This window comes from Gigantopelta aegis, unplaced genomic scaffold, assembly GCF_016097555.1.
Source record: "Gigantopelta aegis isolate Gae_Host unplaced genomic scaffold, Gae_host_genome ctg1651_pilon_pilon, whole genome shotgun sequence".
In the NCBI taxonomy this organism is placed as follows: domain Eukaryota; kingdom Metazoa; phylum Mollusca; class Gastropoda; order Neomphalida; family Peltospiridae; genus Gigantopelta; species Gigantopelta aegis.
The window spans coordinates 14,806-158,984 of NW_024532774.1; positions in this window are offsets into that span (position 1 = coordinate 14,806).

The following is a 144,179-nucleotide window of genomic DNA, read 5'->3' on the forward strand; positions in this document are numbered from 1 at the left end:
AAAAAGTAATGTTGTAATTGATGGTCAATAAAATTCAGTTGAACTAACATGTAGTCATTATTTCACATATAAACAAGCTCTAGTACAAGCATCACAATGGTTAATTATGTTGGCACTACGCCTGCAAACTGTACATACGTCATGAAAATAGTTTATAAATACACTAATTTTTCCAGTGATATATGTACACGTATAACTCCATGAACAGTCAATTCTGTAGTACATCAAACAGTATTATCCTCAATTACTCTTTGTATATAATAATGTTGCTACATACAACCTGTATAACCACCATACATTGTTAATCAACCAATGAATTTTAATGTTTATAGTGTAATAACAGCCTATATATATCTATATATACTGTAAAAATTAATTAGTGTGTTTTAACCAATATATGGTTATACAGGATGTACCACATGCATGTACATAGCATATCATTTTATGTACAAAGTCAACACCATACTGTTTTTATTCCTAGTGTGGTATCATAGTCAATCTGATAGTATATTAGGAATTAGAACAGTATGATGTTGACTTAACATGCAACCTGCATAATCATAAAAGTGGTAAAATCAACCCATCAATTATATAGTGACATACATGTATGCCACTCTCTTTAGCATCAGGTATCCTTAGCAACAATTGTACCAATGTGGTTTTAGGAAGAACCCTACAGATATCAGAACATCCATGAACTAAAAGAACATGGCCATACCCTCAATTCCAGTATCTGTAACTCCATATCCTCTGTAATGGCAACATATAGCAGGATTTGTTAAACTTATACATGCTGCTACTTTGTTTAATCCCTTGTAAGTCACCCACCATTTCTTGACCTTTACTACGATTCAACTCCATGCATAAAGGATGGCAAAATGTAGTCTTCGCCTCTTGATTCTTGATATGTAGCCATAATTTATTAATCCACTTCTTGAAATCCCCTTCAAAAAAATTGTTTAACCAATACATGGTTATAATATTATAGGTTGCATATGCAAAAAGTAACTTAAAACTATTTTGGATTAATAATGTGTTATGAAATTAGTGGCTATGTGTGGCTACATAAGAAGTAGTACATTAGTAATGAAAACAGTATTATGATTACTTTTCCAACAAAATAAGTTTGTAATTTCAACCTGTATTAACTGAATAATGGTTAAATCAACCAATCAATTTTTACAGTGATCATGATGATACTACTAGTGCTGCCATGACTATAGATCAGAAAACACCTATTACAATGATGTATTATTATTATAGTTAATCAAAGACATTACTACTATATCAATTGGTCTTCCCCAGTGTATAGCTTAGCACTGGATCTTACTAGACTGGGTAGTTACATCCCATTTAGCTTCCAGATGCCAAAAAATGTTTTTTAGTCATATCTTGAAAGGAACTGTGAAACTTCCATGTTCTTTGTTATGTAAAGTCTTATTTTAATGTAGGAGAATAAAAGTGTACTTATGTTAAAATAAAGAAACAAGATCCATTATAATATGCTTTGTTATTGGGCATGGTATGACAATTTTCCACTTTGATACAAATGGTACCGTGCCCCATACTCTACAGGCAATGAATGGTCATAGTATAATGCCCTCACTACCTTACAATTGTTAGAAGTGGGTTTAGTCCTAGACAGTTGTATTAATGTTACATAAAGTTTTTCTTCATTCTTCATTACATATACACACATAAATATTATATAGTCACTATAACTACTACACTGCTGACATGTACAGATGACTGCAGATGAAAAATAACCTGTTACAATGACTTGTCATACATTATATAAACAAAGAGTTAATCAAATTACTATATACTATGCCAACTGGTCTTCCTCAGTGCATGAGTCAGCACTGTATTACTAGACTGAGTGGTTTACAATTCTACTTAGCTTTGGTTTGCTGAATATTTTTAGTTTTTACTGAAGTCTGTATAATATGAAGATAAAAAATTAAGGTTGCTTAAAATATATAGAATATTGAAATATAATCCATTATGATAGGACCTGATTTTCTATCTGTGGTTTCTTGTACATGTTAGATCTTTTGAGATATTTTAATGGATATGTATGTCACTTAATTAGTATTAATATAAGTTTTTGTGAGTGACATTAAATGATGAGTGACAATATCGACATTAAAGAAAACTAACAGAATTATACTTCAAAAGAAAACTGCTTCAACATGACATTGACTACTCATGAAATATAACAAGATCTCTTTACTTACAAACATAATATGGACAGTTATCAGCACTAATAATTATAACTATTACAAGAATATTAAGATAGAAGGCATATATGCACCTTAATTGTAGTATAGCAAAATAACGGTATAATAATGTATCCAAACAACAATAGATGTATCCACAAATATTACTAAAATATATAAGACATAGAAACCATATATTACACATATTACATATACTTTCATGCTAATATATCATACAATATATTAGCATGAAACATCACAACCATTTCTAACTACTTTTAAAGTAATTAGAAGATGGTGCATGTGGTGTTGTTTAAATACTAAATTAAATTTTGATAACAAAATGATAGTATATAATTAGTCTAAGGTCCTGTTAGTATTTCTCATATATAAGTGCTTATCATATCTGCTCATTTGTAAATTTAAAACAACGAATGAACAGATATGATAAACACACATGAGAAATACCAACAATGACACCTACACTAAATATATGCTATCATTTCGATATATAAACATTTAATTTTAGTATTTAAAGCAAACATCACAACATCTTCTAATTACTTTACCGACAACAAGTGAACAAAGTGTTTTAAAATGAAGTGGGACTCTTGTCTTTCTTGTTGTGTTCTTCCAGTTTCTTTTGCTTAACAAATGTGCAGCACTCAGTATCATTATGGCACTAATTCTGAAAAAGTTTCTTACAGCAGCGATGGAGGTACTAGAATAAGTGGTATACAAGATGTTGAAAATAAAGATATCTTTTAGGTGGGTTACTAGAGTACATCAAAGTGATGGTAATGGAAAATGTGGTGAGATTTTTCTAGACAAGTCTTTGGAACATTTGGAGGCTGTTTTGTTTGCAATAGATCTCGTCAACAATGATCTCACGTGTTACCTAATATAACCTTGGTTATGATATCAGAGACACTTGTATAAGTGAGAATGTAGCTCTTGATGAAAGTGTGACCTTGTGCTTTCAAGTGGTCGTTAGAACTTGAAAGTTGCCAAGAATCCCAGTCAAATAATGTTTCAAACTAGGCATCCTGTTGTGGCTGTTATTGGTGCGTATATATAGTTCTGTGTCTATTCCACTAGCTAGTTTCTTTCGTTTATTCAACATGCCTCAAAGTTAGTTTTGCATCAACATTTCCTCTTTTGAGTAATCGTGATCTCTATACTTACTTTTATCGTACCGTACCTCCAGATAGTGAGCAAGCTCAAGCAATGATGACTTAATACTATATTTTGGTTGGGATCATGTCTCAACTATTTATTCAAACGGTTTGTATGGTCAACCTGGTATTAAGAGAATTCATGATTTAGCAGATACTAAAGGTGTGTGTATTGATCTTATTAAGGGTATTGATGACAAGACTGGACTATTTCCTTCTGACTAATAACCTAACGAATTCCTATGCTAAGTTGTCGTGTTGTTTGCTTGGCCTAATCATGTTGATAAACTGTTGACAGAAGTGCAATCTTGTACTCTTCTGGTCGTTCAAATAAGCGGTTCCTGTGGATTGCTAGTGATACTTGGGGCTCAAGGCTTGATTCAAATTACAAGGATGTTACAATAGGAAAATGGGGCACGAGGCCATACTCCAAAACATTCCCTGAGTTTGATTACTACTACTCGCAATTAACTCCTACAAATAACTTACGTAATCCATGGTTTACTGAGTTTTATGAAAACTCATTATGGCTGCAATATTAGTGTAACTGTAGAACATAAGCTTTGTTACATGGATTCTAATTATAATATAGCACAAGATTCTTATGATGCTCCTGCTATTGATGAATGTTTATAGTGTAGCTCATGCAATCAATAAAACTTCTTAAATGATAACTGTAATGCAAACCGTTAGTGTGTGGTACCCTGATAATCAAACATGTCTTGGACAAAATCGAACATTAAATGGCTCAAATCTTTGGAGTATATTAAAAAAAACTCAACTTTACCAGCCCACACTGTAATGAAGTAAGTTTTGATGAGCATGGCGTAATGTAAAAGCTAAATACATTATCTACAACTTACCAAGTAGTATCTTCATGTCCAAATTGTAGCAAATCATATGAGATTGTAAATGTTGGGTATTGGGATGAAAATTTACCTCATGATCGTCTTAAATTTAATCCCAATATTACAAAACAATTTGGTCTTGATGAATCAGGTAATATTATGTATCAATTCAAATCACAGTGTCGGGGTTGTAAGCCTGGTCTTTTTAAGCGAAAGTTGGTGACTTGTTGTGATATCTGTGACCCTTGTCTTGGACAAAGTTATACTAACTTTTCCTCTTCAACAGAATGTCAAATGTTGTCCTCAATATATGTGGGGTAATGACCCTCTTAATGGTAGTAATGGTTTGTGTAGATATCAAAGAGTCATATCTTAAACCTTCTGAGGGATGGTCTGTTGTACTAATATGTTGTTAGCTATAATTGGATTATTAGCTGTTAGTATTGTGAGTGGAGTCTTCATTATTTCTGGTAACACACCAATTGTAAGTCATCAGGACGAGAACAAATGATCTCAATACTAACTGGAAAAGCTCTTTGTTTTCTAATAACAGTTGTATTTATTCCAAAACCGTCTGTGACTGTCTGTACTCTTCAAAGGATAGGAGCATGTTTTTGCTTTTCACTAATTGTCCTTCTGTGTTCATTAAATTAGTACGGATTGCTCGAATTTTTTTACAGAAAGACATTACATCTAGACCCATGTTTATTGCACCAATACATCAGATTTTGTTTACATTTTTATTGGTAGGAGCTATAATGGTTCTGGAAGTAATATCCTAATTGTTGTCCATCCTGGTGTGACTAAAAAACAAGTGAATGATACACAGAATACAAATGACTTTCCCAATTTGCTCTCCCAATGTACCACACCTCATATTGCATTATTGCCTATACAAATGCTGTACTTATCTGCTCTAATGATTGCTAGTAATGCCACTAGCCCATCTTGACAATACGATTTCCACAGAACTTCAATGAATCTAAGTACGTGGCATTTTCCACATTTTCATTGGGTCTTATATGGATAGCATTCATCATAACATATTTTGCTACATGATGCCCAGGTTTCAATCAGCTGTGATATCATTAGCTATCAACTAGTGCTTTTAGCTGTCCTTGTGTGTCTGTTTTCCACGAGTCTTCATAATGATAGTGTGGCCAAGTAAAAATGTAAAAAGTGCACAGTAGAGCAGCTAAAAGTGGTTCTTTGTCACTTGCAAAGACAACAATGACAACTACTGATCTGCCAACAAAGCCTGAATAATGCTTCTTACGCTATTCAATAAATGTATTGTTTTGTTACTTGCTGACATAATCTAATCTTAATCTAGTTTGTTTGTTAACCCTTAATTTTCATCATGTTTTTTTAAGCTGATACATATGACTTATAATTAGAGTTGTGTGATTTTTAATAAACATTTTGCTGCTATATCTGTCATAAGAATCATCTTAGCTAGCTGGCTACATGTACCTGTATAAGTATACGCATTGTGTTTTACAATAGCATGATGGTCTTGTTATCTCAGGATTATATGCATTGGTAAACAAAATGCATATAATCCTGAGATTATTATTGCTTAAGGAATCCCAGCAGTAATTATATGTTTTCTACAGGGTCTTCAGACTGAGCACGAGGTTATAGTTATTTTGCCTAATGATTGTAGTAGCGGGAATAAGAATGTAGTAGCTCACTGTAATCTATACTAACACATTGTAACTCACTGTAACCCACGTAGACTAACTATGCCTTCATTAATTTACAGGATTATATTCAACAAACTTACATAGGTTGTGCTATGTAATTTGTGAATTTTTCACTTGATAGATGTCATCTGTTATCCACAAATGATTCAGCACAGATTTTGGTGTCATGTACTGTTCATTGTCATATAATATTGCTTTTATGCTGATTTTTAGTACTGTAATTAATTAAGGGACATACCCTATTTTTATTTAATTTAGTGACGTTACAGCTAGTATTTGTTTTTAAGTAATTAATATATATATTGTATCAGTTTATCATTTACTGAGTCATGTATACGGTGGTATATGTAACTGTTTACAGCTTTACAATCAAATTATTCTCAGTGGACAATGGGCATCCCTACATAGTTACTGATACTATGTACCTGCTAAGTATGATAAATACTATTGTAAACTGAATATGTGAAGCTAATTAGCAGTTACTACATGTTTTACTATATGAACAATGAAATTGGTAACCTCAACTCTCTTCTCCACATAAGCTATTTGCTTATTCTTGTGCTTTTAAATAATTTTCATTGTAGTGTCCCCTGCTTGTTCTCTCCCAGTACTAGTCTTTAAATGTTTTGATGACACAAGGCTGACCTGCACTAGATGAGATGGAATGCTCCACTTTCCTTTATAAGTATATTGTATGAATGCAGATGATTCTGAATTGGTGTTGCAATTGGTTCAGATATAATGACTTATTCTCTGCTTGACACTGCAAAATTTCTACATATTATGATATACTTCCCCAACTGTGTATTACATGAGTAAACATAGAATGTATATTGTTTTAACAGGGGCTGTTGATGTATATCTCTTTATACCATATAAGGGCATATTATCTAATAAGTTATATTTAAAGATCTTTTCACGTAGGGATTATGAATGTCCTAGTGATGTCAAGCTAAATACATAATCTTCAATTACCAGGTGGCATCTTCATGCCTAAATTGAAGCAAAACATTTGAGATCGTAAATGTTGGGTATTAGGAAGGAAATTTGCCACTAAATATCTTAAATTAAATCTCAATACTACAAAGCAATTCAGTCTCAATAAATCAGGTGGATTATGTATAACTGAAATCACAATGTTGGAGCTGTAACTCTGGCTTTATTAACTGAAACGTGGCATCTGTGATCATTTGTTTGACAAAACTACACTAATACTACTATTCAACTGAATGTCAATATGCCCTCAATACATGTGGGGCTCTAAATGGTAGTAATGGTGAAAAGTCATATCTTAACCTTCTGATGCATGGTCTATTGTACTAATATTGTTAGCTATAATGGATTAATAGCTGTAATACTTGTGAGTGGAGGTCTCATCTATTTTTGGAACACACCAATTATAAAGTCATCAGGACAAGAACAAATGGTACTACTACTAAGTGGAATAACTCTTTGTTTTCTAATAACAGTCATATTTATCACAAAGCCCTCTGTAGCTGTCTGTACACTTGAAAGGATAGGAGATTGGTTTTTGTTTCTCATTAATTGTCTGTGCTGTTTTCATTAAACTTGTTTGAATTGCTTGTACATTTTTACAAAATAACATTACTTCTAGATCCAAGTTTATCTCCCCAATACACCAGATTTTGTTTACATTTCTATTAGTAGTAGTTGCATGGGGTTTAAATGGTTGTGGAGTACTATCTTTATTCTTGTCGATCCTGGTCTGACCAAAAAATCAAGTGATAATGAACACTACAATTTTCCAGTACTTTCTGTCCAATGTACCACAACTCATTATTGCATTATGTCTATACAATGCTGTACTTATCTGCTCTAATGATTGCAAGTAATGCACTAGCAGTCTTGACAATTCGATTCCTCAGAACTTAATGAATCTAAGTATGTGGCATTTTCTACATTTTCATTGGGTCTTATATGGATAGCATTCATCATGACTTTATTTTGCTACTGATGCCCAGTTTCAATCAGATGTGATATCATTATCTATTCAACTAAGTGCTTTAGCTGTTCTAGTATGTATCTTGGTCCACGAATCTTTATAATGATAGTGTGGCCAAGTCAAAATATATAAAAGTGCAAGTACAGCAGCTAAAAATACATCTTTGTCACTTGGAAAGACAACAACGGCAACTACTGAACTGCCAACATAGCCGGAATAATGTTTCTTTAACACACTATTCAGTAAATGTCTACATTTGTTTCTTTGCTGATATAACCTTAATGTAGTTTGTTTTATTTGCATTTTATTTCCTAATCAAATTTTGTTTTTGTAACTGATACATATGCCTTGCAATTTAATTAAGGGTGGTGTGGCTTTTAGTAAAAGTTTGCTGCTATATCCGTCATAGTATCATCTTAGTTTCCTGTCTCACTGTGATCATAATAGCAAGAATGTATTATTATTTTGGGTATACATGTATAAAGGTAAAGGTAATGTTGAGGGTACCTATGGAATCACAACAGAGAGTATATTTTCTACCAGGTCTTCAGAAACAGCACAAGCAGGTTTCAATACTGGGTTATAATGATTTACTGTGAAGTAATGTATACGTTTGCAATAAATTACAATAACCCAAAGTAAATTTCCTAATGTAACCTGCTATAACCCATTGTAACCCACTGTATCCTACTGTAACCATTGTAACCTACTGTATCACACTGCAGCTGTAACTCACTGTACCTTACAGTAATTCACTGTGACCTACTATAACCTACTGTTAGAGATTGATCAAACACAGATATAAATATATAATAAAATAAGAGTAAGAGAAGCATCATTTTCTTTGATTACAAAGTGGTTAACTATTTGTCTAGCAACCACAGACTGGCCTCATCAGATCTAGACATTGATCAAAGTAGAAGATTGAGATTTCTACCAGATATATACTCTGTGTTTCCTACTACTACATTTCAATAGACATCTGAGCTCATCCCCTATCCCGACATAGTCACTGCTGTGTGCCTGCTAAAGGACATATAATGAAACAAAACAACATGCATTAAATGCCTATTTACACACTGTAAACAAACTGTCATATCAAAATAAAGGTTTTCATTTTGGAGTCAAACATGTAAAATAGTTTTCTCAAGTAAATCATAGCAAAATATATAAATGTGACCTGGTTTGCCAAAAGGGACCATTTTTTCTCAATACATCTCAAAAACATTCAGATACTATGTACACATTCAACTATACATTTTTCAATAGATGCTCACTAAATTGTATCTCAGTTGTAAACAATAAATGATATGAAGACAAAATTTAGTAAAATCCTTTAAACATAATTATTTACATGTAAGTGTTTATAAATACGTTGATAAAAATGGTCCCTTAATTAAAATCAGGTCACTAATATAAAACATTACACTATCTATTTACTTTTGCTACTTTTGATTCCAGATGAAAAAAATGCATATGAGAAAAAACAACATGACACCTACACACTAATTGTCTGTTAAATATTGACAAACAATCATTCCAATAATAATCAAAACAGAATTATGTTTGCTTTCAGTTTGTATCATAAGTATGGAACAATTACTATTACTATATGGATCAATTACTAACTATGATCATTATATTACATATGGAACAATACTAACCATGATCATTACTATTACTATATGGAACAAATATTAGTCATGATCATGTAGCAGTTACAGGAAGTCTGTTGAGACAAACAGTTAATTGATAATACCAATTAGTCTTTTTAAACAGTTAGATTGTAAAGGATCATTTCAAATGTTTATGTACTTATCTCATTTTCTTGCACACATACAAATATCAAGTTTTGAAGTGATATGATATTTTCTCAAGGCTTTAAATCTGTATTAGTTTCCTATACAAAGCTACAAAACACTTATAAGCAAGTCAGCAGTTTTGTAGCAAACAATACAAAAAATGCATGAAATTACTTTGGTACATTATACTGTATTATCCTGATATCAATTGAACGTCCTTTATATACATCTCAATGTTTGAAAATTAAGTCAAGTTTAATTCCTGGTAATACTTTCTCATTCTTGTTCACTACCCCATATATATAATATGTATTATACTGACATAAGGGACACAACAAAATTCTACTCCATTAGCAATGGAAACTGTAGTATTAGTAAACATAACATGCCACATTCTTATGACGTGGTGGTGTTATGTGTCCTATAGCTAAACCATGGTGCTGTTTATATAACAATATATTAGTTAAAGCAACTATATATATGTTTAGAGTTTGTAGTAGAGGCAGCATACAAAGTAGTTTTTTTTAAAAGTAAATCATAACAAGAATATATAAACATTAACATCACACCATACTCACCTACTTTTACATCAACAAGTGAAAAGATTGTTTAACATGAAGTGTACTTTTGTCTTTCTTTTGTATTCTTCCGTTGCTTTTAGCGACCGAGTACAGTTCAGTATTTGTTATGGCACTCCTTCTGGATCTGTTCTCCATGAAAGATGGAGGTACTAGGAATAAGTTGGTATACAAGATTTGAAGATAAGGACATCATTTTAGGTGGGTTACTAAGAGTACATAAACACGATGGTATTGGGAAAATGTGGTGAGTTTATGTAGACAAAGACTATGGAACATTTAGAGGCTGTTTTGTTTGCTATCGATCTTGTCAACAGTGACCTTAACATACTACCTAATATAACACTTGGTTATGATATCAGAGATAATTGTATAAGTGAGAATATAGCTCTTGATGAAAGTGTTGACTTTGTGTTTTCAAGTGGTCGCTTAGAACTTGAAAGTTGCTTTGATCGATTTGAATAATAACATTTCAACTAAACCTCCAGTTGTAGCTGTTTATTGGAGCTATAGATAGCTATATATCTATTCCACTTGCTAGTTTCTTTCGTGTATTCAACATGCCTCAAGTTAGCTTTGCATCCATCATCTCTTCTTTTGAGTGATCGTGATCTTTACACTTACTTTTATCGTACTGTACCTTCAGATAAACATATCAAGCTCAAACAATGGTTGAGTTAATAGTGTACTTGGTTGGGAATACGTCTCAACTATTTATTCAAATAATTTGTATGGTAGACCTGCTATTGATGAGTTTCACAAACTAGCGAAAGCTAAAAGTATGTGTATTAATTATAATAAAGGTATGATGATAGTACTGACTATGTCCTCCGGGCTAATGACCTAATAAAGGTCCTCCCCATGCTAATGTTGTTGTATTGTTTGCTTCAGCTCATCATGTTGAACTGCTATTGACAGAAGTGCATACGTTGTACTCTTTGGTATATTCTAAAAGGAGATTCCTGTGGATTGCCAGTAATAGTTGGTCTCAAGACTTGATACCAAATACAAGGATATTACAATAGGAAAAGGGGGCACAGCTCCTTCTTCTGAGAAAGTTCCTCTTTTGATGAGTACTACTCCAAACTTAACACCAGCAACTAATGCACGTAATCCTATGGTTTTGTGAATTTATGAGCGCTATTATGACTGTAAAATTGGTTGTTAACTGTAGCAATACAAGTATTGTAATGATTCTAGATACAGTTTTCACCAGGATTCTTATGATGGTACTGCTATTGATGCTGTTTATAGTGTAGCTCATGCCAATAAATAACTTCTTAAATGATAACTGTAATAGACCATTAGTGTGGTATCCTGAAAAATCAAACATGCTTTGGACAAAATCGAACATTAAATGGCTAAAATCTTTGGAGTATATTAAAAAAACTCAAAACTTTACCAGCCCAACTGGCAAAGAAATAAGTTTCAATAAATATGGTGGTGTAAAACCTAAATACAATATCTACAATTATCAGGTTGTATCTTCATGTCAAAATTGTAGCAAATCATTTGAGATTGTTAATGTTGGATATTGGGATGGGACTGTGTCACAATTTAAATTTAATCCCAATATTACAAAGCAATTTGGTCTTGATGAAATCAGATGATATTATGTATCAATGAAATCACAATGTCGGAGCTGTAAGCCTGGTTTTATTAACAGAAAAGTTGTGTCATCTTGTGTGGTACTGTGATCCTTGTCTTGGACAAAGCTTACATAACACTACCTCTTCAACAGAATGTCAAATATGTCCTCAATACATGTGGGGTAATAACCCTCTTTTTGGTAGTAATGGGTGTGTAGATATTGAAGAGTCATATCTTAAACTCTGATGGATGGTCTATTGTACTAATATTGTTAGCTATAATTGGATTATAGCTGTAGTATTTGTGAGTGGAGTCTTCATATATTTCTGGAACACACCAATGTAAAGTCATCAGGACAAGAACAAATGGTACTACTATTAACTGGAATAACTCTTTGTTTCTAATAACAGTTGTATTTATTCCAAAACCCTCGTGATTGTCTGTACTCTTCAAAGAATTGGAGCATGGTTTTGCTTTTCATTAATTGTCTCTGCTGTATTCATTAAACTTGTTCGAATTACTCGAATTTTTTTACAGAAAGACATTTCTTCCTAGACCCAAGTTTATCTCACCAATGTACCAGATTATGTTTACATTTGTACTGGTAGGAATCCAAATGTTTCTGGGACTAATATCTCTACTTGTTTTGTCCAGCCAAGTCACTCTAAAAAAACATCGTTGTCAATAATAAAGAGAATACTGATGATTTTCCCACACTTGCTGTCCAGTGTAGTTCACCTCATATTGCATTATTGGTTATACAAGCATTGTTACTTATCTCTCTAATGACTTTAAGTAATGCATTAGCAATCTTGACAATTCGATTCCCTCAGAATTTCAATGAATCCAAGTATATAGCATTCTCTACATTTTCATTGGGTCTTATATGGATAGCATTTGTGATAACATATTCTACTACTGATGCCCACTTACAACCAGCTGTGATATTGCTTGCCATTCAACTAAGTGCTCTGGTGTCTAGATATTTTTGTTTGGTCCACGAGTTTTCATAATGATAGTTTGGCCAAGTCAAATGTAAAAAGTGCAAGTACAGCAGATAAAAGTGCATCTTTGTCACTTGCAAAGACCAACAATGCCAACTACTGAACTGCCCTACAAACCCTGAATAATGTTTCTTTAACACTATTCAATAAATGTTTATGTTTTGTTTACTTTGCTGACATAACCTTAATGTAGTTTGTTTTGTTACTCCCTTAATACATATTTAAACTATACATATGACTTGTAATTTAGAGTTGTGTGACTTTTAATAAAATGTTTTGTGCTATATCTGTTATAATAATTATTTTAGCTTGATGGTTATAAGTACATGTACATGTATACTGACTGTGATCATAATTGCAGCAATGTATTGTTATTTTGAGTATACAAGAATAAAGGTTAAACATATCATTGATTTAGAAGTACCTATGGAATACCAGCAGAAAGTGTAATTTTAGATTGAGTCATCAGACACAGCATAAGGTTACGTATGTTATAATACTGTATTGAAATGATTTACAGTGGAGTAAAGTAGCTATAGGTTTGCAGTAGATTACAAATAACTTACTGTAACCTATTGTATCTAGATAGATCAAAAACATATAATATATAATAGCATAGGAGAGAGAAAAAGTATCATTTCTTTGATTGTAAAGTGGTTGCCTAACAACAACCATACACTGGCTATCAGTTTGGCCAAGTCAAAATGTATGTAAAAAGTGCAAGTACAGCAAATAAAAATTTATCTTTGTCTTTTGCAAAACAAAACTGAGCTGCCAACACTGCCAGAATAATAAACATCATTTATCGTTTACTGTTTTCGATAACTAAATGAGTAAACATTATGTATCTTTTCTCAGAGCTGATTATAACCTTTCCACAGCTCACTGAGTAATCATTATGTATCTTTTTTCTCAGAGGTGATATTATCCTTGTGTAGTTTGTGTTTGTTTACACCCTAATCATTGAATTTTGTGTTTTTAAATCATATATATTTTATGATTTCATTTGTAATTTAGAGATATATGACTGTTATTAGTATATTAGTTGCTATCACAATATAGCCACTATATGATTTAATAGTTACATGTACACTTATTGTGATCATATTGATATCAAAGCATTGTTGTCTCAGGTAGTATATATGGTAAACATATCATTCTTGTTGAAGTAATACGTATATATATGTGTATATATATATATATATAATATATATATATTATATATATATATATATTATATATTATATATATATATATATATATATATATATATATAAGTTTATTCTCTTAGTTGACTATATATTGATATGATAAGCACTAACATCACATTATACAAACAAACATTTTTAATCATTTTATAAACATTTGTTATTATTTCAAATTTCAGTATATTAAGCAGTTATTTCAAGTAATTAATTAGATGCATAAACATAATATATCAATAACAGCTGTATTTATCCCCAAACCCTCTATAGCTCTCTGTACTCTTCAAAGATAGGGAACAGGATTTTGCTTTTCATTAATTGTTTGTGCTGTGTTCATTAAACTAGTACGAAGTGCTCGAAATATTTTTACAGCAAAATTTACTTGTAGACCTAAATTTATCTCCCCGAGGCATCAGATTTTGTTTACATTTCATAGCTGAACTTTTTCTGGAAGTTATATCTCTAGTTTTGTCCTCCTGGTGTGGTGAGAAATTAAGTGAATAATACACAGAACACTAACAATTTTCCAGTACTTTTCTGTCAATGTACCACACCTCATACAGCATTATTGGCTATACAATTGCAAGTACTTATCTGCTCTAATGATTGCAGTAATGCACTAGCCATCTTGACAATTCGATTTCCACAGACTTCAATAAATCTAAATATGTGGCATTTTCTACATTTTCATTGGGTCTTATATGATAGCATTCATCATGACTTATTTTGCTACTGTGTACTGAAGGAAAAACCATTCAAGATAAGCCTCTAAATTTTTGTTTAAGTACCGGATTATGCCACATACAACCACTGGTGTTTCACCATCCGAATTATTGATTAATCAACGACCTAGATGTTGTTGGATTTCCTATTTCCTGACGTTAGTGGGAGGGTTGAAAGATCTCATAGGAAACAAAAGGAAAACCACGATAACAGTAAAACATTGAGAATGTTTTGCCACAAGGAATAAAAATTTTGGCTAAAAATTTCAGATCATCTAATCCTAGTGGTTTAGTGGGGAAATTATCCGATCAACTGGTCCTTTTATCCTATCTCATAAAATTGTCCTAATGGTGTTGAAACTCGCCGTCATGTTGACCATATTCGTAAGACAAAATCCTTATCATCTTTACCTAATAATGTTGATCAACACCAGGATGAACATGTGGAACCTGAAGTATATGACTCTCTTTACCATTCAGTATTGTAGAATCATCTGCCACACCATCAGAACCCACACCTCACCGTGGGGAACGCTCAACTGGAAGTCATTCGGAAGGACTGTTCCGGCGATCAACTCGAATATGTAATCCACCTGACCATTTTAATCACCCTATCATATACTGAAGAAGCTAAAGGTGGAGGATGTAGTTACTCTATACATGCATTGTTTATTTAGTGATGTAATGTGTTTTGTTATGATGTAATGTGTTTTTGATAGTTTTTCTATTTATTTAAGTCGAGTTATGTTTTTTTGTTCAGAATAATAAGTTATAACCGAAGTTATCACAATCACTGTCTATTATCATGCTTCCATATTTGATGACTATATATTTTACCTTAATTATGAAAATGCATATGAGAAATACCACATTACACCTAAGTGCCTGCCAAAGTGTTGTGTCAATAATATATGCTATCATTTCTATTCGGCATTTAAAGCAGTTTTTAGTAACCATAACAAGATTATTTAAACAATAAAACATCACACCATCTCACCTTCTTTTACATCAACAAGTGAAAAGATTGTTTTAACATGAAGTGGACTCTTGTCTTTCTTGTTGTATTCTTCAAGGTTGCTTTTATATTGACCGAGTGTACAGTTCATATTGTTATGGCACTCCTTCTGGATCTGTTCTCATAAAAGATGGAGGTACTAGAATAAGTGGTATACAAGATCTTAAAGATAAGGACATCATATTAGGTGGGTTACTAAGAGTACATAAACACGATGGTATTGGAAAATGTGGTGAGGTTTATGTAGACAAGACTATGGAAAATTTGAGAGGCTGTTTTGTTTGCTATTGATCTTGTCAACAGTGACCCTAACATACTACCTAATATAACACTTGGTTATGATATTCAGAGATACTTGTATAAGTGAGAATATAGCTCTTGAATGAAAGTGTTGACCTTGTGTTTTCAAGTGGGTCGTTTAGAACTTGAAGCTTGTTTTTTGATTCCGATTTGATAATAACATTTCAACTAAACCTCCAGTTGTAGACGGTTATTGGAGCTATAGATAGCTATATATCTATTCCACTTGCTAGTTTCTTTCGTGTATTCAACAATGCCTCAGTTAGCTTTGCATCATCATCTCTCTTTTGAGTGATCGTGCATCTTTACACTTAGCTTTTATCGTACTGTACCCTCAGATAAACATCAAGCTCAACAATGGTTGAGTTAATAGTATACTTTGGTTGGGAATACGTCTCAACTATTTATTCAAATAATTTGTATGGTAGACCTGCTATTGATGAGTTTCACAAACTAGCGAAAGCTAAAAGTATGTGTATTATTTATATAAAGGTATTGATGATAGTACTGACTATGTCCTCTGGCTAATGATCTACTAAATTCCACTGCTAATGTTGTTGTATTGTTTGCTTCAGTTCATCATGTTGAAATGTTATTGACAGAAAGTGCATACGTTGTACTCTTCTGGTAGTTCTAAAAGGAGATTCCCTGTGGATTGCCAGTAATAGTTGGTCTCAAGAGCTTGATACCAAATACAAGGATATTACAATAGGAAAATGGGGCACAGCTCCTTATTCTGAGAAAGTTCCTCTTTTTGATGAGTACTACTCGCAATTAACACCAGCAACTAATGCACGTAATCCATGGTTTTGTGAATTTTATGAGCGCTATTATGACTGTAAAATTGGGTGTTAACTGTAGCAATATGAGGTATGTAAATGATTCAGATACAGTTTTCACAGGATTCTTATGATGGTACTGCTATTGATGATGTTTTATATAGTGTAGCTCATGCAATAATAACTTCTTAAATGATACTGTAATAGACCATTAGTGTGTGTACCCTGAAAATCAAACATGTCTTGGACAAAATCGAAAATTAATGGTTCAAATCTTTTGGAGTATATTAAAAAACTCAACTTTACTAGCCCAACAGGCAAAGAACTAAGTTTTGATGAACATGGTGGATAAAAACTAAATACCAATATCTACAATTATCAGGTAGCATCTTGTCCAAATTGTAGCAATCATTTGTGATTGTAAATGTTGGGTATACATACTGGGATGGGAATGTGTCAAAATTCAAATTTAATCCCAATATTACAAAGCAATTTGGTCTGATGAATCAGGTGATATTATTTATGAACTGAAATCACAATGTTGGAGCAATGTTGTAATCCTGGTTTTATTAATCGAAAAGTTGTGTCATCTTGTTGTGGTACCTGTGACCCTTGTCTTGGACAAAGCTACACTAACTCGACCTCTTCAACAGAATGTCAAATATGTCCTCAATACATTGGGGTAATAAACCCTCATTTTATTGGTAGTAATGATTGTGTAGATATTGAAGAGTCATATCTTAAGCCTCTGATGGATGGTCCTATTGTACTAATATTGTTACTATAATTGGATTATTAGCTGTAGTATTTGTGAGTGGAGTCTTCATATATTTCTGGAAGACACCAATTGTAAGTCATCATGACGAGAACAAATGGTACTACTTCTAAGTGGAATAACTCTTGTTTTCTAATAACATTGTATTTATTCCAAACCTTCTGTGGTTGTCTGCACTCTTCAAAGAATCGGAGCATGGTTTTTGCTTTCATTAATTGTCTGTGCTGTATTCATTAAACTTGTTCAATTACTCGAATTTTTTACAGGAAAGACATTTCTTCTAGACCCAAGTTTATCTCACCAATGTACCAGATTATGTTTTACATTTGTACTGGTAGGATTCAAATGTTTCTGTCACTAATATCTCTACTTGTTGTCCAGCCAGTGTAAAAAACATCATTGTCAATAATACAGAGAATACTGATGATTTTCCCACACTTGCTGTCCAGTGTAGTCACACTCATATATTGCATTACTGGTTATACAAGCATTGTACTTATCTGCTCTAATGACTTTAAGTAATGCATTAGCAATCTTGACAATTCGATTCCCTCAGAATTTCAATGAATCCAAGTTATATAGCATTCTCTACATTTTCATTGGGTCTTATATGGATAGCATTTGTGATAACATTTCTACTTCTGACGCCCACTTACAACCAGCTGTGATATTGCTTGCCATTCAACTAAGTGCTCTGGCTGTTCTAATATGTTTGTTTGGTCCACGAGTCTTCATAATGATAGTTTGGCCAAGTCAAAATGTAAAAAGTGCAAGTACAGCAGATAAAAGTGCATCTTTGTCACTTGCAAAGACAACAATGCCAACTACTGAACTGCCTACAAACCTGAATAATGTTTCTTTAACACTATTCAATAAATTTTATGTTTTTGTTACTTTGCTGACATAACCTTAATGTAGTTTGTTTTGTTACTCCTTATAATTACATGTTTTTAAAACTGATACATATTACTTGTAATTTAGAGTTGTGTGACTTTTAATAAATGTTTGTTGCTATATCTGTTATAATAATTATTTTAGCTTGATGGTTATAAGTATGTGTACATGTATACTGACTGTGATCATAAATGCAGCAATGTATTGTTATTTTGAGTATACAAGAATAAAGGTTAACATCATTGATTTAGAAGTACCTATGGAATACCAGCAGAAAGTGTAATTTTAGATTGAGTCATCAGACACAGCCATAAGGTTACAGTATGTTATAATACTGTATTGAAATGATTTACAGTGAGTAAAGTAGCTATAGGTTGCAGTAGATTACAAATAGCTTTACTGTAACCTATTGTAATCTAGATAGATCAAAAACAGATATAATATATAATAGCATAGGAGAGAGAAAAGTATCATTTCTTTGATTGTAAAGTGGTTGCCTAACAACCATACACTGGCTCATCAGTTTGGCCAAGTCAAAATGTAATGTAAAAAGTGCAAGTACAGCAAATAAAAATGTATCTTTGTCTTTTGTAAAAACAACAACTGAGCTGCCAACACTGCCAGAATAACCAAATCATTTTTGTCTACTGTTTTCGACAACTAAGTGAATAAACATTATTGTGTATCTTTTTCTCAGAGCTGATATAACCTTTCTACAACTAACTGAGTAAACTATATGTATCTTTTTCTCAGAGCTGATATATCCTTTGTGTAGTTTGTGTTTGTTTACACCCTAATTATTGATTTTGTATTCTTTAAAAATTCATATATTTTTTATGATTTCATTTGTAATTTAGAGATATATGACTGTTTAGTATATTTGTTGCTATCATAATATAGCCACTATATATTTAATAGTTTTACATGTACACATATTGTGATCATATTGATATCAGAATGCAATGTTTGTCTAGGTATTATATATGGTAAACATATCATTCTTGTTGAAGTACATACGTATATATATATATATATATATACGTACGTATGTATACGTAACTATATATATATATATATATATATATATATATATATATATATATATATAAGTTTATTCTCTTAGTGACTATATATGGATATGATAAGCACTAACATCACATTATACAAATAAACACTTTTAATCATTTTATAAACATATGTTATTATTTCAAATACAGCATATTAAGCAGCTCAAGTAAATAATTAGATGCAAAACATAGTATATCAATAACAGCTGTATTTATCCCCAAACCCTCTATAGCTCTCTGTACTCTTCAAAGGATAGGAACAGGATTTTGCTTTTCATTAATTGGTCTGTGCTGTGTTCATTAAACTAGTACGAATTGCTTGAAATATTTTACAGAAAAACGTTACTTGTAGACCTAAATTTATCTCCCCGATGCATCAGATTTTGTTTACATTTCATAGCTGAACTTTTTCTGGAAGTTATATCTCTAGTTGTTGTCCATCCTGGTGTGGTGAGAAATTAAGTGAATAATACACAAAACACTAACAATTTTCCAGTACTTTCTGTCCAATGTACCACACCTCATATTGCATTATTGGTTATACAAATGCTATACATATCTGCTCTAATGATTGCAAGTAATGCACTAGCCATCTTTACAATTCGATTTCCACAGAACTTCAATTAATCTAAATATGTGGCATTTTCTACATTTCATTGGGTCTTATATGGATAGCATTCATCATGACTTATTTTGCTACTGATGACCAGTTTCAATCAGCTGTGATATCATTATCTATTCAACTAAGTGCTTGCTTTAGCTGTTCTAGTATGCCTCTTCTGTCCACGAGTCTTCATAATGATAGTATGGCCAAGACAAAATGTACAAAATGCAACTATGGCAGCTAATAGTTTTATCTTTGTCACTTCAAAAGACAAAAATGACATCTACTGAACTGCCAACTCAGCCTGAATAATGTTTTTCACCACAATTCAGTAAATATTTATGTTTTTGTTTCTATGTTGATATAATCTTAATGTAGTTTGTTTTGTTACACCCTTATTAGAATCTTGTTTTTTAAGCTAAGTAATATGACTTGTAATTTAGAGTTGTGTGACTTTTATAAACAGTTGCTGTTATATTTGTCATAATAATCATCTTACCTTGTTGGCTACTGTACATGTATGTTCAATGTGATAATTGGGGTACAGGGGTTACAATTGTTTTATAATCTGCTGCAACCTATAATATGTTACTGCAACTGTAAATCACAGTAACCCAGTACTGTATCTGAAGACTGGTAGAAAACATATAGTTTCTGCTACAATAACATAATGTACTTCAACAATACATTTATACATGTATACCTAAGACAACAATGTCACAATCCACTAAAACCCACTGTAACTTACCATATGACCCACTGTAACCTACTGAAACCTGCTGTAATTTACTGAAACTTACTCTAACTTACTGTAATCTTGATAGATCAAATACAGATATCATATATATAGAATGACAAGTAACAGTTTTTCTTTGATTACATATAGTGGTTTTCCTAGCAACCACAGACTACTTCATCAGATCTAGACATATAATAGGAATAAAAAAATTACTTATCTGTATGAGCTATTTCAACTTTAAGTAATCATCCTGTTATATTATAACCATATGTGTGCTTATTTATTTATCTCTCATACATCAGTAATGAAGAGTCAGTGTATAGTGTGTATAAATCATAAACTTGACAAATATAAATTATAAATAATAATTATGATAATGTCTGCAATTACACAATTTACAGATGCAGGTAAATAATATATTTGAGTCATATAATATTATGTTTAATATCATCATGATATTCCTGTTATGTACAATTGTTATTAAGGATGGTTGGAATTATGAGGATAATGTTCAGGATTATTAGTACCAAAACATATTTAATTGTTAGATTATTTTTACTATTGTACAATGATTTTCTACAAGAATGTCATTCATAATACAAGTTCCAAAAGTTGTATATAACATGGTTAGTCTTGTGGTGACCGAGTGAATTGAGGGAAGAATTATGAAACGTAGTAGTCACAAACTTGACCTGAGAACTCGAAGTGTTACTGAACCGTCTATTGGTACAACTGACAACTGACCCAAATGACAATAATAATAATAACAGTAACAATAAGTATAGCAAGGGGACAAGCATGACAACTAAAGCAACTGACAAATAGTGATAAAAGCATGTGTTTTTAATCGATACAATAACGTAATAATATGCAATAATTAATATATAATTAATAGATGAAAGTTCAAAGTTTACCAGGTAACTTGGTATATCACAAGTCTCACTGTAAATATTATTTAACTCATTAGGCCTGCAGCATGTTCTAATTCTCATGACAATAAAACACCTCAATAGTTAGATTCAATATTTGTAAGACCATTGTCTATTAATTACCTTGTTTCCATTTATGGGCAAATACCTATAATGAATATACATAATATAAATTTATGGGCATAATAAATATATGAAAAATACCAACATGACACCTTACTAAATAAATGTTATCATTTTGGAGTCAGCATTTAATTTTTAAAGCAAACATTGTATGATATATAGGCATAAAACATCACACCATCTCCTGAGTGTTTAATATGAAGTGGTGGACTTTTGCCTTTCTTGTTGTGTTCTTCCAGTTTCTTTCGCTTATTGAGTGTACAGCTCCGTATCATTATGGTACTCCTCTGAATTAATTCTTAAAGCTGATGGATGCTTGCTTTAAATACTAAATTAAATGTTAATATCGAAATGATAGTATATGTTTAGTGTAGGTGTCATGTTTTTTTATTCTCAATGTGTGTTTATCATATCTGTTCATTTGCTGTCGTAAATTTACAATTGAACAGATATGATAAACACACATGAGAAATACCAACATGACACCTACACTAAATATATACTATCATTTCGATATTAACATTTAAAGCAAGCATCACACCATCTTCTAATTACTTTTACGACAACAAGTTAACAAAGTGTTTAAAATGAAGTGGACTCTTGTCTTTCTTGTTGTGTTCTTCCAGTTTTCTTTTGCTTACAAATGTGCAGCTCAGTATCATTATGATACTCCTGGATCTTTTCTTAGAGCTGATGGAGGTACTAGAATAAGTGGTATACAAGATCTTGAAGATAAGGACATCATTTTAGGTGGGTTACTAAGAGTACATAAAAGTGATGGTAACGGAAAATGGTGGTGAGATTTTTGTAGACAAGGCTTTGGAACATTTGGAGGCTGTTCTGTTTGCTATAGATCTTGTCAACAATGATCCCCATGTTTTACCTAATATAACACTTGGTTATGATATCAGAGATACTTGTATAAGTGAGAATATAGCTCTTGATGAAAGTGTCGATCTTGTGCTTTCCGGTGATCGTTTAGAACTTGAAAGTTGCCAAGAATCTCAGTCAAATAATGTTTCAACTAAGCCTCCTGTTGTCGCTGTTATTGGAGCAGTGTATAGTCTGTGTCTATTCCACTAGCTAGTTTCTTTCGTTTATTCAACATTCCTCAAGTCAGTTTTTGCATCAGGATCTCCTCTTTTGAGTGATCGTGATTTATACACATACTTTTATCGTACTATACCTTCAGATAGTGGGCATGCTCAAGCAATGATTGACTTAATATTATATTTTGGTTGGGACTATGTCTCAACTATATATTCAAATGGTTTGTATGGTCAACCTGGTTATAAAAGCATTTCATGATTTAGCAGATACTAAAGGTGTGTGCATTGATCTTATTAAAGGTATTGATGATAAGACTGATTATGTTCTCCTGGCTAATAACCTAATGAATTCCTCTGCTAATGTTGTAGTGTTTTTTTTGTTTGGCCTAATCATGTTGTTAAACTCTTGACAGAAATGCAAACGTTGTACTCTTCTGGTCGATCAAATAAGCGGTTCCTGTGGATTGCTGTGATAGTTGGTCTCACCTTGTTAACAAATATAAAGATGTTACGATTGGAAAATGGGGCACAAGGCCATACACCAAAACATTCTCTAAGTTTGATTACTACTATTCACAACTAACTCCTGCAACTAATGTACGTAATCCATGGTTTAGTGAGTTTTATGAAAAATATTATGACTGCATTGTTGGTGTTAACTGTAGCAAAATGAGCATTGTAAATGATTCTACTTATAAACAGGATTCATTTGATGCTACTGCTATTGATGCTGTTTATAGTGTAGCTCATGCAATCAATAACTTCTTAAATGATAACTGTAATCAACCATTTAGTGTGGTACCCTGACAATCAAACATGTCTTGGACAAAATAGAACATTAAATGGCTCAAATCTTCTAGAGTATATTAAAAAACTCAACTTTACCAGCCCAACTGGCAATGAAGTAAGTTTTGATGATGATGGTGATGTCAAAGCTAAATATCTTATCTACAATTACCAAGTAGTATCTTCATGTCCAAATTGTAGCAAATCATATGAGATTGTAAATGTTGGGTATTGGGATGGAAATTTACCTCATGATCGTCTTAAATTTAATCCCAATACTACAAAGCAATTTGGTCTCGATGAATCAGGTAATATTATGTATCAATTTAAATCACAGTGTCAAGGTTGTAAGCCTGGTCATATCAAACGAAAAGTTGTGACTTGTTGTGATATCTGTGGTCCTTGTCTTGGACAAAACTACACTAAACTCCTCCCCTCTTCAAAGAATGTCAAATATGTCCTCAATATATGTGGGGTAATAACCCTCTTATTGGTAGTACTAGTTGTGTAAATATCAAAGAGTCATATCTTAAACCTTCTGATGCATGGTCTATTGTACTAATATTGTTAGCTATAATTGGGATTAATAGCTGTAATACTTGTGAGTGGAGTCTTCATATATTTCTGGAACACACCAATTGTAAAGTCATCAGGACGTGAACAAATGGTACTACTACTAAGTGGAATAACTCTTTGTTTTCTAATAACAGTTGTATTTATTCCAAAACCCTCTGTGAGTGTCTGTACTCTTCAAAGGATAGGAGCATGGTTTTGCTTTTCATTAATTGTCTGTGCTGTATTCATCAAACTTGTTCGAATTGCTCGAATCTTTTTACAGCAAAACATTACTTCTAGACCCAAGTTTGTCTCGCCAATGCATCAAATTTTGTTTACATTTCTGTTATAGGAGTTCAAATGGCCCTAAACTAATATCTTTAGTTGTTCGTCATCCTGATGTACTCAAAAATCAAGTGAATGATACACAGAATACAAATGACTTTCCAACACTTGCTCTCCAATGTACCACACCTCATATTGCATTATTGTCTATACAAATGCTGTACTTATCTGCTCTAATGATTGCAAGTAATGCGCTAGCCATTTTGACAATTCGTTTTCCTCAGAACTTTAACGTATCTAGATATGTAGCCATTTTCTACATTTTCATTGGGTCTTGTATGGATAGCATTTATCATAACATATTTTTGCTACTGATGCTCAGTTTCAACCAGCTGTGTGATATCATTAGCTATTCAACTAAGTGCTTTGTCTGTTCTAGTATGTCTGTTTTGGTCCACGAGTCTTTATAATGATAGTTTGGCCAAGTCAAAATGTCAAAAGTGCAGGTATAGCACTAAAGTACATCTTTGTCACTTGGAAAGACAGCATGACAACTACTGAACTACCAACAAAGCCTGAATAATGTTTTCTTTACCACAATTCAGTAAATGTTTATGTTTTTTGTTAATTTGGTGACATAACCTCAATATAGTTTATTTTGTTACTCCCTTAATTTTACTTTTTGCTTTTTAAAGCTGATACATATGACTTATACTTTTAATTTTTTGTGACTTTTAATAAAAAGTTTACTGCTATATCTGTTCTAATAACTAGCTTAGATTGCTGGCTACATGTTCGTGTATTACTCACTGTGATGATAATTGCATCATGGCCTTGTTATATCAGATCTGAAACTTTCATCTTATAACCCAAGAATCATCTTAGCTAGTGGCTACATATACCTGTACATATGAATTCATTTTGATTTAATAGCATCATGGCCTTGTTATCTATTGTATTGTATATTACAATAGATAATAAATATTGTAGCCTATGGAATTCCTGCATTAAGTATATGTTTTCTACAGGGTCTTAAGACTCACTACAAGGTTATAGTATTTTTGTTACAGTGTTATATGGTTGAGTAAAGTAGGTTGCTGTAACTCACAGTAATCTACTGTAACACACTGTAACTCACTGTAACCTATGTAACCTACCTATGCATTTACTAATTTACAGTCAAAAAATTCACATAGGGTCTTGCTATGTAACATGAAATTCATCCTGTTTATAGATGTCACACAACGCTTGCAATGATTCAGCAAATTTTGAGTGCATGTACTGTTCATTGTCATATTATAATATTGTTATTATAGTGACTTTTTGAGCAATCATAACTTAGGGACATTCCCTAATTTTAGTTATTGTAATAATGTTAAAAGAAATAACGTTGTTTTTTAGTAATTAATGTGAGTGGGTAGACACAACTGCCATCAACATGTGATATATTTTAGTCAGTTATTGACCTACTGAATCATGTATGTAGCTGTTCACAAGGTTTATTATAAATCATTCCCTATAACCTAGACTCAGTGCAAAACTTTCCTAAACCCTAAAATAATAACAGGTATGTTAATTAGCTTGTATTGTTAAGTAACAGATTATATTATAGACATATAACATCTGTTAACTATAAGCTGTATCCTCTGTCCACATGTGTACTAAAAAAAGCTACAGCCAAAACTCTCCATAGTGGACATAATTGAGTGTCCTTATTGTAGGGACTTTACTTATATTTCAAGTTTACTATAGTGGCATCTACATATCTACATTTATATTATCAATAATACAATATTAGATTAAGAGTCATAACATTTGCTCAAAGCTTTAAGTCTGTACTGAGTTTCCTGTACAAAACTACAACAACACCATTATAAACAAGTCAGCAGTTTTTAGGTAACATTTATGGAAAAATGCATACAAGTTTACAAGTTACATGGATACTTAATTATTTTAATATCAATAAACAATTTCCCATTGCATGCATGCATATATTAACCAATTAAAGTGTCTGTAAAGTATACATAGATACCATTATTGTTGTAGATACTATGAGTTTAATTATGATAAGAAACAAATCAACACTATTAACACTATGATTAGTATATACTCCTTCATAGAGTAGAGGATATATGTTTTACATTTAATAATGTAGTGTATGTTTTATGCATATAATTTAATAATCTACAAACATGAGACAGTGCACAAATTGACAATCACAATTTTAATCACAATTTCACTCATAGCAGCTATTGTGACTCTAGGTAAAACATTTACATTTTAACAAAAAGTAATCAGTAATGTAGGAAATGTGAGATTTCTAAACATTTATATAGCTTTTATAATGATATTCCAACATATTCACATACGTTTCTTACTATGTAATTATATATATTTTCCCTGTGTTTGAACATTAGAGAGCTGCTGCCTGTTGTTAATTGTAGTTTGTCCTCACTATGAGTATTAATATCAGCTATCTTAAATAATTCAGGATAAATAACTGAACAATAAAATTTAAAGCTTCTTCATGCCTTGAGCAATTGAATTAAAAACCAGAACAAGAGCCTGCCTTTATTTCATCTGAAAATTTCATCTCATTACTATATGTTATTCCTCTTGCCGACAACTGTTGAAATGCCAGTGCTTGTTGCATCACATCATCAGGTATCTTACCAACAAATTGTGCTAATGTTGGTTTAGGAAGGCCTCTACAGATATCAGAACATCCATGAACTAAAAAAACATGGCCATACCCTCAATTTCCAGTATCTGTAACTCCATATTTCTCTGTTTAATGGCATTATAGCAGGATCTGTTAACTTATACATGCTGCACCACTTTCTTAAACCCCTTGTAAGTCACCCACCATTTCTGGAACTTTGCTACTGAACACCCACCACCCTGAATAATGTGTTTTACCACAATTCAGTAAATACTTTTGTTTGATACTTTGCTGACATCACCTTAATGTAGTTAGATATAATATATAATAGATGAGAGTGAGAGAAGTATAGGTTTTTTGATTACATAGTGGTTATATAATAACCACAGACTGGGTTCATCAGATTAAGAATATAAAACTAATAAAAAAAATTAACTGTTTTGAACTATTTCAGCTGTAAGTAATGATCTTGTTATATTATACCATGTGTCTGTTTATTTGTTTATTACTCATACTTTAGCAATAATGGGTTCAGTGTATAGTGTGTATAACATGTTATTGTCATATCTTATTTGTTACAGCTAAAAGCTCTTAAAAGGATATGAACATTGCTTTTTTTTCAATAATTGTTTAAGTTCTGCTTACTAAATTAGTTGATAATTGTCTCTGTCCAATGAACATGACTGCTGTGACACTTAATCTACCAGTTACTGAATTTGATGATAAATAATCATACACCAATTGCTGCTATCATATAACACATTTTGTTGTAATTGTTGCTATCTTACTTTTTGTTTTAACACTACTCTACTACATTGGTTTTTCTTCTTTTTTTTAGGGATAATTGACCTTCATATGCAATAATACTTTGTTAACATACATTAAATATAATATAAAGCTTGCTTACCATGCGCATCTTTATAATGATATTCTTCCTGATTAAAATGTTCTGACAACCCCTATTGTAACTCCTAGTGGTCCTACAAATAAGTCACTCAACATACAAATGAGAATCCCTCTTCAACAAATGCAACTGTGGTGACATATAATCTTGATGATAATGCTATACCTTACATACATCACTGCTACTATCATGTAGCTCATATTCTTTAATTACCAATATCTTAATTTTTTTATAACAATAACATGATATAATATTGCTTTTGTTTTATTTAATGAGAATTTACTTTTAATGCATATATATTCTGTACTTTGTTACAACATTACATTTTTTTGAAAAGCATGTTTTATAACTGCTATTGTGAAATATACAATTAATATATTCATTTTCATTCTTCAACATGACTTGTCCACCAGGAGTTTTTAAGTCAATCATAAAATTGAAGTGTGCCCAAATCATGTCTTTACCATTATCATAATGTAGTCCTCTAATATAGAAATACATAATTGCCAAATAATGTCAGAGGAATGTTGAATAACACAAAACTCCATAATGAAAGTTTAAAAGCCCAGAAAACAACATCCTGTGGATAGAAATGTTAGAATCTATGTTGTATGTAGTTTATGACCAATAATGTTGTTTCTAACAGTATCTTTTTCAAAAGAATGCTAAATATGTTATACTGGTAGTAATAGATCTCGAAGAGCCAAACCTCCAAATACTTTAACCACTTATATCTGTAATATATAAATGTTTTTTACTGTATAATGAGAGGGATATTTTGTGTAGAATGGTGGGATCTGGTATATACCTGTGATCCACATATCAGAGAATAATCCATTAACTGACTACATAAATGAATAATTGTGCTTCTTAATACTTTATTAAGTATACTTAAGAGTGATATTAGCTGCTTTGTTTAGGAGATGGAATTTGCCATCACATATAACTACTTTCATGCACAAAGGATCTGGCCTATTTAATTAATTAGTTAAAATAAACAGTTTAGAAATTAGACTGACCAAAACACTACTGTCAGCATTACATGCAATGCTGACAGTACCGTGTTATATTATAAAAGAACATTGGCAAAAATCTATGTTATGTTTTCATTATTTTTTGATCGCCAGCTTTTTTTAATATCCACATGAAAAAAAAACTATAAATGTGTGAATAATGTTTCATGCAGGATTATTAGTACCAAAACATATTTAATTGCTAGATTATTTTTTTTTATTGTACAATGCTTTCCTACAAGAATGTCATTCATAATACCAGTTCCAAAATATGTATACGACATGTCACATGTATGTTATGTAACTCCTCAGATATGCAGATGTTCTAACTCCCATGACTGAAAAAACCTCCATATATAAAGGCATATCAGTGAGATCAACTTCTATATATAGTTGCTGCTATATATGGTCAAAAGTTGGCTATTTACTTTAAGTATGCCAAATACATGTGAGAAAAACTGACACTATTCATATTGATAAACAGCAAATTTTCTATATCAAAATATATATACTATCATTTCCACTGAAAAACTGATTACTCTTGATTACAATAAATGTTTGGATTTATAGATGACATGATGTAAATTGTTTACAAAATATTGAAACTTAGCAATGATTTTTAAAGAAAATATTGATAAATTATTTGATTTGATAGGACAATAGTCCTCAAAATAGAATTATTTTACTTTCAGTTTGCATCATGCAACATTAATAACATTGATTAACATCAACATCATGTAATATTATATTAGTTAAATGAATCATATGTTTACAATGAGCAGAGTCTACATTTAAAGTATTTTAAAAAAATCATAACAAGATAACTAAACATAAAAGACTAAACCACTTTTATGTCATAAAGAGAAAAGACTTAAGATGACAAGACTCTGATCTTTCTTGTTGTGTTCTCCCAGTTTCTTTTGCTTACTGAGTGTGCAGCTCAGTATCTTATGGCACTCCTGGATCTGTTCTTAGAGCTGATGGAGGTACTAGAATAATGGAATACAAGATCGTCAAGATAAGGACATCATTTTAGGTGTGTTACTAAGAGTACATAAAAGTGATGGTATTGGAAAATGTGTGAGATTTTTTTTTAGACAAGTCTTTAGAACACTTGGAGGCCGTTTTTGTTTGCTATAGATCTTGTCAACAATGATCCTCACCCTCCACTTTTTACCTAATATAACACTTGGTTATGATATCAGAGATACTTGTATAAGTGAAAATATAGCTCTTGATGAAAGTGTTGACCTTGTGCTTTCAGTGGTCGTTTAGAGCTTGAAAGTTGCTTTCAATCCGAGTTGAATCGCAATTTTTCAACTAAAGTTTCCAGTTGTGGCTGTTATTGGTGCAGCATATAGCTCTGTGTCTATTCCACTAGCTAGTTTTCTTCTTTCGTTTATTCAACATGCCTCAAGTTAGTTTTACATCATCATCTCCTCTTTTGAGTAATCGTGATCTTTACACTTACTTTTATCGTACTGTACCTCCAGATAGTAAGCAAGCTCAAGCAATGATTGACTTAATGCTATATTTTGGTTGGGACTACGTTTCAACTATATATTCAAATGGTTTGTATTGGTCAACCTGGTATTAAGAATTTCATGATTTACAGATACTAAAGGTGTGTGCATTGATCTTAATAGAGGTATTGTGATAGCACTGACTATGCTCTCCTGCTAATAACCTAACGAATTCCTCTGCTAATGTTGTCGTGTTGTTTGCTTGGCCTAATCATGTTGATAAGCTGTTGATAGAAGTGCAAGCGTTACACTCTTCTGGTCGATCAAATAGCGGTTTCTTGTGGATTGCCAGTAATGCCTGGTCTCCAGAGCTTGATGTAAATTACAAGGATGTTACGATTGGAAAATTGGGGCACGAAACCATACTCCAAGACATTCCCTGCTTTTTAGTAACTACTACTCCGCAATTAACTCCTGCAACTAACTTACGTAATCCATGGTTTAGTGAGTTTTACGAGCGCTATCATGGCTGCGAAATTGGGGTAACTGTAGCAACATTAGCTTTGTAAATGATTCTAGCTTATAATTTTCACCAGGATTCTTATGATGCTCCTGCTATTGATGCTGTTTATAGTGTAGCTCATGCCAATAAATAACTTTTTAAATGATAACTGTAATCAACCATTAGTGTGTACCCTGAAAATCAAACATGTCTTGGACAAAATAGAACATTAACGGCTCAAACCTTTTAGAGTAATTAAAAATTCTTAACTTTACCAGCCCAACTGGTAATGAAATTAGTTTTTGATGAACATGGCAGCATAAAACCAAAATACAACATCTACAATTATCAAGTAGTATCTTCATGTCCAAATTGTAGCAAATCATATAGAGATTGTAAATGTTGGTTATTGGGATGGAAATTTACCACACAATCATCTTAAATTTAAAAACAATATTACAAACAATTTGGTCTTGATGAATCAGGTAATATTATGTATCAATTTAAATCACAGTGTCAGGGTTGTAAGCCTGGTCTTATTAAACGAAAAGTTGTTGACTTGTTGTGATATTTGTGACCCTTGTCTCGGACAAAAACTACACCAACTCTACCTCTTCAAAAGTATGTCAAATATGTCCTCAATACATGTGGGGCAATAATCCTCTTAATGGTAGTAATAGGGTGTGTAGATATTGAAGAGTCATATCTTAACCTTCTGATGCGTGGTCTCTTGTATTAATATTGTTAGCTATAATTGGATTACTAGCTGTAGTATTTGTGAGTGGAGTCTTCATATATTTTCTGGAACACAGCCCCAATTGTAAAGTCATCAGGACGAGAACAAATGGTACTACTTCTGAGTGGAATAACTCTTTTGTTTTCTAATAACAGTTGTATTTATTCCAAAACCCTCTGTAACTGTCTGTATTCTTAAAGGATAGGAGGATGGTTTTGTTTTTTCATTAATTGTTTGTGCTGTTTTCATTAAACTAGTACGAATTGCTCGAATATTCTACACGCAGAACATTGCTTCCAGACCTAAGTGTATCTCACCAATGCATTGGGAAATTTTATTTACAATTTTATTGGTGGGAATTCAAATGGCTCTAGAGACTAATATCTCTAATGGTTATCTATCCTGATGTGCTGAAAAGTCAAGTAAATAATTCACAGGATACCAATGACTTTCCAATACTTGCTCTCCAATGTACAACACCTTATATTTGCAATACTGACTATACAATGCTATACATATCTGCTCTAATGATTGCAAGTAATGCAACTAGCCATCTTTACAATTCGATTTCCTCAAAACTTTAATGAATTAGATATGTAGCATTTTTCTACTGACTATTTTCATTGGGTCTTATATGGATAGCATTTATCATAACGTTTAATTTTGCTACTAATCTATACTCAGTTTTAAACCATCTGTCTTATATCATTAGCTATTCAATTAAGTGCTTTGGCTGTTCTAGTATCAATTCTGTTTGGTCCACGAGTCTTTATAATGATAGTGTGGGCCAAGTCAAATATAAAAAGTGCAAGTATATTAGCTAAACATACATCCTTGTCACTTGTAAAGAAACTACTGAACTGCCAACACAGCCTGATTAATATTACTTTACCACAATTCAGTAAATGTTTATGTCTTGGTTACTTTACTGACATAATCTTAATGTAGCTTATTTTGTTACTCCCTTAATTTTTTATTTTACCTTTAAAGCTGATACATATGACTTGTAATTTAGAGTTGTGTGACTTTTAAATAAAAAGTTGTTGCTATATCTGTTTATAATAATTATCTTAGCGTACAGGCTACCATATACATGTATTACTCACTGTGATGATAATTGCGTCATGGCCTTGTTATCTCAGGATCTGAAAATTTCATCTCATGACTATATGTTGTTCCTCTTGTTGACAGCTGTTGAAATGCCAGTGCTTGTTGCATCACATCATCAGAGTTATCTTACCAACAAATTGTGCTAATGTTGGTTTAGGAAGGCCTCTACAGATATCAGAACATCCATGAACTAAAAAGAAATGGCCATACCCTCAATTCCAGTATCTGTAACTCCATATTCTCTGTTTAATGGACATTATAGCAGGATCTGTTAACTTATACATACTGCCACTTGTTTAACCCCTTGTAAGTCGCCCACCATTTCTTGACCTTTACTACGAATCCAACTCCAATGCAAAAGGATGGCAAAATGTAGTCTTCCCCTCTTGTTTCCTTTGATATGTAACCATAATTATTACACCCTTCTTCTTGAATCCCCTTCAAGATACTTTTTAGCAACAACATATTCCCCCTAGTCTTGTTCCTCTAGGAGCATTTGCACTTTTTGTTACTGCATGAACATTGCAATTGGTAACCTCAACTCTTCCTCCATAAAAATTATTTGCATATTCTTGAGCTTTTGAATATATTTTCATTGTAGTGTCCCCCATCCTGTTCTCTGCACGGTGTATAGAATCTTTAAAACTTCTTGATGACACAAAGCTGACCTGCTTTAGAGGGGTGGATAGTCCAATTTCCTTATAAGCATATCAAAATTGGCATTGAGCAAATGAGTCTGAATCAAATGTTGTATTCTCAGACATAATGACTTATTCTTTGCTTGACACAGCAAGTTTCTAACATATATATACTCCCCCAACTGTAATAACTTTGAGTAAACATAGCATGCATGCACATTATTATGACGTGGTGCTGATGATGTATAAGGAACCATCATAGAATAACAGTTTTCATAATGACAGGGGCGCTATGAGGGTTAGGGTCGTTACTGGTATGGTTGCTACTAATTGGAAATGACTTCATTCATTCATATCTAAAGTAATTTATTGTTTGATTAATGTATAAAAGTATTGACAATAGTTTTTCTTTCCATCATATGAAGGGATCAATGCCATTATTTCACATTAAAGTACAGATAATATTATTGATTATTATAAAACTTTATTAAAATCCTTTAGTTGGCCCTTTAATGTCAGCTCAGACAGATATAGAAGTTTAACTATTACTCTCACAATGATTTTGTTTTTTATTTTTACTGTTTATCATCATTCCATGATAATTGTATTTGTTAGTAAAAGATAATTTAGGGACATTCCCTATTTAAGTGTTTATTTAGGCAAGTACATTGCTTCTAATAATTAAGGTGAGTGGATGGTATTATTTGTCCATTATCTTCTATGCATCCATTTTATGGGCATCTATTGTATCAGGTATATTTTTGGTGTTTCTATATTCATTTACTAAATCATGTATGTCACTGTTCATAGGATTTATATCATAAATATCCCTAAAATAGTACATGTATATTATTTTACTATTTTAGCTTGTGATGCTAAGGAAAAATGATTACATGAAAAAGCAATCCAAATACTGACTGTAAGGTTATCTTGCCCTATGTTAAATGTAAACAACACCCATTATATACTAGCTACAATGATAAATCTCTATAGTGGAATAATTGAGTTTCTTTTAATGAAGAGTCTGATTTAACAGAACAAGTTACTATAATGGCATATACATATCTACATCTATATTCTCACTATTGGAGTGATATGTTGTAGTTTCGTTAGTTTGCACTATTCTTTCAAACAGTGTCAAATTGTCACATCCATCATAGTACATGTACATTACACATGTAAAATTTAGAGTGGTTGAAAACAATATTGTTCTGTTTACAATTTATGGAAAGAAATAGTTTAATAAGAGAAATGAGCTTTACAGAATTATTAAAAATAGATTCTAAATTGAAAGTAGTACTATAGTATATGCTGTGATCGTATAGAATATATAAAGTTCATTCACCCAATATATATTATTTATATTATTATGAGTACCTCATAAAATGTGAACTTGAGATGATTACCTTCATTTGATCTTGCTCAATCTGTGTATAGGTCTGGATTGAGCTAAAGGGTGTGCACTTTACTGACTGTTGTTAATCTTAACTTCTCATAATTGGTTACACACAGTTGTAATGTTTATTACTTCATTCATACATTACATCATAATTTGTAACATCCTGGTTGATCATACAGCCATACATTAAAATGGAAGTCAGAGTTTCTTTTGATGAAATTGCCTAGTAACTCCATATTTTGATCATTAGGCATGTATGATTACTCTAATAAAATTACTCACTGTTGAGTTATTTAAACTGACCTATATTCTACCATAAGCCTGTTTGTTTATTTACTTCTTATACATCAGCAATAATGAATTAGTAAATATTTTATTGTATATATACTATATATATGATATTTTAATTTGTAGTTGTGGATATAAACTTTAATAGAGATATGTCAAAATTAGCCATAATGTTAATAAGTTCAATATCAATAATATTACTGCTATGTATAATTTTTTTTAAAGATATTGAAATTATACATTACCTTCTTTCAAGACAAAGATGCAGAAACAAATTTACCTTAACTTCAATTATATTATTATCTGTAAACAATCTATGTGTGTGTGGTGTCTGTTACCAGGGCAAATGGCTTTGAACTGCTTTAAACTCGGCAAACAAGGCACTGGTACCCACCAAACTACAGTGGATGTAGCAAAACTTCTGTACTGTACTGTAGTCATCAATAATCATCTTGCCACATCATGTGGATTACGTCATTGGTTTGAGGAAGCTATTGTCTGGATTGACCGCAGCGAGGTTAAGCACTTTAGTGCATTTCATTATTTTTGTGGCTGAATTGAATACACACATATTCAAGCCAGATCAAAATGTGTTGACAACTACTACTGCAACTCCTAGTAGTCCTACAAATAAGTCATTCCATACACCAAGTGAGAATCACCCTCCAACAAACACACCACTGAGGACATTTAATCCCAAAATTACTGAATTTTGATGATAAATAATCACATACCTACATACATCATCCTGCTAATAGTATCATGTACTCATTTTGTAATTATCTTAATTTTGTTGTGAGACTATAGTGTGGAGCATGCTAACGTTGTTTCATTTAGTGAGAGTTGGCTTCATATGCACTAAATACTCTGTTAACATACATTAAACATAATTAAAAGCTTGTATATACATGTACCTATACATTATAATAACACAAACATTGTGCAAATTGTACATATTCATGTTATAAAATGCTCATTAGCTTTAATGTAATAAGCAATTAGAAAAGAATATGATAATGATACCATTGATTTTAAAACATCCTTTTACCAGGAGGGCAAACTATGCTATTTGTCACTCTAGTTAATGATAAATTCTTTATTGTCCAACATTAAATTATTGACCCCAGTAATTGTTGCATGTAGAGTACTTATCAATCCAGCCATTTGAAATCCATCCTAAACTAGATAATGAAAATCAATAAAAAAAATGAACAAGAACAATACAGAATCTAATGATTGCTTGTCTTGCAGCAATGACTGTCTATATAGCTTTAACTCATTGCATGCATGACTCCACTTTAATACATCCTAGCCTACTTTAGCTCACTGTAATCTACTTTCACCTACTATAATCTACCATACCCATAATCTACTGTAGCCCATACTAACCTACTGTAAACCTACTGTGACCCACTGTGGATCTACTGTACACATAACCTACTGTATAACCCACTATAAAGTTAATCATTTTTCCATAATATGATGTGCATCCCAATACTGACTTGCTACAAAGTGAAAACTAGTGTAAGTAATTATTTGAACCCAATTAGAAGCCCAAAGTAGTCTTTGTATTGATTGCTCAATAATTCAAGCTGTGAGTGGGAGATAGATGCTATTAAACTGAACTAACATGTAGTCATGTGGTCACATATAAACAAGCTCTGGTACAGCATCATATGGTTCATTATGTTGGCATACTCTGTAACTGTACTTAAATCATGCAAATAGTTTATAAACACACTAATTTTTATAGTGATATATGTACAAATATAACTACCTGAACAGTATTTACATTCTGTAGTACATCAAACAGTATTATCCTTACTCTCTGTGTTATAATATAAACTTTGCTATATGCAACTTGTATAACCACTATATTGGTTAAATAAACCAATCAATTTTAATTTTATATTGTAATATATATGTATATACTGTAAAAGTGGATTGTTTTTTTTTGTTTGGGTTGGTTATATAGATTACATCACTTGCAGTACATAGCATAGCATATTATTTTATGTACAAAGTCAACACCATTGCTGTTTTTATTCCTATGCACTATCTGTTGGCAAGATGCATAGTCTGTTGCTAGATTTTGACCAATATATTAACTGATTGGAAGTACAATGGATCACAACAGAAAAGAACAAACATAACTTGAGAGAGAACACACAATCTAATTCAAATTTCCAAACTCACTACTCTCACCTAACTTAATTACATAACAATAGCAATCCGCCCATTAACAATACAGATGCATTTATTACACAACTGCCAAGTTACATACATATCGAGTTATTAACAACGAAATTATACATGACTTTTATTTTAACAAATATCATGCACCTATATAATAGCTCTTTATACTCATCAGTCAACAATACTTCTGAATATCACATCTTTATTGGTTATACAATGTTTGCTATATATGGACATAAAATTCTTTCTGATAGCAAACATGTATTTTAAGCAAGTTTAGCTACAGAAAAAGCTCTAATCCGCAGCTCTCTTCTCTGGATTCTGAAAGCTTCATCTGCAATGTTTTCTTTGATCTCACTAAAGCCTTTGAATTCATCCCCCATCAGCACTTCTAAATACCCTATCCTCTTACAACCCTATTTAATCATACCTTATCTAAATAGCTACTTAAGTTTGCAAATAGCAACAAGTTTTAGTTGAAGTTTCCACCTCTCTAAGAACTCCAGCACCACAGGACTCTATTAAGCCCCTGCTCTTCATGCTATATATTAACGAGATTGTCTCCTTACCATTCACTCCTTGAATTCTACATATGGACATCGAAGGCGACCATCCATTCTACTCATAATTTCCAATTCTACTATATAATTTCATATTCTACTTTGAAGTTTTCACAAAATATTCCATATTCAATTCTATTTTTCTATCCTTTGATGAATATTTAACAACTAAAATCCTATACCCCACCATAAACTGGAAACATGTTGTTTTGCTTCATTCTAAGAGACGGCTCGCCAGTGCTCACTTCACTTAATTGAGCTCAATGAAGTGAAGTGAGCACTGCAAGCCGTCTTAGAATGGAGCAAAGCGACATGTTTCCAGTTATGGTGGGTATAAGATTTTAGTTGTTAAATATTCCATCAAGGATAGAAAATAGAATTAGAATATTTTTGGAAAACTTCAAAGTAGAATAAGAAATTACGAAGTAGAATTGGAAATTACGAAGTAAAAATTGGATGTCCCGCCTTCGGCTTCCGTAGATTTTATAGTTATTAAATATTCCATTGAAAGATAGAAAATAGAATTGGAATATTTTTGGAAAACTTCAAAGTAGAATAAGAAATTACGAAGTAGAATTGGAAATTACAAAGTAGAAATGGATGGCTGCTTTCAGCTTCTACAGAAGCCGAAGGCGGACATCCAATTCTACTTCATAATTTCATATTCTTTGCAAAAGATGCATCTAGAAATAGCTGTTGCTGCCTTGAGATTACTGCTATAGTAAATGTTACAAAAGCTACACCAACTCTACAATATATGTAAATTAGCAAATAAAACAGAGTCTTACTAACTGCTGTCACTGTCGCGCTCATTAAGGTTATGCTTGCACTTGCTACGCCTATAGTTTTAACAATATGTTTGCTTAAGTAAAAGTGGTTTTCATACAATTCTGTTGCCTATTTTACTCTACATATTTATTATTTATTAAGCTATCCTGTAGTGACAGCAGGCCTGGGGTCAATTACATTGCAATGTAATCTATTACTATTACTATTACTTCAAAATTTTTCTGTTAAAGATTTTGTAATTTGTATTTAAGAAATTAAATCAAGCAGTTGTAACATCACTAACAATGTCCATTACATTTTACGGTGATTAGTTTTTGAAATACAGAGTCACTCAAGGAGCACCTGTCAGGTCGGAAAATACCTTGCTATACCTTGCTAACAAATCAGAGAGTCAGAAACATATGCTAAATTGCTAACTAACACAACATAGGACTAAACAGTAATGTAATAGAGATGTAATATGAAATTACATATTACTTCCCCTTCTATTACTATTACTATTACTATTACATATTACTATTACCCCAGGCCTGACTGGCAGCATGGCAATTGCAAGTAGACTAATATATCACTACAGAAACTGTTGCAAACGTTCTGCGCTATAGTGCATTTCATTGATCAAAGTATCTGTTGTCTACAGAGGTATTTGATCACATGCCAGAGAGCCTTTATTTACTGATTGGAGTAGCATGCTACCAGCTCATATATAGTTATAATGTACATCTGGTCCAAAATCATCTTTGGACCATTTGGCATGCTGGGCAGAAAAATGGCATAACACACAATTGTAATGCTATCTATGTATTGCCAAAAATTGTACTCACAGTTTTCATTATTTGTTGATCATCAGCTAGCTTATAGCATCCGTATGAGAAAAACACATTTTAATGTTTGTGTACACAATGTTTAAGGTTATTAGTACAAAACATATTCAATTGTTCAACTATTTTTGTTATTGCACAATGTTTTTCTACAAGAATGTCATAAGATAAGTTCCAAAATTTGTATATGACATGGTTAGCCTCATTGAATATGTTATTTATTTAACTCATAAGATCTGCAGCTGTTCTATTTCTTATGACCATAAAATACCTCAATAATTAAAGGTAATATCTGTGGTATTCATCGTCATTGTCTAGCTTCCATATATGGGCAAATGTGGCTTAGTTTAAGTATGATAATGCATATGAGAAATACCAACATGACACCTACACTAAGTACATGTTTATTTGTTTGTAAGCAAACATTTTATACATTAGCATATGTTATCCTTTAAAGTCAGCATTGAATTAAGCTTTAAAGTAATCATCACAACATATATAAGCATAAAGCACGCAATCTCACTTGACACCAAGTGAACAGAGTAATTAACAATGAAGTGGACTCTTGCTTTTCTTGTTGTGTTCTTCCAGTTTCTTTTGGCTTACCAAATGTGCAGCTCAATATCATTATAACACTTCTGTACCTGTTCTTAGAGCTGATGGGGTACTAGAATAAGTGGCATACAAGATCTTGAAGATAAAGACATCATTTTAGGTGGGTTACTACGAGTACATTCACATGAAGCTAATTCAAGTGGTGGAAAATGTGGTGAGATTTTGCTACACAAGAGTGTAGAAAATATGGGGAAGCCATGTTTTTTTGCAATAGATCTTGTCAACAATGACCCTCACATTTTACCTAATATAACACTTGGTTATGATATCAGGGACACTTGTATAAGTGAAAATATAGCTCTTGATGAGAGTGTTGACCTTGTGCTTTCAAGTGGTCGTTTAGAACTTGAAAGTTGTCTTGACTCAGATTTGAGTTCAACTAAACTTCCAGTAGTGGCTGTTATTGGAGCCATAGTTAGTTATGTGTCTATTCCCAGTTGCTAGCTTCTTTCGTGTATTCAATATGCCTCAAATCAGTTTCTCATCAACATATCCAATTTTAAGCAATCGTGATCGTTACACTTACTTTTATCGTACAATTCCTCCTGATGATCAACAAGCTCAAGCAATGATTGACTTAATAATATATTTGGTTGGGACCATGTCTCAACTATATATTCAAATATTTGTATGGTAGACCTGGTATTGATGAGTTTTCATCGTCTAGCTCAAAGTAATGGTTTTATGCATTGATATTAATGAAGGGATTGAGGATAGTTATACATTATCTAACTACACAGCATTGGCTAATAAATTAATCAATTCTTTCTGCTAATGCTTGTGTTGTTTATTTTGCCTCTATTAATCATGTTAAAAGGGTCTTAAAAGAAGTTCAAAGGTTGTACACCTCTGGTGTTTCAAAAGGCGATTCTTGTGGATGCAAGTGATGCTTGGTCAGAAATTACCAGATTTTTCAGATATTACTATAGAAAATGGGGGATAGCACCGTATGCTGAAAAAGTACATTCTTTTGATGACTACTACTCACAACTTACTCAGCAACTAACTTACGCAATCCTTGGTTTACTGATTTTATGAGCGCTATTATAAGTGTAATATTAACGTTAATTGTACTATAGAAGTATTGCAGATGATCCCAATTATCAACAAGATTCTTTTGATCCACTTGTTATTGATGCTGTATATAGTGTAGCACATGCAATCAATAACTTTTTAAATGATAACTGCCAACAACCGTTAGTATGGTATCCCCAGAACCAAACATGTCTTGGACAAACATTAGAGTTTAATGGTGAAAATCTATTACAATACATCAAAAATCTTAATTTTTCAAGTCCAACTGGAAATCAAATAAAGTTTGATGAAGAGGGTAATGTTAAAGCCAAATATGGAATTCATAACTACCAAGTAATATCATGCAAAAATTGTCGTAATATTTTTGACATAGTAAATATTGGCTACTGGGATGGAAGTGCATCAGGAAAACGTCTTCATTTTTATGCAAATGTCTCCAAACAGTTTGGTCTTAATGAATCAAGTGATATTAATTATAAAGTCATCTCTCAATGTCAAGTTTGTGGTCCTGGATTTATCAAGCGTGATGTGGTATCATCTTGTTGTGTTACCTGTGATCCTTGTCTTGGACAAAATTACATTAACTCTACTTCAACAGAATGTCAAACCTGTCCTCAATATATGTGGGGAAATAACCCTCTTAATGGTAGTACAAGTTGTGTAGATATTGGAGAGTCATATCTTAAGCCTTCTGATGGATGGTCTATTGTACTAATATTATTAGCTATAATAGGATTATTAGCCGTAATATTTGTGAGTGGAGTCTTCATATATTTCTGGAACACACCAATTGTAAAGTCATCAGGACGAGAACAAATGGCACTTCTTCTAAGTGGAATAGCTCTTTGTTTTCTAATAACAGTTGTATTTATGCCAAAACCCTCAGTGGGTGTCTGTACTCTTCAAGGATAGGAGCATGGTTTTGCTTTTCATTTAATTGTCTGTGCTGTATTCATTAAACTTGTTCGAATTGCTCGAATATTTTTACAGAAAAACATTACTTCTAGACCCAGGTTTATTTCCCCAATGCATCAGATTTTGTTTTACATTTCTATTGGTAGGAATTCAAATGGTTTTGGAACTAATATCTCTAATTGTTGTCCATCCTGGTGTTGTGAAAAATCAAGTAAATAATACACAGGATACAATGACTTTCCAACACTTGCTCTCCAATGTACCACACCTCATATTGAAGTATTGGCTATACAAATGCTGTACTTATCTGCTCTAATGATTGCAAGTAATGGACTAGCTGTTTTGACAATTCGATTTCCTGAGAACTTTAATGAATCAGATATGTAGCATTTTCTACATTTTCACTGGGTCTTGTGTGGATAGCATTCATCATAACATATTTTGCTACTGATCCTCAGTTTCAAACCAGCCGTGATATCATTAGCTATTCAATTAAGTGCTTTAGCTGTTCTAGTATGTCTGTTTGGTCCACGAGTCTTTATATGATAGTTTGGCCACAGTCAAATGTAAAAAGTGCAAGTACAGCAGCTAAAAGTACATCTTTGTCTCTTGCGAAAACAACAACTTCTGAACTGCCAACACAGCCTGAATAAATGTTTCTTTACCACTATTCTATAAATGTTTTATGATTTGTTTCTTTGCTGACATAACCTTATTGTAGTTTTTTTTGTGGCACCCTTAACTAAATTTTTTGTTTTTTTAAGCTGATCCATATTACTTGTAATTTAGAATTGTGTGACCTTTAATAAACAGTTGCTGCTATATGTCATAACAATCATCTTAGTTTGCTGGCTCCATGTACCTGTACATGTATACTCACTGTGATTGCAACAAGCACTTTGTATCTCAGATACAAAGATAAACATATCATTGTTGTTGAAGTACCTATGGAATCCCTGCAGAAAATATAATTTTACAAGAGGACATTATAGACATGACAGGGTTAAAGTAGGTTACAGTACTGTATTACACTGATAACTTACAGTGGAGTTAAACTATCTATATATATAGATGGCAGTAAATTGCAATACTCATTGTAACCCCTAAAACCTACTACATATGTAATCCACTGTAACCCACTGTAACCAAATGTAACCCACTTTAATACATCCCAACCTACTTTAACCTACTGTAACCTACCATATCCATAACCTATTGTAGCCTGCTGTGACCCACTGTAACCTACTGTAGCAAACTGTAACATATTGTAACCTACTATAGCCCATTGTGACCTACTGTAACCCACAATATAACCCACTCTAAAGTTGTCATTGTTTTCAATAACATGATGTACATCGCAATATATTGAGTGTAATTCAGTAAGTGTGCCAATTAGTAACCTGAAAGTAGTCTTTGTAGTTAATTGGTCAATACTTAAAGCTACGAGTGGGAGATAGATGCTATTTTAACTGAACTAACATGTAGTCATGTGGTCAAATATAAACAAGCTCTAGTACAGCATGATATGGTTCATTATGTTGGCATACTCAGTAACTGTACTTAATCATGCAAATAGTTTAAAAAGCACTCTAATTTTTATAGTCATATACGTAAGTATATAACAATCAATTATGTAGTACATCAAACAGTATTATCCCTAATTTTTGTATCTAATACATGCTACACAGAACCTGTATAGCCATACATTGGTTAAATCAACCAATCATTTTTACTTATACAGTTACATCACTTGCATGTACATAGCATATTATTTTATGTAAAAAGTCAACACCATACTGTTTTCATTCCTAATGTACTATTATAGTCAATCTAATAGTATATTAGGAATGAGAACAGTATGATGTTGACTTAACATGCAACCTGTATAATCATAAAAAATGGTTAAATCAACCAATCAATTTTAATAGTGACGTACATGTGCACTGCACCCTCTTTGGTTGTCATCATGCTTTAAAGGATAGAAGCATGGCATTTTTACATTTAGTTTTTGGTCTACTTATTGAAATAGTTCAAATTAAAATTACTTGAATATTCTTGCAATGACAGGTATCTTTTTATAAAGTAAGTCTCACCAAGATTTTGTTGAGTGTCTATTGGTAGAATAGAAAATAGCAGCCATGGAAAGGTATTTCAAATTATTTCTCTAAAAATCAATATAATTACAAAATAATACATAATTACTTAGAGTTAGTCTAATGTTGCATCAACAAGACAATTTAACAACTATGAAAACATTAAGAAAATTTTTTGTAAAGTTGGTAGTTTTTCTTAACGCCAACCTTGAGCAATTGAAGTAAAAACTGGAACAGAGTTAGTCTGCTTTTTTTCATCTAAAATTTCATCTCATTACTATATGTTGTTCCTCTTACGTATACTGACAACCGTTGAAATGCCAATGCTTGTTGCATCACCATCATCAGGTATCTTACCAACAAATTGTGCCAATGGTTAGTTTAGGAAGGCCTCTACATATATCAGAACATCCATGAACTAAAAAGAACATGGCCATACCCTCAATTTCAGTATTTATAACTCCATATTCTGTTATGGACAGGATCTGTCATGCTGCCAATTTGTTTAACCCCTTTGCACTGACTGTACTGCTAAAATGTAAACCACACCCCCTCATGGTTAGCTACAGTAAACATCTATGATGGAATAATTAAGTTTCCTGAATAAATGGTCTGACTTAACATTATAAGTTACTAAAATAGGTGTAAGAGTCGTTAAACTTCTTGATGACACAAAGCTGACCTGCTTTAGAAGGTGGATTAGTCTGATTCCCTTTATAAGCATATCGAAATTGGCCTTGAGCAAATGGATCTGAATCAAATGTTGTACTCTCAGACATAATGACTTATTTTTTGCTTGACACAGCAAATTTCTAACATATATATACTCCCCAACTGTAATAACTCTGAGTAAACATAGCATGCATGCACATTATTATGACGTGGTGATGATGATGTATAAGTTTCATACCATATAAGGACATGTTGTTTATCCAATATGTTATATTATAGGCAAGGAATATGACACATATGGAATATGTTCTATGAACAATAGAGGAATGACACACACTATCTTGCATACAAGTATGGAACAGTTACTATTACTGTATGGAACAAATACTAAACCATGATCATTACTATTACTATGTATGGAACAAATACTAACCATGATCATTACTATTACTATGTATGGAACAAATACAAACCATGATCATTACTATTACTATGTATGGAACAAATACTAACCATATTACTCTTTAACTATATGGAAACTAACCATGATCATTACTATTGCTATATATGGAACAATACTAACCATGATCCTTGCTATTACTATATGGAATAATACTAACTATGATCATTACTATTACTATATGAACAAATACTAACCATGATCATTACTATTACTATATGTGGAACCAATTACTAACCATGATCATTACTATTACTATCTGTGGAACAAATACTAACCATGATCATTTCTATTACTATATGTGGAACAAATACTAACATGATCATTACTATTACTATATATGGAACAAATATTAACCATGATCATTACTATTACTATATGGAATAAATACTAACTATGATCTTACCATTACTATATGGAACAAATATTAACCATAATCATTACTATTAGTGTATGTCGAACAAATCTAACCATGATCATTAATATTACTATATATGGAACAAAATACTAACAATGCTCATTACTACACTGAACAAATAGTAGTCATGATTGTGTGGGAGGTTACAGAAGTCTGTTGAGGACAACAGTTAATTGATAATACACATTAGTCTGTTTAAACAGATAAATGTAAAGGATCATTCAAATGTTCATGTACTTATCTCATTTTCTTGCACATACAAGCATCAAGTTTTTTGAAGAGATTATGATATTTTCTCAAGGCTTAAATCTGTATTTAGTTTCCTATACAAAGCTACAAAACAATTATAAGCAAGTCAACAGTTTTGTAGCAAACAATTACAAACAAATGCATGAAATTACTTTGGTACATTATACTGTATTATCCTGATATCAATTGACAGTCCTTTATATACAACTCAATGTTTGAAAATTAAGTCAACTTTAATCCTGGCCGACTTTCTCATTCTTGTTCAACTAGTCCATATTGATATGTATTATGCTGACATAACAAATTCTACTCCATTAGGCAATGAAAACTGTAGTATTAGTAAACGTAACATCCACATTCTATGATGTGGTGCTGTTTATATGTCCATGTTTTCATGCCCAAATAAGGTCACATTTATCCGATAAGTTATACTTGAGAGAAAGATAGAGAAGGGAGAGCACAGGGAAAACTTACAGATTACATGGATATATAAATATTGTAAATCAATGTACAATCTCCCATTGTATGCATGCATGTATATAAACCAATTAAAAGTGTCTATTGAGTATACATAGATTGTCAAATATGCTATGAGTTTAATTATAGTAAGAAACAAAGAAACACTACAAACACTATGATTAGCGTATACTCCTTTATAGATAGAGGATATAATGTTTACATTTAATAATGTATGGTATACTTTATGCATACAATATAGTAATCTACTAAAACTTTACATGTAAGCAAGGCTAACATCTTACACTACTACACACAGGTATATACAGATATATACATGAGACAGCGCACAAAATTCACAGCTTTACTATCACAATTTCATTTATAGCAGCTATTAAAACTGTAGCAAATAGTCATATAACAAAAAACTAATTAATAATGTATGAAATGTTAAACATTTCCCTGTGTCTTCTGAGTGAGGGGCCACTGCCTGTTAATTGTATTTGTCTTCACTGCATTATAAAAATCAAATTAAATAATTCAGGATAAACAAGTCAGAACACTCCAACTTTAAGGCTTGTTCATACTGAAGAAATGTGGTAGCCACAGAAAATTAAAGATTACAAATTATTAACTTTTTAAAAATCCACACATAGTTATTATAAAAATAACACATCATTATTTGGAGCTAATCAAATGTTGAAATAACAAGACAATTAATGATTATATAAAAAATTAAAAATTTTTTTTGTAAAGTTAGCAGTTTTCTCAACGCCGACCTTGAGCAATTGAAGTAAAAACTAGAACAAGAGCCTGCTTTATTTCATACGAACCGAAAAAAAAAAAAATTCATCTCATGACTATATGTTGTTCCTCTTGCTGACAACTGTTGAAATGCCAATGCTTGTTGCATCATATCATCAGGTATCTTACCAACAAATTGTGCTAATGTTGGTTTAGGAAGGCCTCTACAGATATCAGAACATCCATGAACTAAAAAGAACATGGGCCATACCCTCAATTCCAGTATCTGTAACTCCATATTCTCTGTTAATAGACATTATAGCAGGATCTGTTAACTTATACATGCTGCCACTTTGTTAAACCCTTGTAAGTCACCCACCATTTCTTGACCTTTACTACGAATCCAACTCCAATGCATAAAGGATGGCAAATGTAGTCTTCCCCTCTTGCTTCCTTTGATATGTAGCCATAATTATTACACCACTTCTTGAAATCCCCTTCAAGATACTTTCAGCAACAACATATTCCCCTAGTTGTGCTCCTCTAGGAGGATTTGTACTTCTTGTTACTACATGAACATCACAATTGGTAACCTCAACTCTTCCTCCATGAAAATTATTTGCATATTCTTGGGCCTTTGAATATATTTTCTTTGTAGTGTCCCATCCTGTTCTCTCCCAGGTGTAAGAATCTTTAAACTTCTGATGACACAAAGCTGACCTGCTTTAGAAGGTGGATTAGTCCCAATTTCCTTTATAAGCATATCGAAATCGGCCTTGAGCAAATGGATCTGAATCAATGTTGTACTCTCAGACATAATGACTTATTCTTTGCTTGACACAGCAAATTTCTAACATATATATACTCTCCCAACTGTAGTACTCTGAGTAAACATAGCATGCATGCACATTATTATGATGTGGTGCTGATGATGTATAAGTTTCATATCATATAAGGGCATGTTTATCCCAATACGTTATACTATAGGCAAGGAATATGAAAAATCCTAACCAGGAACCATCATAGAATAACAATTTCATAATGACAGGGGTGCTATGAGGGTTATTACTGGTATGATTGATACTAATTGGAATGACTTCATTCATTCATATCCCAAAGGAATTATTGTTTGATTAATGTATAAAAGTATTGACAATAGTTTTTCTTTCCATCATATAAAGGGCTCAATGCCATTATTTTCACATAAAGTAAAGATAAGATTATTGATTATTATAAAAACTTATTACAATCCTTTAGTGGCCCTTTAATGTTCAGCTCAGCAGATATAGAAGTTAAAATGTTACACTCAAAATGATTTTTGTTTGTATTTACTGTTCATCATCATACCATGAGTATTGCATTTTATTAGCAATGATAATTTAGGGACATTCCCTTTTGGGTTTCTATATTCATTAATAAATGATGTACATCACTGGTCACAGGATTACATCATAAATTATCCCTATAAACATCCTGTCTCTAAAAATAGTAACATGTATATTGTTTTGCTATTTTTAGTTTTGTGATGATAAGTAGGAGATTACAGCAATATAAATACTAACTCTACTGGTTATCTTGCCCCTATGTTAGATGTAAGCCACACCCACTTATATACTAGCTAACACAAACATTGTACATTATACATATGCATACTATTAAGTGCTCATTAACTTACTGTCATAAGCAATTAGAACAGAATATGAAAATAATACCCAATAATATAATAATAATATGTAATAATATAATATATAATATATAATATATAATAATATAGGTAACATTATATATAATAATATGTATTTTAAACATCCTTTTACCAAGAGGATAAACTATGCTATATGTCGCTCTAGTTATTGATAAATTCTTTATTGTCAAACATATAGTTTTAAATTATTAACCCTAAATTTGTTGCATGTAGAGTATGTATCAATCCAGACCATTTGAAACCCATCTCGAACTAGATTGTTGAAAATCCATAAAAAATAAGCAAGAACAATTCAGAATCTAATGATTGTTTTGTCTTGACTGTATAACTTTTTGTGACATAACCATATTAATTGTGTATGTGTCATAAGACAATAATAAATACCTAAATTAAAACAAATTTGATAATCAATCTTCTATCTTACTGAAAAGTAGTTAATGAATTTTGACTACAATTATTATACACTCTGGATGATACTAATATTGGTGACAAAGGATCAAAACCTACTAATTATGATGACATGTCACTATTATAGTGTAATAAAAAAATTACTAGTATTATACCAATTGGTCTTCCCAAGTGTATAGCTCAACTTTGATTGTGGTTATAATCCCATTTAACTTCCAGACGCTAAACAAGTTTTTTAGCCATATCTTGAAACAAGCTGTGAGACATCCATATTCTTTGTTATTAAAGTCTGATGTAATATTGTAGAATAAATGCATGTTTATATTAAATAATTTTTGTTTATATTAATATAAGAAACAAGATCCATTATGATAGGCAATGAAGAATGAAGGTACTAATGCACTAACTGCACCTCATTGCCCTTACAATTATTAAAATTTTTATAACAGAGTCCTAGACAATTATATTGATTTTACATAAAGCCATTATTCACCATTTTCATTACATATACACATGCATTCATATATAGTTACTATACTCATTATACTGCTGACAGATGACTTTACAATGACTTATTATGCACTGTATAAACAAAGAGTTAATCAAATTACTATAACTATGGCAACTGGTCTTCCTCAGTGCATGAGTCAGCACTGTATTACTAGACCGAGTGGTTCCAATCCTACCTAGGTTCCAGCTGCCAAATAGTTTTTCAGCTGTTACTGAAGTCTGATATAATACTGAAAAATAAAAAATTAAGGTTGCTTAAAGTATATAGAGTATTGAAACAAGATCTATAATGGTAGGGGCCTGATTTTCTATGTATGGCTTCTTGTACATGTAAGGTCTTTTTGGAATATTTTAATGGATATATATGTCACTTCATTAGTATTAATCTAAAGTTTTTGATGAGTGACATTATAGAGAACAAAGAAAATTAACAGAATTGTACCTTAAAAGAAGATTGCTTCAACATAACATTAACTACACATGAATCATAATAAAAAAATCTCTACTACTTACAAAATAATATGGACAGTTATCAACACTACTAATTATACTACTATAAGAGAATTAAAATAGAATCCCTATAAGCACTTAATTGTAGCAATAACAATAGTATAATAGCAACAGTAGTAGATAGTTCAGATATACTACATACTAAAATATATAAGACATATTACATATATTATGTATGTACTAACATATTGATAAATCAGAGTTAATTGCCACTCTTATCAGCATTAGAAGCAACTGTTGGAACAAGTGACACTTTCGATGTTCAGTAGGTATTTTAGTCATTTGGAGTCCAGCTGTAACTGAAGCTGTGTAGGATTTGTAGCAGTTGAAGTCATGGACATTTTGGCTTGGCCAACAATCATTATGAAGGCACGAGGACCAAACACACATACTAGAACAGCTAAAGCACTTAACTGAATTGCTAAAGATACTAGTGCAACATGAAGCTCTGTACTAAAATACCAAATAGAAAAGGAATGCTAGCATATAAGACCCAATGAAAATGTAGAAAATGCTATGTACTTAGACTCATTGAAATTCTGAGGAAATCGAAATGTCAAGATAGCTAATGCATTACTTGCAATCATTAAAGCAGTATAATAGAGGAGTTGTATTACAATTATTGAAATGTGAGGAGTAGAACATCGGACAATTATGACTGGAAAGTCATTGTGATTAGTTTCATTAGTCTCCACTTTATTCTCCACATGTGGATTGAAAACACTTAAAGATATTATTTCAAAAAAACATTAGAACTCCTACCAGAATAAATGTGAACAAGATCTGGGAAAATGGGAGAGATATATTTCGGCCTTGTCGCTATGTTTTTATGTAAAAAAATCCGAGCAATTCGAACTAGTTTAATGAATAGAGAAGAAATAACTAGTGATGAACAAAAAAAATGCAGATATCCTTTGAAGTGTACAGACAGCTACAGAGGGTTTTTTAAAATAATATAACTGTTATTAGAAAACAAGTGTTTATTCCCAGTTAGCAGTAGTACCATTTGTTTCGTCCTGATGACTTTACAATTGGTGTGTTCCAGAAATATATGAAGACTACACTCCACAAAATTACAGCCAATAATCCAATTATAGCTAACATATTAGTACAATAGACCATGCATCGGAAGGTTTGAGATATGATTCTTCGATATCTACACAGCCATTACTACCATTAAGAGGGTTATTACCCCACATATATTGAGGACATATTTGACATTCTGTTGAAAAAGGTGGTGTTACTGTAGTTTTGTCCAAGACAAGGATCACAGGTACCCCACAACATGATGAACACAACTTCACGTCTAAAAAATCCAGGATTACAAACTTGACATTGAGAGTTAGTTCATATACAATATGACCAGACATATTGAGACCAAAACTGTAACCTAGTATTTGTATTAATGTTATACGCTGCTGTGGTGTGCTGATACTCCCATTCCAATAGCCTACTTGTACAAACTCATTCATTGAGCTACAATTAGTACAGACATTCATTCTCCTTTTATATTGTAGAATCGGTAGGTTACTTCTACATTTCCTAAGTTGTCAAACAACTTTATTTCCAGTAGTGCTGGTGAAGCTAACATTGCTGAGATATTTTAACAATACTTTTCCATTAAGTCTTGTCTCATTAGTCCAACTAACACATGTTGTGGTTAATTTTATGCCACATAATGGCTGCTTACAGTTTTCTTTTCTTTGAAGAAGTTGCTAAGAGCATGAGCTACACTGTAAACCGCATCAACAACAAGTGGTACCTTGGGAATTCTGCTGATACATTGGATGTTCTGTAATGCTGTCATTTGTGCAATTAATACCAACAATGCAGTATAAAATACCTGATAATAATCTGTGAAGAAAGGATTACGTAATTAGTTTCCCAGTGTAAGATTGAGTAATAGTTCTTCAAACAACATCATTATTTGTAGTTAGTGGTGCTACACCCCACATACCACTGACTATAGAGCTAAAGTCAGCAGCTTCTCTAAATGTAGCCCAGGAATCACTAGCAATCCCATAGAAATTGTCTTGTTGAAATCCCTTGAACACTTTGAATTTCTGTTAAAGGTATGGAACGTGATGTATAGAAGCAATAAGACAACAACATTAGCAGAAGTTAAACAGTTTATTTGCAATGATTGTTGTAATTTGCAGTTACAAAGCTATCATCAATACCTTCATTAACATCAATACATATCTTTTCTTTTCTAGCTAGGCGATGAAAACTCAGTAATGCCACGGTTGACCATACAAAGTTATTTGAATATATAGTTGAAGACATGATCCCAACCAAAGTAAGTATACTTTAATCAATCATTGCTTGAGCTTGTTGATCATCAGAGGAATGGTACGAAAGTAAGTAGTGTCGTTAACGATCACGATTGCTTAAAAGGATGATGTGAGACTATAGCTCACTTGAGGTAAGTTTAAAAAGCCGAAACAAGCTAGCAACAGGAATGGAAAACAAAACTGACACTGTTGCTCCAATAACAGCAGTTATTGAAGTATTTAAACCATTACTAGTTTGATAAAACAAGTATCCCGCATAAGTCATCTGAAAAGACAAACTCAATACTTTCATCAAGACCTATATTCTCACTCGTACAAGTGTCTCTGATATCATAGCCAATTGTTATGTTAGGAGCAGATAAGGGTCACTGCTGATGAGATCTATGGCAATGTAACATAGCTTCATTCTTTCAGTTCCTGTAGTGTTGGATTGGAAACTACATTGTCCACAACCAGCTGAACTATGGTTTGCACTGCGAACAACCCACCCAAAATGCTATCTTTACCTCACGATCTTGTATTCCTCTAACTCTATTGCCATTAATCAGCCTTGAGAAAACACGTTCAGGAGGAGTGTTATAATTATAATTACTGTGCACTGCGTAAATGAAAGAAGACAATGGAAGAGCACAACGAGAGAGACGGCAGGGATCCACTTATTTTGTCCTAAAAAATAGATTCATGATCATGCATGTGAATTAATTAACCTGCGTCGGTGTATAGGTATAATGTAAACTAATTTTTTGGCTTTTTATATATGGCAAAAGGTTTTGAACGCTGTTCTCAATAAATTAAAAGAAACTACTTATCTAGATTAAAGCAAATTGATAATTTGTCAAGATAGGATACTTTTCCAGACCAAATCCTAGATATGAAATGTATTGCTTGTCATTTTGTTGGTTTATACCATTTCAGAAATAATAATCTTTTTAATTAGTTCTCGAACATAATAATTTTGACATTGTTTCACATGAGAAATATATAGAGAATAAGAGATATTTGAAAACTACATGTATTTATAAGTATATTCTGAAACAATGACTTTGGGTATACATAAAAAACATTAATCATTTTTAATATGGCTTGTTAATAAGTGAATAAAAGTAGTTATATATAATACATGAATAGTTTTGAAGAAAATAATTCACTCTTAATTAGAGTCATCGCATCCTAAATGGTTTACTCTCTCCTAGTTGTGGATGTAAGGGTTTATGTACATAAGATATTATGATATAACAAAAACTTATTACTAAAACAATTATGAATGTGTGAATTACAAAAATATTATAATAAAAAATGATCAGCTTAAAAAATACAAAAATTCAATGTGCAAAGAAAAACAAAATTATGCTAAGACTGTGTCAGCTTCTGAGTTAAATTTAACAATAACGTTTTACTCAGCGTTAAGTTTAGTTGTAGGAAAAGAGCAGAAAAACAAACAACATCAATCAAGTTATTTTGGCAGTTCATCTGTTGTTGTTGTTTTTGGAAGTGACAGAGATGCACTTTTAGCTGCTGCACTTGTTGTAGTTATACATTTTGACTTGGCACACTATCAATTATAAAAACAACGGGACCAAATAGACATATAGAACAGCCACAGCAACTTAGTTGAATGGCAAAAGAAATGTCAAGCAGGTTGAAGTGGGCTCAGTAGTAGAATATGTTATGATGACATGCTATCCATATCAAGACCAAATGAAAATGTAGAAATGCCACATATTTTGGATTCATTTGGATTCATTGAAATTCTGTGTATAGGTATAATTATAAACTAATGTTTTTGGCTTTTTATATATGGCAAAAGGTTTTTTGAAGCGATGTTTCTCAATAAATTAAAACGAACCTACTTATCTAGATTTAAGCAAATTGAGTAATTTGTCAAAGATAAGGATACCTTTCCAGACAAATCCTAGAGATATGAAATGTATTGCATTGTCATTTGTTGGTTATACCATTTCAGAAATAATAATCTTTTTAATTATTTCTCAAAAACATAATAATTTTGACATTGTTCACATGAAATATATAGAGAATAGAGATATATACTGAAACTACATGTATTGATAAGTATAGTCTGTAAACAATGACTTTGGTATACATAAAAACATTTATGCCATTTTTAATTATGGCTTGTTAATAAGTGATAAAAAGTAGTTTATATATAATATACATGAATAGTTTTTGAAGAAAATAATTCACTCTTAATTAGAGTCATCTCACTAAATGGTTTACTCTCTCCTAGTTGTGAATGTAAAGGGGTTATGTAAATAAGATATTTATGGATTATAACAACAAACTTATTACCTAACAATTATGAATGTGTGAATTACAAATTAATAAAAATGATCAGCTTAAAAAATACAAAATTTCAAATGTGCAAGCAAAAAACACAAATTATGCTAAGACTGTGTCAGCTCTGAGTAAATTAACCAAATAACGTTTACTCAGTTAACGTTAGTTGTAGGAAAGAGCAGAAAAAAAAAAACATCAATCAAGTTATTTGGCAGTTCATCTGTGTTGTTGTTTTTGGAAGTGACAGAGATGCACTTTTAGCTGCTTGCACTTTGTAGTATTTACATTTTGACTTGGCCCACACTATCATTATAAAACACCGTGGGACCAAATAGACATATCAGAAACAGCCACAGCACTAGTTGAATGGCAAAGCAATGTCACAGGCAGGTTGAAGTGGGGCATCAGTAGTAGAATATGTTATGATGAATGCTATCCATATAAGACCCCAAATGAAAATGTAGAAAATGCCACATATTTGGATTCATTTGGATTCATTGAAATTCTGTGATAGGTATAATTATAAACTAATGTTTTGGCTTTTTATATATGGCAAAAAGGGTTTGAACGATGTTCTCAATAAAATTAAAAGAACCTACTTTATCTAGATTAAAGCAAATTGATAATTTGTCAAAGATAGGGATACCTTTTCCAGACAAATCCTAGATATGAATGTATTGCATTGTCATTTGTTGTTATACCATTTCAGAATAATAATCTTTTTAATTATTTCTCAAACATAATAATTTTTGACATTGTTCACAATGAAATATATAGAGAATAGAGATATCTGAAACTACATTTATTTATAAGTATATTCTGTAAACAATGACTTTGGTATACCTAAAAAAAATTATCATTTTAATATGGCTTGTTAATAAGTGATAAAGTAGTTTATATATAATACATGAATAGTTTTGAAGAAAATAATTCACTCTTAATTAGAGTCATCTCACTAAATTGGTTTTTTACTCTCTCCTAGTTGTGAATGTAAGGTTTTATGTACATAAGATAACATCCATGGTATGTATGTATAAACAAGTTATAACATAAAATGTCTTAAAGACAAAGATTATTATTTTTGTGTTCCTATTTATGCACTTTCATTATTTTAGTTTCATAACCACATTACTATAAAAACCTAATATATGTCTTATAATAGGCTTAGCTTATTATTAGTTATATATATATATTGGTTACGTATATATGGAATTTATAATTATGGCTTCTATATATATATATATATATTATATAGCTTATATTGGTAATATTTTGACAAAGACATGCAGTCAATACTGTATATATCTAGTATCACTTTTATTTATTATCCATTTTTACACAATTATCATTAGGCTAGTACAGGGGCACCAGATGTCATTGACTACAGGCACCACAAACTAATAAGAATATTCAACAGCTATATAAATCATACATACATAAATACATATATATATATATATGTCAATGTACATTCTGCACCTTTGCTTTTATGTAGGAATGAATTCAATATGCTTTTTGTTTACTTGTAATAGAGGTTTAATTAAAACTAAAAGCTTTAATGATTATTGTGTGGAAAACAGTAAAACAAAATGATTGAAAAAGGATTGTTATTGTTGTTCTTTTTCATTTCCGCCAATCTACTTCATCAATAGGAACTAATCATTCATTTACTTAATTAATAGACAAGTACATTCATACAATGACACAGACAGAGCTTTGTTTTACAATTACACTATAACAAGCAAAGACCATTGAAGCTAGCCAACGTTAAGAATTACTACAATAACCAAACAATTACTGAACAAAGATCTATGATAGATATGGTCAACTTATATATGCAATGAATTAAGTAACTAAAGGCAAAAAACAATTAACAATGCAATTATTGCTATTATAAGATGATTGCACTCTTCCAATACTATTATTAGAAGCTTTCAGGTAAAACTCAGAGTTTTCCATTAGCATTAAAACTTGGATATGATTAAGATTCATAGATGTTTCAATATCATTGTGGGCAATGTTCTAGGAACAATTATTGAGATGCAATTTTTTTTTGTAAATGTCATAAAAATAGGGGGGGGATGACATAATGAAATAGTTAATAGTAAATGTAACCATTTTATATAAGTTATACAAGAGATTTAACCTTGTCAATCTCTAATTTATAGTTTCAATGTTAGCCCATAGTGTGAAGTAAATTTTTTTGCTTAGGTTTAAACAAATTATCAATTTGGTAATAGATGTATCATGTATAGAATATATACAGAACTACTATACTCAAATACAACATCACTTATTATAACTAGTATATACATCTTATAAACAAGTTGAAATAATAACTGCCTGACTGGATGTCTCTCTCCAGATTGGACGTGAAGAATATGTACAGTTGGACTGGGGGGGAAAAACACTTGGCATTCAATTTTTTTAAATCAAGAGATACTGCTCCCTCCTTTTACTACTTACTTTATTACTTTTACATCCTCTTTTTATTAAAGTCCAGCATGGTATCTCTCTGGTAGGGGAAATCACAACGAATATTTTAGTTCCAAAAATATACAAGAGAAGCACAAATCCACTTATAGGTTTGAAAGGAAACAAGATAATGCCAATATATGATTTGTGTGAAGCAAATTGTCAGAAGTTGGATGTTCTTTACATAAAAAGGTGTATTGATGTGAATGCTGTGGTGCTGTTTTACTTGATGAAGAGTAATGATTAATATGCATAAAAAACATTTACCAGCCTAGCCACAGATATATCTAAGTAATGAACATTTAAGTGTTACCAAAGTGCATCAAATTAAAGAAGGGTTTAAAAAATATCATTAAAATGGGTTATAATATCAGCATTCAGCTAGCATATATTGCAAAAATGTTTAAAAAAACACATTGAATCATTAACAAAAGCAATTGTTTTATATATTAGACAATTGTAGTCTTCTCCAACATTACTACCAGTAATTTTTGGTAACCCACTTTCCTTCTCAGGACCAACAACATGGATATGTTTAAGGACTCACTGATGTGGGCAATATCATTAGTTTTGGTCTCTCTGGGCTAACAAATACAGGACAAGAAAAGAAAATACCCAATATTATTTATTTACGAGGATAATATGAAGATGACCCTGGTATAATTATGAATGCGTTGATTTTGATTATTAAAAAGATGACCACATACTATATCATTATTCTTTCCATGTTTGGATAAAAGTGTTTTACATTTTAATGGATTATGTGTGAGGTTTCCTAATATGTTAATATTTTTGAATTCAAGTTGTAATAGAGATTAACATTTATTCTAGTCATTCAATGTTTACAATAGAGGGAAAAATTAAATTAGGCTAAAATGAAAATTAAAAAGTGAACGGCTAGTAAATATTGGATGTAGATTATTCAGAATGATCTAAAAGAAAATAAACTTCAAGTATACGATCTTGTAAAAGTTTTAATGAATTCACCCATGTTCTAATAGCCAATATTTTTCTTATGGGTAATACAGACTAACTTTGGAAAACACTTTAAAGGTAGTGATCATAGACTTACTTACTTTAAAAGAAAATATTAATGAAAGTATTTGGTAGTTATAAAAAAAATCAAAACAAGAAAAGCAAAAAGGTCAAAGTTAACATGAAATAAACTTCAGAATAATAACATGATACAAATTATATATCATGCTATAATGTAATAACTGCATAACTCACCAGACTGAACATCAAAAAACAGTTGTAGTAGGACCACTTGTGGTATCAAGATTTTTCAAATCAAGAGAAGTAGAATCTAGATGTGTAGTTGCCCCTTTTCTAGGTTGTGTTCTAAAGTCCTGTGTATTTCCTCTGGCAGGGAAATCATGATGAATATTCTAGGACCAAAATTACACAGGAGAACTACAAATCCACTTAGGGTTCAAAGCAAATGAGGATTATAGCATACGAGATTTATTTCAGTGGTAAAATAAGTTGGTATGAATATTACCCATATCAATCCCAATGCAAATGTGAAAGATGAGAAAGAAACATTACTTAGACTCATTGTAGTTCTTGGGAAACGAATAGTCACAATAGCTAAAGCATTACAGGCAATGATTAACATTGTATCATAGATAACTGTTATAATGAGCATAGCAATGTGAGACTTTTTTGCAAGAGATAATGAGAGTATGAAAGTCTAAAGTGTTTTTGGTGGTAAGGTTTATCTCCTCTGATAATTGTGGCACAATTAGACACACCAAAAATGATATGAACAACATATTCATTTGAACAAGGACGACTATAAATGTGAATAAAAATTTGGTAATGGGGTTTGTGTAATCTTTGTCGTGAACTAGATGATGTTGCTCTGAGAAATATACGAGCTAATCAATGAGTTAATTAGAATGGCTCCCAAGAATTAATGAGAAACAGAACCACAAGCTAAAATCTTTGGAAAAAACACAGATAGCACTGGAGGGTTAGAGACCCCCCCCAACAAAAGAAAGTGCTAAGGAATGAGTGAAGAAATACGATAGCAAATTAGTAACCCCCCAACATTTACTTATTGTTCTCTTGCAGGAAGAACTTCACAATTGGGTGTGTTCCAGTATTTAACCATAACAATAGTTACAAAAAATGATAGCAAGAATACCAATACAAGCTATAATCATTAACACAATAGCCCATGGGTCATTATATTTAAGAAATGACTCATCAATTAACACACCAACTGTTAATCCCTTTTAGAGGGCTATTACGCCAATACCGACAAAGCAGACAGTGAGACTCACGACTTGTAAAGATCTCTCCACTCTATGAGATACCAAACTGTAGACTTGACTCAAATTGAGAATGAAAAGAAAGTCTATGACCTGTTGTTGTTGGGAACTATTCCACCAAACAACAGAGATAAATTCATAAGCGGAATTATTAACACGCTGATAGTTCAGAATCTCATACTGGCCATTTCAGTATTGCCCTCATCATCAAAATTAATCTTCCTTCCTGCGGACTCACAAAAGAAACAATTATTCAAATACTCTAACAGAACTGGACCAGTTAATTCTCTCTTCCTCCTTTACACGTCATGGAACTCCTGTCCCAAGTAAATGGTTTTGTCACAATTGCATTTATGAAGTCCTGAAGAGCATGTGCTACACTAAAAACAGCATCTATTACAAGTGGAATGAAATTACCTTGTTTGTATTTTTGGAGACTAGTTATAGTATATAAGGAATGCAGGAAGAATGAGAATACAGCTACGATATCGATAAGCTGTATAGAATTCCTCAAACCACGGATTACGCTTATTGGTTAATGGAGTCAACTGAGAAAAGTAATTCATGAAACCATCGCTAACTTCAGTATGTGGGAGCAATCCCAAATAAGCCTGCCAGTGATTCAGTTTGTATGATGGACTACATTGATTGAGCGTGCCCAAGCATCACTGGCAATCCATAAAAACCTCCTGTTTAGTTCCATTCAAACTATTTGATATATTTATCTGTTTTAAACAGTTTATATGCATACCTTGTGATGCAACAGTACTACCACATTAGCTGATGAATTAAGCAACTGATTAGCTAGTCTTTGAAAGTCTGTTATATTAAAATCTAAATCAATGCCTTCGTTAATGTTGATACAGATGTCATTTTTTGCAGCTAATTTTCTAAATTCATCTATTCCAGGTTCTCCATAGAAATCGTTTGTGTAGAATGGTTGATATATATTTTCCACCCCCCCCCCAAATTTCTTGCACAAATCCATCATGGCCTCAGCTGCTTGGGAGGTTATCAGGTGGTATAGTGCGAAAGAAATATCTGTAAACGATGTCGGTTATTGAGACGTGCAGAGGATGATGCATAGCTGATCTGGGGACTTTAAACAGGCGTAGTAAAGTAGGCTACTGGAACAATGACTGCACTGGCTGCTGCACCAATTACAACAGAAATAGGTATAGATGAGGAAGAGTTCCAAGACCACTTGCATAAGTGATCACCACAGCTCTCCAAGTCAAGTTGATTGCCTGCAACAAGAAAATCAATACTTTCATCAAGTCCAATGTTTTCACTGTTACATGTATCTCTGATATCATAACCTAATGTAAAATTGGGAAGAAGGTTAGTATCATTGTTGATTAGGTCTATGGCATAGAGCATGGCTTCCATTCTCTCTGTGCCTCTCTCCAAACGTATAGCTCCACAATTTGCGCCTTTATCGGCATCAGAAATGAACTGGAAACAGTCCACCTAAACGAAATCCTTATTGGAGCGATCTCGAACACCTCGAATACGAACGTTCTACGCGAATTACTTCAACTTCATCGCAGTAGATGAAAGTAATTTGAATAAGGTGACAAGTAGAAGCGACCAACGAAACAAGTAGTCGTACAACATCTGCTGCAAGCAACTACTGCATAGATAGACAGAAAATCTGAACGTTGCTAATAATGTGGTTGAAAGCTATTATATAATTATATAAACACTTAGAGAGGTGGGACGACACGCCTCACTACTGAAACTGCCCACGCCTCTTCCCGAATTGATGCCCACGATTCCTCATTCGTTTTAGTGAGTCATTAGATTTGATAAATGTGGTAGACATGAAGAGTAAAAGATGTTACATATATTGTTGTTAAACGTTCTTTGTAAGATCGATTATTATTTGTTAGTGAATGACCTTTTTTCAATGTTTAAAGTTATCTCTATTAGGAATTGCAAAAATAATTTTTTAACAAATGAAGAAAGTGGTCAGTTAACAATAGACGGATTGGAAACTCAATTAATGAACACATTTACAGAGATGTTACTTTTTCGAGCTCATATTATTCCCATCAAAGGTAATTTCTATCACAAACAGTCTGTTGTAAACTTAATATGATTGTATATAAAAAAGTGTATGACTTTGTGTTGACATTGGTGTGGGGTCTCAATCTATTTAAGTATCAGTAATGAGGTACTGAGAAGTACTAGTGGTTAACAACTTAATGCTTTAAGTCTATAACTTCTACTGCTATCTATTCATCCTTTGACTATGAAATCATCATTAGACCAAGCAGATATTTTTTGAGTTTTGCATTTATACCCCTCCACATCTGTCAGTCAATTACTAGTAATATCAATTATGCCAGTTAATATTTTCACTGTTTATTTATTTTGCCCTTTAAAGTCCATTGTGTACTGACATCTGGTACCTTGTTTCTATACTATAGGGTTTACTTATTTCTTTATGTGCTTTGCTTGCATCATAAATTTAGAATGAGCCAAAAACAAACTACATATATACATTAGTTGTATTCAATTTAATTATATTTTTTAAAAAATAGCATTTGGGCATCTTAAACATAATTATATATATTAGAGTGTATTTAAGACATTATATAACCATTGACTGTTTGTTTTTTGTACAGTCAGTGTTGTATGTAGGTGTGAAGCATTAATCAAAACAATATTATTGGTATCTTCTCTCTCTCGTCTTTTCTTTCTTCATCTCATCATGTCTCATCTTATGTTATTATAAACTACATAATTAAATCAGACACTCCTTGGAGTATCACCAAAAAAATTCTCTACTGCTTATCATAAAATTGTCCCTCATTGTAAGTTTTGTAACTTCTATATGCATAAAAGTACATACAGCCAATCATATCATGTTATCAACTTATCATCTGACTCATGTCATCTGTTATGTGTATAAGTGTTAGATTCTTATTTCTGTACATCATAAATCTGGATTAAGATTAAGCCAAGACACAAAGTAAGTTTGGTTTGGGCGTATATTATAAGTAGTATTTTCTTTTTCAAATATGTGGTGGTTTTCTTAAAACATAATTATATATAATAGAGTGTTTTTAAAAACTTACATTATCATTGGCTATTTGTTTTGTTTGTGAGGTTAACATTGAAGTGTAGTATGTATGTGTGAAGCATAATCAAAACAACCTTATTAATATAGTAGCTCTCTCTCATACACATGCACACATGCACACATACACATACACACATAGATACACATCAACTTTTCCTCACCTAATCTTGTCTCATCTCATGTATTATAAATAATACAATGACATCAGACTTCTCCCACTGTTTTGCATTTTATCATAGTAGTTTATCTTACTAATTATACTCTAACTTTTTATTGTTCTAAGAATGCTCAATTTTTTTATTTGCACAGTCTGTATTGGTAATGTGACAGTTATACCAGTCTTATGCTTTAAAATCTCCTATTTATCTGATTTGGATTGAGCCAAGAAAAAAAACTAAACAAATTAAATTTTGTTTTGAGATTTATAAAGTGCTATTCAATTTATTATATTTTCTTTAAAATGAGTGTGGTATTCTTTAAACATAATTATATACATTTGAGTGTATTAAGACCTTACAATATCATTGTCTGATTGTTCTGTTTGTAAAGAAACAATCAAGGGTGTAGGTGTGAAGTTAAAGGTAACGTTTAATTATTAGCTCTCTCTTCTCTCTCTCTCACATGCACACACGCCCACACAATGTAAAAAACTAACTTTTTTCTCACCTAATATTGTCTCATCTCAAGCTATTTTAGATAATAAAGTGACATTCTAATAGTTTGTATTTTAACATTATTTATTCCTGGGATACACGCAAATACATATCATGTTTATCATATGACTTCGCCTCTCATGTATATGTATCACTGTTTGTATTGTTAGTAGATCTGGAGTTATATTTTTTTATATTTTCTACAAAATTGCATTAGCAATAAAGCTATTTTTATCTTGTTACACATTATTTTTAAGTTTGTCAAATTTTGGTAAAATATCTGTGAAAAGTAAATAGTATAACGTTGAATGTACATATACACTATGGCACAATAGTCCATTTGAGTGTTAACATAAAATGTTGTGTTACATATAGGATATCATAATGAGCTAATGTGTCTTAAAACGTTAAAAAACACAAAACAATTAACAAAAGCAATTATTTTAATATTAGATGGTTATATTCTTAGATGACAGATGACATAATGTAATAGTAATAGTAACAATGTAACCAGTTGTATATACGAGGTTTAACCTTGTCAATCTCTAATTTAAATCAATGTTAGCATAGTGTAAAATATATGAAGACTGCACTCACAAATACTACAGCTAATAATCCAATTATAGCTAACAATATTAGTACAATAGGACCATGCATCGGAAGGTTTGAGATATGATTCTTCGATATCTACACAGCCATTACTACCATTAAAGGGTTATTATCCCACATATATTGATGACATATTTGACATAGTGTTGAAGAGGTGGGTGTTACTGGGTAGTTTTGTCCAAGACAAGGATCACAGGTACCACAACATTATGACACAACTTCACGTCTAAAGAATCCAGGATTACAAACTTGACATTGAGAGTTAAGTTCATAACTAATATGACCAGACATATTGAGACCAAACTGTAACCTAATATTTGTATTAAATGTTATACGCTGCTGTGTGTGTGCTGATACTCCCATTCCAATAGCCTACTTGTACAAACTCATTCATTGAGCTACAATTAGTACAAGACATTTCCTTTGATAATTGTAGAATCGGTAGTTACCTTCTACATTTCCTAAGTTGTCAAACATAACTTTATTTCCAGTAGGGCTGGTGAGCTAACATTGCTGAGATATTTTAACAACACTTTCCATTAAGTCTGTCTCATTAGTCTGACTAACACATGTTTGATTACTTTTGATACCACACTAATGGCCGCTTACAGTCTCATTGAAGAAGTTGTTAAGAGCATGAGCTATACTGTAAACAGCATCAACAACAATTGGTACCTTAGGATTCTGCTCGTATGTTGGATGTTCTGTAATGCTGTCATTTGTGCAATTAATACCATAATGCAGTTATAAACTACCTGATAATACTCTGTGAAGAAAGAATTACGTAAATTAGTTCCCAGTGTAAGATTTGGTAATATTCTTCACAACAAATCATATTTTGTAGTTAGTGGTGCCACACCTCACATACCCAACTGACTATAGAGCTAAAGTCAGCAGATTCTCTAAATGTAGCCCAGGAATCACTAGCAATCCATAGAAATTGTGTCTTCTTGAATTTCCTTGAACACTTTTAATTTCTGTCATAAGGTCTTATACGTGATATTCATAAGCAAATAGGACTACAACATTAGCTGAAGAGTTAAATAGTTTATTTGCAATGATTGTGTAATTTGCAGTTACAAAAAAACTATCATCAATACCTTCATTAACATCAATACATATCTTTTGTTTCTAGCTAGGCGATGAAACTCAGTAATGCCAGGTTGACCATACAAGTTATTTGAATATATAGTTGAGACATGATCCCAACAAAAGTATACTATTAAATCAATCATTGCTTGAGCTTGTTGATCATCAGGAGGAATGGTACGAAAGAAGTAGTTATAACGATCTTGATTGCTTAAAAGTGAGGATGTTGAGATATAGCTAACTTGAGGTAAGTTAAAAAGCCGAAACAAGCTAGCAACAGGAATGGAGACAAAAACTCACTGTTGCTCCAATAACAGCAGTTATTGATGTATTCAAAACATTACTAGTTGATAAACAAGTATCCGGCATAAGTCATCTGAAAAGACAAACTCAACGCTTTCATCAAGACCTATATTCTCACTCATACAAGTGTCTCTGATGTCATACCAATTGTTATGTTAGGGAGCAGATAAGGGTCACTGTTGATGAGATCTATGGCATATAACATAGCTTCTATTCTTTCAGTTCCTGTAAGTGTTGGATTGGAACTACATTGTCCACACCAGCTGAACTACGGTGCACTGCAAACAATCCACCCAAAATGATATCTTTACCTTCAAGATCTTGTATTCCTCTCACTCTACTGCCATTATCAGCTTTGAGAACATGTCCAGGAGGAGTGTTATAATTATAATTAACTGTGCACTCGGTAAATGAAAGAAAATGGAAGAGCACAACGAGAGAGACGGCAGGGCTCCACTTCATTTTGTCCTAAATTAGATTCATGATCATGCATGTGAATTTAATTAACTGCGTAGGTGTATAGGTATGATTATAAACTAATATTTTGGCTTTTAATATGTGGCAAAAGTTTTTGAACGATGTTCTCAATAAATTAAAAGAACCTACTTATCTAGATTAAAGCAAATTGATAATTTGTCAAAGATAGGATATCTTTTCCAGACAAATCCTAGATATGAAATGTATTGCATTGTCATTTGTTGTTATACCATTTCAGAAATAATAATTTTTTTAATTATTTCTCAAACAAATAATTTTGACATTGTTCACATGAAATATATAGAGAATAGAGATATCTGAAACTACATGTATTTATAAGTATATTCTGTAAACAATGACTTTGGTATACATAAAAACATTATTGTTTTTAATATGGCTTGTCAATAAGTGATAAAAGTAGTTTATATATAATACATGAATAGTTTTTGAAGAAAAAATTCACTCTTAATTAGAGTCATCTCACTAAATGGTTTACTCTCTCCTAGTTGTGAATGTAAGGGTTTACATAAGATACATCCATGGTATGTATGTATAATGGGTTATAACATAAAATTTCTTAAAGACAAGATTATTATTTGTGTTCCTATTTATGCACTTTCATTATTTTAGTTTTCATAACCACATTACTATAAAAACCTAATATATGTCTTATAATAGGCTTAGCTTATATTAGTTATATAATATATTATATTAGTTATATATATGGTTTATATTATGGCTTATATATATATATATATAGCTTATATTGGTAATATTTTGACAAAGACATGCAGTCAATACTGGATATATCAAGTATCACTTTTATTTCATTATCCATTTTTACACAATTATTATTAGGCTAGTACAGGTGTACCAGATGTCATTGACTACAGGCACCACAAACAAATTAAGAATATTCAACAGCTATATAAATCATACATACATATACATACATATATATATATATATATGTCAATGATATATTATTACATTCTGCACCTGTGCTTTTATGTAGGAATGAATCAATATGCTTTTTGTTTACTTGTAATAGAGATTTAATTAAAACTAAAAGCTTTAATGATTATTGTGTGGAAAACAGTAAAACAAAATGACTGAAAAATGATTGCTATTGTTGTTCTTTTCATTTCTGCCAATCTACTTCATCAATAGGAACTAATCATTCATTTACTTAATTGCTAGACAAGTACATTCATACAATGACACAGACAGAGCTTTGTTTTACAATTACAACACTATAACAAGCAAAGACCATTGAAGTTAGCAACATTAAGAATTACTACAATAACAAACAATTGCTGATAGATATGGTCAACTTATATATGCAATGAATAAATTATAAAAGGAAAACAATTAACAATGCAATTATTGCTATATAAAGATGATTGTATTCTTCCAATACTATTATTAGGGCTTTCAGGTAACTCAGAGTTTTTCATAGCATTAAAAACTTGGATATGATTAAGATTCATAGATGTTCAATATCATTGTGGGCAATGTTCTAGGAATAATTATTGAGATGCAATTTTTGTAAATGTCATAAAAATAGATGACATAATGAAAATAGTTAATAGTAATGTAACCATTTTATATAAGTGTATACATAAGATTTAACCTTGTCAATCTCTAATTTATAGTTTCAATGTTAGCATAGTGTAAAGTCAATTTTTTGCTTAGGTAAACAAATTATCAATTTGGTAATAGATGTATCATGTATGAATATATACAGAACTACTATACTCAATAAACATCACTTATTATAACTAGTATATACATCTTATAACAAGTTGAAATGTATTAACTGCTTGACTGCATGACTCTCCAGATTTGGACATGAAGAATATGTACAGTTGACTGCGAAAATACTTGGCATTCATTTTTTTATACTGCTCCTCCTTTTACTACTTATTTTATTACTTTTACTCCTCTTTTTATTGAAGTCCTGCATGTATCTCTCTGGTAGGAAATCACAACGAATATTTTAGTTCCAAAAATATACAAGAGAAGCACAAATTCACTTATAGGTTTGAAGGAAACATGATAATAGCAATATATGAATTGTGTGAAGCAAATTGTCAGAAGTTGGATGCACTGTTAAAACAAGGGTGTACATTACACCAAAATAGGTGTGCACCATACACTTTAAAAACTCTACCCCTAGGGTGTAAATCTAAGACTGATATTTACACCATATTGGTGTATATCGCAACTCTTTCAAGTGTAAATTGGAAAATTATTTTAAATTGAAATCTGTAACATTATTTTATTATTATATAAAACACTCAATATAATACATACCTGTTATAATAAATAAACTGTAATAAACTAATAAACTATACATTATATAAATAAACTATAATAAAACTAAACTATAATAAACTAATAAACTATACATTATCTAATTATAAAGTATACTGTCCATCTTTCTTTAGAGATGTAACAATCTCAATAACTGCAGGGGTATCTTGTTGTGAGTCTTCAGTCCAAATACATAGTGCTGGATCATTAATAAAAGCGACTGGACAGGCTTTGGGTATGCTATATCATAAAGGAAGTAAGAGCAACCAGGTGGATCAAGGCACTCTCAAAAGAACTGAGTTCACATGTGACTTCTTCTTCTACCATGATATGGAAAGTGGTCTCTTCAGCAGAATGGCATACGATCATGTATGGAGCACTGAGCTGAACTTTTGCAGAAAAGACTGCCAAGTCATCTGAATTCTAAAGTGAAATTAAAGAACTTTTATGAATATTAAAAAAAATTTTGAGGAAATCTCTGAGTCAAATTGTTAAATCACAACCAAAAACATAACAATTACCTAAAGTTACACATTACCTTCACAAACTGTACCAGCCTCTCATGGCGGCTTTTAGGAATCAACAATTCAGATAATAATTGAAAGGCTACTAAACCTATTACAAAAAATCATGTTATTGTATTCACTTGAATTATAGTGAAGCACCTTATCCACAAGTCCTTCACTTTGCTCATCAAGAGTGGTGAGAAGCTGTTTCAGTTTTGGCCTATGCTTGAATTCCAATCGAGAATAAGCAATTATCCTTTTTTCCCATGTTGGCCAACTTTCCATGAGTGAACGGATGCTAGTCTTTTCATCCAAGCCAATAATAGTTTTGAATTCCATCCTAAACTGGAATAGAGAGGTAATTTACACGTGTAAAATAATTACTATGTTAAATTGTTTTTAAGAGATAACTTACTACTTTCCGAATCTTCAATGATGGGTATTGCTCGAGGATTTCTACAACTGGAGGTTAAACATCTGTTATCCATTTCCGTCTACTAGTAAATGTGTTGCTGGTCAAAGATTGTATTGTAGCAAGGGAACGGTCCTTTTTTCGTTTAGAACACTCGTGCTGTAATTCAGCCAATTTTGTTGTCAGCATAACATCATCTAGATCATCCATACATGTACTTGTGTCACTTCCAAGACGTTTTGAGGTCTTCTGACGTTTTGGAGATGGCTCAATACTAACAGAATCTGTTTTATAAGTAGATGGACGACGAAGAAACTTGAATCGGTGTCCCTGCAGCTTTTTTTCCAAGAACCCTAAGAAATGAACAATTTCTTAGTCATAACAAGTTTCACAATAAAAAAAATTACCACACACTTACATAGCCAGTAGAGCCAATTTCATCTTTAATTATTGGATAGGTTTCAATCAGTTTACGACACATGGTGTTGTACTGATCACTTGAAGGGGGTTCTTGTATGTATCATCATCGACATTGAGAGAGCTTGGATGATCTCTGTTCTCACTCTTCTAGTGATCTGACCAGTGGCTAAGGCTTCCTCTGTCCGGAGAGAGAAAGCAGAGGGTATCACAAATGTGTGATGCCAATTTGAGATGGGACATTTAAAGTTGAGGAACAATGACTGCCATTTACGTCAAGACTTCTGTTTTCCTAGCAATGATAATTGTTGTGATAATTTGCTTTAGAGAAAAACTTTATATCACGCACAGATGAGCAACAGTCAACACTAGATAACATAGTGATAAAATATATCACTGACCTTTTAGCAGATATTGTACTGTCTATAACCTTTTTCAACTTGACCCTATCGGGTATTTTCTCAGCAACTTCCTTGAGATGTCCATCGCTCATAGAAAGAAACGTTTCTCCGTCAATGGAATGGCTTTGAAAGTTGTCCAAAAACTTTCTGAGGGATTCAATTGGATGACAGGAACAGAGAGAGTTCATCAGCAGACAAATCTTCCAATACAAACGCAACTCGCCATTGAAAAGTAGAGAGACTGAGTGCAGCTGTTAAGGCAGGTGCTAAAACTGCTTGAAGTTTTGCGCATGCGCAACACATGCTGTTTAGAAAAATAGAAGGCAGGTGGCAGTTATCATAAACCGTTCTCAATAGATAACTCATGGATCCCGGAAATATCAAAGTTTGCCCACTATGTTCATTTATGGTACCAAGCCTCATGTACTTGCTTAAACATGTTCGAAAAGTCCATGCACACAGACCTGGATTTTGTATCACCTGTTGTCTCGGTGGTTGTCGAAAACAATTTGAGAAAATTCGAAGTTTACAGAAATCATGTGTATGATTTTCATACGGATTCTGAGCCTGTTATTCAATGTTCTACCTTTCAAGATCAGGATGACCTGATCATTGGTTGAATGTGAAACTGACTCATTCCATGACCCAGAGATGATCTCATCCATTCTGTATTCAAAGAAAAGGGCTGCTGCTACATGGATTTTAAAAGTCCAAGAGATGTACAAACTACCTCAGTCCACAATGGAACAAATTCTTAAGGATGTAACTGTTTTTTTTTTAAAATATACTCATGGACCTGCATGATGAATTGAAATCGATCTTGTCAAATTCTAGTATTGACCACACATGGCTTCAGGGATTTGACCAGTTATTTAGTGCTAACTACTTCTATACTTCTATTTTGGGATTAGAAACTCAGCATGCACAGCTGAAATATTACAAAGAGTTGTTGAATTTTGTGGTAAGAAGTATTATAATAAGATATTTGTATTGGTCAGTAATAACTTTATGTTCATGTTATTTACAAGGAGCCAGAGCCAATTCTTCTTGGCACCGAAAGACAGTGGACAGGGAGTGGGAAAAAGAGAAGACATGCTGAAGTGCAAGAAGAAATGATGTATATTCCTTTATTGAAAACCATTCAGTCCTTCTTTTATAATCTTGATGTTGTGAGAATGGTATGTTCATAAGTAAATATGTACACTTTTAGAAAACACATTATTAAATATTTTAGCTTTAGGTTGAGATGGGCCATAATTCAGATGATGGAATTATTAGAGACTATTGTGATGCCACTATGTTTTCAAAACATCCCTCCTAGCATTAGACTCAAACTTTCTTCAGATATTTTTATATTATGATGATTTAGAGGTATGTAACCCACTAGGTTCAAAACGTATTATCCACAAGCTGGGTAAGTTATTCATTCATCCTTGTGATTTAATTTACAGTCTATCTCCACCTCTATGCAATATAGCTGTATTTTATTTGTCTTGGAAACCTTCCTCCTTTATTCCGCTCAAAGGGAGCCGGATTCAACTAGCAGCTATTGTAAAGAGTGAGCTTTTGAAGAAGTATGGTGCTAACAAAATTTTGAAGCCTATTATAGAAGACATAAAGAAATTGGTGAGCAATCACATCTACTGTATCTTGTTAACTTCTTGTTGACTCTTTTATAGGAAACAGGATATATGTTTCAGATCAGAGGACAGCCTCAAATGAAATGGGAAACTCTATGTTTGGTTCCTGCTGACAACTTGGCAAGCAATATATTAGGCGGCTTTAAAGAAGGTTCCACTGCCCATAGAGGTTGTCGTCACTGCCTTGTTCTACCATCTGACATTCAGTCAATATTCACTGAATCCAAACTTATATTACGTAACCTGATGAACACAAGCTAAATGTGATGAACTTGACAAAGCAACTAGTCAATGAGACCGAGACAAACTATCTATGGAATTTGGGATCAACCAGAGGTCAATTTTGGATGAGTTACTGTACTTCAAAGTTTGTTCAGGAGCCCTTGTACAGGATGTCGTGCATGATGTCCTTGAAGGTACAAAAGCATACTTGCTTATTCATTTAATTAAAATCTTCTATATGTATTCTTGAGTATGAAACAAAAGAACTCCTTCAGCAACACATAGACAAAGATGGTTACTACTCTTTAGAGTATCTAAACCAACAAATAACTGGCTTTGAACTAGGATTGATGGAGATGAAGAATCGACCATCAACTATTGCTTTATCTACTCTACGAAGTGATGATCACAAACTGAAGCAAGAAGGTAACAAAGGTTTCAACATCATGTTTATTTTTTTGACTTTACTACTTCGTAGCTGCATAAATGTGGTTGCTAGGAAGGGTTCTACCATTGATGGTTGGGGACAAGGTTCCTAGTGGTGATGAATTTTGGATCAATTATTTGGACTTATTGGAGATTGTTGATATCCTAATGGCCCCAGAGCTCACTGAAGATGATGTAGCTAATCTAGCAACATTAATTTTCTGACCACTGTCAACAGTTCAAGCTACTGTATCCTAATGCCTCCATCACTCCTAAAATACACTATATTGTGCATATGCCAAGGTTGATTCTTGAGTGAGTTTATGCAAATAACAAGTTCAGACAGATATATACATGTATGCAATTTTTATATTTTTTAACAGATTTTGGACCACTAAGACAACACTGGACAATGCATTTTGAAGCAAAACATTCCTATTTCAAAAAAATCACTCAAAGTGTTGGTAACTTCATCAATCTACCATACACTCTGGCCATGCGTCATCAGAAACTTCAGTGCTACCATAGGATGAATAATTTTGAGTATCATTCTGGAACATGGATGTTGGTCCAGGTGAATACATAATTTCTCATTTGCTATCATTTTCACCCCATTCATCTAGGTGACATTGTGTCTGCTTTGGTTGCTCCACCAGAGTTAGTTGAGTGCTCAGGAGATATTACAAGGTTATTATGATTACACTGTTTGAATCTCCTACCTATGTGTACCTTGTTTTAATTAATTTCCGCTAACAAATTTCTGAGGAATAACTCTCCTGAAAGTATTACAATTTTAAACATGCAATCACTAAAGTCCCTCCCTTCCTAACAAGTGACTTGGCTATGAGACTAGCTATAGTTGTTGTTGTAAATTTAGAACTGCCTTGATTTGGCATCAAGAACTTATAAGGTTTATTTTGTGATTCTTTATTACAGGGTTGTATGGGTGTCCATTGACGGCACATTGTACAAGAAGTCTTGTGCCTTGGTGGTGAAGATGGACACAGATTATCCTGTGTTTGGGAAGCTGCTCAATATATTTGTCATTGATTATAAGTCCAAGTGCAAGTTTTAAACACATTAGAATTCAATTATCACTATCATTGTTTTGTTGTTCAAATGTCCTCAGTTAAATACACAAGTCAAATACAATGACCTTTTTTCATTCTAACCACATCATATTAGAACAATGCCTGTTTGTCATTCAGTCATACACTGTATAGTTCCTAAACATTATTTAACATCATGATTTTAATAAATTAATAATAATTAATTTTAATAAATGAATTAATAATAAATTATTAATAATAATTTATGATAATTAAGATTTATGAGTTAGAAAAGTAAAAGGCAGAGTAAATCATATCATCATTGACCAATTGTTATGGTGAATGCATGTGTTTTACACCTAACTGCTTTACTTTACACCCTAAGGTAGATTTACACCCCTAAACCAAGAATAAGTTACACTCTGGTATACGATATTTAAACCCCATTTTTAACAGTGTGCTCTTTACATAAAGTGCGTATGATGTGAATGCTGTGTGCTGTTTTACTTGATGAAGAGTAATGATTAATATGCATAAAAACATTTACAGCTAGCACAGATATATAGTAATGACACATTTAAGTGTTAAAATGCATCAAATAAAGAAGGGTTAAAATATCATTAAAATGGTTATAATATCAGCATTCAGCTAGCATATACTGAAAATGTTAAAAAAAACACACATTGAATCATTAACAAAGCAATTGTTTTAATATTAGACAATTGTAGTCTCCTCAACATTACTACCAGTGCTTTTTGGTAGCCCACTTTCTTCTCAGGACCAAGAACATGGACATGTTTAAGACTCACTGATGTGGCAATATATTAGTTTTTGTTTCTGGGCCTAACAATACAGACAAGAAAAGAATAACACCCAATATTTATTTACTGTAGAAGATGATAGTTTAAGTATTAAAAGGATGATATAATATAATGATCATTTTGTGTTTGGATAGCTTTGTTACACATTAGGGTTAATGTGGTCTGCTAATATTTGTTAATACATTTGAATTCAATAGATATAAGGTTAACTCTTGTCATTTGATGTTTGCATAGAGAAAAATAAACTTTGTACTTAGGCTAAAATAAATGAAAAATGAGGTTAGTAAAATGTTGGATGTATATATTTAGAATGATCTAAAGAAAGAATAACTTATTTTTAACTAAAATCACATATAGTTTGACCTTGTAAAATATTTTATTTTAATGAATTCACCATATTGTAGTGCCACATATTTATATATGACCCTTATACCAATACTTTGCTTATGGATAATACAGACTAACTTTGAAAATTTAAAGGTAGTGATCATAGACTTATATTACTTTAAACGAAAATATTAATGAAGTAATTTGGTAGCTTATAATGGAAGATATTATATAATAAGCTATAATGTACAACTGAATGACTTACCAGATTGAACATCAAAACCTGTTGTATTAAGACCATGGATGGTATCAAGATTTTTCAAATCAATAGATTTAGATGTAGATCCTCCTTTTCTTGGTTGTGTACTAAAGTCCAGTGTATTTTCTCTCTGGCAGGAAAATCATGATGAATATTCTAGGACCAAAAATGCACAAGAGAACTACAAATCCACTTAGTTTAAAGCAAACGAAATTACAGCAGTACGAGATTTGTTTTGGTAGCAAAAATAAGTAGGTATGAATGCTAACCATATCAATCCCAATGCAAATGTGGAGAAAGAAACATACTTCGACTCATTAAAGTTCTCTGGAAAGCGAATAGTCAAAATAGCTAAAGCATTACAGGCAATGATTAAAATTGTATCATAGATAACCTGTATAATGAGCATAGCAATGTGAGGATTTTTGCAAGAGATAATGAGAGTAGGAAAGTCTAAAGTATTGTCAGCTTGAAATTTTCTCTCCTCTGATGATTGAGGGTATACAACAACCAATGATATTAAGAACAATTTCATTTGAACGAGGACAACAATAAATGTGAATAAAACTTGATAGTAAGGTTCTGTAAATCTTGGTCGTGAACTAGATGATGTTGCTCTGAGAAATATACGAGCTATCCGAATGAGTTTAATTAGAATGGCTCCAAGAATTAGTGAGAAACAGAACCACAAGCTAAATCTTTGGAAAAAAACAGATAGCACTGGAGGGTTTAGAGACAAAGAAGAAAGTGCTAAGGAATGATGCAGAAATACCGATTAGTAAAATTATCATCTGTTCTCTTGCAGAAGACTTCACAATTGGTGTGTTCCAGTATTTTACCATAACAATAGTTACAAAAATGATAGCAAGAATACAAGACAAGCTATAATCATTAACACAATAGACCATGGGTCATTATAATTAAGAAATGACTCATCAATTAAGACACACTGTTTACTGCCACTCAAAGGGTTATTACCCCAATACTCGAATGGACATGTTGAACATTCAGTGGCAGAGCTTGAATTTGAAGTCTTATTTCCCAGACAATCATCACAAGTACTACAACAAGATCCTTCAACTTTACGATTATATTGTCCAAGCTGACAAAGTGACACTGAGACTCACGACTTGTAAGAATCTCTCCACTCTCTGAGATACCAAACTGTAGACTTGACTCTAATTGAGAATGAAAAGAAAGTCTATGACCCTGGTTGTTGGGCACCATTCCACAAACCAACAGAGATAAAATCATAAGCGGAATTATCAACACGCTGATAGTTCAGAATTTTCATACTGGCCTTCAGTATTGCCCTCACCATCAAAATTAATCTTCCTTCCGTGGGACTCTCAAAAGACACATTTCTCAAATAATCTAACAGAACTGGACCAGTTAATTCTCTCTTTCCTCCTTTACATGTCATGGAACTCCTGTCCCAAGTAAATGGCTGGTCACAATTGGCATTAAAGAAGCCCTGAAGAGCATGTGCTACACTAAAAACAGCATCTATTACAAGTGGAATGAAATTACCTTGTTTGTATTTTGGGAGACTAGTTATAGATATATTAGGAATGCAAGAGGAATTGAGAGTACAGAGATGACTAGCTTTATAGAATTCCTCAAAAAAATGGATTACGCTTATTGGTTAATAGAGTCAACTGAGAAAAGTAATCCATAAAACCATCATGGACTTCAGTATGTGGAGCAATCCCAAATCATCCTGCCAGTGATTCATTGTATTGATGGACTACATTGATTGAGCGTGCCCAAGCATCACTGGCAATCCATAAAAACCTCCTATTAGTCCCATTCAAAGTATTTGATATATTGATCTGTTTAAACAGTTTATCGGCATTACCTTGTGATGCAAACAGTACTACAACATTAGCTGATGAATTAAGCAATGATTAGCTAGTCTTTGAAAGTCTGTTTCATTGAAATCTGAATCAATGCCTTCGTTGATGTTGATACAGATGTATTTTTTTGCAGTAATTTTCGAAATTCGTCAATTCCAGGTTCTCCGTAGAAATTGTTTTGTGTAATAGTTGATACATATTTCCAGCCAAATTTCTTGCACAAATCGACCATGGCTTCAGCTTGGAGGTTATCAGCTGGTATAGTGCGAAAGAAATAGCTGTGTAACGATCTCGGTTATTTAGACGTGCAGAGGATGATGCATAGCTGATCTGAGGGATTTTAAACAGGCGTAGTAAAGTAGCCACTGGAACACTTATGCACTGGCTGCAGCACCAATTACAACAGAAGTAGGCACAGATGATGAGGAAGAGTTCCCAAAAGCACTTGCATCAGTGTCACACAGCTCTCCAAATCAAGTTGATTGCCTGTAACAACAAGATCAATACCTTCATCAAGTCCAATGTTTTCACTGTTACATGTATCTCTGATATCATAACCCATGTAAAATTGGGAAGAAGGTTAGTATTATTGTTGATTAGGTCTATGGCATAGAGCATGGCTTCCATTCTTTCTGTGCCTCTCTCCAAACGTATAGCTCCACACTTTGCGCCTTTGTCGGCATCAGAATGAACTGGAAACAGTCACCTAAAACGAAATCCTTATTGGAGCGATCTCGAACACCTCGAATACGACCTCCTACGCGAATTACTTCGCTTTGAATGAAAGTAATTTGTAAGGTGACAAGTAGAAGCGACCAACGAAACAAGTAGTCGTACGACATCGCTGCAAGCAACTACTGCATAGATAGACAGAAAAATCTGAACGTTATTTTCGTTTGCTAATAATGTGGTTTAAAGTTATTATATAATTATATAAACACTTGAAAGGTGAACGACAGCCTACTGCCCACGCTGTCCCCGAACTTTGGACAATGCCAATGCCCACGATTCCTCACTCATTTTAAAGATTTCGGTCGACTTCGAAGAGTAAAAGATATTACATATATTGTCGTTAAACGTTTCGTAATGAAGTCGATTATGACTTGTTAGTGAAATGACTTTTTTTCAATGTTTAAAGTTATCTCTATTAGGAATTTCAAATAATTTTTAACAAATGAAGAAAGTGGTCAGTTTAACAATAGACAGATTGGAAACTCAATTAATGAACATATTTACAGAGATGTTACTTTTTTGAGCTCATATTAATTTTCATCAAAGGCAATTTCTATCAAACAGTCTGTTGTAAACTTAATATGATTGTATATAAAAAGTGTATGGACTTTGTGGTGGCATTGGTGTGGGTCTCAATCTATTTTAGTATCAGTAATGAGGTACTGAGTAGTACTAGTGGTTAACAACTTAATGCTTTAAGTCTATAACTTCCACTGCTATCCATTCATCCTTTCTGACTATAAATAAATAAATCATTAGACCAAGCAGATATTTTAGAATTTTGCATTTATCCCCCCCACATCTGTCAGTCATTTACTAGTAATATCAATATGCAGTGATTAATTTTACTGTTTTATTATTTTGCTTTAAAGTCCATTGTGTTACTGACACCTGGACCGTGTTTCTATACTATAGGGTTTACTTCTTTCTTTATGTGCATTGTTTGAATCATAAATTTAGAATGAGCCAAAAAACAAACTAAATGCAATTAGTTGTATTCAATTTAATTATATTTTTTAAAATAGTGTGTGGGCATTTTAAAACATAATTATATATTATTAGAGTGTATTTAAGACATTATATATAACCATTGACTGTTTGTTCTGTTTGTACAGTCAACAGTGAAGTGTTGTATGTAGGTGTGAAGCATAAATTAAAACAATATTATTGTTATCTCTCTCTCTCTCTTTTCTTTCTTCATCTCATCATGTCTCATCTTATGTTATTATAAACTACATAATTACATCAGACACTCCTTGGAGTAACACCAAAAAAATTCTCTTACTATTTTATCATAAAATTGTCCCTCATTGTAAGTTTTGTAACTTCTATATACATAAAGTACATACAGCCAATCATATCATGTTATCAACTTATCATCTGACTTATGTCACCTGTATGTGTATAAGTGTTAGATTCTTATTTCTGTACATCCATAAATCTGGATTGAGCCAAGAAACAAGTTGGTTTGGGGCGTATATTGTAAGTAGTATTTTCTTTTTCAAATATGTGTGGTATTCTGAAAACATAATTATATATAATAGAGTGTTTTTAAAACTTTACATTATCATTGGCTGTTTGTTTTGTTTGTGAGGTTAACATTGAAGTGTAGTATGTATGTGTGAAGCATTAATCAAAACAACATTATTAATATAGTAGCTCTCTCTCATAGACATGCACACATACACATATACACACATGGATACACATCAACTTTTCTCACCTAATCTTGTCTCATCTCATGTTATTATAAATAATACAATGACATCAGACTTCTCCCACTGTTTTGCATTTTATTATAGTAGTTTATCTTACTAATTATACTCTCACTTTTTATTGTTCTAAGAATACTCAATTTTTTTTATTTGCACAGTCTGTTCTGGTAATGTGACAGTTAAAGCAGTCTTATGCTTTAAATCTCTTTTTATCTGATTTGGATTGAGCCAAGATAAAAAGTAAACAAACTAAATTTTGTTTTGAGATTTTATAAAGTGGTATCCATTTTATTATATTTTCATTAAAATGAGTGTGGTATTCTTTAAATATAATTATATATAGTTAAGTGTATTTAAGACCTTACAATATCATTGTCTGTTTGTTCTTTTGAAAGGAAACAATCAAAGTGTGTAGGTGTGAAACTAAAAATAACATTTTATTATTAGCGCTCACACACACACACACACACACACACATACACACACACACACACATTTACGTTTTTTCTCACCTAATCTTGTCTCATCTCATGTTATTATAGATGATATAATGACAATCTTAATAGTTTGTGTTTTAACATGAATTATTCCTGATGAAGAACTACTACTAGGTACACACGCAAATACATATCATGTTATCATATGAGTTTTGTCTCTCATGTATATGTTAGTAGATAAGAGTTACATTTTTTATACTCTGTACATGTGTATTTTGAAACATGTACTTTTTTGCTTTAATTTAAATTGAAAAGCAAATTCTGTTTATTATGTTTATTTGCCACTTAGTTTGTTGCTTTGTTAGTTCCTGTTGCTGTGCCTAACAATACAGACAAGAAAGAAATGATAACCAAAACTGAACGGAATTTCTATATATATCAAATACATACAGCCAATACATATCATGTTATTATATAACTTTAGTCTTGAAGTAACCGAGTTGCACACCAAACAGTTGCCAAATGGTAACTCACACCAATAAGTAATGAATAATAATTACATTCAAAATAAATTAGATAATAAGTACTTAACCTTTAACCTTGATAGATAACAAGTCTCATGTGTATATGTTATATATTCTCATTTCTGTACATTGTTGTTGTTGTTTTTGCAAGTGACAGAGATGCACTTTTAGTATTTACATTTTGACTTGGCCACACTATCATTATAAAAATACGTGGACAAATAGACATATCAGGACAGCCAAAGCACTTAGTTGACATCTCATAACTTGTGCCTAGGTTTACATCAATTGATCTATTTTGAGCCAAACAAACAAGCTAAGTTTGGTTTTGCAAGGTATATTGTAAGTGGTAATCAATTCTAGTATTTTCTTTTTAAAATTTGCGTGGTATTCTTAAAACATAATTATATATAATAGAGTGCATTTAAGACTTTACATTATCATTGGCCGTTTGTTCTGTTTGTGAGGTTAACAGTGAAGGGTAGCATGTAGGTGTGAAGCATTAAAACAACATTATTAGTAGTAGCTTTCTCTTATACACACACATACACATACATACACATAGATACACATCAACTTTTCTCACCTAATTTTATCTCATCTCATGTTATTAAAAATAATACAATGACATCAGACTTCTCCCCTGTTTTTGCATTTTATCATAGTAGTTTATCGTACTAATTGTACTCTCACTTTTTATTGTTCTAAGAATACTCATTTTTTTTTTATTTGCACAGTCTGTATTGGTAATGTGACAGTTATACTAGTCTTATGCTTTAAAATCTCTATTTGATTTGGATTGAGCCAAGAAAAAAACTAAACAAACTAAATTTGTTTTGAGATTTCATAAACTATGTTGTAAAGCACATATTTATATATGACCCTTATACTAATACTTTGCTTATGGATTAGTAGTAGCTCTCTCTCATACACATGCACACATACACATATACCCACATGGATACATATCTACTTTTTCTCACCTAATTTTGTCTCATCTGATGTTATTTTAAATGATTCAATAGCATCAGACTTTTTCCCACTGTTTTCTATTTTATCATGAGTTATTCAAGATGAAGAATTTCTATTAGGTACACATATATTGTGTACATGTGATTTTTGTCTCTCATGTGTATATATTATGGTTTATTGTTAGTAGGTAAGAGTTAGATTTTTATATTCTGTAAATGTGTATTATGAAGCATGTACTACCTGCTTTAAATTAAATTGAAAAGCAAAATAAGGGTTATAATGTTTATTTTGTCACTTAGTTTGGTTTCTGTTATAAAAAAGGTAATTAGGATATGTAGACTTTTTTGAAGTTAATGAAAGAGTGTAAGAAATCAATTTTTTTTGTTATGAAATACATTTATATTTTCTTTTTCAACAGTAGTGTTTGTTACCTACATTATAATTGGTAGATATGTATAAAGTACATGTAAAGAGTACAATCAATGGTGTGATGTTGAAATGTTATGTGATTGTAACTGTTATGGTTTGAGTACTGTATGATTACATTGAATATAATATGAAGTATACCATATAATCATACCAGTAATAACGTTTGTCAATAGTATTTGGTATAATTTTGACATATTGATAATGAACAAATTGTACTCTCACTTTTTTTATTGTTCTAAAAATACTCATGTTATTTATTTGTATATGCCAGGCTGTATTGGTAATGTGCATGACATTTAAAATTCCTTATAGAGCACAACACTTGCTAGCAAAACAGTAGTTGTTATGATTGACTTTTTTTTGTTGCCGTTGTAGTGAGACCATTAGGCTTTTTTGAATCTGTGTAGAATATATATGTACTCTGTATATTAATAATTAATACTAGTAAATATGTGCATGTGTGTGTGTGTTAGCGTTTTGTCTTATGCTTTAAAATGTCTATGTGAGATATTTTTTAACTACATATATATGTATCTATTCTTGTTTATTGATGTACACTACATAAATGAGTTGATGTGATGTATTTATGTTTATATATCTTGTCATAATTTTGTTAAATAACTGCTTTAAATGCTGTCTTTGAAACAATGGCATAAATGTAAATGTAAGGTTCAATTAGCATTGTGTAACCAGACACTTAGTGTAAGTATCATGTTGGTCATTCAACTACATTCATAATATAATTAAATTATTCAGTTTTTGTCAATTACCTACCTATAATGTACCTGTATATATAATAAATCATCATATTTATACTTGAAATACAAATGTGTATTACCATTGAAGCTATTTTTGCATCCTATTATACATTATTTTATATGTCAAATTCTGTACAAAAATATCTGTGTAAAGTGCATAGTATAATAGTACATAGTATAATTGAATGTACATACTTGTACTATAACATTATACCAAACATGTATAATGTTCATTATTTAATTTTAAAGGTTGTGATGTATACAAATTATGTTTTAATAGCATAAAATAAGAACATGTATCAATGTTACATGCAATGAGGTTTACATGTAGTCAAGATAACATACATGAAAAAGGCAAAGTAAAAAACACATCATAAATTTAAAAAAGAAAGGAGCAGGAAATACTACATAAAGAGCAATAATGTTTACTATTCATAGCAATGACAAATATACAGTGTTTGAAGTTCTAGCAGAAAAAAAACCTATTGTACTTTTAATGTAAAGTGTTGAGCCAAATGAACTTATAACTTATTAAATGTACTTATTCAGTGTTGAAGTCTGATGATGTGACTCTAAGTAATTCAACAGTGATAATTTATTTTACCATTATAGCTGAGAGAACAATTATGATCCCATTTACGATCACAATAAGAATACATATATATGTACATGTAGCCAGTTGGATGAATACATGTGTAGCAAATGACTATTATGTATTATGACATAACAACAAACTTATTACTAACAATTATGAATGTGTGAATTACAAATAAGTAAAAATGATCAGCTTTAAAAATACAAAATTCAAATGTGTAAAGAAAACAAATTATGCTAAGACTGTGTCAGCTTTGAGTAAAATTAACAAATAAAGTTTACTCAGTTAATGTTAGTTGTAGGAAAGAGCAGAAAATAAACAACATCAATCAGGTTGTTTTGGCAGTTCATCAGTTGTTGTTGTTGTTTTTGCAAGTGACAGAGATGCACTTTTAGCTGCTGCACTTGTAGTATTTACATTTTGACTTGCCACACTATCATTATAAAAACACGTGGACCAAATAGACATATCAGAACAGCCAAAGCACTTAGTTGAATGGCAAGCAATGTCACAGCAGGTTGAAAGTGGGCATCAGTAGTAGAATATGTTATGATGAATGCTATCCATATAAGACCAAATGAAAATGTAGAAAATGCTACATATTTGGATTCATTGAAATTCTGAGGGAACCGAATTGTCAAGATTGCTAATGCATTACTTGCAATCATTAGAGCAGTTAAGTACAATGTTTGTATTACCAATAATACAATATGAGGTGTGGTACATTGGAGAGCAAGTGTGGGAAAATCATTAGTGTTCTCTTTATTATTGACAACCATGTTTTTTACACTTGGCTGGACACACAACAAGAGATATTAGCTCTAGAAACATTTGAACTCCTACTAATAGAAATGTAAACATAATCTGGTACATTGGTGAGATAAACTTGGGTCTAGAAGAAACATTTTTCTGCAAAAATATTCGAGTAATACGTATTAGTTTAATGAATACAGCAGAGACAATTAATGAAAAGCAAAACCATGCTCCTATTCTTTGAAGAGTACAGACAGCTACGGAGGGTTTTGGAATAAATACAACTGTTATTAGAAAACAAAGAGTTATTCCAGTTAGTAGTAGTACCATTTGTTCTCGTCCTGATGACTTTACAATTGGTGTGTTCCAGAAATATATGAAGACTCCACTCACAAATACTACAGCTAATAATCCAATTATAGCTAACAATATTAGTACAATAGACCATGCATGAGAAGTTTTAAGATATGACTCTTCGATATGTACACAGCCATTACTACCATTAAGAGGGTTATTACCCCACATATATTGAGAACATATTTGGCATACTTTTGAAGAGGTGTATTAGTGAAGTTTTGTCCAAGACAAGGATCACACGTACCACAACATGATGACACAACTTCACGTTTGAAGAATCCAGGATTGCAAGCTTGACATTGAGAGTTAAGTTCATATACAATATGACCAGACATATTGAGACCAAACTGTAACCTAATATTTGTATTAAATGTTATACGCTGCTGTGGTGTGCTGATACTCCCATTCCAATAACCTACTTGTACAAACTCATTCATTGAGCTACAATTAGTACAAGACATTCTCTTTTGATAATTGTAGAATCGGTAGTTGCCTTCTACATTTCCAAACTTGTCAAACATAACTTTATTTCCTGTAGGACTTGTAAAGCTAACATTGCTGAGATATTTTAACAATACTTTTCCATTAAGTCTTGTCTCATTAGTCCAACTAACACATGTTTGGTTAATTTTATACCACACTAATGGCTGCTTACAGTTTTCTTTGAAGAAGTTGTTAAGAGCATGAGCTACACTGTAAACAGCATCAACAACAAGTGGTACCTTGGAATTCTGCTCATATGTTGGATGTTCTGTAATGCTGTCATTTGTGCAGTTAACTCCAAAAATGCAGTTATAAAAAACCTGATAATACTCTGTGAAGAAAGGATTACGTAAAATTAGTTTCCCAGTGTAAGATTTGAGTAATATTCTTCAAACTTATCATATTTTGTAGTTAGTGGTACCACACCCCACATACCACTGACTATAGAACTAAACTCAGCAACTTTCTATATGTAGCCCAGGAATCACTAGCAATCCATAGAAATTGTCTTGTTTGAATTTCTTTGAGCACTTTTAATTTCTGTTAAAAGGTCTATAACGTGATGTACGGAAGCAAAAAAGACAACAACATTAGCAGAAGAGTTAAACAGTTTATTGGCAAGCTCTGTGTAGTTTGCTGTTGCAAAACTGTCATCGATACCTTCATTAACATCAATACATATCTTTTCTATTTTAGCTAGGCGATGAAACTCGTCAATACCAGGTTGGCCATACGAGTTTTTTGAATAAATAGTTGAGACATGATCCCAACCCAAATGTGCTATTAAATCAATCATTGCTTGAGCTTGTTGATCATCAGAAGGTATTGTACGAAAGAAGTAGTTATAACGATCACGATTGCTTAGAAAGCGATGATGTTGAGCTATAGCTCACTTGAGGTAAGTTAAAAAGCCGAAACAAGCTAGCAACAGGAATGGAGACCAAACTCACTGTTGCTCCAATAACAGCAGTTATTGATGTATTTATACTGTTAGTATTTGATAAACAAAGTATCGTGACATAAGTTGTCTGAAAAGACAAACTCAATGCTCTCATCAAGACCTATATTCACACTCATACAAGTATCTCTGATATCATAGCCAATTGTTATGTTAGGGAGCAGATAAGGGTCACTGTTGATGAGATCTATGGCATATAACATAGCTTCTATTCTTTCAGTTCCTGTAAGTATTGGATTTGAGCTACATTGTCCACCAGCAGCTGAACTACGTGCACTGTGAACAAGCCACCCAAAATGATATCTTTTACCTTCAAGATCTTGTATTCCTCTCACTCTACTGCCATTATCAGCTTTGAGAACACGTTCAGGAGGAGTGTTATAATTATAATTAACTGTGCACTTGTTGAATAAAAGGAGCTGGACGAATACAACGAGAGAGACGACAGGATTCCACTTCATTTTGTCCAAAACAGATTCACTCACGTTAATCTAATAGTATAAAAGTCTTTGAGTAGCTTTCTAGAAACTAAATCACAGCTGTGTGTACATAGACCAAATAAACAAACAATATAAATTAAGGTTGTTTGTTTTCTAATCTATCAGCTTTCATTATTAGTTTTTTCAAAACCACAGATTAGTCAGCACTATTATATCTTAATATAGCTTCAATTATTTTGATAAAGTATACACAATCAATATACTCTGGTTACATATATCAGTGATCATTTCATTACATTAATTTAATAGCATTATTTTATATTATATTATACATGATCATACTAATATAGTTATTCTCTATACTTGTATGTCAAGTGTTATTGACTGATAGCTGGCAGTAAAACATGACTCAAATATTAAATTAGACATGTCATAAATGTCACCACTGTACCATTTGAATGTATGCACTGAGCACATATCTATAGTTACAGTTATATATTGTGTATTGTGTAATGCATATGAGTAGCATTCAAGCAAACAATTTACTCTGAAAGTCTCACCCCAACAAAAATAGTTTACACTTTATTAGGTTTAAAAGTAAACTTGTATGAATATAGGTATATATATATATAACCAATTCGTTAAGGTACATACATGTTCTGGTACTGCATATCATAGTTATTACTTTAATATAATATAATATCGTATATAATATATATATATATATATTATATATATATTATTAAAGTAATATATATATGCATATGTGACCTGATTTACAAAAAAGGACCACTTCTGTCAAAACATTTGTAAACATGTAATCTATAGTTTGCAGTTACAATATTGTATATTGTGAGTAGCTTTCAAGCAAAACAATTTACACTAAAACTAGTCTCACCCCATCAGATAGTTTACACTTTATTAGGTTTATAAGTAAATTTATATTGGTATACATAATTATGTGTGTGTGTATATAACCAATTATTTAAAGTACACGCATGTTCTGGTACTGCATAGCATAGATATTATTTTAATAATATATATAATAAAGTAATATCTATGATATGCCATAGGTGTAGGAAACGGGGGGCTAGGGAGCTATAACCCTCCCTTCATGAGAAAATGGGGCTCAGCCCCCCCCATTTTCAAGGCAAAGGGTTAATTTACGTGAGTCATTACTGGGTTAAAAAACATTAAGGATTATGCAAAGCAAAGAACCATTCAGTCAAACCTTCCTAAATCGCTTGTTGCGTATTTACTTGACAGTCCAAATGTCATCTGTAACAGTAGAAAGAACTTTTCTTGTCTACAAAGACTTAAAAACTCTCTACAGTCTACAATGACTCAAAAAAGACTCAATGATGTTACTCTGATGCATACACATAAAGATAGAGTGAACACAAACGTTATTTATTAGATATTGCTACGCAATTCATTCGTTGTAATGATAGACGCAGAACATTTTTCGACAATATTAATAAATTAAGTGTTAATAATAATAGTAGTCATATGCTGTTGTTAGTTTTGTGCTACATTCTTAACATCCAGTGGTAAAAATATTTTATTCTATTATTTACTTTGCAATAATTGTCACCATAATAATGATAATGTACCACGCCCCTATCAATATTAATAACCCCCAAAAAATTTGATCATAAAATCACTTGCCCCCCTTCTTTTAACTTGCTTCCTACCCCTAATGTGATATGCAGTACCAGAACATGTATGTACTTTAAAAAATTGTACTACAACAACAAGCAATATAACTTCCTAGATAATATTATATATCATTGTATGTGTTCCAATTCATTGTTAGTTTTCAAAAACCACAGGTTGATAAATGCTATATAAGGCATATCAGTGCATGACCAGTTTCATTTTATTAACTTTAATAGTATTTCCTATTTAGATGATATATGATTACAGTAGTACTATTGATTTTTATCGTATACCAGGTTTCATTAGCCCTATGTTGGAAGAGATACTCACGTATGTGACCATTATATACTATTTGAATGCATGTACTAATGTATGTCATAGTATTCTGTAGTAATTACATGCTATAATGGTATGTCAACTCTTAGACTCTTGTTTTATTACGACCAGTGGCGTAGCTAGGGGGGAGGCCTAGGTGGGTCATTTTTGTATTTCTCTGGTATCAGTTAGCCATATAAAACTATCTGACATTGAAATAACATTTTATCTAAATAAGCATAATCATTATATAGTTAAATACACTGGGCCCACCCAACGCTTGACTTCTAGCTATGCCACTGATTACGACAGCTTTGTAGTTATGAATAGGACACCAAGTACTGATATAAACCTTGGGCAAAGAACATTCCCTCATCTATTATAACTAGACATCTTTTCTTATTATTGTTATATAAGGACATAATACATACAAGATCAGTGTATATATATAGGTATGTCTCACAGGACTATTTGGTTGATCTACTTCTTGACATAAATCTAAGTGAGATGATGTAATGTCTTATGTTCACATATCCTGTATATTTAAAGGCTGCTTTTGTGTTGTTTCTGAAATGATGGCATGCATTTGTGTTATGAAGCTCTATTATCTTGTTTTAGACTTATTCATTGGTTTACATCTATGTGTACTTGTTGATGTAAATAATGATGATATATATTATGTTTAATCATCTTATTATTTACTTAAAACTGCTTAATATACTGAATTTGAAATAATAACAAATGTTTATAAAATGATTAAAAATGTTTTGTTTTTAATCATTTTATAAACATGTTAGTGCTCATTTATTTATAGTCACTAAGAGAATAAACTTCTCTATATACTTACTTCAACAAGAATGATATATTATTACCATAATACCCGAGACAACATTGCTTTGATATCAATATGATCACAATAAGTGTACATGTAACCATTAAATATTATAGTGGCTATATTATGATAGCAACAAATATACTAATAACAGTCATATATCTCTAAATTACAAATGAAATCATAAAATATATATGAATTTAAAAGAACACAAAATTCAATGAGAGTGTAAACAAACACAAACTACACAAAGGTTATATCAGCTCTGAGAAAAAGATAGATAATGTTTACTCAGTTAGTTGTGGAAAGGTTATATCAGCACTGAGAAAAAGATACATAATGTTTATTCACTTAGTTGTCGAAAACAGTAGACAATAAATGAGTTGGTTATTCTGGCAGTGTTGGCAGCTCAGTTGTTGTTTTTGCAAAATACAAAGATACATTTTTATTTGCTGTACTTGCACTTTTTACATTACATTTTGTCTAAAATTATACTTGTGATATCCTTTCAACTCTTTTAAACTCTTTTAACACTTAGGTTTTGTTTGTAATTATGTTAGTTAGTATCTCTACTGTACATTGGTGCTAATTATGTTAATAGCTTTGTCACTTAGCTCTTTTATTTATTGTTTTTGATTTTGTATAAATAGGATTTAGTTTTTACTTGTACCAGAGTTTCATCCTATCCATTAAAATTTTTTCAACTTAACCAAAATACTACAATACTATTAAAAAGTCATTATTTTTGTTTAGTGCGCCAGACTCTTAAGAATAGAGATATTACATCAAGAAATGTTGTCGTTAAATGTTCTTTTTAAGATTAATTATGACTTGTTATTGATACAAGTTTGTTTTCGAATTTAATTTTATATTTCATATTTTGTCTTTATTAGGATTCCCAAAAAATTTTTTAAAATGACGAACTTGAACTATAAATGGATTGGTAACTTATTTCATGAATATACTAAATAGTTTTATTGGCACACATAATATTATTATTCCCATTTAAAAAATTTTTTTAAATGAAGAACTTGTACTATAAATGGATTGGTAACTTATTTCATGAATATACTAAATAGTTTTATTGGCACACATAATATTATTAATTCCCATTAAAGACAATTTAAATTAAACAGTCAGTTAACTTAATAATTGTATATAAAAAGATGTGTGGATTTTTTTGGTGACATTGACCTGAATCTCAAGTTGCGCAAGTATTATTATAATTTATAACTGAATTAAACCATCCATGCCTGTTCACTTTGCTTACACATGAGATACTGAGAGGCATTAGTAGCTAACACACTGTTCCTATTAATAATAACAAGTCACATATATAGTGTCATGTAGTAGTAATTGAATAATTATTAAAGGTAGACTCTGTGTAATGTTTTATTAGTTAGGTGATATCCACCTATTATATGTATAATGTAAATATCTAATCTGTTTGCACTTTAGTATTAATCATAGGTAAGGCATATCTGTTGTACCTCTTAATAAGCAAGTCTATAATGCTGTCTACTGTTTGCACCTTGTTATATTGGTAGAAAATGGTAGTATATTAGTAATAACAACAATGTGGTGTTTATCACTCTCTAGCTGTATCTCAATATGCATTACATGCATGCCAAAACCATAGATTGGTCAAATTTACAGTATTTACTCCATGGTATAATAATAGATAATAATAGGTAGTATGGACAAATAGCTATAGGATGACTACTTTTCAAGTTGAAGTCAATCAGACTAAGAATACTTACAGCTTTGGTTCTTTAACATCCTCTATTATTTACCCTTTCTGACAATAAAGAAATCAATCATTAGACCAGACAGAGATGTTTACAGGTTTGGAATTATTCTCATACACACCTGTCAGTCCCTAACAAGCAATATCGTTTATGTAATTAATATCATTACTGTTTTATTTATTTTGCATTCATGCCCATTATGTTACTGACATCTCATACATTATGTCTATAGGGTTTTCTAATTTCTTAATAGACTGTTCTTACATTTTTAAATTTGGATTGAGCTTAAAAGCAAACTAAAATAAATGGTAATCAATTTAATTAATTATATTATTTTAAAACAATGTGTGGTGTTTCTTAAAACATAATTATATATATTATATTGTATTTAAGACATTATATATATAACCATTGACTGTTTGTAAGGTCAACAGTGAAGTGTTGTATGGTGTGAAGCATTAATCAAAACAACATTTTATTATTATCTCTCTCTTTTTTTTTCTTCATCTCATCTTGTTGTGTATAACAACATCAGATTCTTTTTTGTTATATCACAAAAGAGAAATCTTTCACTGTTTTATCATAAAAATGTTCCTGAACGGAATTTCTATATATCAATATATATAGCCAATACATATCATGTTATTATATAGCTTTAGTCTTGAAGTAACCGAATTGCACACAAACAGTTGCCAAATGGTAACTCGCACCAATAAGTAATGAATAATAACTACATTAAAAAATTAGATAATAAGTACTTAACCTTTAACCTTGATAGTAACAAGTCTCATGTCTATATGTTATATATTCTCATTTCTGTACATTGTTGTTGTTGTTTTTTGCAAGTGACAGAGATGCACTTTTAGTATTTACATTTTGACTTGGCCACACTATCATTATAAAAATACGTGGACCAAATAGACATATCAGGACAGCCAAAGCACTTAGTTGACATCTCATAACTTGTGTCTAGGTTTACATCAATTGATCTATTTTTGAGCCAACAAACAAGCTAAGTTTGGTTTTGCAATGTATATTGTAAGTGGTAATCAATTTTAGTATTTTCTTTTTAAAATTTGAGTGGTATTCTTAAAACATAATTATATATAATAGAGTGCATTTAAGGCTTTACATTATCATTGGCTGTTTGTTCTGTTTGTGAGGTTAACAGTGAAGAGTAGGATGTAGGTATGAAGCATTAATCAAAAACAACATTATTAGTAGTAGCTTTCTCTTATACACACACATACATATACACACACATAGATACACATCTGCTTTTCTCACCTAATCTTGTCTCATCTCATGTTATTATAAATAATACACTGACATCAGACTTCTCCCACTGTTTTGCATTTTATCATGAATTGTTGCTGATGAAGAAGTTATGTTGGGTACACATATATTGTGTACAGTGATATTTGTCTCTCATGTGTATATATTATGGTTATTGTTAGTAGGTAAGAGTTACATTCTTATGTTCTGTTAATATGTATTATAAAGCATGTACTTCCTGCTTTAAATTAAATAGAAAAGCAAATTCTGTTTATAATGTTTATTTGTCACTTAGTTTGTTGTGTTGTTAGTTTTTGTTATAAAAATTATTAATGTATTAATGTAAATTAATGTAAATTAATGGAAATGTATTGGGATGTGCAGACTTTTTTGAAGTTAATAAAAGAGTATAATAAATCAAACTTTTTTTTGTTATGAAATGTGCTTATATTTTCTTTTTACAACAATTGTGTTTGTTACCTATATTATAATTGGTAGATATGTATAACGTACATGTACAGAGTACAATCAATGGTGTGATGTTGAAACGTTATATGTCCTAGTAACTGTTATGGTTTGAGTACTGTATTGATTACACGCATTGAATATAATATGAAGTATACTATAATTATACCAATAATAACACATACCAGTAATATGATTCGTCACTAGTATTAGGTATAATTCTGACATACTTTAATCAAGTCAAAATTGCCAAAATGAACAAAAAGTTTAGAGATATTGTTTAGATAAGCACAGTCCTAATTGCACTCTCATTTGTTCTAAGAAAACTCAAATTATTTTATTTGCACAGGCTGTATTGGTAATGTGACGGTTAAAGTTCCTACAGAGCACAGCACTGTTAGCAAAACAGTAGTTGTTTATGATTGGATATAATATGTTAGTGCTTTGTCTTACGCTTTAATAAGTCTATATGAGATATTATCAACTACCTATATGTATACATTCTTGTTTATTGATGTACACTAAGTAAATGAGATAATGTGATGTATTATTGTGTTTATATATCTTGTTATAATTTTGTTAAAAAAGTGCTTTAAAATGCTGTCTTTGAAACGATAGCATAGACTTATTAAATGAAAGGTTTGGTTAACATTGTGTAACCAGATAATTAGTGTAAGTATCATGCTGGCTTTTTAACTGCATTCATAATATTAATTAAATTATTCACTTTTTGTCCATTACCTAATTATAATATACCTGTATATACATACATATATAATAAATCATCATATTTATACACGAGATACAAATTTGTATTATCATTGAAGCTATTTTTGTATCCTGCTGTACAGTATTTTATATGTCAAATTCTTTACAAATATCTGCATAGTATAATTGAATATACATACTTGCACTATAACATTATACCACACATGTGTATATAGTGCTCATATTTAATTTTAAAGGTTGTGATGTATACAAATTATGTTTAATAGCATAAAATAAGAACATGTATCAATGTTACAATAACATGCAATGAGGTTTACATGTAGTCAAGACAACATACATGAAAAAGGCAAGTGAAACACATCATAAATTTAAAAAGGAAAGGAGCAGGAAATACTACATAAGAGCAATAATGTTTACCTTTCATGGCAATAACAATATACAGTGTTTGAAGTCCTAGCAGAAAAAACCCATTGTACTTTAATGTAAAGTGTTGAGCCAAATGAACTTATAACTTATTAAATGTAATTATTCAGTGTTGAAGTCTGATGATGTGACTCTAAGTAATTCAACAATGATAATTTATTTTACCATTATAGCTGAGAGAACAATTATGATCCCATTATGATCACAATAGAATACATGTACATGTACATGTAGCCAGGTGCATGAATACATGTGTAGTAAATGACTATTATGATACAACAGCAAACTTATTATTAACAATTATGAATGTCTGAATTACATATTATAAAAATGATCAGCTTAAAAATAGAAACTTCAAAGGTGTACAGAAAACAAACTATGCTATGATTATGTAAGCTCTGAGTAAAATTTTACAAATAACGCTTACTCAGTTAATGTTAGTTGTAGGAAAGAGCAGAAAATAAACAACATCAATCAGATTGTTTGGCAGTTCATCAGTTGTTGTTGTTGTTTTTGCAAGTGACAGAGATGCACTTTTAGTTGCTGTACTTGTAGTATTTACATTTTGACTTGGCCAAACTATCATTATAAAAACACGTGGACCAAATAGACATATCAGAACAGCCAAAGCACTTAGTTGAATGGCAAGTAATGTCACAGCAGGTTGAAACTGGGCGTCAGTAGTAGAATATGTTATCACAAATGCTATCCATATAAGTCCAAATGAAAATGTAGAGAATGCCACATATTTGGATTCATTGAAATTCTGAGGGAACCGAATTGTCAAGATGGCTAGTGCATTACTTGCAATCATTAGAGCAGATAAGTACAATGTTTGTATAACCAATAATACAATATGGGGTGTGGTACATTGGACAGCAAGCGTGGGAAAATCATCAGTGTTCTCTTTATTATTAACAACCATGTTTTTTGCACTTGGCTGGACAACAACTAGAGATATTAGCTCCAGAAACATTTGAATTCCTACTAATAGAAATGTAAACAAAATCTGGAATATTGGTGAGATAAATTTGGGTTTAGAAGAAACGTTTTTCTGCAAAAATATTCGAGTAATTCGTATTAGTTTAATGAATACAGCACAGACAATTAATGAAAAGCAAAACCATGCTCCTATTCTTTGAAGAGTACAAACAGACACAGAGGGTTTTGGAATAAATACAACAGTTATTAGAAAACAAAGAGTTATTCCACTTAGTAGTAGTACCATTTTGTTCTCGTCCTGATGACTTTACAATTGGTGTGTTCCAGAAATATATGAATACTACACTCACAAATATTACAGCTAATAATCCTATTATAGCTAACAATATTAGTACAATAGACCATGCATCAGAAGGTTTAAGATATGACTCTTCCATGTTTACGCAGCCATTACTACCATTAAGAGGGTTATTACCCCACATGTATTGAGGACATATTTGACATTCTTTTAAAGAGGTAGTGTTAGTGTAGTTTTGTCCAAGACAAGGATCACAGGTACCACAACACGATGACACAACTTCACGTTTAAAAAATCCAGGATTACAAGCTTGACATTGAGACTTAAGTTCATAAACGATTTGACCAGACATATTGAGACCAAACTGTAACCTAATATTTGTATTAAATGTTATACGTTGCTGTGGTGTGCTGATACTCCCATTCCAATAGCCTACTTGTACAAAACTCATGCATTGAGCTACAATTAGCACAAGACATTCTCCTTTGATAATTGTAGAATTCGTAATTGCCTTCTACATTTCCAAACTTGTCAAACATAACTTTCTTTCCAGTAGGACTTGTGAAGCTAACGTTGCTGAGATATTTTAACAACACTTTTCCATTAAGTCTTGTCTGAGACTCATTAGTCCGACCAACACATGTTTGGTTTAATTTTATACCACACTAATGGCTGCTTACAGTTTTTCTCTGAAGAAGTTGTTAAGAGCATGAGCTACACTGTAAACAGCATCAATAACAAGTGGTATAGTAGTATCCTGCTGATACCTTGGGTGTTCTGTAATGCTGTCATTTGTGCAATTAATACCAGCAATGCAGTTATAAAAAACCTGATAATACTCTGTGAAGAAAGGATTACGTAAATTAGTTCCCAGTGTAAGATATGAGTAATATTCTTCAAACTTATCATATTTTGTAGTTAGTGGGTAACACACCCCACATACCACTGACTATAGAACTAAAGTCACCAGCTCTTCTAGATGTAACACTAGCCCAGGAATCACTAGCAATCCATAGAAATTGTCTTGTTGAATTTCCTTGAACACTTTTAATTTCTGTTAAAAGGTTTATAACGTGTTGTGTATGAGCAAATAGGACAACAACATTAGCTGAAGAGTTAAATAGTTTATTGGCAAGCTCTGTGTAATTTGCTGTTACAAAATTTTCATCAATAACCTTCATTAACATCAATACATATCTTTTCTATTTTAGCTAGGCGATGAAACTCGTCCCAATACCAGGTTGGCCATACGAGTTTTTTGAATATATAGTTGAGACATGATCCCAACCAAAGTATACTATTAAATCAATCATTGCTTGAGCTTGTTGATCATCAGGAGGAATGGTACGAAAGAAGTAGTTATAACGATCACGATTGCTTAGAAGCGATGATTTGAGCTATAGCTCACTTGAGGTAAGTTAAAAAGCCGAAACAAGCTAGCAACAGGAATGGAGACAAAACTCACTGTTGCTCCAATAACAGCAGTTATTGAAGTATTTAAAGTGTTAGTATTTGATAAACAAGTAGTGTGACATAAATCGTCTGAAAAGACAAACTCAATGCTCTCATCAAGACCTATATTCTCACTCAGACAAGTGTCTCTGATATCATAGCCAATTTTTATGTTAGGTAGCAGATAAGGGTCACTGTTGATGAAATCTATGGCATATAACATAGCTTCTATTCTTTCAGTTCCTGTAAGTAATGGATTTGAACTGCATTTTCCACCACCAGCTGAACTACGGTGCACTGTGAAACAACCCACCCAAAATGATATCTTTACCTTCAAGATCTTGTGTTCCTCTCACTCTACTGCCATTATCAGCTTTGAGAACACGTTCAGGAGGAGTATCGTAATTATAATAAAAACTTTGCACTCGTTGAGTAAAAGGAGCTGGAAGAATACAACGAGAGAGACGACAGGATTCCACTTCATTTTGTCCAAAATAGAACCACGATCAAGTCTCACTTTGATCTAATTTACGACGTAGGCGATATGAGAATGTTCATGAACTATAGATTCTTTACGTTATTGCGTGGCAAAGCCTATTGTATACTGTTCTCACTGAAGTAACTTATGCTACAAATTTTAAAGCAACCTGTTAATTTGTCACATATAGGATGTCTTTGTTAGTCAACACCTAGATATATGATGTATCAGATAAAGTATTTAATCTGTGCATGTGTAGAAAAAAATGATAGTTCTTGCAATTATTTCTCAAGACAACATTGATTGTTTAATTATTTTATTTAAATTATACATGATCATACTATATAGTTATTATCTATACTTGTATTCCAAGTGTCATTGACCGATAGCTGGCAGAAAAACATGACTCAAATATTAAATTAGACATCTCATAAATGTCACCACTGTACCATTTGAATGTGTACACTTGCATAAATCTATAGTTACAGTTATATATTGTATATATATATACTATATATATTTATTATGTATATATTTATATATATATTATTAAAGTACATATATTATATGCATATGTGACCTGATTTACAAAAGGGACCACTTCTGTCAAAACACAAACATTTGTGGCCTGTTTTGTGAAACAAAAAACACTGTTCAAAAACATATCAAAAAACAGTTTTGCATTCATATAAAATAGTTTTGCATATATAGCAACTGTATGTATACAAAACTGACATTTTTGAGATGTTTTAAAACAGTGGTTTTTGTTCATAAATCAGGTCACAAATGTTTTGACAGAAGTGGTCCCTTTTTGCTAATCAGGTCACATATATTATTAAAGTAATATCTATGATATACAGTACCAGAACATGTATGTACTTTAAATAATTGATTACGTAATGTACTATAACAACAAACAATATAACTTCCTAGATAATATTATCACTGTATGTGTTCCAATTCAGTCTTAGTTTTCAAAATCACAGGTTGATCAATGCTACATAAGGCATATCAGTGCATGACCAGCTTCTAACTTTAATATAATTTCCTATTTAGATGATATGATATTATTATAGTAGTACTGTTGGCTTTCTAATCGTATAACAGGTTCTCATTAACCCCATACATGCTGGAAGTTATGCTCATATATATGATCATTTTATACCATTTGAATGCATGTGCTAAGCATGTCATAGTAATCTGTAGTAATTACATACTATAATGGTTTGTCAACTCTTAGACTCTTATTTTTTTACGACAGCTTTATAGTTTTGAATAGGACCACCAAGTACTGATACAAACCCTGGGCAAAAAAAACACTCCCTCATCTATTATAACTAGACATCTTTTTCTTATTATTGTTATATAAAGACATGATACATAACAGATCAGTACATATATAGATATGTCTCACAAGACTATTTGGTTGATCTACTTGCTGACATAAATCTAAGTGAGATGATGTAATGTCTTATGCTCACATATCCTGTACATTTAAAAAAATGCTTTTGTGTTGTTTCTGAAATGATGGCATGCATTTGTGTTATGAAGCTCTATTATCTTGTTTTAAGACTTATTCATTGCCTATATATGTTTGTGTACTTTGTTGATGTACACTAAGTAAATGAGATGATGTGATATATTATATTTATTATCTTATTATTTACTTGAGCTGCTTAATATATACTGAATTTGAAATAAAAACATATCTTTCTGAAAATGAATTTTATAAACACATGTTAATAAAATGATTAAAAGTGTTTGTTTTCATCTGATGTTAGTGCTTTATCATATCCATTTATTTATAGTCACTAAGAGAATAAACTTCTATATATATATACTTACTTCAACAAAGAATGATATATTTACCATATATATACCCGAGACAACATTGCTTTGATATCAATATGATCACAATATGTGTACATGTAACTATTAAATATATAGTGGCTATATTATGATAGCAACAATATACTAATAAACAGTCATATATCTCTAAATTACAAATGAAATCATAAAATATATATGAATTTAAAGAATACAAAATTCAATAATTAGAGTGTAAAACAAACACAAACTACACAAAGGTTATATCACCTCTGAGAAAAAGATACATATAGTTTACTCAGTTAGTTGTGGAAAGGTTATATCAGCACTGAGAAAAAGATGCACAATAATGTTTACTCAGTTAGTTGTCAAAAACAGTAGACAATAAATGAGTCGGTTATTCTGGCAGTGTTGGCAGCTCAGTTGTTGTTTTTGCAAAAGACAAAGATATACTTTTATTTCCTGTACCTGCACTTTTTACATTACATTTTGACTTGGCCAAACTGATGGGCCCAGTGATGGTTGTTAGGCAACCACTTTACAATCAAAGAAAACTGATAATTTTCTCTCTCCCATGCTATTATATATCACATGTATATCTGTTTTTGATCAATCTAGATTACAGTAGGTAAATTTGTAATCTACTGCAACCTATAGCTACTTTACTCCACTGTAAATCATTTCAATACAGTACTATAACATACTGTAACCCTATATGCTGTGTCTCATGACTCAGTCTAATAAAATTATACTTTCTGCTGGTATTCCATAGGTACTTCTAAATCAAAGATATGTTAACCTTTATTCTTGTATACCTGAAATAACAATACATGCATTGTTGCAATTATGATCACAGTCAGTATACATGTACATGTACTTATAACCATCAAGCTAAAATAATTATTATAACAGATATAGCAACAAACATTTATTAAAAGTCACACAACTCTAAATTACAAGTAATATGTATCAGCTTAAAAAACATAACTCAATTAAGGGAGTAACAAAACAAAGTAAGGTTATGTCAGCAAAGAAACAAAGCATAAACATTTATTGAATAGTGTTAAAGAAACATTATTCAGGGTTTGTAGGCAGTTCAGTAGTTGTCATTGTTGTCTTTGCAAGTGACAAAGATGCACTTTTATCTTCTGTACTTGCACTTTTTACATTTTGACTTGGCCAAACTATCATTATGAAGACTCGTGGACCAAACAAACATATTAGAACAGCCAGAGCACTTAGTTGAATGGCAAGCAATATCACAGCTGGTTATGAGTGGGCGTCAGTAGTAGAATATGTTATCACAAATGCTATCCATATAAGACCCAATGAAAATGTAGAGAATGCTATATACTTGGATTCATTGAAATTCTGAGGGAATCGAATTGTCAAGATTGCTAATGCATTACTTAAAGTCATTAGAGCAGATAAGTACAATGCTTGTATAACCAATAATGCAATATGAGCTGAACTACATTGGACAGCAAGTGTGGGAAAATCATCAGTTATTCTCTTTATTATTGACAATGATGTTTTTTACACTTGGCTGGACAACAAGTAGAGATATTAGTCCCAGAAACATTTGAACTCCCACTAATAGAAATGTAAACATAATCTGGTACATTGGTGAGATAAACTTGGGTCTAGAAGAAATGTCTTTCTGTAAAAAAATTCGAGCAATTCGAACAAGTTTAATGAATACAGCAGAGACAATTAATGAAAAGCAAAACCATGTTCCTATTCTTTGAAGAGTACAGACAGCCCAGATGGTTTTGGAATAAATACAACTGTTATTAGAAAACAAAGAGTTATTCCACTTAGAAGAAGTGCCATTTGTTCTCGTCCTGATGACTTTACAATTGGTGTGTTCCAGAAATATATGAAGACTCCACTCACAAATACTACAGCCAATAATCCAATTATAGCTAACAATATTAGTACAATAGACCATTCATCAGAAGGTTTAAGATATGACTCTTCAATATCTACACAATCATTACTACCAATAAGAGGGTTATTACCCCACATGTACTGAGGACATATTTGACATTCTTGGAAGAAGTAGTATTAGTGTAGTTTTGTCCTAGACAAGGGTCACAGGTACCCACAACAAGATGACACCACTTCGCGTTTGATAAATCCAAGGCTACAAGCCTGACATTGAGAGTTAAGTTGATCTATAACATTGCCTGACTCATTGAGACCAAACTGCAAGGTGACATTAGGATTAAGCTTGAGACGATTTGTTGATGCAGCAGTTGCATCCCAATATCCAACATTAACTAAACTTATATGTATTGCTACATGTTCGACAAGCTCTCTCTACCTGATAGTTCCAAATCCTATACTTTGCTTCTACATTACCTTTTTCATCAAATTTTACCTTGTTGCCAGTTGGACTGGTAAAAGAAACATTTTTATATACTCTAACAAAATTTGACCATTGAGCTCTTTAATTTGTCCTTGACAAGTCTGATTGTCTAAAAACCATATAAGTGGCTTATTACAGTTATCATTGAAGAAGTCATTAAGTGCATGAGCTACACTGTAAACAGCATCAATAACAAGTGGGACAACTGAAAATTGTTTATACTCACTGTGATCTGTCAAGCTAGCATTGTTGCAATTGATGGAACATTTGTAAACTTGTTTGTAGAAGTCTTTAAACCAAAGATTACGCAAGTTAGTATTTGGAAGTAGTTTTGAGAAATAGTCATCAAAAGAATTGATGGTTTCTGATAAAGGAATAAATCCAAATCTACCAGCTGTAATTTCACTATATTCTGGGTCTTTAATTTCAGCCCAAGCATCACTTGCAAGCCATAAAAAATGTCTTGTCTTGTTTAATTCTAATTGAAGATTTCGAAGCGCAGATAGTATGTTTACTGCGTGATGTGCTGATGCAAAAAGTACTACAATATCAGCGGTTGAGTTCATTAATTTTCTCGCTAATCTCCGGTAATCGGACGATTCGAACTCGTCTGTAATAGCTTCGTTAAGATCAATACAGATGTTTTTATCTTTAGCAAGTTTATGAAATTGTTCAATACCAGGTTGACCATAGAGATTATTTGAATTAATTGTGGAAACATGATCCCATTTAAAGTGCAAAATTAAATCAACCATAGCACCTGCTTGGTTATCATCAGGAGGAAAAGTACGATAAAAATAGGTGTATTTTTCTCGATTATTTAACACTGTAGAGGACGAACCGTAGCTGATTTGTGGCATCTTAAAAAAACGTAGAAAACCAGCGACAGGAATAGATACGAAACTTTCAAACCCTCCTATAACAGCTGACACTGGCGCTGAAGTGGAAGTGTTACCAACTATTAAACTGTGACAGCTCTCCAGTTCTAGCTGGCCATTTGAAAACACGAAATCAATAGTTTCATCCAGAGCTAAATTTTCACGTTTACAAGTATCTCTTATATCAAAACCAAGTGTTATATTAGGTAGTATGTCTGGGTCACTATTAATGACATCTATTGCATACAACATAGCTTCTAACATTTGCACACCATGATCCCATATAACTTGACCGCAAACTCCATCATTGGATGCATTGACTCCATCATAATGTACTGTAAATAACCCTCCTAAAATAATATCTTTACTTTCACGATCTTGCATTCCACTTATTCGACCATCCTTGATAACACGGGTAGCAGCATCACCATAGTGATATTGAACATCCTGAGCAAAGGTGACTGATACCACTTGAAAGAAGACAACAAGATAGATAAAGATCAAAAACCATGACTGCTTTCAAAAGCTCTTTCTCTCAAGTAGCAGGAGTAAATTGTCTAATATAAAACATATCAGCAGTGATTTTTATGATAGCTATAAGTGATGTTTTAAGCTTTAAAACAACTTTGAAAGCATACAAAGATCTATGCACATTTATACACATGAAATGAACCAGAGGTATATTAATATTAAATGTTGTTAAAAAGAATTTGCATTGCAGTTGAACAATTCAGATACAAATCTGACTATCTTCCAAATATTTTATACCACAATACTTTAGTTATATAACCACATATAGTATTTTTAGATTTCAGTTATTTGTCTAATGACAACAACTTGAAATATACATAAGTAAAAACAACATTGTATTATCAATATTGTGTGCATGTTGATCTGTTTATACAATGATAAGCAAAACGTTTGCATATCAAAAATATATGTTATCATTAGCATATTAGGCAAATTATTTTAAATATAAATCACAACAAGACTCATAAATAAAACGTTGCACAATATCTCAATTAAGTTTAAGTCAACAAGTGAAACAGACTGTTTAACATTAACTGTTTTTACAGTTGATGGGGGTACTAGAATAATGGCATAAAAGATGGTGAATGTAAAGACTTCATTTTAGATGGGTTATTAAGAGATCAATCACATGATCCTGGATCAGGTATGAAAAATGTGGTGACATTCTACTTCACAAGAGTCAAGAAAGTATTTTTTTGTGAGAAATTTCATTAACAGCAACTCTTACTTTACATAATATAACCTTTTGGGTTGTAATAATAGTGACATTTTTATGTAAAAATATACTTTTAAATGAATAGAATAGACGTCATTTGTCATACAACTAAATGCTCTGGCTGCGTGTTCTGATGTGTCTGCTTAATGTTTTTCTATAATTCTTTCTTTGACCAAATAAAAATGTACATTGCAATTACAACAAGTATGGTAGCTAAAGTGCATGTAATTATAGGGCAGGATGTTTGTCATTTACTAACACAACATCATTTATTATACCATTATTCAGTAAATGTTTGTGTTTTTCATTCTTGCTGATATAACCTTAATTTATACTTTGTTTTGCTACACTTTCAATTGAATTTTGTATTCTTAAGCTAGTGGTGATATAGTATTTTTAAGTTTAATATTAATTTATACTTACACATACAAGTAATATAAGCATTACAAACAAATGAAAAGTGATGTATGGATGATAATATAAAAAAGGAAAGAAACAAGGTAGGTATAATAACTCAAATCCATATTAAATCCTTACGTAAGTAACCTATCAGGTTTATGACAGGTTGAGCTTTGTATCTAATTATTCAGTCTTCTATTTATGGGAGTAAAAAAGTGTATAACCTTTATATTGAAATTGTATACTGTACAGCTTTTCCTGGTTACTTATGTAGAGATTTTAATTTCAACTAAATCATAAACATGCGCAACACATAATTTTAATTAAACGAAGCATGTCAGTACACTTGTCTAGTGTTCTCTTTGTATGTACATACTTACAATTTGTTAGTATCATATAGCTGGGAAGTCTAGGAAGATCAGTCAAAACGACAATCTTATAATTAGTTATTGAAACTGTCATGGCCTAAAATTATATCAATACACCTTTATTTTACAAGCCTGTATAAAGTTGATTGTGGAGGGCAAGAGGTCGACAATCATTGTGGAATAAAAAGGGTTAATTAAACTTGGTGTACATATATAGTGGTCCTTCTTAACAAAATTAATGCAAAAATGGTTAACATTTGTGATATAATATCGTTTAGGAATTTACTGCTAATAAAATTAATATCTATAAATGAATTAACAGATATAACAGTTAAGATATTTCAATTAAAACCTCTAGGTTAATAAGCATTTACCATCAAATTTTCCAAAAATTCCAACTATTGGATCTCAAAAATATTTCCCTGTGTGTTTTTAAAACGTTTTTAGCAGTTGTCCCTTTTAACAAAACAGGTCACGAATGTTTTGTCAAAAGTGATCCATTATTGCAAATCAGATCATCAGTGTAAAAAGTGATTCATTAAATCAACCAATTAATAGTTATTAAAGATGCATGATATTAAAATTATTATAACTAGTTCAAAATAGTAGTAAACATTATATTGTCATTACTATTAGTAAACATTATATCGTCATTACTTATTATGTAACAAACAATGTACTCTGAAACTTACAAGTCATGTAAGTAATTGTCAGAGGTATGAAGATGTTTGTTAACCATAGACAAAATAAGATATTGGTGTAGGGCTGTTACTATGGAATTTGTACCTCACAATATGCCTGTCTCCTCTCATTAAAAATCATTATTAACTACAGGAAACATCAATTTGATAGTTACTAGTATTTTGGTAATACTTATGTGTTGCTCTATAGGTATCATGTAACGCAAGTGGACATGATAAGCATCTCAAGTGACCATTAATTGGTTGATTCAATCAATCTATTATGACAGTAATATATTGTATCCACTCATGTATCCTGTCTATTAAATATGTTGATTGAGGATAGTGTCTTATTAACTTTACAATGAAGTCATCCACATATTCTATTGATATGTCTCTATTCATTATACAACATGGGTGTAAGTTACACTATCAGAAGTACTTAATATAGACTATAAGGCTAAAACTCCTGTAACTGTGTTTCCTCTCTTCTAAGTTTTTTGATAGAAGTTTGTTGCGATGTAAATTATCTTGCTTTAACTTTCAACCTCCTGATATAGGTGCTAGTACACACTAACACATAGATTATAGTGTTTATAATTAAATCTAAATGAGTTTGTTAAGTAGGACAATGGTGTCATAGTGTTTATGAAAATCTTATGACCACATTGTGAAAGATCTATCCATTATATAATGAATTTAGATAATAGATATAGACTTCGCTGGACGTTCATTCATTCACTAATTCGCCTTATGAGGATTGGTCGCTAATTAAGGTTAATTGAAACCACAACTTCCATATTATAACAACTCACGCAACAGGAATATCTGTACGGTTTTTTTTGACTGCGAACGTATGATTGTTAATATGAAGTGGATTACTTTCTCTTTTGTCGTGTTCTCCCAGTTTCTGTTGTTTACCGAGTGTGTAGCTCAGTATCATTTTGGCACTCCTCCTGAATCAATTCGTAGAGCTGATGGAGGTACTAGAATAAGTGGTATACAGATCTTGAAGACAAAGACATCAATTTTAGGTGGGTTACTAAGAGTACATAAAAGTGATGGTAGTGGGAAAATGTGACGAGATTTATTTGGACAAGACTATGGAAATTTGGAGGCTGTTTTATTTGCAATTGATCTTATCAACAGTGACCCTAACATACTACCTAATATAACACTTGGTTATGATATCAGAGATTCTTGTAGAAGTGAGAATATAGCTCTTGATGAAAGTGTTGACTTTGTGTTTTCAAGTGGGTCGCTTAGAACTTAAAAGTTGCTTTGATTCCAATTTAAACCTTTCAAACATTTCAACTAAACCTCCAGTTGTAGCTGTTATTGGAGCTATTGATAGCTATATATCTATTCCACTTGCTAGTTTCTTTCGTGTATTCAACATGCCTCAAAATCAGTTTTGCATCAACATCTCTTCTTTTGAGTGATCGTGATCTTTACACTTTTTTTATCGTACAGTACCTTCAGATAAACATCAGGGCTCAAGCAATGATTGACTTAATAGTATACTTTGGTTGGGAATATGTCTCAACTATTTATTCAAATAATTTGTATGGTCGACCTGCTATTGATGAGTTTCATAAACTAGCGAAAGCTAAAAGTGTGTGTATAGATTATAATAAAGGTATTGATGATAGTACTGACTATGTCTTCCTGGCTAATGACCTACTAAATTCCACTGCTAATGTTTGTTGTATTATTTGGTTCGCTCATCATGTTGAAATGCTATTGACAGAAGTGCATACGTTGTACTCTTCTGGTACTTCTAAAAGGCGGTTCTGTGGATTGCTAGTGGGAGTTGGTCTCAAGAGCTTGATACCAAATACAAGGATATTACAATAGAAAATGGGGCACAGCGCCTATTCTGAGAAAGTTCCTCTTTTTGATAAGTACTACTCGCAATTAACCCCAACAACTAACGCACGTAATCCATGGTTTAGTGAATTTTATGAGCACTATTACGACTGCAAAGTTGGTGTTAATTGTAGCAATACAAGTATTGTAAATGATTCTAGATATAATTTTTCACCAAGATTCTTATGATGGTACTGCTATTGATGCTGTTTATAGTGTAGCTCATGCAATAAATAACTTTTTAAATGATAACTGTAATCAACCCATTAGTGTGGGTACCATGAAAATCAAACATGTCTTGGACAAATCGAAAATTAAATGGTTCAAATCTTTTGAGTATATTCAAAAGCTCAACTTTACCAGCCCAACAGGCAAAGATATAAGTTTTGACGAATATGGCAGCATAAAGCCTAAATACAATATCTACAATTATCAGGTTGTATCTTTCATGTCAAAATTGTAGCAAATCATACGAGATTGTAAAAGTTGGGTATATATACTGGGATGGGGAATGTGTCACAATTTAAATTCAATTCCAGTATTAAAAAGCAATTTGGTCTCAATGAATCAGATGATATTATGTATCAATTTAAATCAGAGTGTCGGAGCTGTAAGCCTGGTTTTATTAACAGAAAAGTTGTGTCATCTTGTTGTGGTACCTGCGATCCTTGTCTTGGAAAATGTTACACTAACACTACCTCTTCAACAGAATGTCAAATATGTCCTCAATACATGTAGGGGGTAATGACCCTCTGACTGGTAGTAATGGGTGTGTAGATATTGAAGAGACCTATCTTAAACCTTCTGATGGATGGTCTATTGTACTAATAGTGTTAGCTATAATTGGATTATTAGCTGTAGTATTTGTGAGTGGAGTCTTCATATATTTCTGGAACACACCATTGTAAAGTCATCAGGACGTGAAACAAATGGTACTACTACTAACTGGAATAACTCTTTGTTTTCTAATAACAGTTGTATTTATTCCAAAACTCTGTAGCTGTCTGTACTCTTCAAAGATTAGGAACATGGTTTTGCTTTTCATTAATTGTTGTTGCTGTATTTATTAAACTGATTCGAATTGCTCGAATATTTTGCAGAAAACTATTTCTTCTAGACCCAAGTTTATCTCTCCAATACATCAGATTTTGTTTACATTTCTATGGTAGGAGTTCAAATGGTTCTGGAACTAATATCTCTAATTGTTGTCCATCCTGGTGTGGTGAGAAATCAAGTGAATAATACACAGAACACTAACAATTTTCCCAATGCTTGCTCTCCAATGTACCACACCTCATATTGTATTATTGGCTATACAAATGCTCTACTTATCTGCCCTAATGATTGCAAGTAATGGTTTAGCAGTCTTGACAATTCGATTTCCTCAGAACTTTAATGAATCTAAGTATGTGGCATTTTTCTACATTTTCATTGGGTCTTATATGGATAGCATTCATCATGACATATTTTGCTACTGATGCCCCAGTTTTAACCAGCTGTCATATCATTAGCTATTCAACTAAGTGCTTTAGCTGTTCTAGTATGTCTTTTGGTCCACGAGTCTTTATAATGATGGTTTGGCCAAGTCAAAATGTAGAAAATGTGAGTATGATAGCTAAAAATGCTTGTTTGCCAATTGCAAAGACAACAATGGACAATTACAGAACTGCCAACACAACCTGAATAATGTTCTTTACCACTACTCTGATTGTTCATGCTATTGCTTCTTTGTTGACATGTAGTTTGCTTTGTTATGTCATTAATTGAATTTTTATTCTTTAAGCTGATACATACATCTGATAATTTTTGAGCTATGTGAACTTTAATAAATGTTTGTCGTTATATCATAATAATCATTTTAGCTAGATGGCTACATGTACATTAACATATATACTTACTCAATCATAATTTGGTTACTGTGGGTTACAATGGATTACAGTAGGTTACATTGGGTTATAATGGGTTATTGTAAACTTATACTAATCTATACAACCTATATTTTACTCAACTGTAATTCATGGTGTACTGTAACCCTTTATGTATTGTGCCTGAAGACCCAGTAGGAAATGTATACTTATTGCTAGTATTCCATATTATAGGTACTTCAATATCAATGATATGTTTATATTTATACATGTATACCTGAGACACCCAATGAAATGATCCACTGTAACCCACTTTAACCTACTGTAACCTACTTATGCTCACTGAAACCTACTATAACCCACTGAAACTAACTATAACCTACTGTAACATATTGTAACCTACTATAACCTACTGTAACACACTGTAACCTACTAACCTATATTCTAACTTACTGCAAAACTAGATAGATCGAACACAGATATAATATTAAAATCCTTACATAAGTAACCTATCAGGTTTATGGCATGATGAGCTTTGTATCTAATTATTCAATCTTCTGTACACAGCAATGAAAAGTATTTATATTGAGATTTTTACTGTACCGCTTTTCCTGACTACTTATTTAGAGATTATAATTTCAATTAATCATAAACATAGCACATAATTATAATTAAACAAAGTGCTTATATAATGAGTACACTTGTCAGCATTCCTCTTTGTATCGCACACTGGCATTTTGACATAATTCTCGGTATCATGATACCTGGGATGTCTGAGAAGATCAGTCAAGAACAACAGTCTTATAATTAACCTTGTGTACAAAATTATGTGGTCTTCTTAACAAATGCAAATATGGCTAACATCTGTGATTATACTATCATTATGGATTTTGCCTTTATAAATGACAGTTATAATATAAAAAAACAGGACTTTTTGTCAATTGTGTGGTATCCCCAAAACCAAACAAGTCTTTAACAAAATATAGAATTTAATAGTAAAAATTTGCTACAGCTCTACATAATAAATGTTTTATATTTTTGTTTCTTTTGCTGAAATAACATTAATTTAGTTTGATTTATTACACCTTCTTTGTTTTTATTATTCTATTAGTTAGCTAATTCATGATCATATGACTTATATATAATGTAGAATTGTTTTTCATTTGTTAGATTTCATATGCACATATGTTATAGTTTAATGTTGCAACATGATGAAGTATAGATTTCAAACACTTTTCTTGCGAGCATTTCTGAGATGTTTTAACAGTGGTCCCTTTAAAAAAATGTTTGTCAGAAATGAGCCATATTGCAAATAAGTCACGTATATCACTGTAAATAATTGATAAATGTTGAGTAGCGTCCAATCATTATCATTCAAGATTATGATATCAGAGTTTAACGGGTGCAAATAGTTGTATATAAACATCACGTTGTCTTATAATTATTATGTAACAACAATGTACTCTGGAACTTATAAGTCATCTAACTAATTGTCTGAGGTATTAAGATTTTGTTTAGCAAGAGGTATATAAGATGTTAGTGTAGGGCTGTTACTATGCATGGGATTTGTACCTTGCACTTCTGGTCTAGCCACTCTCTTTAAGTCATTACAACTACAAGAAATGTCAATTCCATAGTAATTAGTATCCTCTGATATTTCTTAATGTGTTTACAGGTATCAGGTGACCCAAGTGAACATGATAACCATCTCAAGTGACCATTACTGGTTTATTCGATCAATCTATTTTGACAGTAATATATTGTATCCAACTCATGTGGGAAAACAGTGCAATTAAAAATATGTTGATTGAGGATAGTATCCTATATTAACTGTACAATGAAGTCATCCACATACTCTATTGATATGTCTCTATTACATTATATTATATGGTGTTAAGTTACACTATCAGAAGTATTAATAGGCTATATAGGCCTAAAACCCTGCGTGTAACTGTGTTTCCTCTCATTTAAGTTTGTGATAGAAGTTTGCAATGTAAATTATCTTGTTTTTAATTTACAAACCTCCTGCTATAAGCACTAGTACACATTAACACATAGATTAGTGTTTATAATTAAATCTAAATGAGTTTGTTAAGTAGGACAAATGGTGTCATAGTGTTTATGAATATCATATGACCACATTGTGAAAGATCTGTCCATTATATTATAAATTTAGATAATAGATATAGACTTCACTCCACGTTCCCATTTTATTCACTAAATCAGCCTGTAAACTAGTGTGGCTAGTTAATTAAGTTTAATTACCACAACTGGTATATAAAACAACTTCACGCAAGGGAATATCTGTACGCTGTTATTTTTGACTGCGGACTGTGTGATTGTTACTATGAAGTGGACTACGTTCTATTTTGTCTTGTTATTCCAATTTCTATTTTTGCCAGTGTGCAGCTCAGTATCATTATGATACTCCTCCTGAATCGTTCTCAAAGCTGGATGGATGGGTACTAGAATAAGTGGTATACAAGATCTTGTAGATAAAGACATCATTTTAGGTGGGTTACTAAGAGTACATTCACATGATCCTGCATCAAGTGGTGGAAAATGTGGCGAGATTTTGCTACACAAGAGTGTAGAAAATATGGAAGCCATGTTTTTTGCAATAGATCTTTAAACAATGAACCCTCATGTTTTACCTAATATAACATTGGTTATGATATCAGAGATACTTGTATAAGTGAGAATATAGCTCTTGATGAAAGTGTTGACCTTGTGCTTTCAAGTGGTCGTTTAGAACTTGAAAGTTGTCTTGATCAGATTTGAACAGTAATGTTTCAACTAAACTTCCAGTAGTGGCTGTATTGGAGCAATAGGTTAGTTTATGTGTCTGTTCCAGTTGCTAGCTTCTTTTCGTGTATTCAATAGCCTCAAATCAGTTTCTCATCAACATCTCCACGGTTTTAAGCAATCGTGATCGCTACACATACTTTTATCGTACAATTCCTCCTGATGATCAACAAGCCCAAAGCATGATTGACTTAATAATATATTTGGTTGGACCTGTCTCAACAATATAATATTCAAATAATTTGTATGGTCGACCTGGTATTGATGAGTTTATCGTCTAGCTCAAACTAATGGTTTATGCATTGATATTAAGGAAGGGATTGAGGATAGTTATACATTATCTAACTACACAGCATTGGCTAATAAATTAATCAATTTCTTCTGCTAATGTGTTGTTTTGTTTGCTCTATTAATCATGTTTAAAAGTGTCTTAAAAGAAGTTCAAAGGTTGTACATATCTGGTGTTTCAAAAAGGGCGATTATTGGGATTGCCAGTGATGCTTGGTCAGGAGAAATACACAATTTCACAGATATTCAACTGTAGGGAAAATGGGGGATAGCACCATATGCTGAAAAAGTGCATTCTTTTGATGACTACTACTCACAACTTACTCCAGCAACTAACTTACGCAATCCTTGGTTTACGAAATTTTTTTTATGAGCGCTATATGAGTGTAATATTAACGTTAATGTAGTAATAGAAGTATTGCAGATGATCCTACTTATCAACAAGTTCTTTTGATCCACTTGTTATTGATGCTGTATATAGTGTAGCACATGCAATCAATAACTTTTTTAAATGATAAACTGTCAACAACCATTAGTATGGTATCCCCAGAACCAAACATGTCTTGGACAAACATTAGAGTTTAATGGTTAAAAATCTATTACAATACATCAAAAATCTTAATTTTTCAAGTCCTACCGGAAATCGAATAAGTTTGATGAAGAGGGTAATTGTTAAAGCCAAATACGGAATTCCTAACTACCAAGTAACATCATGTGTAAATTGTAGTAAAGTTGGTGGACATAATAAATGTTGGGTTACTACTGGGATGGAAGTGCATCAGTGACAAAGTCTTCTTCATTTTTATAAAAGCGTCACCTCTAACAGTTTGGTCTTGACAATTCGGTGATATTATAGATCAAATCAACTCTCAATGTCAGGTTTGTAGTCTTGGATTATCAAACCGTGATGTGGTGTCATTTGTTGTGACACCTGTGATCCTTGTCTTGGAAAAAATATGCGGAACACTACTCTTCAAAAGATGTAAAAATATGTCCACATATAATGTGGGGGTAATGACCCTCTTAATGGTAGTACTATGGGTGTGTAGACATCAAGAGTCATATCTTAAACCTTCTGATGCATGGTATATTGTACTAATATGTTAGCTATAATAGGATTCATTAGCCTGTAGTATTTGTGAGTGGAGGTCTTTAATATTTCTGGAACACACACCATTGTAAAGTCATCAGGACGAGAACAAATGATATTACTGCTATGGTGGATTAACATTTTGTTTCTAATAACAGTTCAATATTATTCCAAAACCTCTGGGGGTGGTCTGAACACTTCAAAGGATAGGAGCATGGTTTTGCTTTTGCATTAATTATTTTGGTTTACTTCATCAAATTAGTTCGAATTGCTCGAATATTACTTAAATGAAAAAAATATCCACAAGACCAAAATGTATATCACCTGTGTACCAGATTTGTTTACATTTCTATTGGTAGGAGTTCAAATGATTTTGCTACAATATTTCTTTATTGTTGTACATCCTGGTGTGACGAAAAGTCAAAGTGAATGATACGCAAGATACAATGATTTTCTCAGTACTTGCTCTCCATGTACCACGCATCATCCTGCATTATTGGCTATTCAAATGCGGTATATCTGCTTTACTTATTGTGAGTAATGGACTAGCAGTCTTGACAATTCGATTTCCTCAGAACTTTAATGAGTCTAGATATGTAGCATTTCTACAGTTGCAACTGGGTCTAACAGGATAGCATTCATTCTAACTTATGTTGGCCACTGAAGCTAAATACCAATCAGCTGTGATATCATTAGCTATTCAACTAGCGCTTTGGCTGTTCTAGTATGTCTGTTTGGTCCACGAGTCTTTATAATGAATAGTGTGGGCCAAGTCAAAATGTGATGACAGCCTCAACTACAAGTTCCCAGTACTTACTAAGCCAACGACCAAGCAGTTGTAGTACAAGAGAACTACCACTCTCTTTCCTTGTGCAAAAATCATATCTGGTGTATCTACTGACAATGATGAAACTATACTTAAATGACTTTTGTTTGGTTTTGTCTATTATAGTATGACCTCATGTCTCAATAATTAAATTACCTTTAACCTTTATGTTAAGGTGGTGTACTCTTATAAAAACTGATCCCCTTGAAGGTTTACTCAATGTATGTGTATTGTCCTATTAGGATAATAATAGCGTTGATAAAGAATCTATTTTTATTTTGTATAATGGTTGTTCATGAAAATGAAGTATTTTAAAAGGTACATTCTCTTAAAGCCAAATTGTGAAGTAGAATAATCATATAACTATGATAATATCATGTAATTGTCATAACTAAGAGCATTCTTTTTAACATCTCATTAGTTAGACAAATGAATTTATAGATATTGGACTATATTGTGAACGTTGTTACTTATGGATTTAAATAGGACAATCCTCTGCATATTGGGGTAATGTTGTTATTGTAGTAGCGTCACATGTTTATAGAGAGGAGGTCAGTCAAAACAACACCTTTATGATCTGTCAATCAAAACGATAGATAGTCATCAACAATTTCAATGTATTTATAGGCATGTATGAAATTTTATATGTAAGTAACAATTTATTTTAACCTACACAAACACACAATACATACATGTATATGACATGATGTGTATATTTATTTTAATAAAGTTAGTAGTGGAACTGAGGTTATAGGATGAGTCACTAGAATGAAACTAGCAAAAGAAATGTAGGAAGGTTGGGATTCAGAGAGTTGAGGACCAAGAGACTGTCCTGTTCTACTAACAAAGTATAAGTACAATTTAATAACATCACTTTGTTGGCGGGCATTGATTTCTATATCACTACAGAATAACAAAAGTAGCAGAGCAAAGAAGTATTGTAAGAGAAGAAACTTGACAAGCAAGAGAAAATCGTTTCTGTGAACTTATAATAAATCGAAGTAGTGATGAGGTGGACTGACAATAAATTCGATCCTTGGGCTGGGCTAAGTAATATTAACAGAGTTAGATTGTTGGATAGTAAAACCATACACCAACCAAGGATGACATAGAGCAGACGAGAGTACCCCTTGACTGGGACGCCATTTAATTTAAATGGTTTATAGCCATTTCGTTCCAATCCATTTTGTTCTAACAAAATGTACAGTTGTACCATTTTGTCTAAAAAAAACTAATGATTTTAAATAACAGTAACTTACAAAAGATATCCAAGGGCTATATGGCTCTAAGAAGTTTTTTAAACATTATAACTTCCTGGTTCATGCTTTTCCGTAATAGTTTTCAGTCTGTTCTTTGTGGTTTCTGTACTTTCTTCTCTTCTCCTCCTGCAGCCAGCTGGCATTAAACATGACTTCTGTTAAGCTAGTTCGACATGAAAAGGGTGACTACCTTGTAAATGTTTGGGTGTGATTCCAAGCAAGTTTCGTCATTTTTACATGCCATCCTTCATCATTGTTATTTAATGCAAGGACCCTCTTGTGTATAAACATTCCATAAACAAATAGAGAAAGTTGCCATCTATCCATGGTACTTTCAAAGTACCTGAACAAAACTCTCCTTGTTGTCAAAGTCTGGAGAGAGAGAATTCTCTTGTAATCCACTCCAAGCTAACCTGACAAGCTGGGGGAACAAAGGCAATTGTCTATCACATTGATGGACATACAACTTGAACTACATTGATTCAATATGGTTGATGTATGAAATGGCTCCATTAAGTACTCTATCTTTAAAGACATCAAAGCCTTTATAGAATTCCATCACCTTTACTGCCCTTGATCCAACTTATCTTAGACTTTTTTTTTTCACTTTTACACTATTAGACCAAAATGGGACAAAAGTCCATTTGTTAGACAAAATGGGATTAGCGAAATGGCATGACACCAATTAAATTACGCATCCTCCTCTTCGTATGCACTATTCAAAGTTAGAATGTGTTTTGATAGCGCACCCCCCCCTCATCACCCTATAACTTTAAAACTGTCTCCATTATATAAACTGTCAGTCTGGCTATTTGAGAAGACGAACAGTCATGGCTTTGATCTTTATCTATCTTGCTGTCATCTTTCAAGTGGTATACAGTCACCTTTGCTCAGGATGTTCAATACTACTATGGTGATGCTGTTACCCGTGTTATCAAGGATGGTCGAATAAGCGGAATGCAAGATCGTGAAGGTAAGATATTATTAGGAGGGTTATTTACAGTACATTATGATGGAGTCAATGCATCAGATGATGTAGCTGTGGTCAAGTCATATGGGATCATGGCATACAAATGTTAGAAAGCTATGTGTGTATGCAATAGATGTCATTAATAGTGACCCAGACTTACTCTCCCTATACCAACACTTGTTTTTGACATAAGAGATACTTGTAAACGTGAAAATGTAGCTCTGGATGAAACTATTGATTTCGTGTTTTCCAATGGCCAGCTAGAACTGGAGAGCTGTCACCACCGTTTAATAGTTGGTAACACACCACTTCCCTTGGCTTTCATGCGCCAGTGTCATCCGCTTATAAGGAGGGTTTGAAAGTTTCAAATATCTATTTCCTGATCGCTGGTTTTCTACGTCTTTTTAATATGCCACAACTCATCTACGGGCTACTCCTCGACAGTGTTAAATATCGAGAAAAATACACCTATTTTTATCGTACTTTTCCTCCTGATGATAACCAAGCAGGTGCTATGGTTGATTTCATTTGCACTTTAAATGGACCATGTTTTCCACAATTATTCAAATAATCTCTATGGTCACCCCGGTATTGAACATTTCATAAACTTGCTAAAGATAAAAACATCTAGTATTGATCTTAACGAAGCTAGTTACGGACGAGTTCGAATCGTCGAATTACAGGAGAAGTAGCGACCAAAATTAATGAACTCACCGCTGATATTGTAGTACTTTTTGCACTCAGCACATCACGCAGAACATACTATCTGCGCTTCGAAATTTTCAATTAGAATTAAACAAGACAAGACATTTTTTATGGCTGCCAAGTGATGGCTTGGGCTGAAATTAAAGACGCCAGAATATAGTGAAAAATTAACAGCTGGTAGATTTGGATTTATTCCTTATCAGAACCATTCATTCTTTTGATGATTATTTCTCAAACTACTTCCAAATACTAACTTACGTAATCCTTGTTTAAAGACTTCTACAAACAAGTTTACAAATGTTCTATCATTGTAACAATGCTAGCTTGACAGATCACACGTGAAATAATTTTTTGGTTAATTTTCAGTTGTCCCACTTGTTATTGATGCTGTTTACAGTGTAGCTCACGCACTCAACAACTTTTTCAATGATACCTGTAAATGAGCCCACTTATATGGTTTTCAGACATCAGACTTGTCAAGGACCAAACTAAAAGAGCTCAATGGCCAATTTTGTTAGAGTATATAAAAAAATGTTTCTTTTACCAGTCCACTGGCAAACAAGGTAAAATTTGATGAAAAAGGTAATGTAGAAGCAAAAGTATAGGATTTGGAACTATCACGGTGGCAGTGAGAGCTTGTCGAACATGTAGCAATACATACAATTTAGTAAACATTGATTGGGATGCAACTGCGTCATCAACAAATCGTCTCAAGCTTAATCCTAATGTCACCTGCAGTTGGTCTCATATGAGTCAGCAATGTTATAGATCAACTCAACTCTCAATGTCAGGCTTGTAGCCTTGTGATTTATCAAACGTGAAGTGGTGTCAGTCTTGGTTGTGAGAACCTTGACCCTTGTCTTTGGACAAAACTATACTAACTCTACCTCTTCCAAGAAAATGTCACCTTGTCCTCAATAAATGTGGGGGGAATGACCCTCTGGACTGGTAGTAATGGGGTGTGTAGATATGAAGAGTCATATCTTAGACCTTCTGATGGATGGTCTATTGTACTAATATTGTTAGCTATAATTGATTGATTAGCTGTAGTATTTGTGAGTGGAGTCTTCATATATTTGGAATCACCAATTGTAAAGTCATCAGGCACGAACAAATGGGTACTACTTCTGAGTGGAATAATTCTTTGTTTTCTAAGAAACAGTTGGTATTTATTCCAAACCCTTCTGTGGCTGTCTGTACTCTTCAGAGGATAGGAACCTGGTTTTTGTTTACACTTAATGGGTTGCTGTCTGTGTTTTCATTAAACTTGTTCGAATTGCTCGAATATTTTTGGCAGAAAACTGTTGCTTCTAGACCCAAGTTTATCTCCCCCATGCATCAGATTTTTGTTTACATTTCTATTGGTCAGGAATTCAAAGGTTTTTGAACTAATATCTTTAATCGTTGTACTCCTGTGGTGACGAAAAATCAAGTGAATGATACACAGAACACAATGACGTTCCAGTACTTGCTCTCCAATGTACCACACCTCATCCTGCATTATTGGCTATACAAATGCTCTACTTATCTGCTCTCTAATGATTGTAAGTAATGGACTAGCAGTCTTGACAATTCGATTTCCTCAGACTTTAATGAGTCTAGGTATGTAGCATTTTCTACATTGCACTTGGTCTAAACAGGGGATAGCATCATCCTAACTTATGTAGCTACTGAAAGCTAAATACCAATCAGCTGTGATAGCTATTCATACTATTTCAATTAGTGCTTTGGCTGTTCTATAGGATGTTGCACTTGGTCCACGAGTCTTTTTATAATGATAGTATGCCAAGTCAAATGGTAACGACAACACCACCACTAGTCCTAGTACTTCTAAAGGCCAACCACCAACCAGTGGTAGTACAAAAACTAACTATCACTCTCTTCCCATGTGCGAAAATCTGCGCATTTACTGACATTAATGAAACTAATACCTAAATTAATTTTATGTTTATTTGCCTATAATTACTAGATTGTTATATGCCTATAGTATACACAATAATTGAATTACCTTTAACCTTTATGTTATTGAGTGTATACTCTTATCAAACTGTTCCACTCTAATGTTTTACTTATAGCAGTTATGACTTTATAGTCTAATAGGATATTAAGTGGTTTGATAAACTGTACATCTTGATGAAAATGCTATGACAGTAGTGCAGTCACAGTATTATTTGTTGTGTGTTATGTAGTACTTTTTTATCATAAACCTTTTAATAAATTTATTTTTTGTTTTTGGTATACAGGTCCTGTTTACCAACATAAACCTATTTTAAAAGGTGCATTCTCTTAAGCCAAATTGATAATATTAAAAGTAGAAGTATAATCACCACATAAATATTATATAATAATTGGACATAAGAGCATATCATCTACTTGTCACAAACAACTATGAACAATCTCTTTAACATCTTCTTTATGAAAAACCTGGTTTGAATTTCGCTTCTTCTAGCAAAACAAATTGTGTGTACATGTGATTAATATAAAGTATTAAGGAAATTTCTACTACCTAACAATACAGTCCTTGCTAAAAATCAATTAATGAATTTTTGTGGTAAATTGTTATATTATTTGCTTCATTTAATCATATTGAAATTCTATTGACAGAAGTGGAAAATGTTTTACTCTTAGCCGTAGTTTGAAAAGGTGGTTCCTATGAGTACAAGTGATTCCTGGTTACACTGATTATGACAAAAATTTTTGTATTCTTTAAGCTGATTGTTGTGTCCTTTAAGTTTATAACCAAATATTATATTTTTTTATTAGATACTCACGATGATATGAAGTATACATTTCATACCCATAGTATAATTATATTGATTAAAACTTTGATTGGTTGTTTTTTTAAGCAATTTTGTTACATGTACCATGCACAGTTTCATACATATAAAAATAGCATTGTCTGTGCATTGGAAATCATACACTGTTCTGATTTGCTATTGGTGTGATTTATGTAGCTCAACAAATAACTTATCAAAAAGAGATATGTGTGGTCTTTCATCCTAAACTCAATAGTAAAAAGACTACTAACAAAATGTAAATATTCAATATTCAATTTTTTAATTATCAATATGTTAACAGGCGCGAATCATCTCATTGTACTGAGCAATTAACTCTCAACTGTCAGTTAAACCTGTTATTTTAATAAAAAACAATGGTGACTAAATTTACTTTGTTCATATTTACTTTATTATGTATCTCATCTTATGTTGGAAATGATAACAGTATACAAGTACATGGGGTCATAGATCTTAATGTAACTCGTGGAACCTGTTCCTCCACAATGAAACCAGTCCATATTTTTAAAATATATAGAGTATTTCTCTCTTTTGAGAGGGGTTGTGGAAAAGGTGTTTACAATATAATTTATCTTGCCTAAGTCTGTTAATCTTCCTGCTAGTTGGGATTGCACATATTAATGCATCTAGTGTTTACAAATTACCTAAAAAGTAAAACATGTGGACAATAAGTCAATAATTGTGACAAATTTTGACCACACAATTTATCATAAAATTTGAAAATAGATTAATAGACTTTACTTACGCGTTTTACCAACCAGGGCCCTTGAAGTTTATTAAAAATATTAATCAATGTTAATTACTATTGACGTTCCAAGTTACGTAATATTATATTTTCACTCAACTCAAGCAAATAGTCATATCGATGCCGGTATTAGCATGCAAGTGCACTGTTTTCCTCTTTTGGTGTGTTATCTTGGCAGTTTCTTACATTTACTGCGTGTGCAGCTCAGTATACTATGGCCTTCTCCGAAAATGTTCTTAGAGCTGATGGAGGTACTAGAATCATGGTATACAAAGCTTTGAAGATGAAGACATCATTTTAGGTGGGTTACTAAGAGTACATCAAAGGTGATGGTAGTGGGAAAGTGTGGTGAGATGTTTTTTAGACACAAGACTTTTGAACATTTGGGAGGCGTTTTGTTTTGCATAGATCTCGTCAACAATGAATCCCTCACGTTTTACCTAATATACCCTTGGTTATGGATATCAGAGATACTTGTATAAGTGGAATATAGCTCTTGAATGAAAGTGTTGACCTTGTGTTTTCTAGTGGTGGTTTAGAACTTGAAAGGTTGCAAGAATCGACAGTCAAATAATATTTCAACTAAGCCCTCCTGTAGGGTGGCTGTTATTGGAGCAGTATATAGTTCTGTATCTATCCCAGTTGCTAGCTTCTTTCGCTTGTTCAAGGTGCCTCAAGTCAGTTTTGCATCAACACTCTCTCTTTTGAATAATCGTGATCTCTATACTACTTTTATCGTCAACTGTAACTCCAGTATAGTGAGCAAGCTCAAGCCATGATTGACTTAATACTATCTTTGGTTGGGACCATGTTCTCAACTATATATTCAAAGAACTTGTACGGTCAACCTGGTAATTAATGAGTTTCATGATTTAGCAAATGCTAAAGGTATATGCATTGATTTTAATAAAGGTATTGATGATAGCAACTGACTATATTCTTTTGGCTAAAAACCTAATGAATTCTTCTGCGAATGTGTTGTCTGCTTTTTTGGTTCACCTGATCATGTTGATAAGCTGTTGACAGAAGTACAAACGTTGTACTATTCTGGTAGTTCAAAAAGGCGGTTCCTATGGATTGCCAGTGACAGTTGGTCTCAGACTTTTGCTGCAAATTTCAGGATATACAATAGGAAAAATGGGGCACAGCGCCCTTTTTCTGGAGAAGTGCCTTCTTTTATAACTATTACTCGCAATAACTCCAGCAACTAACTTACGTAATCCTGGTTTAGTGAATTTATGAACGCTATCACGACTGCATTATTGGTGTTAATTGTAGCAACATAAGCTTTGTAGACGATCCTAGTTATAATTATCAACAATTCTTTTTGATGTTCATGCTGTCGATGCTGTTTATAGTGTAGCTCATGCCAATAAATAACTTCTTAAAATGATAACTGTAATCAACCATTAGTGTGGTACCCTGAAATCAAACATGTCTTTGGACAAAACAGACCATTAAATGGCGCAAATCTTTTGGAGTATATAAAAACTGTCAACTTTACCAGCCCAACTGGCATTAAAGTAAGTTTTGATGAACATGGCAATGTAAAAGATAAATACAATATCTACAATTATCAGGTAATATCTTCATGTCAAAATTGTAACAAAATCATTTGACATTGTAAATGGTGTGGGTATTGGGATGGGAATGCACCACAATCGTCTTGAAAATTTAATCCCAATATTGCAAACACATTTGGTCTTAACGAATCAGGTGATGTTCTATACCAATTAAGGTCACAGTGTCAGAGCTGTAACACTGGTTATATTAAACGAAAGTAGTGTCATCTTGTTGTGTACCTGTGATCCTTGTCTTGGACAAAACTACACTAACACTACCTCTTCAACAGAATGTCAAATATGTCCTCAATACATGTGGGTAATAACCCTCTGACTGGTAGTAATGGCTGTGTAGATATTGAAGAGTCATATCTTTAAACCTTCTGATGGAGGTCTATTGTACTAATATTGTTAGCTATAATTGGATTATTAGCTGTAGTATTTGTGAGTGGAGTCTTCATATACTTTTGGAACACCACAATTGTAAAGTCATCAGGACGAGAACAAATGGTACTACTACTAAGTGGATAACTCTTTGTTTTCTAATAACAGTTGTATTTATTCCAAAAAACCCTCTGTGGCTGTCTGTACTCTTCAAAAGGATAGGAACATGGTTTTGTTTCTCATTGATCATATCAGCTTTATTCATCAAGTTAGTTGAATTACTCGAATATTCTTAAATGTAAAGATGTCCACAAGAACCAAAATGTATATCACCCATGTACAGATTTTGTTTACATTTCTATTGGTAGGAGTTCAAATGGTTTTCACACTAATATCCCTAATTGTTGTCCATCCTGGTGGTAGCAAAAAGTCAAGTGAATAATACACAGGATACTAACAACTTTCCAGTACTTTCTGTTCAATGTACCCACGCCTCATGCTGCAATACTACAATTCAAATGGTGTACTTAACTGCTCTACTGATTGTTAGTAATGGATAGCATTTTGACAATTCGATTTCCCCAAAACTTTATGAGTCTAGGTATGTAGCATTTTCTACATTTGCACTTGGGTCTAACATGGATAGCATTCATCCTAACTTATGTTGCTACTGAAGCTCAAATCTCAATCAGCTGTGATATCATTAGCTATTCAATTAAGTGCTTTGGCTGTTCTTGTGTGTCTGTTTGGTCCCACGAGTCTTTATAATGATAGTGTGGCCAAGTCAAAATGTGTCAGCCAACAACCACCAATCGCAGTGCTTCTAAAAGTCATATTATGACCAATGTTAGTGTAGTTGAACTACCTCCCTCTTCAAATGGTCACAGGTTGTCTATTATATCTACTAATATGATGAAACTAAGCTTAAAAAATCTTGTTTTTGCCTACAATACTGGATTGTTGTGATTATGTGTTTAAAACACATTAAATTACTTTTGAACTTATGTTAGGGAGTGTATTCTTATCATAGCTGTTATAATTCCCCTCTTTGTTTTTGTATATGCTTAGTCCATATACTGTCATGAATGTATTTGTCTAATAGAATAATATCTTTGATAACTGTACATTCCATCATTGTATTAAGTGCAGTGAGTTGCATTATTTGTGTGTTATATGTCAACATTTGTTTTGTCATATCCTTTTAATAAATCTGTTTTGTTATCGGGTATGCTGTTTTGTTTACCAAATAAATCTTTAGAAAAAGTACATACTTATAAGTCAAATTGACCTAGAGAATTAGTAATCATCATATAACTACAAGAATAAATTTGTTTTAAATTTTGTATGCTGTTTTGTTCACCAAATAAATCTTTAGCAAAAGTATGTTCTTATCATGTAGTAATCATCATATAACTAATCTTAATTGACATTTGGAGCTATGAATATCTTATTAGTTAGACAACAAATTTAACAGATGATGAGCTATGCAAAGGTTGTTACTACTATGGAATTTATAAAGGATAGTTCTATGCCCGACTTTACCATATTGGGGTAATGTTGTGATTGTAGGTACATCATGACATGGTTTAGTAGGAGAGGTGTGTCAGTATTAACCTCAGCATTATAAACTATCATTACACCGTAATTAGTAATCAAAACAATAAACATCATCAACACTTATCAATGTTTTTTGTAGGCCATATATGCAATTTACATGTAAGTGGATCAAATAAATTGGATAAAACAATCTATTTTAACATATACAACACACAATACATACAAGTACATAGGCGGCTGCAGAACTGTAACTCCACCTGGGCAGGAAAAGGCGAATATTAGGGTGTTGTCACGTTTATTAATATATTGGGTGTGGTCACGTTTATTAATGTCAAATACACGAAAAACGCCATCTCTCTGCTGAATACTACGATCCAAGGAAATATTTGATACCAGCTTGATAAAGAGGACTGTTCAGGCATTATTTAGAATTGCTTGGTCGAGTCAACCCAGTCATTGCCCTTGTATGCCCGGCCTGCAGCCGCCTATGTACAAGTATATGATCAACCATATATTAATGAATTAGATTTTTTAGCAGAAGCAAATGGTTGTGCATTGATTTCAATAGAGGTATTGAGGAAAACTACATAAAGTTCTAACTACACATGTCCTGGCTAATAAATTAATGAATTCCTCAGCTAATATTGTCATATTGCTTGCTTCATCTATCATATTAAATGGTAGTGATGGAAGTATTGGATTACTTTTCCTGTCATTAAAATACTAGTACAAGGATTTTACAATAGGAAAATGGTGGACTGCAACAATATTTTGTAAGTTACTTATAATATTTGATGCCTACTTCTTACTACTTACTCAAACAATTCAATCTTTCTCCTTACTTGTCAGTCTAATAATTGATACCAATTGGTGGTCTTTAATTACATTTGGATTGTCTTGAAGGTAGACACACACTTGTTTGTTCTCTGCTGATTGAGATATCAAGTTTATCCATTTGTGTGAATAATGAATAATTAGTATTGAACTTCAATTAATTAGTTGATCACACATTGGCATATGATGCTTCCTCAAACTTACCTTAAATTAAATTTTTGTAAAATTGCCAATTAAAATAGACCACATATATTTATGATAAAGTAAATATTTCATAAACTAAAAATGCTATATTACAAGGACAGCTGTAGTCTTCTAAACGTATAACAATAACAAGTACACAGTGTGGTATAAAATATTATATCTTGCTTGAACGTTTTTATTATTTTTAAGTGGTAACTTAAGGAGATAAGAGCTATATTTATAAGGTACCTAAATACATATCATCAGTAGCCAGGCAATCTGTCTCTACTTGTATTCCCAAACTTCTAATGGAGAAAATATTATAAGAAGTCGATTATTTGATGCATAAATAAATGAAAGGAATTGGGATAGCTATCATTGTAAACATTGATTGGTTGATTTAAATAATACATCATTATACAGGTTGCATGTAAAGTAAATATCTTTCTGGTTCATTCTTAATGTACTATTAGATTGATTTAAACAGTCAATTAAAAATATGTTAGGATTGTTTGGTCAATCTAATAGAATATTAAGAACGAAAACAGTATGATGTTTATTTTCAGTTTCCTTTAAATAATGTACATGCAATCTATACAACTATATATTTTGGTTAAATCAACCAATAATTTTTACTGTGATGTCTATATCTGCCTGCTTGCCTGTCTGCCTGTCTATCTCTCTCTCTCTATATCTATCTATCTGCCTGTCTATCTGTCTATCTATCTATCTATCTATCTATCTATCTATCTATCTATCTATCTATCTATCTATCTATCTATCTATCTATCTATCTATCTATCTATCTATCTATCTATAACAAAACGAGATTGACAAATCAAATGTAATTAATATATAGCTATAGAGTACTGATGATGTCAATATATGAATAGCATTTCGTTCATCTGAGTCGTACCTCCTCTGGATAATACAATTCTTGGTAAATTATTAAAAGCTACTAGTCAATTTTACAAATTAATCCATTTGGGATGTAAAGATGTCCATGACATCATAATAACTTATATAATTTATTTTGATGCCCTGGACTTTATCAAGATTTTGTTAGATAACCATCAACTTTACTGTGACTGTTTCAGTATATGTCTGCTTAGTTCAAATTAATTAGTTTTGTAATGTACAAATGAAAGGTACACTGAAGATAACACACACAATAAAACAACAACGAACAGCTACTCTAATTGTCCTACAATTAATTTTGTTGCGTAGAATAACCACGGACTGCGATTATTACACAATGCACAATTTTAAAATTAAAAAAAAACCTATTATATAATGTAATTGTATAATTAATGGTTCAATAAATCATCTGTAGCTTAAATAGATATACTCTATATTTGCCTTTAATTGACATTGTAGGTAATTGGTTTGTATTAATAATGGTTTTTTAGCCCAGTTGTAAGCCAGAGATTCTTTTCTTGTGCATTTTGGTTATAAGTCAACTTTCAAAATTACATTAAATATTATGACAGACTATAAGTAATAATGCTTAAGAATATAAACATCTCAAAAACGTCCAGTTGTTGTTGTGTACACAACTATGACATTTCCAATGAATGTTTAGTAAATTATATCTCAGTTTAAAAATATAAATGCAAACATGCCTTTAAAATTTGCTTATATACACGTTTTAGTGTTTTTTAAATGGTTTGACTTGAAGTGGTCCCTTATTACAAATCAGGCTGCATATATTATATATATATATATATATATATATATATATATATATTATTTGCATGACCTTGATCGTAGATCATGAAGAGAACATTATAATTGTTATATGTTAAAATAATTATTAACTCAATTATGACAAGACCGTCATCATTTTTGTCCTATCTTTTGTTACAAACATTACCTTACCAAAAATCTTACTGGTCATATTCATAGGTCATTTTTTACTCATTAAAATTAGCGGCTTAATTTTTGCTACATAGAGATATTAAGGTTTGAAGACAATAATTTATTACGCTTTTTTCTAATTTCTAATTGTGATTACTCTAATAATACTGACATTATCAACTGTGCTTAAACATTTACTCCTTTATGTACGTAGTAGCCAGACATTACTGATAATAGTAATATAAAAAAAGATGGCATCGGATTCCTCTTTTAAGAAAACAATAGATCACCATATCCTTCTTTAAATACTACAGTATACGTACGAACATTAGAATTAATGAAATAGACTACATTATGTACATAATTATGAGGTATATTGTCTAACTAAGACAATTTAACAGATTCTTATAAAATAACATTCATCTACAGGGACTTGTCATTTATATCACTGACACAGCGGTGTCTATTACTCCTCAGCATCTCATATATATATATATCACTGAACAAAAAACATATTGTCATTTTAAATAAGGTCTTCATTACTACAGTTACATTAATAATGATGTAAGCCCAATTCTAAGTTGCTACAAGGCCAATACTAGTGTAACTCAATATGCATAAATCCAACTAGTTGCATCTACAACCACATTGCTTTACACCCATTTTGTTAATAATCGAATCATGGCTTCATGAAGCTATAAGTAAAAAAATAATCCAGTTAAGTTGAACTAGTATCTACCTCTCCCTCATAGTTCAGTTAAAACTACAAAGAGACTTTTTGGCTTCTAATTCATTTAACTTACTGAGTAAACAAGTTTTTTTTGGCTTTGTTGTAACTCAATAATGGCCTTACATCAACTTGATGAGATTCTGTGTAAAAAAGACAATTGTTTGAAATGACAAAAATACTATTTAAGTGTACTCAATGAATATACAAAATCAACCAATCAGACTTTATAGTGATTAATTGCATGTAACCTGTAAAGAAATATTAGTCAGTAGTAGTTATTTTCAGTTGTACATATTACGTATGGAGTACATTACACTTAGAAGTTGTAAACACCACTCCGTTGTATTTACTAATATACTGCAGTTGCCCAAAACATTACTGATAATAATAGGCGTGAAGCAGATGTATGTAGGCAGCAAATTTCCTTATTTGGACTTAAGGGAAATAACAACTGCCTTACTCTTTCTACAGTACAAACGTAAGAATAAACTAAACTACACTTGTGTAACATACATTAAGGTGAAATATTGTCTAACTAATGAGACACAATATTATAATATTATTAATATTAACATATATTAATATACATTTAACTCTGGCAATTAGCTACATGACTTGTCTTTATGTTAAAAATAAATATCAGAGTAATGTCTATACTACTCTCAAATTTCAGTGCGATATTATATAAATGAAATGAAAATAACATTTGATTTAGTTTAATCAGCAACTAATCAGATTTACAATGAGCGATTAAAATATAGCCATTATGTATTAGGGCATCCTTTATTTTTCCAGTTCCATGGTACATTATATAAGTGGTGGATCCAGAAGGGCGTGAAGATCACATGGTGCCAGTCTAAGCAGATGGCTTGGCATATGTACAGAACATAGAAACCCACTAATGTCTGCTTCATATTAGATTTCTAGTAATAAAATATTCACACAGCTGCATGTCTATATGTAGATTTTGGCTTTGTGATAGGAGATGCATAATGTTATTGAACTCTTGCATTACAAGTTTTGCTCTTGTCCAATTGATGTCGTGGGTATAAAAAATTGCTAAATCAATAAGTGTTTTAAAAATATTAACGGGGAGGTGTTTGTATCTGCATTGTGTTGTGTCATCAAATGTATATTAAATAATAATTATTGAAGGCGTTTTTTTCTGTCTTTATAAGGATTCAGAGCTGCAAAATTGTCCATTTCAATAAGATGAACTCCTCCCTAAAAATTCCATCCCCTTATAATTTTTGCATTCCTTCTACTTAACAAATGTGGAGCTTCATGGTATAAGGAAGAAATTATGATACTCCTCCTGGATCAATTCTATAGAGCTGATGGGAGGTACTAGAATAAGTGAAAAAAAAAAAAAAAAAAAAAAAAAAATACAAAATCATGAAGATAAAGACCTCATTTTAGGTGTTTACTAAGAGTCCATACCTCAATGATCCTGTATCCTGTGGGGGGAAATTGGCGAGATGTTTCACAGATCAGACTTTGGAACATTTGGAGCCGTTTTATTGCAATTGATCTCGTCAAACAATGTCCTCAGGTTTTACCTAATATAACACTTGGCTATGATATCAGAGGACACTTGTGTGAGTGAGAAATATAGCTCTTGATGAAAGCATTGATTTTTTACTTTCAATGTGACGCGTGCAGCTTGATAGTTGCCAAGAATTTGAGTCAAACAATGTTTCAACTAAACTTCCAGCATGGCTGTTATTGGAGCAAGTATTATAGTTCTGTATCAATCCCATTGCTAGTTTCTTTTCGTTTATTCAATATGCCTCAAATCAAGTTTGCATCAACACCCCTCTTTTTGAGCAATCGTGACCTCTACCTTTACTTTTAAATCGTACTGTAACCTCAGATGATCACCAGGGCTCAAGCAATGATTGACTTAATAGTATCTTTTGGTTGGGACCATGTCCTCAACTATTTATACAAACAATTTGTATGTCAACCTGCTATTAATGAATTTCATCCAATCTAGCAAAAGCTAAAGGGACGTGTATTGACTTTAATATTGGTATAAGAGGACATTCTGACTATGTCTCCTCCTGCTAATAACCTGCTAAAATCACTGCTAATGTTGTTGTATTGTTTGCTATACATAGTCATGCTGAATGTTATTAACAGAAGTGCAAACATTTGTACTCTTCTTGTTACTTCTAAAAAGCGGTCCCTTGGATTGCCAGTGGATACTTGGTCACAAAAGCTGGATACCAAATACAAGGATGTTTACAAATAGAAAATGGGGCAGAGCACCTTATTCTGAGACAGTGACGTTTTTGTTAACTACTTATTCACAACTAACTCCAGCCAACTAATGCCGTAATCATGGTTTAGTGAATTTTATGAACAATATTATGAACTGCATTATTGGAGTTAACTGTAGCAATACGAGTATAGTAAAAATGATTAGAATTATCAACAAGATTCATTTGATGGCTATGCTATTTGATGCTGTTTGATAGTGTAGCTCATGCAATAAATAACTTTTTTAAATGACAATTGTAATCAGCCATTAGTGTGGTACCCTAAAAATCAAACATGTTTTGGACAAAAGCGAAAATTAAATGGCTCAAATCTTTTGGAGTATATAAAAATGTCAACTTTACCAGCCCAACTGGTAATGAAAAATAACTTTGATGAACATGGCAGCATAAAACCTAAATACAATATCTACAATTATCAGGTTGTATCTTCGTGTCAAAATTGTAGCAAGGTCATTTGAGATTGGTAAATTTGGATACTTGGGATGAAATTTACCACCAAGATCGACTTAAAGTAAATCCCAAGTATTGTAATGATCATTGGTCTCAGAATTAGGTGAGGTTATGTATCAACTCAAATCACATGCCAGAGCTGTAACCCTGGTTAATTAAACGTGAAGTGATATCTTCTTGTTGTGGTACATGTGATGCCTTGTCTATGGACAAAACTACATTAACAGTACCTCTTCAACATGAATGTGAAATGTGTCCTCAATTCATGTGGGGGTTAATAATCCTCTTACGATGGTAGTTAATGTTGTGTAAACAGTAGAGAGATCATATCTTAAACCTTCGGATGAATGGCTATTGTACTAATATTGTTAGCTTTAATTGGATTATTGCTGTAATTTTTGTGAGTGGAGTCTTCCATATATTTCTGGAACACACCAGATTCTAAGTCCATCAGGACGAGAAACAAATGGTGCTACTACTAAGTGGAATAACTCTTTAGTTTTCTAGTAACAGTTGTATTTATTTTCAAAACCCTCTGTAGCTGTCTGTACTCTTCGAAGAATAGGAAACATTGACAGTTTGTTTCTCATTGATCATATCAGCTTTATTCATCAAAGCTTAGTTCGAATCACTCGAATATTTTAAATGAAAAGATATCCAACAAGACCAAAATGTATCTCACCAATATACCAGATTTTGTTTACATTTCTATTGGTAGGAGTTCAAATGGTTTTCACACTCAATATCTCTAATTGTTGTCCATCCTGGTGGCGTGAAAAAATCAAGTGAATGATACACAGAATACTAAACAATTTTTTTCCAATACTTGCTCTCCAATGTACGCACACCTCATACTCTTTACTGGCTTATGACAAATGCTATAACTTATCTCTCTAATGATTGTAAGTAATGGACTTGCAGTCTTGACAAATTCGATTTCTCATAACTTAATGAGTCTAGGTATGTAGCATTTTCCACATTTGCACTTGGTCTACATGGAGCATTCATATCTAACTTATGTATCTACTGAAGCTAAATACCAATCAGCTGTGATATCAGTAACTATCAACTAAGTGCTTTGGCTGTCTAGTATGTCTGTTTGGTCCACGAGTCTTCTAATGATAGTGTTGGCCTAGTCTAAATGTGAACACTAAACTACAGCCAGTAAAGGAGCAATCTTAATGCCACTGTGAAAATAAATGATGACACCTTCTGAACTGCCAAAAAAATTGATCCCGTTTTTTTGACATTATTCCGTAAATGTTTAAAGTTGTTCGTGTTTACTGTTCTTATGTTTTAATTTTTATATAATATAGTTTAGATTGTGCTGTCATGATTCATTCTTTTTAAAGCTAATGATGTATGTGCATTATTTAGAGGAGAAAATTTGTTAATGCATAAGATATTTATAGTCCTATCTATATGTAATAATAAATGGCTGCACCAATGCAGTTATCATTCCACTTAGGAGAGGACATAACTGGACCATACTTCAATAATAACGAATACAATACATAACAGTCACACATAGCTTCCACCACTCCACCAATAATAGGTGCCAGTGCGGTCTACAGACTTTAACTGTCGAAGGAGTCATATTGTTAGTCCTTACAGATGTAGCGTACATAATGAGCCAGCAATAACCGTAGTGTAAAATAACATGGTAAAACCCACCATGGTGCCATCGCTGGCAGATCTACAGCATAGATAAATAGAGAGGCACTAATTGGGGCGTGACCGTGGCAAGCATCCGCGCCGCGAATATATTGCATTCTTCAATCCCGCCTCTCCTTTTATATCTATGTCTAACAGTGCACCATTTGTCGAGTCTACTAGATTGATAGTCAAATAGTCATATTCAGTCACCCTGTGGTACAATAATTAGTTATTTTAAGTTAGATTTCCTATCGCGGCGATGTATTGTGACCTTGATTAGATATATTTTTGGGTGATTATTAACCAACTAAGCTGTGAAGAGTGGCCCAGAAAAACTTGGTAGTAAGCTAAAGGGACATCTTGGGGTCAGACTTAGAGGGTGACATGGGATACTGCACATCAATGTATGGAACGTTGGCGGATATTTCAGTCAAAGAGTTTTTTAGTTATAATAGTCATATCTAAAATTATGTCTAAATGTTTTATACTAAAGTAAAATTATTGCCTGGAGTGTTGTAAAAACCATGTAAATAATAATGAAGCTACAGGACTTGTGATTATGTTAGTACAGAGCAGGGTTTTACGTACTCCCTCAGTAATCTTATCATATACTTCGATGCAATGAAAATGACAATAATTTTACATACTTTAAAATAAAAACCAATCAGTTTACAAGACAGATATTAATTATCATGAAACTGTAAAAAAAGATTGTATCTCAACAGAGATATTCTATAATTTCGATTTAATTGACCATTGTATGTGATTGGTTTGAAATTAGCATTTTCAGCAATGATCCTTTAGTTGGCCTAAAACCCATTGTACTCTCTCTTATGACATTGTAGTAGATATTTCAGCTTCAAATTACATATCTTACTGACCATTAACTAATAATGCTCCAGTCTATTTAATGTATTAGATATTATATTAATATATATATCGCACCCCTTAAATTATCTAACAATTAAACATAGTGGGTTAGTTATCATGTGATGTTCTGTAAAGACTGGATTGGTTGATTGTGATTAATGGTGTGTTTGTCTAGACGACGACAATTTATACAGAATATATGTACCTGATTTGCAAAAAGGGACCACTTCTGTAAAAACTTTTGAGACCGTGATTTGTGAACAAACTCAAAAACCGCAAACATCATATTGAACATATTAGTTTGTATGCTACGTTGCATAACTGTTAAATGGCCTACTATTCTATATGTAATTCAAAACTGTTTTTCCATATGTTTTACAACAGTGTGTTGTTTTTCAAAAATCAGTCCCAAATGCTTTTGGACAGAAGTGAGTCACATTCAGGTCACATAGTTGAACTGCATGACTTGCATCGATTGTTATATTAGCCATAACAGAATTGAAGAAGTTTATACTTCTGCCACACATTTCATTGTGTGTTGAAAAGCGTACATTGATTGGTTAATTCAACCAATCGGGTTAAACACTTAGTGACTTACAGAGTATGATGTAACCCGTAGATTTGCCCATATATTATATAATTGATAGCATACAGAAATACTCAATCTGGATTGGCGACTATCATTTAATGCATCTAAGCAATAATGGTTGGGCCCAGTGACAGATTGTCGGAATTACTTCACGATGCATTTGCGGTCATAATACATGATAGTATGAAAAGCATTAGTATATTATTACCCAAGTTCTATTGTAAAAACAGCTTCATCTAGAGGAGTACAATAAATAGCTGCCTCTTGCAACGCAAAGTTTGTTCTTTATTGTCCCACTTTAAGATAAAGGAAAAAACAAAAAAAAAACACTTATGGTGGGGTTTAGGGAGGATATATACTTTCTAGGTCATATACTATAATAATATTACTAAGGGCAATTTCGCGTCCTTATATAAATAATTCCTTCCTGATAACAACTGCATTCTGATGTAAACAATGAAGAAGACGCTCCTTCTTCTTATGCTGGTCAAGTTCCTTTTATTACCATTGTGTGCATGAGGCTCATATCATTATAATTCTCTCGCGGATCAGTTCTTAGAGATTTTGAGGTTAACATAGAATAAGTGGTATACACGATTTTAGGATAAAGACATCATTTTAGGTGGGTTACTAAGAGTAACATTCAATAATCCTTCACGCAGGTGTGGAAAATGTGGGCAAACTTTATTTGGACAGGCCTTTGGAAACTTTAGCGTTTGCGGCCGGTTTTCCTTGCAATTCGCTCTTGTCAACAAGGATCCTCACCATTTTTACCTAAGATAAGACTTGGTTATAATCCTAAAGATACTTGTATACGTGAAGAATTATAGCTCTACCCTGATGTAAAGTCATTGATTTTTGCTTTACCCACACCCCACCCGTGGGGTCGCATTGATTTTTTGCTTTCAAGTGCGTTACTTAGCGTTGAAAAGTTGCAAAAAGAATCCCAGTCTAAACAATGGTTCAACACCCAACATTATTGCCTGTTATGGAGCATATATAGTTCTTTATACAAGTTCCATTGCGATTGTATTTCGCTTATTCCACAATTTCCACAAATCATTTTGGATCAACATCCCCTACTATTGAGTAATCGTGAACCTCTACCCTACTTGTATCGTAACTGTACTCCTGAAATACAGCTCAAGCAATGATTGACTTATAGTATCTTTTTGGCTGGACTATGTCTCAACTATTTATTCAAACAATTTGTATTGTCAACCTGGTATAATGAGTTCATAATCTAGCAAAAACTAAAGGGTGTGTATTGTATTGACTTAAATATTGGGTATAAAGAGGATACCTCTGACTATGTCCTCCTGTCTAAAAACCTATAACTTCCACTGCTAATGTTTTGTATTGTTTGCTTTCATCTCATCATGTTGGATGTTATTGACTGAAGTGCAAAAAGTTGTACTCTTCTGGAACTTCAAAAAGACGGTTTCTTGGATTGCCAGTGTAGTTGGTCTCAAGTGCTTGATCCAAATACAGGATGTTACAATAGGAAAATGGGGCACAGTACCTTATTCTGAACTATAATCTTTTTTTTGATAACTACTATTCACAACTGACTCCAGCAACTAATACACGTAATCCATGGTAGTGAATTTATGAACATTATTATCACTGCATTTTGGTGTTTAACTGTAGTAATGTCAGTATTTGTAAATTATTCCAATTATCAACAGGCTCTTTTGATGCTATTGCAGTCGATGCTGTTTATAGTATAGCTCATGCAGTAAATAACTTTTTAACGATAATTGTAATAGACCATTAGTGTGGCACCATGAAAATCGAACATGCCTTGGACAAAGTCAAAGATTAAATGGATCAACCCTTTTTGAAGGTATATAAAAAATGTCAACTTTACCAGCCCAACTGGTAATGAAATAAGTTTTGATGAACATGGCAGCATAAAACCTAAATACAACATCTACAATTACCAGTAATATCTTCATGTCAAAATTGTAGCAAGTCATTTGAGATTGTAATGGTTGGTATTGGGGATGGAAATTTACCACAACATCAACTTAAATTAAATCCTAATATGGTAAAGCCATTTGGTCTCAATGAATTAATAATGTTATGTATCAACTCAAATCACCAGTGTGCAGAGCTGTAATCCTGGTTATATTAAACATGAAGTGATATCTTCTTGTTGTGGTACATGTGATCCTTGTCTTGACAAATTACACTAACACTACTTCTTCAACAGAATGTCAACTATGTCCCTCAATTCATGTGGGGGCAATGACCCCTCTTACTGGTAGTAATGGATGTGTAGATATTGAAGAGTCATATCTTAAAACCTTCTGATGGCATGGTCTATTGTACTGATATTATTAGCTATAATTGGATTATTGCTGTAGTATTTGTGAGTGGAGTGTTCATATTATTTCTGGAACACACCAATTGTAAAGTTCATCAGGACGAGCACAAATGGTACTACTACTAAGTGGAATAACTCTTTGTTTTTTAATAACAGTTGGTCAATTTATTCCAAAACCCTCTGTAGTTGTCTGTACATCTTCAAAGGATAGGAGCATGGTTTTGCTTTTCTCATTGATCATATCAGCTTTATTCATCAAGTAGGTTCGAATCACTCGTAATATTCTTAAATCAAGAGATATCCACAAGACCAAAATGTATCTCACCCATGTACCAGATTTTGTTTACATTTCTATTAGTGGGAATTCAAAATGGCTTTCGTAATCAATATCTCTAAATGTTGTCCATCCTGGTGTGGGAAAAATCAGTTTAATGATACACAGAACACTAACAATTTTCCGGTACTTGTCTGTCCAATGTACCACAACCTCATATTGCATTATTGGCTATACAAATGCTTTATTTATCTGCCTTAATAATTGTTAGTAATGGACTAGCCATCTTGACAATTCGATTTCCAAAAACTTTAATGAGTCGAAATAGGTATGTAGCATTTTCTACCATTTGCAACTTGGTCTAACCATGGATAGCATTCATCCTAACGTATGTACTACTGAACCCTAATACCAATCAGCTGTATTGTCATTATCTATTCAACTAAGTGCTTTGCTGTTCCTAGTATGTTTGTTTTGTCCACGAGTCTTTATAATGAATAGTGTGGCCAAGTAAAAATGTGATGACAGCCTCAACCACCACTTCTAATGGTACACAACTAACACAGTGGCAGTACAAAGAACTACTGCCTTCTTTTCTTTGCTAAAATTGTCTAGTGTTGTACTAACATTGACAAAACAAATCCTTAATGAATTGGTATGGTTTTATCCTATAATAATAACTATTATTATGCTTATAATCTGATCTAATACACAATATTAAATCGCCTTTATCATTTATTGTTAGGGAGTGTGCCCTTATTGAAGCGGTTCTAACTTTAAGTGTTCACTCATATAGCTGGTATTGTCTAATAGAGTAATTTTTGTAACTGTACATTCCATCATTGTATAAAGTGCAGTGACTACATTTATTTGTGGTTATATGTAAAACATTTCTGTCACATGCTTTTAATAAACCTGTTTTGTATTTTGGCATACTGTTTTGTTTACCAAAATAAATTTTGTAAATGGTACAATCTAAATTGGACATTGAGAAGTAGTAATCATCATTTAACAATATAATGATTGACGTTTGACCATATTGTTATAATTATTAATATTCTCTTTACGTCTCATTTGTTAGACAAAAAATGTAATTGTCAGAGCTGTTAAGATTCTCCATAACATCTCATTTAAAAAGTTAGACAAATGTAATGGATGCTGGGCTACGTATGTGAATGTTGTTACTATGGAATTTACAACAGGACAATCCTTGCTTATGTTACCCATATTGGGATAATACCATCATTATATGTTACTGTGTGTAGTAGAAGAGGTGTGTCAGTAGAAACTACACCTTTATGAACTGGCAATTCCAGAGTAATTAGTAATCTGAAGAATATATGTTTATCAACACTGACAATATACTTTTGTAGGCATTTTATGGAATCTACTTGTACGTGACCAATCTATTAGATGAAGCAACCAACCATTAATACACACACAAACACATAATATATACATTTATACAATCAACCTTGTATTATAATGTCACCTTCTAGCAAAAACAAATGGTGTTTGCATTGATTTTAAATAGAGATATTATAAATATATAAATATAATCACCACACAGTTCTTGCTAATCAATTAATGTATTCCTATGGTAATATTGTCATATTATTTGCTTCATCTAATCATATTGAAATACTATTGACAGAAGTGTAAATGTTTTACTCTTACAGTAGTTTGAAAAGGTGGTTTCGTTGATTACAAACATATTGGTTTCCAATGATTATGACAAGAGGTACAATATAATTTTGTAACCTTAAGCTGATATGTATACTTACATTGTTTGTATTTGTAGCTTTGATATATAGAACTGTTAATAATGTTTTCAATATATTATGAGTATATATTTCATACACAGCATATATTGATTGGTCGATTTAATCAATGTATATATTTACATATGCATATACAGGTTACATATATATTAAATAGATTGATTTCATATTGAACGCATATACTGCTTTGATTGGTTATTGTGTGGTTTATATAGTTTCAACAAATAACTTATATAATAAATATGCATGTGGTGTTCTATGATAAACTCAATAATGGCTACTAAAAATATACTCTCAATTTCTTTAATTATAATATGCTAATAAATCATCATTGCTAACTCTACAACTGTCAGTTAGTATGTTATTAGTAATAAAACAGTGTGATGTTTACTTTTTCATCATCTCATGATTCTCATCATACATTACATGCAACCTTATTAATAATGTATTTGTTAAATTAACCAATCCACATTTTACAATGTATCCAACTATATAAGCTGTTTGATTGAGGTTATTAACTTATAAACGTTTACAATGAATTCTTCTTACTCTATTGACATTTTATTACATTATATAAAATTTTAAAGATTGAATATTTTGCAAGACATCTGAATATCTTATTATTAATAGATATATTATATGATAACAATGCAACTACATAGGTCATAGGTCTCAATGGCAACTTGTGGAACCTGCTGATAAGTCCTATAACATGGGAAAAAGGTTACTAACTATTAACTATGACAGTTCTCCCGTTCTAGCTGTCCATTTGAAAACACAAATCATTAGCTTCATCCTGAGCTACATTTTCACGTTTACAAGTATCTCCTATATCAAAACCAATGTTAGATTAGGGCAGTAAGTCTGGGTCACTAATTAATTGCATACACATAGCTTCTAACATTTGTATGCCATGGTCCCATATGACTTGACCACAAACGCCATCATTGGATGTATTGGCTCTATCATAATGTACTTTAAATAGCCCTCCTAAAATAATATCTTTTTCTTTATGATCTTGCATTCCACTTTATTCTACCATCCTTAACAACAGGGATAGCATTAACACATAGTGATACTGAACATCCTCAGCAAAACGTGGGGGGGGGGGGGGAGTGGGGACTGACAGCAACCTGAAAGAAGACAACAGATTAAATAAAGATCAAAGCCATGACTGCTTTTAAGAAAATCATTCTTTTTCTAAAGTAGTTACACTAAATTCTCTAATATAACCATATCAGACAATATTTGATGATATTATAAGTAATGTTTTTAAGCTTTATAATAACTCTGAAACATACGAAAACTTTGGATATTAATACTACATATTTGTAAGTGTATGAGTGAAGTGTATTTGTTGTCTACACATTGATGTGGTAAGCAAACGTTTACAAACCAAAATCTATATACCCTTTCAACTCATTTGTTATTGATGCTGTTTACAGCTTTGCACATGTAATACATAACATTTTAAATGACAGTGTGAACAGCCATTAGTATGGTATAGCCAAAACCATCATGTCTTGGATAAAGTCAGGAATGTAGTGGTGACCAAAATTTATTGAAATATATCAAAGATCTAAACTTTAAAAGTCTAAGTGGAAACCACAGTATTTTGATGAAGAGGGTAATGTTAAAGCCAATATAGAAATTTACAATTATCAGGTAATATCATGTCAAAGTTGCATTGAAAAAATTGAGATTGTAGATGTGTTGGCCAAGGGGATGGAAGCGCATCACAACATCGATTAAGACTTAATCCTAATATCTCAGAGCAGTTTGGGTCTTAATGATCAGGTCATATGATTTATCAACTCAAATCACAATGTCAAGTTTGTAGCCCTGGCTTTTTCATACGTTAGATACTATTCTCATGTTGTGGTATAGATGACCTTTTTCTTGGACAAAACTACACTAACACTACCTTTTTAAAATACACAAGAACTCTGACAATTACAAAAATGTACAGGATTGTGATTATTACAAATGTACATTTCAAAATATAATAAAATCATATCATGTACTTTATATATTTTATGGTTCAATAAATCATCTGTATTTCAATGTAAATATTCTATAATTGTATTTAATTGATGTTGTGGGTATTGGTTTGTATTAGTAATGGTTTCTTTAGCCCCTGTTGTAAAAGCCAGGGATTTTCTTCTTGTGCATTTTAGTATATTTTATTCCTTATTAATTTACTCCTCACTATCCCATATTATGTAATGAAAGTGACAATGGCTTTTTTAATCAACCAATCACTTTACAGTACTAATGAATTAATTTGATGTAATTGTAAAAAGGGATTAGTTTAATTAACAAATCAATAGTGACTTTGCTGCAAATAGGACATAACCAGGTACTGAAAAGTACCTAGTTATACCACTCTGTTTTAATTACTAGTATAATACAGTTGCCTAACATTATTGATAGTATACTGTTGTAACAGATTTCCATATAATTATTAGGACTTAAGAGAAAGTAACAGATGCCATATCCTTCTTTATTACTGCAATACAAATATAATGAGAAATAGACTACATTGTGTATATATACATTAAGGTGGATATTGGTCTAACTATGAGACATAATACTCAGAATATACATTTAACTCTGACAATCAGCTACATAATTTGCTGTTATGTTAATAATAATAAGTTAGAGAAAATTCTATATTACTCCTCAATATTTCGTTGTGTATTATTTATATGGAATGAAAATGACATTAGACAGGTAAAATCAGCAGCAATCACTTTTTACACTGAGAGATTTACAACATATGTAACCTGTAGTATATTTTATTCCTCATTATATAATGTAGCATCAAGAAAGAATCAAAGATTGCATTGTGCCAATTAAACCAATCTAAGCAGATGGTTTGACATACAGAATATGGGAACTCACTCAACTTTGTTTCATATTAGATAGATTCTAGTATTAAAATATTTACCAGCTGCATGTCTATTTGTACATGGCCGAGATTGACTATAAAATCAGCTTCATGATGGAGATGCATAATATAGTTATATAACTTTGTTCTTTCGACTGAAGTGGTCGAGAAGATAATTAAAGGGGGGTTGAGGTAGGTTCTATGAAACCAATTATAACAATAACTACCGACGGCATTTCCGTCTTTATAAAGATATTCATCTCGCGTAAGAGCTACAAAAATTCCCTATTTGCAATGAAGACGACGCTTGTGTCTCTTGTTTTTGTCCAGTTCCTTTTATTTACCAATTGTGCAGGCTCAGTATCATTATGATACTCCTCTGGATCGATTCTTATAGCTGATGGAGGGTACTAGAATAAGTGGTATACAAGATCTTGAAGATAAAGACATCATTTTAGGTGGGGTTACTAAGAGTACATTCAATGATCCTGTATCAGGTGGGGGAAATGTGGCGAGATTTTTATAGACAAGACTTGGAACATTTGGAGGCTGTTTTTATTTGCAATTGATCTTGTCAACAATGATCCTCACGTTTTACCTAATATAACACTTGGTTATGATATCAGAGACACTTGTATAAGTGGAGAATATAGCTCTTGATGGAAAGGCACTTGATTTTTTGCTTTCAAGTGGTCGCTTACAGCTTGAAAATTGCCAAGAATCCCAGTCAAATAACGATTCAACTAAACCACCAGTCATTGCTGTTATTGGAGCAGTATATAGTTCTGTATCAATCCCAGTTGCTAGTTTCTTTTTCGCTTATTCAATATGCCTCAAATTAGTTTTGCATCAACATCCCCTCTTTTAAGTAATCGTGACCTCTACCCGTACTTTATCGTACTGTACCTCCAGATAATCATCAAGCTCAAGCAATGATTGACTTAATAGTATCTTTTGGTTGGGACTAGTCTCAACTATTTTCAAACAATTTGTACGGTCAACCTGGTATTAATGAGTTTCACATCTAGCAAAAGTTAAGGGTGTGTGTATTGACTTTAATATTGGTATAGAGGATACCTCTGACGATGTCCTCCTGGCTAATGGCCTATTCAATTCACTGCTAACGTTGTTGTATGTTTTGCTTCACCAAATCATGTTAAAATGTTCTTGACAGAAGTACATACATTGTACTTTTTCTGGTACTTTCTAAAAAGGCGGTTCCTGTGGATTGCTAGTGATACTTGGTCTCAAGAACTTGATACCAAATATAAGACTGTTACAATAGGAAAATGGGCACAGCACCTTATTTTGAGACAGTACCTGCATTTCTTGATACTATTCACAATTAACTCAGCAACAAATGCACGTAATCCATGGTTTAATAAATTTTATGAACGATATTATGACTGCATTATTGTGTTTAACTGTAGCACTACGAGCATAGTAAATGATTTTAATTATCAACAGGATTCATTTGATGCTACTGCTATTGATGCTGTTTATAGTGTCGCTCATGCAATAAATAACTTTTTTAAATGATAATTGTGAGCAACCGTTAGTGTGGTACCCTGAAAATCAAACATGTCTTGGACCAAAGCGAAAATTAAATGGCTCAAATCTTTTGGAGTATATAAAAATGTGAACTTTACCAGTCCAACTGGTAATTAGTAAGTTTTGATGAATATGGCCATTGTTCATGCCTAAATACAACATCTACAATTACCAAGTAATATCTTCATGTCAAAAGTTGTAGCAAGTCATTTGAGATTGTAAATGTTGGATTTTGGATGGAAATGTACCACAACACAACTTAAATTAAATCCCAATACTTACAAGCATTTGGTCTCAATGAAGTTAGGTGATGTTATGTATCAACTCAAATCACAGTGTCAGAACTGTAACCCTGGTTATATTAAACACGAAGTGATATCTTCTTGTTGTGGGTACATGTGATCCTTGTCTTGGACAAAACTACACTAACACTACCTCTTCAACAGAATGTCCAACTGTGTCCTCAATACATGTGGGGCAACGACCCTCTTACTGGTAGTAATGTGTGTAGATATTGAAGAGTCATATCTTAACCTTCTGAATGGATGGTCTATTGCTAATATTGTTAGCTGTAATCGGATTATTAGCTTAGTATTTGTGAGTGAGGTACTCTTCATATAGTCTTTGGAACACACCAATTGTAAGTCATCAGGACGAGAACAAAATGGTGGGTACTACTACTAATGGAATACTCTTTGTTTTTCTATAACAGTTTGTATTTATCCAAAACCTTCTGTACTGTCTGTACTCTTGCAAAGATAGGAACATGGGTTTTGTTTCTCATTAATCATAATCTGCTTTAGTCATCAAGTTATTCGAACACTCGAATATTCTTAAATGAAAAGATATCCACAAGACCAAAATGTATTTTCCTCACCCATGCACCAGATTTTTGTTTACATTTCTGGTTGGTAGAGTGTTACATGATTTTTGTACTAATATCTTTTAATTGTTGTTCATCACGTGTTGACCAAAAGTCACGTGAATGATACACAGAATACAATAACTTTTCCAATACTTGCTCTCCATGTACCACACCTCATATTGCATTATTGGCTCATACAAATGCTATACTTCATCTCTCCTAATGATTTGTAGTAATGGACTGCAGTCTTGACAATTTCGGATTTCCTCATAACTTTAATGAGTCTAGGTATGTAGCATTTTCTACATTTGGCACTTGGTCTAACTGGATAGCATTCATCCTAACTTATGTGGCTACTGAAGCTAAATATCAATCAGCTGTGATATCATTAGCTATTCAATTAAGTGCTTTGGCTGTTCTAGTATGTCTGTTTTTGGTCCACGAGTCTTTTATCCATGATAGTGTGGCCAAGTCAAATGTGATAACAACCGCACACCCCTAGTCCAAGTTGTTTCCTAAAAGCCAACAACCACACTTTGTTATTACAAGAGAACTACCATCAACTTCCAATGTGCAAAAAATCATCTGATGTACTTACTGACATTGAAGAAACTGACATCTAAATTTATTCTTTTGTATTTTTTGGGCTAGTATTTCTTGGATTGCACTTTTGTTTAACTGTATGGGATGTAATATTAATACTGAATAATTTATCTTATATAAAGATGCCTTTTCATATTAGGCAAGAGTGTATTCTATCACAATTTTTTATAAATTCCACTTAGTGTGGTTTACTCACAACAGTTTATGAACTGTGATTTTGGTTGAATAATAGCTTTGATAACTGTTACATTCCATCACTTTTAATAGAGACTAGTGGCCATTTTTGTGTCTATGTTTTAAAAGAATCTTTTTGGGTCTGCGCTAGACTAAACTAAATGTATAACTTTATGTGCACATTATTTTGAAGCTAAACCACAATGTACACACATACAGTTTCATAATACGTATATAGTAATGGTTGTGTAGCGATGATGTCCATATCATTCCGTAGATTCTATTTTGACGTAAAAAAAAATCGAAACTTCCCTAGAAGCAGAAGTTATGAATAATGATCTAGTAAAGCTAGTGCTACAGTACTGTATGATTGATCAACCATACCTGACTTGCTGGTAACTGTTGTATTCCCTATATTAATCATAGTCATTAAACTGAAATGCCACCAGTAATTCCTTCAGACAATCTACATTTGGGTAGAAAGGGTCAGGATTTTGAAAAGGCATCTGATATTAATCATGTACTGGTTCGTATATACTAAACTGTTCCGGACTGTCTTAATCAAAAACAGGATCATGGTCTTATTTCTGATTGATCATGTCTTATTTTCTATCCTTGTGGAGCTAGTGTCAAATTGTTCAAATATTTTTATGACATCGAACTATTGTGACCCAGTCATGTGTACCTACTTATACAAATCTTAAATACATTTTCTGTTAGTTAGCATTAAAGATTTTTGGACTGATATCTCGATTTTTGGTGCAAGAAACATTTAATGTTCACACCAGGCCTACAAATTAAGTGGGGTTCGTTTAAGAAATTTTAGGCCCGTTTCATACTTACATACAAATTACTCCATAAATTATAGTGTTCTACCGACCTTTTTAACAAAGTCAATAAGACTGGCCCTAATAATAGAAGTAATACAAGTATTACTGAGGTTCTCTATAATAAAATTTGTGTCATGCCACAAAGATCCTTTAATTCTGCATATACCTACAATATATATACGAACCATTGATAGATAGAATAGTTGAAACCATCCACAAGAATGCATAACTATTTCAACTAATCTAATTACATGTGACTGGCAGTTGAAATACATCTGCTTGTGGCTTCAATTGAAGCCATGAACAAGATATTACTATTGGCTTCTAGTTGACTTTATACAAATTTTGTTTTGGTTTTGTGGTAAGGTTGAATTAGGTT